Genomic DNA, 144179 nt, shown 5'->3' with positions numbered 1-144179 from the left:
GGGGGGGGCACTGGAAGGATGTGGGGGGCAGTAGTACCCTTGGGTGCAATTGAGTGACATTGAATAAAAATAAAGGGGTGATGAAAACATAGGGAAAAAAGAGAAGATAAGAAAATTTTGAAAAACTGTTGATACATGTTTCATCTGTTGTATAACAGAATTAAAGTTGTAGTGATTACATTATTTTTCAAATAAACACACAAAATGCAAGTTATAACAGATCAGTGGTCAAGTTCTCCAACATGTCTTAACAAGCAAGTGTTGGAAGGTGAGTGTGTCACATGTCGTCAGAAGTCCAGATGCATTTGCAGGAATATGTACATGAAATGACTTGTTTACAATATGGTACTGTATAGTTACATGACACAAATTGCATCATCAAAATTTCAATGCAAGAAAACCCCCACGAATTTACAATAACTTATTCAATTTAAGATGCATCATTTAAAAAAATTATATATTTTTTGGAAATAATGCACATTTTTTTTAAAAAGCCATTAAAGGGTTAAAGAAAATACATTTCTAGGAGGACACTGAGTAATTTTTTTTAAAGGGGGCAGTTGGCCAAATAAGTTTGGGAACCTCTGCTCTAATGCAACCAAACTGGTCTTCTGACTGTCAGATAAAAATCCTAGACTAGAAGACCAGTCAAGATGGTGGAATGGCAGGATGCAGTACAGTCAAGTCCTCCTCCACAACTATACCACAAAGATCTAGAAAATATATCTGATTGAATCCTGACTGGGAAATCCAAGAAAAAATCATGAGTCATTTTTCCAGTCCTGATCATAACAGGGAAAGAGAGACTTTATTTTGAAAACAAAATGAAATGTAATTGCACTCCCAAAGTCCATTGGTATAGGACTCTCTCCTTATTGATGTAGATTTATTTCCTGAACCAGTGTCAAGGGAAAGGTGGAGTTGGCAAGAGTGGGAGAGAGGAGACCTCTTCAGTTCTTATCAAGTGTTCTTCGAGTTAGTTTCAAGTCACTTGGGGCATTTCTGGCTACTAACTTCAAGAAAGAAGATCGAGGACAAGGCCAACCCCACTTCATGTGCTGAAGGAAAAAGATCTGGGAAAGACAGGAGAGGAGCTGTCAGTCTCCACCATGTCCCTATCCCCAGTTTGCAACATTAAACACTTTGGGGAATTTTCTCTTGGATGAGACCTGGGACTCTCTCTCTATACCCATATTACAGACTGAATGCATTTGTGGGAAGGCATCCTGTAGCTCACATTTAGGGAGAACCTAGACAGGAGCCATAACTTAGCTCTGTTTTAGATTTGCCTTGGGTTTTACTCAGGGAGGTGGGCAGAACCAGCTTTGGAGGTGAAATCCCAGGATCAAACACAATTCCCATGAACCCAGAGTCAAGGATGGAGGTTTGAGGGGAGGTATCTTGGACAGGGTAACAAAAGCAATTTGAAAATCTTACAAGTGATATTAAAAGTATGTAGTAATACCAGCTTCCAATGCTGGGATAGTCCACTGCTGCCTCCTACTTGACAGCAGAGAAAGCAGGAAAGAGGTCAAGGAAGGTACATCAGCTTAGAAGAGTCAGCTAGAAACAACAGGCCCCCTACTTTCTTGTGTACATCTCAAGTGATAAAACGTAAGGAGGAAAATATTCTGTCTAGTTGCGTGGCATCTAAAAAGTTTGAGAGACATAATTTCTGGGTAATTTAATCATATTATTAATAATGCCAGCACATTTATTAATAAAAGGATGGTAATTTAGCCATCTCTCTTTTAGACCAAAGACAAATATGGTGGTGGGCTCATGGTTTATATATCCTTTGGCAGAGGAGTGTTCCTGAGGGTGGCAGACAACTCTGACTGGTTAGTAGTTAATGAGAGGTGGACTTTACAAAGAGAAGTGAACTCACTCCAGTGAGGGGCTGAGAGTGATATCACATCACTCTTGGCCAGAGAGACTATCCCTATACCCAGACTGCCACTAGCCTTGGGCAATCTAGACAAAGAATCTATACCCCCCACACAAGCCTGATCTAGTTGGGTAGAGTAACAATATGAGGAGAATATTAATCCTCTCTCCCACCAGCCCTGTCCTTGAGAGATTGGAGATGGAAAGAGAACAGGGAAAACAGCTGGAGTCTCCCCAATTTTAAAATAACTGTATGAGAGAGAAATAATAATTTGTTTCAGCTATCTAATCTAATGATAGGGAGGCTGCTTCTTCCAAGGCAGAGTAGGGCTGAGCACCAGAACCTTAATCTATTCAGCATTAGGACTCATGTGTTTCTGGTGATTGGAATGAACATTATTCTGAGTTAGATCCCTGAGCAGGAAGTGAAGTTCTATAAGGCTCAAGCTGCCTAGTGAGCTGCAGGGCTCAAGGGGATTTGAGCAACCCCCATATGAGACTAATCTCACTCTCCCAATACCATAAAACGGAAACAAAACTTCCACTCATTTAGAAGTACATAACTGGGATACTTTGAGCAATCCTTGATTTCACTGGTGAGAATATTACCCTCTACTGATAAAGATGGAATCCTCAATACTTTTTTATCTCCTGCAATCTCATCTATACTTTGAAGTTCTCAAACAAGTTCCTGCAAACAGCCTGAAAGATTTCCTGTAGTTCTTTTTGTATCTCCAGGACAATAACATATTGTCCTACTGTATCCTACTGTAGCTGTCAATCTTTGGAGGCAGAAGGGACTTTTTCTAGTCTAATCCTTTCATTGTATAGACAAGCGAACTGAAGCACAGATATGCCAAATGATTTCCTCGGGGACCTAGAGGTAATAAGTGGCAGAACTGTGTTCAGCTCTTCATATTCTTACTCCAAACCCAGTGTTCTTCCTAAACCATTATACCATAGGGCAATGAATCCAAACCCCACATTTTACAGGTGGTATTTGGGTTTTGCAATGTGTCTAAAAGTCAAATAAAGTCAAGTCAAGCCCAATTCACAAATACTTACTTAGTGCTTACAGCATGCAGAACACTATGCTTTTGCTAGGGAGGGATTCAAAGAAGTGTGGCACAGTCCTTGCCCTCAAGAAGCTTGCAATCTAGTTGAAGAGAGAAGAAATTAATACATGGAACATTAAGGAAACGATGTGAGAGGTAAGACAAAAAATGTCACGGGATAGTGCCAACTTAATTATCAAATGGGATAATAAGATTTAGAGCTGTAAGGGATCTTAGATATAAGGTGAAAGGATCATAAATTACAGTTAGATTTATAAGGTCATCAACTGGAAGGGCTTCAGAAATTATATATAATCCAACCCTCTCATTTTACCGATGAGAACAACTGAGATGCAGACATGTTAAGTGATTTGCTCAAGTTAACACAGGGAAAGTTAAAATTTGAACCCAAGCCTTCTGATTCCAAATCCAGAGCACTTTAGATTGTACCATGACTTCATCTGTTGCCTTTCATTCTCCCTATATAGTCAGTTCACTTTTCTAGTCATACATGTCGAGTGCCTTTCACTCCATTTTTTTGCACATAAATTCTAGAATAATAAGTTAGCCTTCACATAGTACCTTAAGGTTGCAAAGTGTTTCACAAGTATTTTCTCATTTGATCGTTACAACAACCCTAGGAGGTAAGAGCTATTATTATCTCAATTTTACTGATAAGGAAACTGAGACAGATCGTGGTTAAATGACTTAAGTAGTCAGTCTGTAAGGCCAAATTTGAATTCAGGTCTTCTGGATTCCAAGTCTAGTACTCTATCTGCTGCACCACATAGCTGCCACAATATATTGCTGCAGAAGGGGTTTCTAGTAGAAAAAATCTAAGAAGCTGTGAGATGATTCCTTAAGGTTCATTCTTCCCAGTGCTGGTGTTCAATAATTCTGAATAAGGTCAGCTCAAATTCAAGACGTTACTGCTTTCCTTAGTGGAGAGGGAGACAAATGAGTAACTCAGTTCAGATTGAGAGGGTATGAATAATAATAACAAGCATTCATGTAGCACGTAAGGGCTTACAAAGCACTTTGCAAATACTTTTTCATTTCATCTTCACAAGAACCCCAGGAGGTAGGTGCTATCATTATCCCAATTTTACAGATGAGGCAACTGAGACTGAGAGCAGTTCATTGATTTGCCCAGGGTCACACAGCTAATCTAGCACTTTAACCACCGCTTGCATAGCCCCATACCAGTTTTGCATCATCGTCATCATTAGAATTTATATAGTGCTTCGAGATTTGCGAAATGCTTTACATATTATCTTATTTGAACTCTCACTGTACCTTTAATTCAGATTCTCTTTCTGGCTCCTAAGATGAGGCTCTGAAGAAAATAGCCCACCCCATCTCTCTCTCTCTCTCTCTCTCTCTCTCTCTCTCTCTCTCTCTCTCTCTCTCTCTCTCTTCCTCCTCTTCCCTCCTTTCTTCCCACCTCCCCTTCCCCACCATGGAGATCCCGGAGGCAGAGTGGGAGATCCAATAGGTAGTCCGTTACAATATTATCTAAATCTGTAGCTATTCCCTACCTCTTAAACTACTTCTCCTGCCTGAGGATGTCATCTGCGCCAACTTTTTATTCCGCAGCTCCAATCCCTTTTACCAGCCTCTGGTGCCTAACTTTGCTGAGGTAGCGCGGGAAGAGCGCCGGATTCGAAGCCAGAAAACTTGTTTAAATCTGCTACTTAATACATGTGTCCGTTTGGGCTAGTTATTTAACTTCCCGAGGCCTCAACGCCTTATCTGTAAAATGAGAGAGTGAGAATGTATGCTCGAAGACCGATCTCCAGCTTCCCCCCGCCCCTTCACTGTGTCTGACCCTCTCCATAAGTTTCACCTACGCCCTCTACAATCTTCTCTTGTCCTCCCCTCTTCCCCAGAGGGTCTGTCTGCTTTCTGGCAGCAGGAAGGGGCTCCCGGACCTGGGCCAAAGGGGCGGAGTCCCCAGCAGTCTCGGCCCGCCCCGAGGCCAGGCTCTGGGGGCCAGTGGGGAGCGGGGGGGCGGGGGGCGGCGGGCTCCCAGCCTCTCACAGGATGGAAATTCCTGGTGTCCGTAGGGAGGGCGCGCGTGTGAAAGGCGCATTGATGCAGCCGGAGGCAGCAGCGGCTGCAGGGAGAGCCGGGGCCAGACACTGACCAATTCAGCCGCCTCCCACCCCCTCTTCCTAGCGGGCCAGAGCTTAGCCGAGTCTTTCAGCCGCTCATTCGGCTTGACCATGCGCTCCTCCGACCCGGCTGCTGCCTCCGCTTCTGCCCGGGTGCACCTCTGCCTCCTGCATCTCCTGCTGCTGCTGCTGTGGCCCACGCCTTTGGGCGGCATGGAGAACCCCAAAGGAAAGCAGAAATCGCAGCTCCGTCCCAGGGAGGTTGTGGACCTGGTGAGCCCGTCTCATCCCGTCCCGTCCCGTCCAGTTCACCCCGTTCCGTCCCATCCCGTCCCGTCCCGTGGGAGGGCTGCGGTCCCAGGGAGTTGGGGAGTAGAGGGTAGTTGGAACTGCAGGAGGCTAGGGAATAGATGGAGGTGATGAAGACTGGCTCCAGCTGCGTGGGGCAGACGGGCTGGTATTGGCAAAGGAGAGGGAGCTCGGGCTGCCGAGGCTGGAGAGACGATCAAAAGCTACAGATGGTACTGTTGGGTGTGTCTGTCTGCCCCCTACCTCATCTATGTACGTGTCTGCTTGCCTGCTTGCCCATCTTTGTGAGTGTCTGCCTGCCTACTCTGCTTGGTTGGGGGTGGGGGGCGAGGGGCGGGGAAGGGTCGTCTAATGTCTGTCTACGTGGAAGGAAGGACGTGCTATGGGGCTTGGGATTCTGGAGAGGGAAAATAACTTGAAGAGGGGAAATCTTGGAGCGGTGATATCATTACCATAGTGAAAAGGGTGAAACTCCGCATAAGGAACTTTGGCTAACCACGTAGGTTAGCACCTTTGCAATTTTTAGTCTTACGGGGATCAAGAAACTAGTCTTAGTTCCACGCCTGGACGATACGGTAGCGTAGAACTTTGGTGGCGCTCCCTATGGGTTACTCCTGAAATATCTAGAAGCTTTGTTAGTTACTGGAAGAGACTAAAGAGGATTTGGAGTCCGAGGAATTGTGTTCAAATCCCAGCTCTGCCCCTTAGTACCTGTGCACCTCTGAACAAGTCTCTTAAAGCTGGGCCTCCGTTTCCTCATTGTAAAATGAAACGACTAGACTAGGTGATCTCTAAGGATATACATCCTTAGGAGCATATGAAATTAGCTATCAAGGGATCCTCTGATCTTGGTGGTCAGGAAAACGTTGTGTGGTAAGGCAGTTTTCCTCTCTCTGCTCCTGGTTGCCGTTAGAATCTTGTTTACTTTTAGAAGGAAAGCGGCGTAAGGAAGCAGGTTTTTTTTTTCTTCCCTGCACTCTTGAAGAACTCCTTTCAAGTGGAGTTATTTCTTGAAATTACTTTGGCTTTGTTGTGTTCTTATCTGTGTATCCAGTTGTATTCTCACCAAGGAGGATGTAAACTCCTTAAAGGCAGAGATAGTGTGCCAGTGACCAGCACAATTAACCCCCTTAACCATTCCACCCCATCCCCCAAATCTAGTAAACAAAAAGGGTTGGGAACTTCAGGCAGTAGCACCAATGCGGCTGGAAAGGTTGCATATTTAACTAGCTGTTATTCAAATCAGAGAAAAATTTGCCTGTTCATATTTAGAAAGCTGATTTCTCCCTCCTCCCTTGCATTGAACTCTTCCTGACCATTGCTGTGGTCACCAAAAAGAAGTAAATTGAAGTTCCTACTCCCCACGGTAGACGACCCATGGGGACTCTTCTCTCCTAGTCTTCAAATTACAAAGGAAGTTAGACAACATGGGTTTTGTGGATTGTTATTCTTTTTTCCTGGCAGAGAGGTTCGTTTCAGCTAAACAAGGACACAGTTGCATGGTCCAGTTCTTAGTTAAGGGACTAGGGCAAATCAAGGATTTCAGTGCAAGAAAGCCTCCCTGCCCTTCTCATTCTCTATCCCTGAGACTTCCAAGCCTCTCTTATCCCCATCTAATGCCTGCTTCCTACATTAATGAAAGAACAGATCGGGGATAAAAAGTAAAAGCCAGGCCAAAAAAAAAAACACAGGAAAAATGAAGCAGAGCCCATGCTCTGGAAATCTTACTAACCCACAAAAAGCTTTGAGCACTGCAAAGACTCATCACCAGGTTGATCATTGGTGGGGGGAAAGGAGGTGAAGAAGGGAGTGATAAATTTTTTGGAAATAGCAACTCAACAAGACCACCTGTCACAGTGAATGGGGTTGTTGTCCTTGTGGGTACAGGGAGGGCCCACACCATGGAAATCACAAAACCTTCAAGTATTGAAGACACAATAGACATTTCCAATGATGAATAGATTTGCTCATTTGTTAATAAATAATTACTATATAGCAAGAGATAGTGGAAATAGTACTGGATTTGGAGTCAGGAAGACCTGAGTTCAAATCCTACCCCAGGCACTACCTGTTTGCCCCTATGTCACGGCACCTCTCTTGGCCTCAGTTTACCCATCTGTAAAGTGGGGATGATAATAATAGTACCTACTTCACAACTGGGTTGTGCAATGGATAGAGTACCAGGCCTGTGGTCAGGAAGACCTGAGGTCAGATACAGCCTCAGACACTAGCTGTGTGACCCTGGGCAAATCACTTAACCATTTGCTCATCTATATTGCTCATCCCTTAACTCAGTTTCCTCATCTGTAAAGTGAGCTGGAGGAAGAAAGGGCAAGCCACTGCAGTATCTTTGCCAAGATAACTCCAAATGGGGTCATGAAGAGTTGAACATGACTGAAACAACTGAACAACAACTTCACAGAGTTGTAAGAATCAAATAAGATAACATATGTAAAAAGTTCTAAAGAGCTATATAAATGGCAACTATTATTATTCTGCCTGCAAACTGTGTGAGATTAGGCAAGTCACTTAAACTCTGTAAGCCTTTGTTTCCTCATCTGTAAGATGGGTGAGAATAATAACATTTACTTCACAAAGCTGTTGAGAGGATATAAGGTACTATACACAAAAGCATTTTGCAAGTCTTAAAGCACTGTAGAAATAGCATATATAGGCATATATGTTATCATATTTAAATGTGTGTGTGTGTGTGTGTGTGTGTGTGTACTATGTGCAGCATGCTCTTATGGATTAAGCGCTGGCTTTGAAGCCAGGAAGAGCTCTGTTTCTGACACAAACTGGCTGTGTGACCCTGAGTAAGTCACTTAAACTCTCAGTTCTTTGAACCAAACCAGGTGTCAAGCTCAAATAGAAAGAGGAGCCACTTAACCTTATTTGAGGATTCCTGGAGCCACATATTGACTCAAAACCACAAAATAACATTATCTATGTTGTGTTGTATTTTTATTTGTTTTGTTAAATGTTTCCCAATGATAGTTTAATCTGGTTCAGGCTGCACTTGGGAATGTTGTAAGCTGCCAGGGTGTTTGACACCTCTGATTCTATAAAACCATAAATTGCAGAAAAGATGCCCACTTTCATTAGTAGAGAAAATATCTTCACTCTAAACCAATGAAATCACAGGTCCAGTCCCTATCCATAAATTTCACAATATTCCAACGGTCAACTCTAGAAGTCTACTAATTTGTCTGGTGTTTGCATGCCATTTACATGCTATAGATTTAAAATCTCTGTCCTTTGTTGATTTTCCTTTAAAGCAGATGTGATAGGCAGTGCTGAGTAGTGGAATGAATGTTTTGACTTTGAATTAAGAGAGACTTAGGTTCAAATCCTACCTTTGATTATTGACTGTGTGTGGTCATGGCAAATCACTTAAAGTCCAGGAGCTCAGCTACTTTGTCTGTGATGTGTGGATCATCATCCTTATCATACTTCCTTCATAGGACTGTGAAGAGGCTCAAATGAGATGTATGATGGGTGGTACATTGTAAGATATTAAGCTTTATATAAATGCCAGCTATTATTATGGAAGCCTCTGGCATTCACTTTTCCCCCCAGCATGGATATGGATTGGACTAGATATCCCCTGAGGTTCCTTTTAATTTTAACATTTGGGTATTCTTTAAACCCTCTCTTATGCATGGTTCTTTTGTTGTAGTCACACAGGTTGGATCCCTTCAGCTTGGAAAAGCTATTCTAGACACTCCAGCATGCATTCTCTTCTTTAAAAAGAAAACAAACATGCCCATCAATTGGGGAATGGCTGAATAAATTGTAGTATATGAATGTAATGGAATACTATTGTGCTATAAGAAATGGGGAAGATAGGGACTTCATAATAACCTGGGAAGACCTACATGATATAATGCTGAGTGAGAAGAGCAGAACCAGGAGAACATTGTACACAATCACAGACATACTGATTCTGTGATGACTAACTTTGATAGACTTGGCTCTTCTCAGCAATACAAAGCTCAAAGATAGCTCCAAAGGACTCATGATGGAAAAAGCGAGCTACATCCAGAGAAAGAACTGTGGAGTCTGAATGCAGACTGAGGCAAACTATTTGCTCTCTTTTTTTTCTCTTCTTTTTTGGTTTTGTTTCTTCTCTCTTCTCATTCATTCCATTGGTCATAATTCTTCTTTACAACTTGACTATTGTGTAAATAAGTTTAATGTAAAGGTTTATATAAAATCTATATCAGACTACATGCTGTCTTGGGGGGAAGGAGGGAGGGGAGGGAAGGGAAGAAAATTTGAAACTCAAGAACATGTAGAACTGAGTGCTGTAAACTAAAAATAAAAAATCTAATTTAAAAAAAGAAAAAGAAAACAAACAAAAATTAAATTAAATTTAGTTCAGTTAACAAACACTTATTTTCTTTCCCTCCCATATCCCCTGTCACTGAAGCAAAAAAGAAAAATTGAATCCTTGTAAGAAATATGCATAGTGAAGGAAATCAAATTCCTGATTGGCTATGCCCGATAATGTATGTCTCATTCTGGATCTTGAATCCATCACCTCTCTGTGAAGTGGCAAATAAAATGCTTCATCTTCAGTCCTCTGGAATCATTGTTGGTAATTGTCTTGATGAGAGTTCTCAAGTCTTTCAAAGTTGTTTTTCTTTATAATGTCGAATTCAAGATGGAAGAAAGCATGAAAAAAGCTAGTGAAGTTTTGACCAAGTTAGGTCTGAGTAGAGTACCCCTTAAAGTCAAAGAAAATGCTGATGATGAGGAGGCCCAGAGGGCAAGGCAAAAGTTGATGTCTACAACTGTTGGTATGACCATGGGACCAGTTGACCCAGGAATAATTAATATCTCACCTGTTATCCCAAATGAGATTAAATACCTGCTAAAGGTCAAAAGACTTGGAAGCAAAGTGTATGTAGCAAATATGAATTATAAAATTGGCAGGGATAAATTGAAGGAAGTGTTCTATATGACTGACATTTAGAGTAGACAGTTTTGAAGATTAAAATGGGAAAAGTCATGGAATTGACGCTGTTACTTTTGAACAGCTAATTGAAATTTAATATGCAATGATCAACTTCTGTTTTACAGAGCAACATATGTTAAAATGGTTGAGAAGTTCTTGCCAAAAGTGGACTTTTTGTTCTGGAATACCTGTAGTAACCCTTTCGTAGAATTGGTAGCATTGGCATGGGACTAGAACCAGAAGCAATTCCCACTGATTCGAATCATCTAAAAAAAGACATAAGAATGTCAAAATATATAAAAAAAAAGAATGTCAAAATATGACCTGTAGGAATGGAAATAAAAGGCATGGAATTTGAAATAGACACTTGGAAGGTCCCTTTAATTGTATTGGCATGGAAAGCATGGGTCAGTTTAGCTCTGGCATAAACCTGGACCAAATGAGTAAGATGGATTATGGAATGACTGGAGGATTTGATAGAAACTTTGCTTGAAATGAGATTGGAATGGCTCACAATTTTTGAGAAACTCTTCTGACGGGAATGGGTGGTCGCAATGGCAATGACTAATCAAATGGATGAGCCATGAAATTGATTATATAAATGTGCTGGGATGAAAAGAATGGATTCTGGCCTAAGCCATGTAATAGATAGAATAGGATCTACTATGAAGAAAATGGGCCTTGTTGTGAATTGAATGGTTTCTACTCTAGAAGGAATGGGATCAGGAATAGAGCAAAAAAGATCCTCTTGAAAGTGGCTACATAACCACAAACACTGAGAGAATGGGTAAACTTTAAGATAGGCTTAAGGGTAGAGGAAATGGGGGCTGTCATGGATTTTGGGATTAAGAAAATAGCTATTCCTGTAAGTTGCATTGATTCAACTGTAGATTGAATGGAATCAAGTGTGGATCACATGGATCTGAGTATGAATTGTTTATTACCTACTGGCATGGAAGCTGGTATAGCCTATATGGTCCAAGTTATGGATTAAATATCTACTTGTTTGGGCCCTGTGAGTATCAATAATATGGATTTCATGGGATTGGACCATATAAGGGCCAATAACATAGAGAGAATTAAACTCATAATGGGTCCAGATCTAGGCTCAGGAATCTAGCATATGAGATACAGCTTTGACAGAGCTATGGAAGTGGATTGAGAAAACTTTGAAGACAGTTTCACAGGGTATTTTGGAGATGCTAATGGTTGTAGGCTTATGATTGTTCAAAATGTCTGCCAGATATTTATAAGAAACCGATTTTTTGACTTCTCGTGGTAAATGCCCCCCCCAAACCAAATTCATTTGATATTACCATAGATTTTATGCAGTCATCAAGTTGGAGAATTGGTAGGCCCGAAGGGCTATGCTGTGGTTAAGTGTGAGTCATGAGCGGTGTCAAAGAAAACCTAGTAGATGTTGAATAGGATAAAGATTAGAGATAGAGAGATTGCTGAGCAGATTGATAAAAATGCTTAAGGAGCTGCCCTTTTTAAACATCAGTTCCAGACTTCCAAATTTGTATTTTTTTCTTTGTTAGCCTTACTAATTCGTTTTCTGGATATATAAGGATGTTTCATTTGCTTTCTGTAGGAGGGTGATTTCAATTACTTTTTAAATGCCTAGGACTCCATCTGATTGTTTTCTTTGGGGATAAGATATGCACAATTGTTTTTATAGTTGTGGTATCTTGTTGATATTACTACTTTGGTAATAAACAAATGCTAAAAGCCTCTTAAAATGGAAAAAAAAATAAGAAAAGCTCTTCTGCATCTGAGGTCAGTTGCAGTCCAGGAAACAGGATTTTCTTTAACTGAATCTACCCTTTAAAATTCCTTGTATATTACCTTTCAAAATGTTCCTTTCATGCTTTCAGCAAGGTCTGCCCCCTGGTGGTGTCTTTGTTTTGGAATTCAGGGAAAAGGACTAACCTTGCTCCATATAGAAAATATAGAAGATAGCCAATGTTGGAATGGGTAGCGTTGGCCTGGATGGAGCTGAAGGTAGATGACTAGCAGAGAGTGAGCTGAATTAGGTCACTTGAGGACAGAAGTTTTTACTTGATTCCATGGGGATATTAAGAGACTTTGAGTAAGGGATGTGGTATGGTCACGTGGCGTTCCTGTTGGATTTTTTTTTTTAGGGGTCAGTGATCAGGAGCAGATTTAGAGGAAGAGATGCTCAGCTGAGAAGCTTTGTAAGAGGAAATTATTCCTAATTCTTGCAGGGAGAGTCTAGGTGGAAATAAAAAAAAATGGGGTTATAATACAATGACCGCTAGATGACACAGTGGAGAGAACACTGGGCCTGAAGTCAGGAAGTCAAGAGTCAGGAGTCAGGAAGGCCTTAGTTCAAATCTGACCTAAGACACTTACTAGCTGTGTGACCCTGGGCAAGTCACTTAACTCTATTTGCCTCAGTTACCTTATCTGTAAAATGAGCTGGAGAAGGAGATGGTAAACCATTCCAGTACCTTTGTGAAGAAAACCCCAAAAATGGGTCCTGAAGAGTCAGGCACAATTGAAATGACTAAACACACAATGTTTCAGAAATGCTAATTTTAAAGGGATGATGGTTGGAGGTAAAATGCTCGAGGAAGCAGTCACATGTAGAAAAAGCAAAGTCTAACCGTTCAGAACTCTAACTGAAAAGCCTCATCATCAGTCAGTCAATAAAGATTTATTAAATACCTATGATGTGCCAGGCACTGTGCTAAGTACTGGGGTACAAGAAAAGGCAAAAGATAATGCTTGCTGTCAAGGAGGGGGAAAAATAGCAAGCAGCTATGTCCAAAAAATAAGCTACAAAAGAAAACAAATGGGATAGAAAGGATACATAATCATATGTCTATATATAAATACATACACATATAGCTATAAATGATAACAAACAGAATCTACAGAATATATAATTATATTATACATAGCTATGAAGTTTAACAAAAAAAGGTTTAAAATTGTAGATAATCAATAGAGGAAAGATACTAGAATTAAGAAGGATTGGGAAAGGATTCCTGTAGAAGATGGGATTTTAGCTGACACTTGAAGGTGGCTGAACAATCCAGGGAGCTGAGATGAAGGGGAAGAATATTCCATGCGTGAGTGACAGTCAGTGAAAATACCCAAAGCTGGGAGATGAAGTGTCTTGTGCAAGAAATAGCAAGGAAGCTAGTGTCACTGGATTACATATTATATGGGGGAAGAGGGGAGTAAGGCACAAGAGGACTGGAAAGGTTAGGGAAAACATCAGAGGATTTTATATTTGATCCTAGAGGTGATAGAGAGCCAGTGGGATTCACTGAATAGGGGGGTGACATTGGTCAGACCTGTGCTTTAGAAAGACCACTTTGATAGCTGAGTGGAGGGTGGACTGGAGTAGAGAGAGACTTGTGGTAAGCAGACCAAGCAGCAAGCTATTGAAACAGTCCAGGTAAGAATTCCTGCATCAGAGTGGTGGCAGTATCAGAGGAGAGAAGGGAACACATACTACAAGAGATATTTCAAAGGTAAAATTGACTAGCTCTGGCAACAGATTGTATACAGGTCACGAGGGAAAGTGAAGACTTTCAGGTGACATCTAAGTTGTAAGTCTGAGTGACTGGGAAAATGGTGGTCCCATCACACAAGTTTGGGGAGAAAGATAAAGAGCTCAATTTTAAACATGGTGCATTTAAGATGTCTGTGAGTCATCCAGTTTGAAACGTCCAATAAAGAGTTGGAGATTTGAGATTGAAGGTCAGTAGAAAAAATAGGGCTGGATAAGTACATTTGAGGATCATCAACATACAGGTGATAATTGAATCCAGGAGAGCTGGTGAGATCACCAAGTGAAACAGTATAGAGAGAGAACAGAAGAAGGCCCAGGACAGAGGCCTGGGGGACATCTATGGTTAGAAGGCATGACCTCAATGAAAAACCAGCAAAGGATATTAAGGAGTGAGCAGAAAGATAGGAGAACCAGGAGAGAATGGTATCTCAGAAATCTGGAGAGAAGAGGGTGATTGGCAGTGTCGAGGCTGGAGACAGGTCAAGAAGAGTGAGGGTTGAGAAGGGGTCATTAGATTAGGCAATTAAGAGATGACTGGTAACTTTGGAAAGAGTAGTTTTGTTTGATTGATGAAGTCAGAAAACAGCCAAACTGCAGAGAGTTCAGAAAAGAGTGAGAGGTAAGGAAGTGATGGCATCATTATAGATTTCAAGGAGTTTAGCCATAATAGGGAGGAAGGGTATAGGATGATAGCTAGTGGGAATGGATGAATCAAAAAGTTTTTTGGAGATGGCAGAGATATGGACATATTTGTAGGCAGTAGGGAAGTATTTGGTAGATGGGGAGAGATTGAAGATAAGTGAGAAACTGATAGAAGGGACAATCTCCTGGAGAAGAAGGGATAGAATGGGATCATTTGTACTTGTAGAGGAGTTTGTTTGGGCAAAGCAAAGAGTCACCTCTTCCTGTGAGATAAGGTAAGGGAGGAAAGAGTAGAAGAAGGCAACTGGAGGGAGATGGGAGGAAGACAGAAGAAGAAGCTCTTGTTGGATGACCTCAGTTTTTTTTTTTCTGTAAAATATGAGATAAGGTTCTCAGCTGTGAGAGGGGGAGCTTCTCTTGGTTTTAGGAGGGATAAAAAGGGTTTGGAAGAATTGCTATGGTGAGTGGGATAATGAGTTGATTAGGGAGATTTAAAAGAATTGCCTTTCAGCAGTGAGAGCCCAGTTGAGGTTCTGTAACATAAATTTTTAGTGGACTCAGAAAGCATGGTTTCATAATTTTCTCCAGCTTTGTTTAGCAGCACATATCTAGGAGCAAAAGTGACTAACAATGGGAGTGATCCAAGGCTGAGGCATGGTAGGGCTAGATCAGTGAGAGAAAAGGACAGTGTAGATCTGAACTGGTTCACCAAGGGGTCAGAAGGAAAGTGTAGGTAGTGCTGGCATGATGGCCTGGGAAATAACTAATGGATTTAGAGATTGGAAGACATCATGTGGATGAAGAATAGGGCTTGGTATTACAAAGGAGAGGTAAGCTTCAGTGATGATAATAATACAAAAGAAAATACCAAAATAAGCCATAATGGTTTCTCTACCTCTGCCCCATTTGAACTGCAAACCCCAATAGTCTATATATTTTCCAGTGAATATGAATAATATTTTTAGAATAAGAATTAAATCCAAATAGAACTCAGTCTTTTAAAATACTTTGCCAGTAGCTAAATTTTCAGCCAGGTCTTCAAAACACCTTTTAATATACTGATTCATTTTCACACTTCTTGGCAATAGATAAGAATGCATCTATCTATCTATCTATCTATCTATCTATCTGTCTGTCTATCATCTATCTATCTTTCTATCTAATCTGTCTTTTTTTGAGAAAATAGTGATGTCCCAAATCATGAGGAAATTCAGTTCTAGTGGAAGAAGGTTCTTTCAATGTCGATGAAGCACATTGGAAAGATAAACAATAGGCTTACTGGTAAATTCCTGACGTGTAATGATCCTACCTCACCCACCATCATTTCTGGCCCCGGTGATCTGACTATATCTTGTTTCTAAATAGTGAGAACTGAAGCAGATCCAATCTAATAAAAAATTATTAAGCAACTGTTATTTGCAAGGTGCATTGATAAGTGCTTGGGATACAGACAAAATTAAAAAAACAGTCCCTGCCTTCAACAGGCTTACATTCTACTGCCAGGGTATCAAACCATTTACATACATAAGCATATCATGAGTTTATTTGAGAGAGCAGAAGGAGAGGGAGAACATTCTGATACAGAAGTTGATTCTTAGTGGCAGCCTAGGATTCTGTGAAGTAGAAATGAGGAAGGAATGAATTCTTGGCCCAGGAGACAGTCTGGAAAAGGCAAGGGGGTGAAAGATAAGATTCCAAGTCCAAGGGATAACCAGTAGGTTAGTTAGACTTCAATATGAACTACACAAAAAGAGTATTATGAACAGATCTTGGAAGACATGCAGCAGAAACATCATGAAAGGCTTTAAATGCCAAGCTGAGGAGGTTGCATATTATCTTAGAGCCAATAGGGAGCCACTGAAGTTTCTTTAGCAGAAGAGTAATATGACCAAACTTGTGCCTTAGGAAGCTTATTTTGGCTGCCATGTGGAGGATTGGAGAGAGGAAAGATTGGAAGCTAGCAGTCTGTAATGGCAACCACACTGCCATACCCAGGATGGCTGCTAGTGTTCTTTTATCTGCTTTACTTCTTTTATCTGCTTTACTAAGAGAGACAGATGTTTCTGGGGTCAACAATCTTCTTTAAACAGAAAAGATACAAAGAAGAGAAATAAAGACCAACAGACAGGGCTCTACTTCCTGAATCAAAGCTTTGCATCCAGAGAGCCTTTACCTCTTAGGAGGTAAGGGAGCTCTGATCATATGACTACTCAGAATCTTGACCAGGGAATCACAAGATCCTTCTTGTAAGTGAGCCCCCAAAGCAAAAGCTCATCTCTCAGCTAATAGGCTCAAAGCCAGAACCCTTCTGACTCAATGCCTAATTAGAAATTAACAAAAAGTGTGTAAGTCTTCCTACAACAAGCAAGCTTCCCGTAATGGGCTCCACATGAGGCCTACTGATGGGCAGGGAAGATCTTATTCCCCACTGACGTCACACAGTCTAATTGAGAGGTTGTCACACTAGTGACAGGGAGGAGGTGGTGTTGGTAGCAGCAATGAGAGGAGTAGAATGTGGGTGTTCTTTTGGAGGTGGAATTAGTGAGACTTGGGGTCCAATTGGATCTATGGGATGAGGGAGAGAGAAATCAAGGATTTTAGATGTTACAAGCCTAGGGGACTGAAAGGCTGGCAGTAATTTTTAGGGTTCATCATAACATATAAGGAAATGTGTATTTCCTCTTTGATCATAGGGGTGTACAGTGATCTAAAATAGTGGTACCAAATTCTTCACTGTAATATATAAAATTATGCTTTTAAAATGATGATCTGAATTATGGTTGGCCAACATAAAGTAAATACTACTTTTGTTAAAGTCATGTATCATATTATTCTTAGAAAATTTTGTCAGTGTTTTCTTATGTAGAGTCATATGGTCAAAAGTGTCATTTAAAAGATTCTCAAGTGCTATTTTCCTGATCAGGCTATATCTTTGCATTATAATTAAACTATGTTGTGGTGGTTTTCCCCCCTTTCTCTTTCTCTCTCCCTAGTATAATGGAATGTGCATACAAGGGCCTGCTGGGGTACCTGGCAGAGATGGAAATCCAGGAGCCAATGGCATCCCGGGTACTCCTGGAATCCCAGGTCGGGATGGATTCAAAGGTGAAAAGGGCGAATGTCTGAGAGAAACCTTTGAAGAGACCTGGTCACCCAACTATAAACAGTGTTCATGGAGTGCACTTAACTATGGGATAGATCTTGGGAAAATCGCAGTAAGTAAATTCAGAATTTTTCTAAGTTGATATATCAAGATTGCAGGGTTTGAGTGTTAAATTTCTAGTTAGATTTCCTACATCTGGCCCAAAGTCATCTCAAGACTTATAATTCAAGAGCAGACACCCTGAAAACTTCAATCTAAGTTAAAACAAACTGAGCTCCAGTTTCCAAGTATAAAAAATAGGACATAATTCAGAGTCAATTTCATGAAAGAAGGCATCAGAGCAACACATCACCCTGCTGTTTTACCTAGTGTCTAAAAATGACTCTAAAAATGTTTAGGTAAAAAGTAATAAAAGTGAATGTAGAAGTTTCATTAAGTCAGGAACTCCTAAGGGTATGTGTAGAGGGTAATTCTTCAGACATACCCGTGGGCTTGGTTTGAAATGGATTGTCATAAAAGCCTGGCCAAATTTTAAGGAAGGCAAGAGTAACTGTGAACTATTCATATCAATGTTGCTTTATCACATTTCTATTTGAAATAACAGCCTGTTGGACAATGCATTTTGATCAAAGATCCAGTCAAACTAAGTGGTTAAATCTGCTTCAGAAATAGGCTATGTGAGTGTGAGGATAGGGGAATTCAACACTCTTAGGCCTACAAGTCTATAGTACAGTGCTGATACTTCTCAGGGAGAAACTTTTAACTCTCTCTCTCTCTCTCTCTCTCTCTCTCTCTCTCTCTCTCTCTCTCTCTCTGCCCCTGCCCCCTGCCTCTCTCCCATCCCCCCACCCAGAATTTGATTAAGAGTAAGTTTCTGATTAGGAATACATGGCTATCGGCTCTGATATGAATCCAATCCCTGGCAGAATTTTGTTACCAAAGAACTGGGAGAAACCTTTGTATGGGTTCTGAATTCATATCACTCAGCTCCTTATCTTTGCACTGTAAGGAATATAGATAAGATAATATAGGTAAGACATATAGAAAATTTTAGGGCAGGATCAATTAGGTGGTCACCTTGTATATGAGCAAAAGTTTAACATGATTCTTGTAGTTTTAGCAACTGAGCGGTTTATATTGGCATCCAATTTCCAGAAAAGTGTCTATTAAAATAAATGCCCATGTATTTAAATACTCAACATTAATGAATGGGTTGATAATTTGCAGCCTATCCAAAGCTTCTGTGTTTCTTTCAATTTAATTTACATTTATTTATAGTAGTTATTATGTACAGTGATCTACGTTAAGCTCTAAGGATATAAAGATGCAGAACTTTTCCTCAAAAAATTTAAAATCTAATCAAGGAATGGAGTCACAAATAACTATGATTCAAATTAGAATATGTTTTTGTGCATAGGAAAGCTCAGAGGATCATGAGAACATTGTACACAACCACAGACACATTGATTCTGTGATGACTAACTTTGACAGATTTGGCTCTTCTCAGCAATACAAGGTTCAAAGACAGCCCCAAAGGTCTCATGACAGAAAGAGCTATCTACATGCAGATAAAGAACTATGGAGTCTGAATGCAGATTGAAGGAAACTATCTGCTCTTTTTTTGTATCTTTTTTTTTTGGTTTTGTTCCTTCTTTCTCATGACTCACTCCATTGATCATGGTTCTTTATGATTTGACTATTGTGTAAACATGTTTAATGCAAAAGTATATGTAGAACATATGTTGGATTCCATGCCATCTTGGGGGAAGGGGGGCGAGGAGGGAGGGGAAGAAAATTTGGAACTCAAGGACCTGTGGAACTGAGTGTTATAAACTAAAAATTAAAAAATTAAATATTTTTTAAAAAGAAAGAGTAGGATTCAATAGGTGGAGATGGAGGAAGGTCCTCATTATGAGTGGGGAAGGTCCTGTATAAGTAAGTAGAAATGAGAGAAGGTAAGACAAGATGAGGGAGAAGTGACATTCTCTAAAAAAATGCTAGAGATGTGAGTTATAGCAAGGTTGTTTAGGGCCTGAATGCCCTAAGGAATTTGCATTTTCTTGGGTAGGCAATAGGAAGTCACTGAAAGTTTTTCAGCAGGGAAGTGACCTGATCAGACATGAACATCAGGAAGATTTCTTTGGCAGCTCTGTCAAGGTTGGATTAGAGCGGAGAGAGAGACATGAGGCAGGGAAGACAGTTAGAAGGCTCAAATAATAGCCTAAGTGAGAGGTGGTCTGAGCCTAAATGAAGATGGTTTCAGTGGCAGCAGAAAGGAAAAGAGGGATATGATACATGCATTGAATAAAATACAGATCTCGGCAACTGATTGGATATGGAGGATGAAGGAAAGGGAAGAGTCGAGTATGATGACTCTTTAGTCAGGCAAAGAGGCAGGTTTGGAGGAGAGATATTGATCTGTTTTGGTAAACTTGAAATATCCACAGAACGCAGAGGGACCCAGCAGGCATATGAGACTGGACTCCTAGGAGATAAAGAAGGTAAAGAATGGATGTAGGAATATTGGGTAGAGGTGACCATTTGAAGCTAATGTGGATGAGATTGCCAAGGAATAGAATAGGGAGTTAGAAGAGGTCTTAGGACAGAGTCTTGGGGATGTCCACTCTTAGGGGTTGGAAACAAGAAGAAAAACTGAAGAATTACCAAGGCAAGTGGTCAGAAAGGTTTGAAAGACCAAGAAAACATTGTCACAGAAACCAAGGGAGGACAGAGATTCAGGAAAGAATGGTGGTGGTGACTGACTGTCAAATAGAGATCAAAGGATGAGGACTGAGAAAAAGACCTTTGGACCGTTTAATAATAGCTAACATTTATATAGCACTTACTATGTGCCAGGCATTGTGCTAAACACTTTACAATTATTGCCTTTTTTGATCCTTACAACAGCCCTGGGAGGAAGGAATTATTATTATCCCCATTTTACAGATGAGGAAACTGAGGCAGACAGATTAAGTAACTTGCCCAGGGTCACACAGCTAGTAAGTATCTGAGGCTGGATTTGAACTCAGGTCTTCCTGATTCCAAGCCCAACAATCTATCCACTATGCCACCTAACTGCCCTAAAAAACCATTGCATTAGCTTTTTAGTATTAATTATTTGGAGAATATTTTTCTTTGCAATAGTTACAGTAGTTAATATCCTTTTGAACCTATGTGAATACAAGTTAATAGGACCATATTCTCATAAAAGACAGATTTTGGCAAAATTCAAATTTTGATTATCTAAATTAAATAGCCTTTAATTTTAAAGGATGAAAAAAATAGGCCAAAGGAGAGAGCAAAATTAAAAGACAACCTTTTAATGATGTCATTAAAGTGAAGATTGAATAATGCAGTCAGTCCAGTGTTAGAAGAGATGCATAGACTATATAGTCTCCAATCATAGTCAATGTATGAGATTACTTTATAATGCAAACACCAACCAACGTTTCTATTAACAATGTGTATTTTCCTCCCTAAGTGTTTCATTGTACTATATACAATGTTTTACCCATTGACGGACTTCTTTATTTTGCAACTTTGTTACTACTTTGACACAGAAAATGTGCTTTTATTTGTTCCCTGTTTGTGGAAGTAGTATGAGTAGGATTTAAGGATAATGTGTCTTCCGTTTTTAGCATTCGCAACAGGGCTGGTCAGTATCTAAGTAGTTTCATGCAATGTTTCATGTGTTCTTAGTGCTTTGACAGATTTTGAGAGGACAAAAAAATTGGGTGTTAATGTTCAGATTTGTAGATAATAAGCAACAGGATTGTTTTCTTTTTAAAAATGTAATAATCTTCCTTCCAATATTGTCACAGTGACTGAGACCAAAAATGTGAATGGACTAAAAAAAAAATCATCTTTTAATATGTCTGATTTTTTTCCAGTTTGGTGATGAGGAGAAAACTTCAATAGAGAGATTTTAATGAAATACAATATTTATTTTGTATACAGAAAGACGCACAAATATACACAAAGGTCGAATAGAGTGGAGCTAAGAGCTACCCTTACTTCACCTTAAGAGGCAATATACCAAGGGAAAGGACATTGACATTGGAGTCAGAGTATCTCGGCTCAAAACCTGGATTTGCTATGTATCTATATAGATCTGTCTATTGCTCTCTATATATTGTATTATAATTAATAATATAATAGTATTATATATATTATAGTCTGATAGATCTATATATAGAGATCTATAAAAACACATACATGTATATGATACAGATACACTCATATATACACACTGGTGTTGTGTATGCAGACCCATGGTATATGCATATGTATGTATGTATATACACGTACGTGTATGTGTACATCTATATCTATCTATATACCTATTTGATACATGTGGCAAAATGTGGACTCATTTTCCTAATCTTTAAAACGCAGGTGTTGGACTAAGTAACCTCTAAAGTCTTTTCTAGTTCTAGGTCTGTGATCCTATAACTAATTAGCCTTTTCTCTTATTCATAATCAAGTTAAGGTGACAGATATGTATTGGCTTAGCTCCATCCAAATGCTAATGGCTCGGTTGTTTTGTCCCATTGATGCTGAAGGCTTGAACAATTAGAGCATGACTGAGATTTACTTTCCTATCATACACTGTCCCTCTTAACGGGATACAAATATATAATTTGGCTAGTTATACTTTTAAAATGTGGGCTGGGGGGAGTTGAAAGCACATTTATGTTCTGGAGGAAATAGAATGGACGATGTGGTCTCAAGTCCATGTCTGTGTTTTCACATTAGGAATGCACATTCACAAAGATGCGCTCTAACAGTGCTCTCAGGGTACTTTTTAGTGGATCCCTTCGACTGAAATGCAAAAGCGCCTGCTGTCAGCGGTGGTATTTTACATTCAATGGGGCTGAATGCTCAGGACCACTTCCCATCGAGGCCATAATTTATTTGGATCAAGGAAGCCCAGAAATGAATTCCACTATTAACATTCATCGAACTTCTTCAGGTATGAGAACTATGACATGTGTGAGAGAATGTCCTGTGAGACCTTCTTTGGGTTGTTTTGTTCTGTGGATGTGGGTGATTAACAAACCACTTTTAAAGTTTTGCTCTCGCATTAGATGAATGGATGGCTATAATCTGTTATAGTAAAAGCCTCCCTCACTGAAATTTACAAACTCACTTCAACTTACTGTGTCTAGTATGTGCAAGGCACTGTTCTAAGAGCTGGGGGCAACAAAGATGGAAAAATAGCCTCTGCCCTCAAGGGGCTTACATTTGACTTACATGTGCCCAGCATATAGTAAGTGCTTAATAAATGCTTGTGTAACTGTTGCTGATTGAGATTTTAACCTAACATAAATGATCATTTTTAGCATTCTGCAAGATATAATACAATTAGAGTTGGTCAGTGGATTACCAGGGGCCATAATTATACAGTAATAAGAGCCTGATTGTCTTTTCTGCCCTTGGGAGGGGAGAAGCAGTCTAGCCAGCATGAAGGGAAAACCCTTACAATCCATACTTTTCCTGGTCTCCTCTTGAATCAAGTCTAGAGTTACACCCAGTTTGAAGGGAATGATGATTTCCTTAGAGCAGAGACTTTTTATCATTTTTTTAGGCTTTCTGTGCATGAAAGCAATTTGGAAATTGATGTAAGGTTGCTGTGGATGTGGCATGTTTGTGACTGAAAGATTCACAAGTTTGAGACACTGCCTTCCTTGTTTTCTAAGATCTTTTGTAACTTGAAAAACCTATGCTCCTATGTTCTTTTGATCAAATGAGTTAATGCACAGAAAGCTCTTGGTATACCTGAAAGCTGAGGTTAGATGTTATTATTGGTGTTTACAATTGTAGTGTATGTTTATTAGATGGTATGACTTCTCCGTTATGTTTTTATATACTAGTTGTTTGGAGTAAATAGTCAAAAAGGTACAGTTTAAAGTTTTACATCTGACTTCTGCTTTGGACCTTGGATCTAAAAAAGACAAATTCTAAAAGCATAAAGAAAAACCTAAATAACAAATGTAACAAAGCAACTTAAAAACCCCAATGTTTTCTTATTCAGTATGTGAATTTTGATATACGTGGTGAGTGTTGTGCCTTTTTAAAGTGAAAGGGGGCTGTGTAGTAGATATAAAAATTAATATATCCCCAGAGAGAACCTCCTCTTCTGGGTGCTCAAAAGCCCTAATCAGTAGCAGCAGTACCACTACGGAGTGGGTAGAGTTATAAGGAGCACTTCAAAAGGACCAAGTTTTGATCACTATGAGTACTCCCTTCTGTAATTCAGATTATACCCTTTCCCCATATCAGGAGAGAGATTGCACCCCTTCCCCATTTCTATGAGATTCTATGGCCAACCCTTTGTTGTGTGCTACCCTGAATGTAACTAGACTGGTCCTTCATTACAATAAACCCTCCCAGAGTTTGTGCTCTATTGGCTTGCCTTCAAGAATCCAAGGTCAGATTCAGGTCACAATGAGGCATTGCAGTAGGACTTTAGTGGAAGTATAAGTGCCGTGTAGGCTACAATCCTCTGCCAACTAGTTGCATGACCTTATACAAATTGTTTAACTGCTCAAAACCTCTTTCCCCCCTGGAAAACAAAGAGATTGGACTAAATTATGTCTAAGGTATCTTCCAGGATTAACGTTCTATTATCCTATGACAGAGTATTATAATGAGGCAACAAGGTGCCATGGTGTCAAGAAGACTTGAGCTTGAATTCTGCCTTAGACACTTACTAGCTGTGTGATGCTGGACAAGCCACTCAACCTCTCAGCCTCAGTTTCCATATCTATTAAGTGGGAATAATAGCCCCTACTTCACAGAAGCTTTTTTTTGGGAGGGGGGAAGGCAGGGCTATTGATGTTGAATGACTTGCCCAAGGTCACACAGCTAGTAAGTGTGTCAAGTGTCTGAGGCTGGATTTAAACTCAGGTCCTCCTGACTCCGGTGCTGGTGCTCTACTCACTGTGCTACCTAGCTGCCCCCCTTCACAGAGTTTTTGTAAGGATCAAATGAGATAATAGGTGTGAATGGCTTTACAAATTTTATATAAATGTTAGCTATTATTAGTACATAGTGAGTCAAATGACATTTCAAGTTCATATATCTGAAATTTAGGCCTGGAATGCTTGCTATTACCAGTAGTGATATTGAAGCTTCTGGACTAATTTCCAGGTGATTTAAAGACAGTAGAGAAATTTGAATATTCTTGGATCCTCCCATTAGGGATCCAGGTCTTTTCACAGTCGCCCTGGTATCATGTTGAGAATCTTGAACTGGACCCAGTTGGATGGGTAATGCCCACTGATCTAGTTCATTAGTTTATATATCTGGGACTGGTGCCACAGATGGTAAGTGAGCTGCATCCAGAATCAAATAGGAGGAGAAGATCAGACTGAATCACATTTGGGAAATTGTGTTATGTTTTCACTTGTCACTGTTGCAAAAGTGCATCCTTTTAACAGCAATGTTCTCATAGGACCACAGATTTAGAGTTAGAAGTGATCTTAAAAGCCATCCTGAGACATTAAATATCCCCAAGATCACACAGGTAGTAAGTGCCAAATCTTAGATTCAAACCCAAGTACTCTGATTGCAAACCAAGAAGCCTTTCCATTGCACCTTATCTTGGAATGCCACAATATCAAGAAAATTACAAGTGAAGGTCATCCAAAGATACATAGTGGATATAACTTGGTTGGATTGCCAACAATGACCAGTACCCAAGAAATAGCATTAAAATGCACTTGCACCTTAAGGATGGTGCACCATCATCAGAAAGGGTGGTGGGTCATGTCCTGAGAAAAAGAGATAACAGATGGACAGCCTGAGTGCTGAATTGGTATTCATGGAAGGTTAAAATCAGAAAATCAAAAAAGGACCTTCAGCATCCTGGTTGCCTTTTCTATGGAAGATTTATAGAAATTCAGTAGGATGAAAAGGCATAGATACCAATTGCTGATGGAGGGAGTAGCTACATCCATGATTTCAAAGATGCATTAAAGCATTGCTTTAAAAGGAGGTGGGGGCTAGAAATGATATTGCAAATCTATAGTTCTTGCTGTCAGGGAGGTTGGGACTGGTGGATTGCTTGAGTTCAGTAGTTCTGAACTGCAGTAAGACAAAGTCAATTGAGTGTCTGAACTAGGTCTGGCACCAATATGATGAACCTGTGGGACCAGAAGCCACCAGGATGTCTAAGGAGAGGTGAAATGGCCCAGGTCAAAAATGGAACATATTAAAATCTCTAGTCTAATCAGCAATGGAACCAGGTTTATTGGCTGCTGCACTTCCAACCTGTGTAGGATGGGGTGGGGGTGGGGGGCAGGGAAAATCCTTTAAAAAAAAGTAGGAACCAAGCTGAGTCAGAATGTCAGTTTTACCATGGTTCTTTTGTATTTTAAAATTATCTGACTGCCACGGATTCTCTGCAAGAATCAGTTTTTGTAAACTGCAAACAGAAAAGGAAAGCAACATATAAAATTTGCATTAGTGAGAAAATGATGAGATAAGTGGAACACTAAGAAAACCATTTTGCTCTGACCTATCCCACCTCCAACCCATAAAAGCTGTCTTCTGTTTCTGCTGTGTCAGTTGTCAGGAAGTGTTCCAACAAAATAAGAGGCACATCTGAAATCAAATTTTTTCACTTTGAAAAATAAAATAGATTTCTATTGGTTGGTTGGGTTATTTTTGGGGGCATTTTTCTGTTTCTCCTGGAACTTAAAAATTCTACCATAAAGTTTTTTTAATAGACAGGTTGCTTCCATAACAGTGATAAATTCAAAAATTTTCTGAAAATTATTTATAAAATTTAAAATATTTGTGAGAACCCATATTGACTACATGAATTTGTAATCAATCAGTTATGCTAATTCCTGTATTAAGCAGCCTTGGATTTGGTGTCAGACTTGTCATTAGCTAAAAGGACAACAAAAACAACAAAAAGCTGACTGAGTGTTGTGGAATCTCAGGGAGGTTCTAACTTGTGGTCCTTGTCTCCCAGTGGAAGGTCTGTGTGAAGGAATCAGCGCTGGGTTGGTGGACATTGCTGTCTGGGTTGGCACCTGCGCAGATTACCCCAAAGGAGATGCCTCAACTGGATGGAATTCAGTGTCCAGAATCATTATTGAAGAACTCCCAAAATGAATTCTGCAAGTCCTAATCCCCTACCTCTTTTTGAATACATTTTAAACAGTTTATTTTAAGAAACATTTTGTACTTTGAAAAAATAAGTTAAACTTTTTTTGACAGATGTAATCTAGTAGTGTATATTCAGACTTTCTTCTTTTTTTTAAATGTCGTGTTACAAATGTTTAAGACAGTTTGAGAAATTTGCTGTTGGTACAAATGCTTCCCCACCCCCCCACGCCCGCCCCAAACTCTCATCCCCAGGTCTCATTACTAACAGCCTCATTTTTGTCAGACAGGCTTTCTCTTCTCTTCTCCTCCCCTACTTTTGCTCTGTCAAAGTTGCAGCTAAACATAATAAGAGTCCTTATAAAAGTTGGAGTTGTGTAAAATTGTTTCATGTCTGTTAAATAAAGCCTACTACAAAACAAATTTAAAGCCTTAAAGTCTCTAAATGAGGAGCTACTGAAGATTTTAGAGCAGAGAACTGACATAATCAAAACTGTCTAAATTGGTGCTTTTTTCTTTCTTTTTTCATTCTTTGTTGAATTTTTCTTAAAATGGAAAGAAGAGGTGATCAGTCCCTCTTTTTCAGATTATTTTCCTCATTTAATAGCAAATACCTTTCGAAATCAGTGATTTTGTGGTATATTGATGTCCACGTTGAGAATAGAAAAAAAGACTACACATAAAACTCATGTACCAAGTGAGATATTTTTCTTTTTTAATTTAATATTTTGTTTTTCCCCAATCACATGCGAAAATAATCGACATTCATTTTCTATAATTTTTGAGTTCTAAATTCTCTCCCTTCCTCTGTCCCCACCCCCTCACCAAGAAGGCAAGGAACCCAATATAAGCCATACATGTACAGTCATGCAAAACACATCTCCATGCTAGCAAATGAGATTTTTCTTTTGAAGCACTTTTTTTTAGAGGTGACCAAAGTCTCTTCTTTGAAAGCTGGAGATGGGGACACTGCAAATCTGCAAGTCAGATCAACTCATAAGATGGGGGTGTTGGGGGGTAGTACGTGTGGTAGCCAGCTTCTCTTTTTTTATATAGGAGGGGTCCCATCTCTTATGTGTTATTGATGTTTCATGATTTCCCCCCATTTTCCGGGAGTAATTGGTGGGGAAGCAGGTTATTTTCTGCCAACTCTTCCCAAATAATTATGTTTTGGGATCTTTGAGCCTCGTGATTGGTTGGAGGATAACCGGTTCCACAATGAACATACATAATGTCTAGCCAAGAAAACCCAGTTATCCAAATCAGAAATCAAAGAAAGCATCCATAGGAGAATACATACCAGATACTACAGAATGAGATATTCCTAGATCTCACCCAAGGGGAAACTCCCCAAAGTCTCTAGTGTAGCAAGCTGGGGATAAGGACGTAATTGAGACTGCTGGGTCCTTTCTGGTCTTCCCAGAGTCTTTTCCTTCAGCAACTTGAAGTAGAATTGACCTCTTCCATCTTCCCTCTTGAAGCAAGAAGCTGGGAGCCCTGATTACAGACCCCAAAGTGACTTGAAGCTTGAAGAGTCCTGCCCTTTACACAGGGCAGGGTATTTATCTCCATTAATGAGAAGTCTCATACCAGTGGGTTTGGGGATTGAGGTTATACTGTGAAACATTCACCTGTGATTTTTTAAGTGGCAATTAATTCATAAACAATCTTATGGCAAACAAAGAGCAAAGGTGCTGTTGTTTGCTCACAGTCTGAATTTATGATTTTACCCAACTTTCCTGAGACAATCTCCCAAATCTAAAGTCTGTTATAAACAGAGTAAACAGGTGAAGATTCACATAGGGCTCTTTATTATTTCATATACCAAGCTGTCTTGCATCTATAAGGTGAGTCAGCCAAAAAACTACTAAAATGTATGGATTTTGTTAATAATGTATGAATTATCCACCAAGCAACGTCATCTCATTTATATTCACAAAGAAGGGTGATAGTAAAAATCCTAAATGGTAAATATCCTTCTATACATTATGAGAAGGGTTGTAGCAGCCATAAAAATTATGAAGTGAATTAGAGTGGTTACAATGTAGCTAGGTCTGCCACACATACCTTAGGGAGATTAATCTGACTGCAGTATGTGTAATGGCTTAGGGTTGGGTAGGGGGAAGAGACTGGAGGCAAGCAGAACATTTAGGAGGTTATTGCAACATTCCTGGTGAGACATGGTGAGGGCCTAAACTAGGATGATAGAAGTGACAGGGGAGAGATCTGAGAGATGTTTTAGAAGTGGAGTTGGTTGGACTTGGCAACAAATTAGTTGGGCAGTGAAGAGGGAATGAGGGAGAGGGAGGAGCTAATGATGATCCTGAAGTTTCACATTTGGATGACAGATTCAGTTGAAATTAGAGGTCTAGAATGAAGGAGAAAACTTGGAAGTCTGAGTTACAACCTGAGAATCATCCATCTACAGGTGATGGTTGGCGCTAAGGGAAGGAATGAGAGTGAAAGAGGATCATGGCTCAACTGATTTCAATTTAGCGAATATTTATTTAACAGGAGTTTACTATAAACCTTATAGGGGAATCATGGGATAGAAGAGGCAGCATAGCATAATAAATGAAAGGGATAAGGATTTACAAGCTTGAAGGTTCTGATGCACCAACTGAAGGGAACTTGGACTACTAGAAAGAAAAGACGAGGCAGCTGAGGATGGAAGCTCTTTGTGCCTTGGTTTCATCATCTATATAATGAGAGGGTATGAATAAATGGCTTCTAGTCCTAAATCTGGGGGCAGCTAGGTGGTGCCATAGTGCATTGAGTGCCAGGCCTGGAATCAGGAAGACTTATCACACTGAGTTCAGATCTAGCCTCAGACACTTACTATCTGGTGTAACAACAATGTTACTAACAGCTGCTGTGGAGATGTAAGGCCAATAACACCAGCACACAGGAGGACTGTTAGCACAGATTCTTTGATCTGCTTTTCTAAGGAAAGAAACTTTAAGGGGTTTACAATCTCACTTTAATTAAACATACATATATCATTCACTTAGTTCAGGGGGAAAAGTCAGAACTTCAGAGAAAACACAAACAGAAATCACAAGCAGAAATTCTATAAACAGAGCAAGCAACACGAATCAACAGACAGGCTTCTGGCTGCCTGACCAAAGCTATACATACATAGTTACCAGAGAGAAAAGCACCAACATCTGGGTTTTCAAAGCCAGGGGGTTAATAGCTAACCAGAGCCTCCATACCAACACTCTTCCAATGAGTGAGCCTCAAGCAAAATGCTAACCTCAGAGTATATATACATACTTCTTCAGGGTCAGAGGGTGTCACAACTATGTGACTCAAACCCATGTGACCCAGGCCTTCCTGTGACTTAAGTAGATTATTAAAGACTCCTGATTCAAAGACTCTTGATTGAAACAAAGGCAAGACTCAAAGGCACTCGACTGCCTTAGTGCTGAGAAGCACTCTAAAACAAAAAACAGCAAAAAGTCCCACCCTGCTTGCCATTACAGCTGGGTGCCCCTGGGAAAGTCACTTAACTCTGTTTGCCTCAGTTTCCTCATAAGTAAAATGAGCTAGAGAAGGAAATGGCAAACCACTCCAGTATCTTTGCCAAAAAGACCTCAAATGGAGTCACAAAGAGTCAGACACAACTGAAACAACTTAGCAACAACAAAAGTTTTAAAGCTGAAGTTATTATGGTGCTATGATTCTTCAACATACTCAACAAGCGGCCCCTGGAAATTTGTGCTCTCATCTCAACCTTGAATTTTCTTGACTGAATATGCCCTTGCTGGCAAGATTGCTTTTTGGACCTATGTCCTATATCAGATATGGCTCTTATATCATGAAGCTATACTTCAATTTTTCCACCCTCTTTCTGAACCTAGGCTCCCCAAACTCCCTATATGTTATCTCCTTCTCCTAAACTAGTCTTACCTTGGCTCTTCAAATCTGTACCAAGTATAAAGATTTCTCCTTTCATTGAGCTGAAATCTGCCTATCCTGCATTATTTCTGATTTTGCCCTCTGAGGGAAAGCAGAGCAAATCTAATTTCATCAATCTTCCTTATGGCAGCCCTTCAAATTTTTTAAAAATAATTTTTGATTGATGTCTCCTTTAAATTATTTTCATGACTCCTTTCCCCAAGCTAACCACTTATTGGCAGAACTGAGCTGACAGAGGTAGTCTAGAGTTAATGGCTACTGGATACCTTTCTTTGTTCTCAGCTAGTGTGGTCTAGACATACTCTAGAAATTTTTAGGGGGTTCATGAGGTCAAAACTATTTTGATAACAATACTACGATTTGCCTTTTTCAATTAGTTATTAACTGGTATGGTTTCAAATTTCACATTGCAGCTAACCTTTAAGACACCACTAATTATCAATTTTTATGTAATATCAAGGAAAAATATCCACAATTACCTGAAAAGGCTCTTAAAATATTCTTCCCTTTTCCTACTACATATTTATGTGAAGGTGGGTTTTCATTAAATACTTCAAACAAAACAACATATTGGAATAGATTGAAAGTAGAAACAGATATGAGAATCCAGCTGTCTTCTATTCAAGAGATTTGCAGAAAATATAAAACAGTCATTTTTCTTATTAAATTTTAATTTTGGAGGAAAATTTAGTTTTTCATAAAATGTTATATTAATATGTAATGGATTCATTTTTTTAATGAATCAATACATATTTGAACATTGATTAGTTTTAATTTCTAATATGGCATATATCAATAGATATACCTATTCTATATTTATATAAACATTTATATATTGATATACATATTGACAGATATTTTATATATACATATGTGTGTATATATATGCACAAATATATACACATGCAAAAGTTCTTTGGGATGCTCAAAAATTTTTAAGAGTGTAAAGTGGTCCTGAGACCAAAAATTTAGGCATATAATAGGTGCTTATTGACTGATGTGACATGTCCCCTTCTTGGCCCCTTCCCCCCCACACCCCCAGTAGACGCCACAGCATTTTCACAGTAACCATAAACAAAAATGCATAGGCATCCAGAAACATCAACATGCTTTTGGATGGACATAGACAGACAGGAGTGTGTCTGGAGAAACAGCTGGAATTGGTGAGGGGGATGAAAACTACCATGTCACCTGAGGGTCAGCTGAAGCAATTGGAGATGGTTAGCCTTGGAGAAGAGAAGATGAGGGGGAGTGGGGCAGTATATGACCCAGAGGTGAGCTGGAGCCAGTTCAACCTGGCTATCAAATTTTCAGTGTGAACACTTAACACCTCTGAAATCAGGGCTTGATTTACTGTTGTGTTGATTTTTTAGATTTAATAGACAGACAAAATGCTAATAATGCAGATTAAACTTAGAGGATGTCTTAATTGGGGGGGGAGGGGAGAAAGAGTCCATTGTTAAACACTTAGTGACATACCCTTCGACATGATTGCCATTTTAAAGTAGTTGAAGAATAAAGACGACATGCTAAAAGTCTAGGGATGTTAGATTTTTCAAAATTGTAACCCTGTGTCATTCTCCATGACACAACACGAGCACTTTATCGTTGATTCTAACGCTTTTCTTTCTCCTATGCCAAGTTTCCTGTTCATTTCTACTTGTCACTGATGGAAACAGCATTCAGGTTACTCATGAACAAAAATGATATTCAATGTCCAGTGGAGTCTGGATGGGCCAGTTGTGACCCATTTAGCCCATTTAGCCCATAAGGCTAGCTATAAATGTCTTGTGGCTGCTTCATCAGCTTTCAATTTAAGCAAAGTTTATTTCTAAGCCCTGAATTATGAAGCCCTGGCCCACATCAGCAGTACTTTGACTAAACCACAATTCTAGGTTTAAACATAGGATAATTTTTTTTTTTAGGTTTTAAAAATATTGGGTGGGGCTCACTCAGTCATGGGTGAGTGTAACCCAGTGGCAGGTCATCTCCTACAGAGCAGCTTGGAACGCCACCCTGCCCAGGCTCAGGGGCTGATTCTAGTTTCAGCTTCTTCACATTTCAAGTCTTGCATAGAACACTAATTTCCACTTCAAAGAAATAATAGTTAAGAGTAAAAGCAGGTTCCTTGAATTTTTCGTCTCAAAGAGTACTCTGAGAGACTTGTCAAACTTGACTTAACTTTCTTACGGTTGGGAGCTTTGAGCTGGGCTTTTTTTTTTTTTAAGCCACTAGACAGTCATTTCTGGGTCATGTGATTGGCCACATGCCAGGATTGTGGTTTTTTTCCACATACTACTTCATCCTAAATACCTAAAAAAAAACCCTATATACTACAAATCTGGAGTATTTAAAGCTGAGTCCTAAGGATTCAAGCTGATCTCTATAGAAGGGGAAATGAAAGGTTGCCACTAAAGGATCTCACTGTGGGCAGAAATGTATATGGAAAGAGACAGAGGCTTTATTATAATGAGCTTTGTCTAGGAGGAATGGGCGCAATAGGAGACTACTTTCTCTGAGAAAGGGGTATAGGACAGAATGGAAGCATCTGGTAAGTACTTACTACATGTCAAGAACTTTGCTGGAGATATGAATAGAAAAAACAAGACAGTTCTAGCTTTTAAGGAACTTAGACTCTTGTTAGAAGAGACAATACCATAGGAAGGTTTAGCATCACAGCAGATGGAAAGGCCTAGTGGTCCTTTGGGTACATTTGGGTTAGATGGCAGCTCACCTCTGGTCCTCAGGGATGTAGAATCAGAGACAGAATCAGCTTTTAGGTCCCTTCTGTTGTAAGAATCCAAGTTACCAGCATTCATTGGTTCACTGTTGAAGACATGTCTGAAGTCAACAGACAGGCCACTAGAAAGCACTGTATTTTCTAATGCAAGCAGTCTGTGTGTTGACTTCAGACACATCTTTGATAATGAACTAATGAACACAGGTAATTCGGTATCCTCAAGATCTTAGAGTAAGAAAGGGACCTTAAAGATTCCTGTCCAGCTCCTCCCTGAAGCATGAATTCTGTCTACAATACTCAAAATAAAAAAATTTAAAAAAAGGTCATTTAATCCCTACTTAAAAAGCTCCATTCATAGGGAACTCATTACCTTTTCAAGCAATTCATTCTTTTTACTAGTTAAGTTCTTTTAACCTAGCTGAAAATTGCTTCCCTTTAATAACTTCTACCCATCAGCCCTATGGGACCAAAAAAATTATTTCTTTCTTTCTTACTTTTTTTTTTCCCTTTGTGATACCTCTCAAATACACCCTTCAAGAACCTTGAATTTTCCTTCTCCAAGCTAAACATTTACAGTTTATTCAACTTATTCTCCACCAATGGCTTCCACCTACCATCCTACTCTTATTTCATATTATGTACTTGTAATATCATGTAATATCCATTCCAATAAAACTGTCTACCATCTTCTACCTCAATGCCTTTTGCCCTGATGATCAGGTTCCACCTTCTACATAGGTTTTTCCCGAATCTTCCTGTTGCTAGTGCTCTTATCCTCTTGAAACTATTTTGTATTTATTTAATGTAGCTGTATCCCCTAATAGAATGTAAGCTCAAGGGCAGGAGTTATTTTATCTTTGTGTCCCCCAATGTACATAGTTGGTGCATAATAAATGCTCATTGAATTGAACCACATCAACACAGCCTTGAATCCTCTCATCATTTTTATCTCCTAATTTCCAAGAGGAATAATTTGTCATTCTGGAATGGAACACAATACTAAAGATAACTACCTATTAAAGGCAGAATAGAGTAGGAGTATTAACTCATTCATTCTAGATAATGTACTTTTATTAATGCATTGTAGTGTAACATTTGCTTTTTTGGCTACCACATCACATAGTTGACCCATGTTAAACTCACACGTCACTAAAACTCATCTTTTTTTTTTAAGTGTTAATTGCTGCCTAGCCATGTCCTGTACTTCTGCAGTTGGTTTTATGAGCCCAAGTCCAAGACTATTTTTTATTTTTCCAAAGAAAATTTCATTACATTAGATTTGGTCTATGATTCCAGCCTGTTGAGAACTTTTAGCATTTGCAAATTTTAGAAGTATGTTCATTATGTCTTCATCTATTTTAAAAAATGTTCATCAGAACAGAGTCAGAGCAAAAGTGACACGCGTACCAACAGAAACAGAATCATAGAACCACAGAATTTGAGAACTGGGATCTTGGCAGACATCTAGACCAACTCATACTTTAAACAAATCCTCATTGTAACATACCTGTCCCAAGACCTCTAAGGAAGGGGAACCCAACACATTTCTCAAAGTAACCATTTTTGTAAATAGCTGTTATGAAGTTTATTTCCCTCTTCTCCCCTGCCCCAACAAATACGGCTTAAATTTACCTCTGTAACTTCTACCTGTCGCTCCTGATTTTACCTTCTGGAGATGAACAAGTCTAGTCCTTTCTCCACATGACAACCCTATAAATATTGAATAGTTTTCATATTTTCCCGTTTTCTTTTCTCCAGGCTAAACCCGTTTCTTCAACTGATTCTCACATGAAAAGAACTCAAGGCCCAGGTATAAATGCTTTAAAAAAAAAAGTTTAATAACTGGCTTTTCTGATTAGGAGCTGGTTTTGGCATACTCCTGCCTTTACCATTCTGGTTTCCTTCCTCTGAACGCTCTCCAACAATGGGGCCCAGAACTAAACACAATACTTCAGTTGTGGTCTGATGAGTGCTGAGTACAGAGGGACAATCATCTAATTCCTAGGAACTATTCCTTTCTTAATTCAGACCAAGATCACATTCATTCATTTGGTTACCATACCATATTGAGCTTGTAGCCTGCTAAAACCCAGGAACTAAAGGTTTAGCAATTTTCCTATTAGTTGACACTTGGATATCTTTTTAATTCTTGAATTCTGTGATTTGGGTCATCTCTCCAGTAGACTTGACTCTAAGTTCTCTGAGAGGAAAGTTCACATCCTGTTTTTGTTTTTTAACAGTTTGTGTTGGAGTAGTAGACTGAAGTCTCAGCAAATGATGCACCTGTAGCTATGGCTCTGATACTAAAGTCTTGTGTTTTTAATGATCGCTTTAACACAGAGTAAAAGCTTTTATAACCTTAGTAAAACGATAAAGCTTGTAAGGAGAAGTCAAAGGGGTTAAGTAGATGGGGGGCAAATAAAGCAAGTGATCCAATTAGGAGACACAAATACACTGCTTCCTAGATGGCAGAGCCCAGCACTTTCCAAGCAAGGTCAGAGCTAAGGGATGATTGGCAACTAGCAGTTTCAAGATCTTGAAAAGATAGGGTCATTGATAGTTCCCTCATGTGCTTGTCATTAAAACATCATTTTCCTTTCTTTGGTTCATCTTCCTCTTTCCAAATTCTAAGTATGAGCATTGCCTTGAGTTCTGTTCTTCTCTTTTCCCTGTGCTTTCCTTTGGCAGATAATTCATACTCATACGGTAGACCGTGGGCCTCCAACTTCCACCGTTAATAACTTCTAATCTGTCTAGACCCACATTTTCCTCTGCCTATTGGACAGATTCACCTGGACTGCCTAGACTTCATCCCCAAACTTGTTTCTAATTGTGATTTTTCTACTTCTTAGTGGCACTGCCAACCATACCCTGGACAGAAGCACAAGTCATCTTTGAGACTTTCTTAACCACCACCCTCCAGCTCACTCCCTGAGTCCTGTGGATGACTCTAGCATAACCCTCATCCTAATGCCACGACCTTTGTTCAGGCTCAATACCTGGTAAAGCCCTCTCTATTGGAGTAAATTCTGGCTTTGCTACTTAAGTACAAGTCACTTCACCTCTGAGCTCACTCATGTCCACAATTGTATCTATGTGAGTTAACTGTAAAAATGGGTGTATTTTTATCACTTCCCAGGGCTTTGGTGATAACCAAATGAAAAAATGCCTTAAAAACTTTATTCTAATAAGCATCACTTACTATTGCCTAGGCTGAAATAGCATTCTAACTGGCCATCCTACCTCCAGCCTTTCCCCTTCCCACCTATCTACCAAATTTTCCCAAAGCACTGCTTCGATCAGTTCCACAACCCCCAGTCCCCTCTTCATTATTTATTAGTCATCTCGTTTGCTGGTTCAATTCCTAACCATGTTCCAAAGCTCAAATGCTCCTTTCTCCTCTCAATTCCTATAGTGATCTTTACCATATAATAGGCACTTACAAAATATTCTTCTGTATCAATTGACACCTGGATATCCTTCTAATTCTTAGATTCTGTAATTTGCATCATCCCCCTCCTAGACTTGACTGTAAGTTCTCTGAGGGGGGAGTTCACATCTCCTACAACACTCTGCCCAACCCCTCCCACAGAGTAGGCACCTGAGAAATGATTATTGAGTGAGAAGAAAATTCATGTTGTCATGTAAAAACACAGTATTGGCTTTATCAACATTACACGTGTAGGGGTCAACATCAGCACCTCATGAACTTTTTTGGTATAATCTATTAGTTCTTGAGAAGCACGAACAAAAAGATTTTATTAGAAACTTAAAACACATTTCCAGGCATAGCATCAATGCCCATATAGGAAATACACATAACATTATTTATGATTTCATCTTTATTTGAAAAACATAATACCATTCAAAATGTAAAAATAGATACATTTTCAGAGAACCATTTAAATATGGCTTTGAAAACTGCAATGTTTTATTTACAAGAAACAGATGGTAGTGCAATAGCAGTCACAGGTATTTAAGATAAATAAAAATATAATTACTATTTCAACATTTTAGGGAAAAGGAAGTATCTTTTTATTTAAGCCGCTCCTGCATTGCCTCATAAAAACAAAATCAATGAGGGACATAGGTACAGTTCGTATCTAAAACATGAATTTGACCAATGAGTGGCATCCAGACAAGTTATCAGTGTAAGTGGGAAGATTGTTTTCCAGTTTGTGTATAATCAACCTGCCAAGTAACATAACTTCTGAATCTGCAAAGGGACTCCGTAAGCATCTCTTTTAAATGGTATGTATATATTAAAGAAAGACTGAGACACTCTTAATCTTGGAACACAATGAGGTTTGCAAAATCAAAAATATATTTAATGCCAGTTTTCAGAAAACTTGGATCTGGAATTAAACTTTAAATTAGTAGGGAAAATTACTATCACAATAGATACAGACTCCACTCACTCCTTAATCCTGAGAGAGGTATGGAATCTCACCAGAGTGCAAATTGCCTAAGAATGCTTGTTTCACTGTCCACTGATTCCGATATACTGATTTTGGGTACTTTTTCAGCAAAACTTCTAAAGTTTGAAATTGATTCTTTAAAAGTGAACTATTACACATATGCCACCATGCATCCTTGCAAGGAAGAAAACTTACTATTGCACAAAAGCAGATTTAAAAACCAATCTACACAGTTCGGTTTAGCAGTAAAGGCAAATCCCTCTAATCCACTAGACAAATGTTGCAAAATCAGCTTCTATTTGAACAATGAAATGGACAGACTCACTGAGCTATACGCTTCATGTCAGTTTTAATATCGTTTTGACGGCAGCTATTCTAGGCAAATGCAGCCAAGTCACATAGATAAATGAGAGCAAAAGCAGAAAACTTGGGAAGATTCGTCAGCTTTTTGATTCTTTCAATAGTTCGAGGTTGATTTGAATGGTGAATAATGTTGCTGTGCACTATTTCTTCCATGTTTTGTATTTCAAGAGCTAAGGAGTATGTTGCTTTGTAGCAGCTTATTTTTGTGTTATCTTCTTTAAACTTGCTCTTCTTTAAGACTACGTAAAAAATGGGAGACATTTTCATACACTAGAAAGGTAATACAACAGGCTGGAGTCACTCTAATCAAATTAGGGAGGATTCCTTTATAAAATCCAATGATGCCTTCTTTCCTACAGAAAGCGGAAAAAAACAAGTCAGTATACAAAATAACTAGTGTGAAAATGTTGTACAAAATTAAATCAAAACACTTAACATGGCAGGAAGAACATCTAAAATTTCCGCTTAATGGACCAGGATGAACAAGGAAACAAAACTCACTGCTGTTTAAAGCCTTTGCAGAGTGGTTTGTATACATTTAGTTATTTTGTTTGTATACATTTGTATACATACAGCTGTTTATATACATTTAGCTATGGCTTACAATCCTTTTCTGACCTGATTAAAAGTTCAGGCAAAGAGGCCATAAAGACTGAGAAGGATCACTTTTAAAATGATTTCATCTTAAAGTGTGGCTGCTAAAAAACTTTCTCCTTAAGACTGAAATCGTGTATGCTTATAGAAGTGCTATATACCAATTATCACACTCATCCATAATTTAATTTGACACCTAAGTCTATGTGATATTGGTACAAAATTCAGAAACTAGGTACAGAGTAGGCTCTTCATAAATACTTGTTAAATAGAACTAAAGAGGCAGTGTGCAGGAAAGAGAGGTCAAATCCTGGATTATGCCATCACCCCTGATCATACTTCACTTTTATGACAGACTGCTACCTATTATTTCATCTCCTCCTCCTCCTTACTGGATCCTAAACTATAACCCCTGCTCTGCCTTCACTTTTCTCCCTTCCCAATCTCAACTCATTAGACAATCAGTTCAACACTAAATTTTCCTGTACTCTCCTACCACAGGCGTCTTAGCTCTGGCATCACATAAACTTTCCTAACGCTAACTCTGCATTAATCCACCATCCACCTCTTCTGCTTTTACTCACATGTTGCCGCAAAGAGTTCAATAAAGTAAGGCAACATGCTGCATATGTGTTCACTGCAAGTTTACGTTAGTTGACCTGAACTGGGACCTTACTGCAGAGTACAGCAATCCTTTTGTTTCTCCCTAATTGTCTCTCCCACTTACTGCAGCAGCTATTCCTCCTAATTGAGCTCTCTTGCAGCTTTGGAGCTGAGGACCGTGCCTCATTACTAAGAAAAACAATGGCCATTCTGAGCTGTTCAGACATTACCCCTCCCGTTACCCCCAACCCCAGCCATCATCTTGTACTTTTTTTAAAATCTTGCTATACATGTACATATTGTCTCCCCCTGCTGTACTATAGACTGTTTATGGGGCAGGGGCTATTTCATTCTTGTTTTTGCATTCACAATGCCTAGCACACAGTAGGTGCTTAAACTTCCTTAAAATTGACTGAAGGCTGCAATTCTGGACTTGGGAGTCAGAAGACCTGGATTCAAATCCTGTCTAGCACTTACTGCCTGTGTGACCACGGGCAAGAGTTAACCTGTCTGTGCCCGAGTCAACTCTAAGCTCAGTGGTGACTGTAGATATTGCCTTGGAAAGCCAAAAATTAACATTATCAGTGTTCTACTGTATTTTTATTTACTTTGTTAAATATTTCCCAATTACATTTTGGACTATTTTTGACACCTCTATCAATCTTTCATGGAAGAAATTTGCCCACCCACAAAGTCAAATCCTTGAGGTACTGAATTGAATGGAAGTAGATTTATCACACATTAATACTCAGCTCCTGGAAAAGGCTTGAAAAAAAACGAGAAAGGTGGGGATCTCCACCACTTCCAATTCAGCTATACGTGCACAGAATAACAATATATTTGTTTGTGGTATTGAGTTTCCAGTAGAAAACATGTATTACATTGAGATAAAAGTATCTACAAAAGTCGATCACGGAGTTGGGGCTTTCTCAGAATGTTTTATAGAAAAGATTCTTACTCCATATAAAAAGCAAAATCCAAGGTCACCCACAGGTGGGTTCACTGCTACAGCATTATAATCAATTAGACTATATGACACGTTCAGCTGCTGCTACCTTACCTCCATGTTCTCTTGATCACATCAAGTACACCGTTGTAAAAATTGTGTTGATCTTGAAGTCGGGCTCTCACTACTTGATATGGGTATGTTGCTGCCACAGCAAATATTTTTGACATTGCTGCAACTGATATATTCTACTGTGCTCTAAAACAATAACACAAGATAGTTATGTCTTTTCTAGATATTTTTAAAATTGCACAAAATTTCTACCTTGAGCTTATAAGGTCTATTTTTAAATTTTATTTTAGACTCAAACAGCAGAACAGAAATCCAGAATAAAGAAAAGAAAGTATCATAAACTTAAACATTGGAACTTAAATACAAAGAAAAGGAAAAAAGAATTCAAAGTATATAATGATAAATTTCATTTCAAGAAAGCCTGTATAATAAATACTACAGATTGTATTAAGAGATGTCCTTCTTTTCTTTGCTTCCTTGTTTTCTTTTGTTCTCTGCTGTGCATTTTTTACTTTATTCTTTTTTCACACTTCTCCCCACCCTAGGCTACAATTAAGTGGGGATATATCAGTATATAGATATATACATACATATATAGACACACACTTCTCTAACAAATTGATCTTTGTTTTTATGTTTGTGCATATCTCTTGTTTCCTATCCCTCCTGACTCCTCTACTTTACTTCTACCCACTACCTTACCCTTCCATTACTTAGCCTATCCCCCTCCAAGGATCCCTCCCCTTTCCTCCCATTCCCATAAATCTAAACACTCTTCTGTAGCCCCTATAACCTATTCCCTTACTCTCCCCTCTCCCTTATCCTTCCATTCCCATTGATCTAAACATCTTTCTGTACCCCTCTTAACCTATTTCCTCCCCTCCAGAGATCCCTCCCTTGTCCTCTGCCCCCTCCCTATCCCCTTACCATTTTATTTCTTCTGAATTTAAAAGATTTGTATACTCTTCTAGATATATATGTATTGTTCCCTCTTAAAAACCATTCCTGATGAAAGTAGGTTACCAGAACTACCAGCCCCTCTCCCCCATCTAATTCCTCTACATCTATTCTTCCTCTTGCATCTCATTTGTATAAAATACTCTTTTTAGCTATTCCTAAATGGTTTTATTTTTTGAAGTCATATCATTTCTCAGGTCCACCCCAATACTTCTTACTGACTACCCAATTACTAATGACAATCTTAGATATATATACATTTTACATGTATGAAAAGTAAATGTTACATCATTATTGAATCCCTTGTAATAAGTCTTTAGTACATACTTGGCTCTTGTATGTCAAATCTTCTATTAAGTTCAGAGTTTTTTTTTTTTAAACAGTCTTGAAAGTCTGACAGTTAATCAAATGTCCATTTTTTTTTCCATTCAGAATTATGCTTAACTTTGCTGGGTATGATACTTTTGGCTAGAGCTCCAGTTCTTTGGCTCTTTGATATATAGTGTTAGTCCTTTAGTGTCTCTGCTTCTAGGTCTTGTGTGATTCTAACTGTGGCATCATCATAATGAAATTGATTTTTTTCTTGTTGTTTTTACTATTTTATCCTTGAGCTGAGGGTTTCGGGATCTGACTATAACATTCCTTTGAGTTTTCCTCATAGGATCTCTTTCAAGTGGTTTCGATGGATTTTTTCTATTCCTATTTTCCCTCCTTGTTCTAATGCTTCAGGACAATTTTCTTTAATTATTTCTTGTATTATAGTATCAAGATTCTTTTTTTTATCATAACTTTCAGGTAATCCAATGATTATATTTTCTCTTCTTGATCTGTTCTGCAGATCAGTTGTTTTTCTTGTGTTTCACTTTCTCTTCTATTTTTTCATTCTTCATATTTTAATTATTTCTTCATCTCTTATAACTTCACTGGCTTTGCCTTGCCCAATTCTAATTTTTAAGATATCATTTTCTTCCTTAAGATTCTGGATCTCCTTTTCTAACTGGTTGACTTTCTTTCCATAATCTCGCTTTTCTTGTTCTTATTTTTTTTTTTTTAGTTTTTCTTCCATCTCTCTCATTTGATTTTTAAAGTCTTTTTAAAGTTCTTCTATGAATTCTTTTTGGGCAGGTGACCATTTGATGTTACTCTTTGGGGTAGAAGAGGGTTTCTTTGCTTCAATATTCTTCTCTGAAGATGAACCCTGGTCTTCTCTATTCTCATAGTAACTTTCTATGGTTGGATTCTTTCTCCTTTGCCCGTGCATTTTTTTGTAGTAATAGCTTAAGTTTTGTAATCACTTCTAGCTTTGGGGTATGGGAGATGGTGCCTCTTGCCCCAGATCTCAGTTCTCCCCTCTAGCTTAAAACCAAAGCCAAACCTCCAGCCTCCTCTAAGTGTTCACAGCCAAGGCATCCTGCCCCACTGCTCCTGAACTCACCAGGCATGTGCTCTTTCCTTCTGGCCCCCTCTGCTCTCTGTAGCACAGCTGGGTATGGTGTTCCTTGTCTGCAGAAGTTCCCTGATTGTCCTAGGCTCAGACACCAACTCCTCTCACTGTCCCAGGGGTAAAGGTTCCTATGGCTAGGGCCAAAGCAGCCTCTCAACTCAGCTATACCCAGGGCTTGCTGTTTGTTGTTAAAGCAGGCCCTTGTCTGCAGGTGTTTACTCTTCACAAGGACCAAACCTTGTCCTGGGATTTTTCTTTGAATCTTCTCCTATTATCCCAGGAAGACCCCTGTTGTGCCCTTATTCTATATATTTTTACCTGCACTTTGTTAGCCCTAAGGTGCTATTTTATTTCTTTTGTGGGGGAAAATCTTGAGCTTGGAATTTTCTGACCTACTCCACCATCTTCCCAGAATTCTCAAGATAAGTTTACTTTTAAGGCCTCTTAAATGATATAGTAATGCTAAGCTAAAACAAATCAACAAGTACTTAAAACATGCTTAATGGCAAACTTTCAAATTTGTTAAATATATCCATGTTCTCATCAACTGCAGATGGTGTTTTAAAAGATTTCCAAATGCTTACTTTCCAATTAGAACACAAGTTGTGGCATAATGTAAATGACAAACTGGCAAAGAAGGAGAAAAAAATCAATTTTTAAGTATTGAAAATTGACACCGAAAGGTTAGTATGACTTAAATTTCTAGCACATTTGATGATTATGTTGACAAAGCCAATTCAATTTATACATTTTCTATAAAGGTAAATTAGGCCATCTTTTTCAAGAATTTCTTACCAACTGTGCATCTGGTAATCTATTGATATGTGTATTGTACTTCAATTTCAGCAGTTCATATGCCATGAACTGAAGTGCTCCATGTGACGTTCCAATAAGCCCAGGCACAAATCCCTAGAAAATAACCATGTTTTTAAAAAAAACAAAACAAACAAAACTATAATATCTAATTTGAAATAATAAATAAATTTCTATCTCTTCTTAATATTGATGTTTTATTTAGTATGTACTTAAACACTCCGAAATCTTAGAGTTACTATGGTTAAAAAAAAATTCATCACAGAATCATGTTCTAGAGCTAGAAAAGATTTTAGAGGCCACTGGTCCAACCCCCTCATTTCACAGATGATGACTCTGAAGCCAAGGGAGGATACAGATAGGTCACACTGGCAAAGCAATGGATGAGATCTGAACCCAGGTCCTCTTATTCAAAAACCAGGGCACATTACACTGTACTGTGTCACCACTTTTTATGACTAAACTTTAGGTGATAAGTCATTCTAAACTTAGCTGGGTGGATCCTCAGATGGCAGAAAACCAGGCCCAGATGTGTACTTAAAAGTCGAATATTTCAATGAACCTGCCTTTTCATTAAGGTGGGACAACACTTTCCATGGTGCAGAATACAAACTATCCATACCTTCTGATGCTGTGTGTTCCTGACATTAAATGCATACCAGTGAAGAATGCAGATTGTCTATTATCTCTTATCCTTAGTGCATAACTGGCCCACCTTCCTTCCTATATTTTGCACCCTCACACCTCTTCACCCACCTTTGTCACAAACAAAAACAATAAAGCAAAATTAATTACTACAGCAAATGCCTCTGAAAGCAAATGAAATATTCAGTACCTCTAGTCCCCTATCCCTCTACTGAGAAGAATGAAGTTCCATCATGAGTCTTCTGGAACCAAAATTGGTTTTTTCGCCTTTGAATCTAGCTGCCTCACAGTGTTTCTTTCAGTTACATTACTCTAATCAATATTCATATTATTCTCATTGTTCTGAATTGTTCCGCATAATTCATAGGAGCCTTTTCATACTTCTCTCAACGTTTCTATTTGCTTTTTAAGGCACAACAACATTTCATTATATTTATGTAAATCACAACTAAGTCATTCCCCAACTCATATATACCTACTTTGTTTCTCTCCCTTAATAAATAGGGTACTACTCATATTCGGGTATATATAGGGCCTTTCTGACTTTGACCTTCTTGCGGTACATCAAGTAGTAATAAGCTTGCTAGGTCAAAGGGTATAAACAGCTGGTAAAATTTCCCTTCAATTTCAAATTCTGTTCCAAAAACTTGGTCCAATTCCCAGCTCCAGCAGTCATTCATCTCTGGCATCATCATTTATGCCCTTTCTTGCGTGCAATTCTTCACTAATAATACCTGAAGTCTACTCCTACCTACTACACGTTTCTCCATTGCTCTGGGTCAATCTACAGTTAAATTCTTTAGAAACTGTAGCGTACCAGGAGGCAGCCATGTGCTATCACTAGAAAAATATCAGCTAGATGTTGGAGTTTCGGGCTGGAAAGCAGGGCTTGCATGAGCTCCCCACCAGGTCCCTCCAACACCTATTAAAAATGGCTCTGAACCAATTCTAGAACTGCAGAACCCATAAAATAGCAGAGGGAAGCAGGGCTCCAGCCCAGGACAGCCTGGATGGTCACTGGGTAAGGTGGATCACACGGACCTGGGAGTGGAGCAGAGCAGAGGCTCAGCATGGCCCATGCGGACCACCACATCGGGAGCCTGGCAGAACAGGCTGTAGCATCCTGAATCAGTGAGCTGTGGCAGTTACCAGACTTCTCAACCCACAAACACCAAAGACAACAGAGAAGGTTAGTGGGAAAAGCTGCTGGGACAGAGTGAAAGGAGTTTGCAGTTTGGCCGCTGACCTGGGGGCAGTGGAGGGGGTACAGCTACAGAACTGCAGCTGCAGTTGCTTCTGGCCCCAGGCCCACCTGGTGGGAGGAATTAAGGGGCATCGGATCCGAGCCGGAGTGCAGAGCCAGCTTAGATCTGAGTCCAGTCTGGGTTGGCAGTTCTTGGGGGAGGAGTAGTGCTTGCTCTGTAGCTCTGAAATCAACAGCACAAACTCTCAAGCTTGGACAAAAGTACTCTTTACTCTACAAGCAGTCATACCCTGACGAAAACTCAAGGGCCAAGTAAGTTGGCTGGGAACACTGCCAGGCAGCGAAAAATGGACTCAGTTTCAGACTCAGACTTTGGAATCTTTCTTTGGTAGCAAAGGAAGACCAAAACATACAGCCAGAAGATGTCAACAAGTCAAAGAGCCTACATCAAAAGCCTCCAAGAAAAACATGAACTGGTCTCAGGCCATGGGAAGAGAGGAAAAATTGGGAAGGGAAATGAGAGTGATGCGAGAAAACCATGAAAAACAAGTCCAAGGACTGGCTAAAGGAGATCCCCCCAAAAACTGAAGAAAATAACACCTTGAAAAATAGACTAACTCAAATGGCAAAAGAGCTCCAAAATGCCTTGAAAGGCAGGATTAGCCAAATGGAAAAAAGAGGTCCAAAAAGACCACTGAAGAAATACTACCTTAAAAATTCGACTGGCAGGGCAGCTAGGTGGGCAGTGAGTAGAGCACCGGCCCTGGAGTCAGGAGGATCTGAGTTCAAATCCGGCCTCAGACACTTGGACACATGTACTAGCTGTGTGACCTTGGGCAAGTCACTTAACCCCCAATTGCCCTACCAAAAGCAAAAAATAAAAAATAAAAAAATTCGACTGGGCAAGTGGAATTATGAGAAATCAAGATATCATAAACAGAACCAACGGAATGAAAAATTGAAAAAACAATGTGAAATATCTCACTGGAAAAACCACTGACCTGGAAAATAGATCCAGGAGAGATATTAAAAATTACTGGACTACCTGAAAGCCATGATCACAAAAAGAGCTAGATATCATCTTTCAAGAAATTACCAAGGAAAACTGCCCTGATATTCTAGAACCAGAGGGTTATAAAACAGAATTGAAAGAATCCACTGATTGCCTCCTAAAAGATCCCAAAAGAAAACTCCTAGGAATATGTCACCAAATTCCAGAATTCCCAGGTCAAAGAGAAAATACTGCAAGTAGTCAGAAAGAAACAATTTGAGTATTGTGGAAACATAATCAGGATAACACAGATCTAGCAGCTTCTACATTTAAGGGATTGAATATGACATTCCAGAGGTCAATGGAGCTAGGATTAAAATCAAGAATCACTTACCCAGCAAAACTGAGTATCATGCTCCAAGGCAAAATATGGACTTTCAATAAAATAGAGGACTTTCAAGCTTTCTCAGTGAAAGACCAGAGCTAAATAAAATCTGACTTTCAAACACAAGAATCAAGAGAAGCATGAGGTAAACAAGAAAGAGAAATCATAAGGGACTTACTAAAGTTGAACTGTTTTGTTTACATTCCTACATGGAAAGATGATGTGTATAATTCATGAGACCTCAGTATTAGGGTAGCTGAAGGGAATATACACATATAGAGAGACAGAGGCACAGGGTGAGCTGAATATGAAGGGATGATATCTAAAAAAAAAATCGAATTACAGCATGAGAGAGGGAGAAAGGGAGAGATAGAATGGGGTAAATTATCTCACATAAAAGTGGCAAGAAAAAGCAGTTCTGTAGGAAGGGAAGAGGGGGCAGGTGAGGGGGAATGAGTGGATTTTGCTCTCAAAGGATTTGACCTGAGGAGGGAATACCATACACAATCAATTGGGTATCTTACCCCACAGGAAAGAAGGAGGAAGGAGATAAAAAAGGGGGGACAATAGAAGGGAGGGCAGATGGGGGGAGGAAGTAATCAAAACAAACACTTTTGAAAAGGGACAGGGTCAAGGGAGAAAATTCAATAAAGGTGGATAGGATAGGAAGGAGCAAAATATAGTTAGTCTTTCACAACTTGAGTATTGTGGAAGGGTTTTACATAATGATACGCATGTGGCCTATGTGGAATTGCTTGCCTTCTTAGGGAGGGTGGGTGGGGAGGGAAGAGGGGAGAGAATTTGGAACTCAAAGTTTTAAAAGCAGATGTTCAAAAAAAAAAAGTTTTTGCATGCAAATAGGAAATAAGATATACAGGCAATGGGGCATAGAAATCTATCTTGTCCTAGAAGAAAGTAAGGGAAAAGGTGATGGGGGGAAGTGGGGTGACAGAAGGGAGGGCTGACTGGGGAATGGGGCAACCAGAATATGTGCCATCTTGGAGTGGGGGGAGGGTAGTAATGGGAGAAAATATGTAATTCAAACTCTTGTGAAAATCAATGCTGAAAACTTAAAATAATAAACAAACAAACAAACAAATAAATAAGGAAGTTGGAGCTTTGTTCCAAGAAAAAGTCATTAAAAATACTAAAAAATGTCCAAATGAGATTTGGCCCTCCTATTCAATTTTGGGCACAGTCCAACCTGTTCTGTTTGTCCAAGAGATATGTGTGCATATATATGTATATATGTATGGGGGTGTGTGTATATGTGTGTATTTTTTTTTAACAGATCAGTTCTAGAGGCTGTCCATCCAAATGTATATATCTGGAGGTTTTTCTGACTTCAAACCTAACTCTCTATACACTAAGCCAATATATTGGCTAAAAAAAAAAGAAAAAAAGATGACTCTTTGAATATGCTTAGGAACATGCTGTTGAAAGGAATTAGACAATATTAACCTTAGAAAGGACTTTAGAGGTCATTTAGTCCAACTTATACTCAATTTTATTTAAAAATTGTCTCCCTGAAACTAAGACAGACTTGTTTAACCTCAATATTCTTTTAGCACATTAAATTTTTTTTCTGCCAGTGAAAAGGCACAGTGTAGTGGATAGAAACTGGACTTAAGAGCTAAAAGATCTAGGTTCAAATTCTGACTCTGATTTATACTGGCTGTGTAAGCCCAGCCAAGTCACTCAACTACTCAATGTTCTAGGTAATTCTGTAAGATTAACAAGGTGACAACTTGCACTGGTAAAGGGAATTTCCTTATGGGGAGTTCATTATACCAATGAAATCACAGGTCTAGTCCTTATCCTTATTCTTCCAGTGAGGTTATATGACTACAAATCATGGAATACTAAAATTTTAGGTCACCTAGGGTGGGTATCAACAACAATTAACTACATGTAAGAGGCAGTGCACAAGATCATCTAATTCCTGATTGAGAAAGAAGGATGGCACAATGGCCACACGCATGCTGCTGCAGATGCAGTTTTTCTGGCCTGGGCACTGCTGTGTCAGGCCTTGCTGAGGTGGCCTATAAGGAGGAATCTGTCTCTGACCCATCATAAGATTCCTTTGGCTAACTTGCCCATTCCCACTGTGGCTGCTCTCTGTGGTAATGTTGATGAACATGTAAATAATGTTAAGAGATCTGCAGGAAAGCTAGAACATGAGGGGTAGATTCTCCTCATGAAGGATATATGGGAGGACATGGATAAGAATCACATAAAATCTTAAGACACGGATGAGTTTTGCTCTATCTACACTGTTGAAGAAATACAACAATGAAATAAAATCACAGATCCATTATGAATGTGATGCTCTTTCTGCTTTCTGAGATAAAGGGAATGGGTAGTGTAAGACTGACACACTACAGAGATGTTTACATTTTAAAACACAATAAATTTTATTCCATTCTTAGCTGGGGCTGTATAAAAACAGGCAGCAGGCCAAATTTGGCCAGCAGGCTGACAATGCCTGGGGTACAGAAAGGGAAGACAGGAAAGGAATATAATGAATTAAATAATTAAAGACCCTAATCAATTTCTTGCACATGGTAAGTAACCATATATTACCGAAAGCAGTATAATAGGAAAATTTCAGGACTGGATTGAATTATAGGATCATCATTGATCCAGAGCTCATATATATGAGCCTCAGAGGTCTACTGCAAACTCTTCAATTTATAGATGAGAAAACTGAAGTCCAAGATGTGAAGTGTCCTTTCCAAGGTTACATAGTAATAACAAGAATGATACCTATAATGCAACATTTCCAATGTGGTATGCTCTTTCATCCAAAACTATAAAGGAGTCATTGTAATTATTTCTGAGTTTATCTGTAGATATCTGGCAATAAATTTTGCTTATCTTGCACACAGCCTTTAAGAGGCTAAAGGTCTAATCAAGATAGGCTAGTTAAATATGAATTGTAATTAACAGAAAATACAGACCATAGTGTTTGTATTGAGTTTGGAGGTGACATTTGTTGCCGTCATGTGCATTACCGATCTGACACAGCTAATCTCTTTTTACACATTTACTTACAATTGTAAACTGTAAAATCTGAAATGAAAGATACTTGCTTCTCTTATAACTTGATCCGTAAAGTGAGTAAAATATTCTTCTAACCACCAGAATGGTTTAAAGCTTAAGCATTAAATACATACCAAATTACCTACATATCAAAATAAGATGCCTACAAAATTGTGAACAATTCTATCCCCATCTCATCCATGTCACAGCAATGCATCATATGGCAGTAAATATAAATTGCCTAAAGAGATACAAAACTGGTACTGTGGATTATCTTAATTAAAACTTTCATTAAAATTACTTGCTCATAGGCTTGTTTCTTTTTAGAACTGAGTGCCAGAATCTTTCAGAATCTGAACCTAAAAGGTGAATGAAAATTTATGTGGCAACTAACTGTGTAAATAACAACAGATATAATTATCTATCATAATTATTTAAGACAACCAAATAAAAAGTACCTTGTACAATCCACGTACACCTTCAAATTTATATATCTTTACAAGTGCATCCATCATTCCTTTGTACTGCCTCTGTGAAGCACTGACAACATCATACTGTAACATAAGTCGAGTCTTTGTTACCCATAATGGGTTTGTAATACACAGTGTCAAGGCTCCTAAAATAGAGAAGTTTAATTACACATATACTTCTTGACTAATGAATGTCATAAATATTTAAAAGTATTGTTGGGAGACAAAGATGACCTCTCCTTGAAACCAAGAGATAAAGAAGTGACCTAAATCACTGTGCTCTCATCTTTTGGTAGACCCAGTGGCCTCAGCTGCAAAAGGATAGGAGAGAAGTAGCATTCTGGGGAGATGGCAGGATTTTATTGTGGACAGTGGGGTCTATTGGTTACAGCACTCCTTGGAGTGGGCCTAAAAGGGGATCACATCTCACTCCTTGGGTATATTTTCAAGAGCTTAACATGGAGTGGGAATCTGGTCCCAAAGTAGGTAAATAATGAAGGTACTTAATGAAGCTGGTTTCTTCATTGCTTTCTCCTTTCCACTGGTTCCTAGGACTTACTTTCCCAATTCCTTTCATCCTCTTATTCAGATGCTTTGATTGGGGGTTGGGGAGGAGGGAAGAAGGAAAGGGAGGAAGAGAAGGGAAAGGGAGGGTTATATTTGCTGGGCTTCTACACTGCCTTTTTCTGTTGTGGAGACTGGAACACTTTTCTCACAGGAATATTTTAAATGATTAGGCTGCTATACTACCTATCAAAAAAGCTATCGAACTTAAAAAAATACAATAGTAATGCTCACTACGGGTAAAATACTTTTGTGGTCTAATATGGGAATTTAATTTCCATGTATCACATTGTTTCTATGGGAAATACATAGGAAAATATGGGAAATATCTTTTGAGTTCTAAAGAAGTGACTATGAATTAATTTTGGAACATAACCCATTTGTAATTTGGGGATCATCTGAAATGATTTTATAAATTCATACTCAGGGCACTTTGCTCCTTTAAGTCAGTCATTTCAGCATCATCTCCACCATAAAAAGAATAAATGCCTTATTTCAAGTAGTTGTGTATTAGGCACTGTACAGAGCAAAACAGATATAGATGGATAAAGCAAACTATTTATAGCAACATAAACCCATGCTCTTCCCCTACACTTAAATACCCCAATAACAAAACCAAGTTCTCAATCACAGTTCACTCCATAAAAATAAGATAAACAGAAAGTAACAAATTACCACGAAATTGTAATGACTTTACAAATATGTAAAACTATAAAATAATTCTATAATTTCTTTAATAGCTACATATTTTCTGGGTTTTATAAGTAGTCAATCAATATATATTAATCCCATAGTATGTTAAGCACTGAACCAGATGCTATAAGGGAATAAGTCACACTTCACATTTTTGTTCTACAAAACATACATTTGCCAGTCTATCAAACAATGCCCTAAATGAAATAACTGGGAAACCAAAACCTTATTTTTTTTCCTTCTGCAGACTATACCACCACTTGTTTCCTATTACTAATGGATCTACAACTTTGCTGAGATATTGAAAATAAATTATTTCAAATGTATCCAGAGTAAAAAGTCATCCCAAGAATTCCCCATAGTTTCAGCCAATTAATACAACTGAATGGAAAATAGTTACTACAAAGAAGGTATGATAAAACAACACTGCAGTTTTTATACATCTGACCGGATTTTTACAGATTACACATTTTCTTACCAGCTTCAGCAGCTGAAACAAGGTATTCTGTTGCCTCTAGCCGTTCTGTTCTCCCCTCTGTCTTATACGATTTAATGGCATTGTAGCTAAAAGAATTAAACAAGAGATTTCAGAGAAGATGAGAAAAAACAAACTACATATTAGTGTTTTGAGTTATTTGAAAATATGTTGCTTACATTAATTATACAGGGTGTTCCTAAAGTCTGGACGCATAGGCAAAAACGCATATTTTCAAGAAATTAAATGAATGAAATGTTCAACATCTAATTTAATTGGAATATTAACAAATAACATTTTTAATAAAATTTCCATCATTTGTGATGCAAAGGTTGATGTGCTTTGCAAGATTCACGTGAACCTGATGCAATAAATCCACATTGCCGTCAACTGTTCTATGTGTCCAGGCTTTAGGGACACCCTGTAATATTTAAAGCTGAACTATAATATAAACAAAAAACATGGGGCTTTCACAGAAGAGTTTTCTCCAAAGCATGGCACTGAGAAGCTGCATCAGGAAAGCAAAAAACAGTTCTGAAGTATAATTTCATTCTGTATTTAGTAATAGCAATACTTCCTTCAAGGTGGGAGCATGTACTAGATTTTATCTAAGCATATATTTGATCAATGATCTGATGACAGGAAAAAAACCAGGCAAAAACAAGCGGATTTTTAGAAGGAGAACATTCATTCAACAAACGTTTATTGCATGCAAGGTACTCTGACAGAGGATGTGAGGGATAAACACAAAGTTTAAATAAGCTCATGTTCTTGATGCTAAGAGATTAAGAACCTAAAACCAGAGATAAATTCCTCAACAATTAAAACCATCAGAAAATGAAATGAGCTGCCTCAGTAGGTTCTGGGTTCTTTCTTAATAGAGATCTCTGGATGGCTACGTATCAGGTATGTTGCAAAGGGTAATCCTTTTTGTTGCAGGATGGACTGAATAGCTGCAGAGATTGCTTTTAATTCTCAAATTTTGTGATTCTGGCAACAGAAAGGAAAGGATGATAAAGAAAACATATTGTAAAGAAAGAACCCAAAGCCCTTGGGAACCAACTGCTTACACAATAACTCATGACGCCAATGTACAAAGCACATCCCTCACAACAACACTGTGAAACACTATTACTCCCATTTTACAGATAAGGAAATACTCTCGAAGAGGCTAAGTGACTTTCTCACAGTTACACCAGTTATCAAGTAGGAGACCAGGACATGAACACTGAGATTTTCTGATTTCAAGTTAACTAAACCAGGGCTTCTTAAGCTTTATCCACTCCCGACCCCTTCAGCACTTCTTAAACTGCTTAAACTTAAAAGTTTTCAGTCCGACTGACTTGGAGAATTATTGTGTTGACATTAACAGAAGTTAGGTGAACAAGAGGAGATGTTTAGAGTAAGGTACCTGAATAGCTACTGTGGGGAATGTGGTAAGAAATCATCAAAAGATTAATAATTAAAAAAAAAACTGTTGAGTGGCAGTCAAGGCCCAGATTAGGTTAGAGTATAATTCTGTAATGGAGATAGTTGCAGACTTTAATGGCTTTCTCCATATAACTAACTTTTGGTAATTCTGGAATGAAAGCAGATGTGAATGACTCCAGTTTTACACCTGGCTTAGTGGGAAAATATTAAGGGATTTAAAGTTCCTGATAAAGCACCATAGCGAGTAGGCTGACATAGCTAATCATGGGTCTACAATAGAAGCAATGAAACCAGAAGGAGACTGAAGGACTTTTAATCATTCACTTCTCAGAACCTCAGTTTCCTCACTTGTAAAAATGAAGAGGCTGAAATAGATTATATTGAGGTACTTCTAGCTTTAAATTTCTATGATTCCATAATTAGAAGAATAGAGACCAGAGGTCATGATTAAGACAAAGAATCACCTCAAAAGATATGAACAAAATAGAATAGTGAAGGAGAACGAATTCAAGAATTTGAGAAGTTGGAGGTGGAGTAGTTCTGGAAGTAACCATGTAACCTTACTGCTGAGAAAGCTGAGGTACTATGAGTCCAATGCGCCAGATGTGTAAACAGTGCAAATAGTGAAAATGATAGCATGAAATTTAAAATGTCGGCCAGTACTAAAGTCATTAAAGAAGTTAAGAAATATCTAGAAATCAGTAGTGCCGTTGAGAAGGATGTGGAGATGGTAGATATTCACGTTCTAGACTCAAAACAATCAGTCAATAAACATTTATTAAACATCAGCTATGCATCAGACACTATGCTAAGTGCTGGGAATACAAAAGAGGCAAAAGAAATGCCTTTGAGGAGCTCACAATCTAACGGGGAAGCAGAGTTAGAAGAAGTAAATATGTACAGATAAGCTACATAAATATAAAATACAATGAAAAAACAGGAAATAATTAATAGAGGGGCAGGCACTAAAAAACTAAGAGGAGTTGGGAAATGCTTTATGTAGAAGCTGAGATATTAGTTGGGACTTAAAAGAAAGCCATTAGGCAGAGATGAGGAGGGAGAGAATTCCAGGCATAGAGGACAGCCAGAGAAAATGCCTGGAATCAAGAGATGGAGTGTTAAAATGACTAATATGGAAATACTTTACATGATTACAGATGTATAACCCATATCAGACTGTTTAATCCTCAGGGGAGGAATAGAATCTGGACCTCAAAACTTAAACAAAGTATTATTTAAATAAAAGAGATGGAGTGCCTTGTTTGTAGAACAGCAAGGCAGCCAGTGTCACTGGACTGAAGAATATGTGGCAGGGAGTGGGGTGTAAGGAATGGAAAGATATGTGTAGGGGCAAGAGGGAGTCTGGTTATGAAGAGCTTTTAACACCAAACAGGATTTTGTATTTGGTCCTGGAGGTGAAAGAGAGCCAATGGGGTTTACTGAGTAGGAGTTGACATAGCTAGATGTTCACTTTAGGAAAATTACTTTGGTGACTGAATGAGGAATGGATTGGAGTGGGAAGAGAGTTGAGGCAGGCAGACCCACCAGCAGCTGTTGCAATAGTCTAGGCATAAGGTGATGAAGGCCTGTACCAGAGTGGTGGTGGTCTGAGGAGAGAAGGGGGCATATTTAAGATGTGTTGCAAAGGTGAAATCAACATGCCTTGGCAACAGACTGGATATGGAGGGTGAGGGATAGTGAGAAGTTGAGGATGACAGCTAGGTTGTGAGTCTGAGGAGGTGAGAGGTTGGTATTGTACTCTACAGTAATAGGAAAAGGAAGGAGAGAGGGAGAGTGGCTAGTGATGGTGGTGACAGAATGGTCTAGAACAGGGGCTCTTATATGGGAGGGTCTATGAATTTGTTTTTCATAACTATTTCACTATAATTGGTTTTCTTTGTAGTCCTATGTGTTTTATTTTATGCATTTAAAAATATTATTCTGAAGTCTCCATATAAGTCTATGACACAAAAACGTTAAGAACCTCTAGTCTAGAAAGAGCCCTGGGCAAGTCACTTTGTTTTGCCACAGTTTTCACAACTAGAAAATGTGGATAATAACATTTACATCCCAAGGTTGTTGTGAGGATCAAAAGGAGATTGTTTTTGCAAAACGACTTAGTATAGTGCCTGGAACATAGTAGGTTCTATATAAATGCTTAATTCCCTTCCCTGATGAAAATAAGAGACTTTTCATTGGGTAATCTTTGTGAAAAACTAATTCTATTATTGAAATGTCTTTACTAATAGCAAGACACCTTAGAGGTCATCTAGTCCAACCATTTCATTTCACAGATGAGGAATATGAGGTCCAGGGTGGTAAAGCGATTTGCCCAAAATAACACAGATAAAACAGATCAGAGACTAGGACCGAGTCTCCCAACTCAAGTCTAGTGCACTGTTGCAAAAAAGAAAAAAAAACAAATTTGAGAAATAACTTTTTTTTATTTTAATAATACTTATCCGAAAGCCACTTAACTAACAATGTCAACTACTTGAAACGCAGCCAAGAAAGTAGGCAAAAAAGATGTCACAAATTATATGAACTTTACTCAATGGAGAGTCCCTCAGGGATTCACTTATAATTTACCTTTATTTTATTTATAACTCTAAGAAGCCTGATCATCAGTTAGAAAGGGAGGAAGGGGCACTGACACTAAGAAGAAGCAATAGATGACAGTAAGGGAACAGATGAGAAATTTAAAGATAGAAATGAGTACTTAAAAAAACAAAAACAAAAACAGGGGGGCGGGGAAAGCATAGCAATCTGGGATGATGAACAAGTGGACAAAGAGTCCCACTCCATTCACCTCAACAGGCCATGAGAACATCATTGTATTACAGCCCAACAGCCAACGTTCATAATCATGACTCTGAGTCATCAGGAAAAGTAATTTAACTGAACATAATACCCTTAAGAAGTCCAGGAAGAATGCTATCCAAAGAAGGAGGGTATAGAGGTAACATAAAATTTCACTCTATCCAGTTGGGCTACAGAAAACTATTATGATTTTGTTGGGAGACTTAAAAAGGGGAAGGAACAGCCAACATTTGCCCCTCAGATGAAGGTGTATGGACTGCTGACAATAACCCAGGTAACACTATTGCTTTGTGAATACATGCTTTAACTGAGGGCAAAGTACCAAATGGGAAGGGATTACCATCACCTAACAAACACTCCATGGAGCCTTTTTTAAAACAGGAAAATCAATCTACTTCACAAGAAATTCTTGACTATTAAGAGAAATATGGAACTGAGGACAACAGGCAAAAATGAAAAACATCTGTAAAGATGTCATTACAAACTTGTTTCATCATCAAAATTAGTGGAGCCATCACATATGCACTTAAACATCTCATACAGATGTCCTATATGAGGAAATGAAATGGCACTGAAGAGAACAGTTGGACCAGACCAAGTATACATAAATGAAGTCTGATCAGCAAGTGACACTATTTTTAGTGTTAAGAATTCTCAAGAATTGTACCCTTAAGGGGAGAGTACAAAAGGTATAGATCCTATTACATAATTTACTACTAAGCCATATGCCTACTTTTTTCCCTCTAGAAAATTATTCATTTTTGTTCTGTTGATGCTTTTAATTTTTACACATTTATTTCCAAACATATAATTTCCCCCTTCCCTCTCTAGCAAGCCTTGTCCTTATAAGAAAGATTACAAAAAAAAAAAGTAGTTCAACAAAACCAACTAACATGTCAACTGAGTCTGACAGGTCCCTTACTTCTCCAGTGAGGAAAGTATATTTCTCAACTCTTTTTCCTGGCCAAACTGAATCATTATAATTACACAGCATTCCATTTTGTTCTATTGGGTTTTTTCCCACTTAAATTGCTGTAGTCATGTATACTACCTCCTTGTATCAGCTTACTTCATTCTGCATCAATTCATATAAATTGCCCCATGTTTTTCCGAATTCCTCATCTTTGTTTCTATAGAATGTAAGCTCCTCAATGGCAGACACTGCATCGTTTTTGTCTTTGTTGCTCCAGCACCTTACCTATAGCATATATTTAAAAATTCTTGATGGATTCATCAATGTACAATGATATTCTACTGCTTTTCTCTATTACAATTTATGTAGCCATTACCTAATTGTTTAGCACCCACTTTGTTTCCAGCCATTTTCTGTTATGAATATTTTGGTATATACAGGATCTTTCTTTGCCTTTGACCTCCCTAGGATATATACCAAGCAATGGAATATTTGAGTCAAAAAATATGGACCAATTTACAGTTCCACCAACTGCCTGTGTACATGTATTTCTTCATTTTTACTATTTACTACATTTACTATTTCCATCTTTTGTCATCTTTGTCAATGTGCAGGGTGAAAGGCAAAATAGCTCAGAATTGCTTTAACTTACATGTTTATTACTGTCTCTCAAAGTTACTGTTACATGTTTTACTGTCTCAATGTCACTCAAAGAGTGCATTTGTGATGAAGTTATGAGAAGGAAAAAAGGAGCCTTCTGCAAAAAAAAATGTTTTATAGTAGATCACATGTTTATAATCCTCTAAAAGACTGAAAGATATAAAGAAAACAAGATCTCACCTGTTTGCTGATTACAAAAAAAAAAAAAAGAGTTTGCTTTAAAGGTTCTACTCCTAAAGTGTTTCCCATGCAGATGCTGAAACCATATAAGAACCCCGAAAAAATGTAACACAAATTTAACTTTGTTCAAATATTGTCACATAAACCAAGAAGATGTGTTTGCCAAATGTGTTGTCATAGAGTCCACATAGGGAAAGATTTCTGAGGTGGTGTAAAAGCTCATGTTTGCAACTGTCATTTTACATCAATCCCCAGAACAACGCAGAGCCTTCTAAGTAAGATGTATAGGAACTCAATAGTTTAGCCTATCCACCCAGGGGTGGGGATGAGGGGGAGAACCAACAAAAAACAAATGAAGACTGTCTGTTGTCTAGATTATCACACAGAACTGAATGATAACCATATCCATTCATCAATAAATATACTTTGGACAAATACTACAGATGGGCAAATAATGTACTTTTCAGAAATTATTTTATTTATTTAGCATTCTTTTAATAAGCCTAAGCTTCTCCTTAAAGCAAAGGCTGATTTTTAAAATACCAAAATGCTACTGATGATGCTGTATGGCTGTGAGTCATAAAATATAATGCCCTGCACACAGCTGGTGTTCAATAAATGCTCGTTGATTAACTGGTTGAATACTGCAGTCCCTAAAGAAGTGAACTTAAGGATCACCCAAGAAGCAATGGAGAAGATACAAGGGGGCTATGAGAAGATTGGAATAGATGGCAAATGAGGAATTATGTGAGCAAAGCAGTATAAAATGTGTCAGAGAAATACCTAACTGGGTAAAAAGATGGATGAGTCAAATAGTGAGAATGAGGGATAACTGCTATGTTTCATTAGTATTCATGCAATGTCAAAAGACCTAGAAGATTTCTAGCACAGTGGGTCCCCTCCTCTCACGGCAGACGTACAGGAATCAGAGACAAGAATCATATAGCATGGGCATGCACGGACGGTTTGCAAACTATATCAACTCAGGCTCTTTCCCATAACATATGGTTATGTGACAAGGTCGTGCTATTATGTTCCTATGCGTTTATGGCAGAGAATGTTGAGAAGGTATGTATGGTACAGTAGATTTGGAGAACTGGGTTTAATAGCAGAAATCTGCCCCACATATGACCCCTATCAAGTTCTTAAGTTCTCTGGGTCTCAGTTATAGCTACCAAATGAACCAACTGGATTAGATGATTTCTAAGGTCTCTTTTGGCTCATGGACAGCATGAGAACATGACAACGTTACAGTCATATGTGTTTTGTTCTCCCTGTGTTCAAAAGAATTGCCAGTTATTTCCAAACGGTAGAGACAGAATAAGTTTTGAAGTAGACCAAAAAGAACTAAGAAGTGAAGTTGGTCAAATGTTAGAAAGCAAAGAAGATGCTGTGGTCCTCTTGTTACATCATTTCTGTCTTCTTAGCCACCTGAGCTCTCTCTTTCACCCATAGTTCTCATGTAGCTTTGTTGTATGTTTTTTTAAGGTTATGTAAGAGTCAACATTCACCTCTGACCTCTCCACCTTTCCAGGTTCACAATGTGGAATTTTGTATTCTTGGAGAACTCCAGAACCAACAACTCCTCCCCAACAAATGATTGATAACCATGGATACTACATGTGACTATAATCCACAAACAACAAAAACATTTTCATTTTAAGTGTTAGATTCAAGTTCCATACCTTCCCACAAATGGGTAACCAAAATTGTTACATAATGGCAAAACCAAGGTAAGTAATATTCATTTCTTTGCCCTGTACATAAATACCCATTGTCAGAAGTAAATATGAACCATGAAAGAGCAACATGTGGACATTAGAAGAAAAGTTTACTTCTAGTGGACACTGGACAATTAGTTTTTTATAAGGGAAAACTGGATAGTAAATCTACATTAAAAGAGCCTTCTCTTTAATGTAAAGCTCTCTTGTACTACAGATATATTATAACCAGAGACAATGAAGGCTGCTGCATAGCACCTTTTCAAGTCCTATACACAAATATCAACAAGCAGATGAGGCTGGTTATTTAGCTTTGTCAACACTACGCTGTAAAAGGAAGGGTAATATATTTTAAAAAATCCATACTCTCTCAGAGGATATCTTAAGACCTCTATTGACATACTTACAAGAAAAAGTAGAGTCCCCAAGATAAACCTGCACCCCACACATTTGGAGTTACTCCTTGATAAAGGCCTCGTAGTCCATCAACTTTCCAAATAGTGGTCAAACAATGTACTATTCCTTTATTTTGGTCTCAGTTCCAGTCCGTCATTCACTACACAATAAAGAATATAAAAAATTAGTTAAAATTGAATTCTACCTATTCCTTTCCAAATGAGATATTGATAAAGTGCTTAGTACAGTGCCTGGTGAATAGTAGGTACTTTACAAATATTTATTCCCTTCCCTTTCCATCTTCTCTGTACAGTCAAGGACCTGGAAGGCCATCAAAGGTCATCTAAACCAACCCCTTCATTTTACAAATAAGAAAACTGAGGTCTCAAGGTTAAGATTCTCATTGATGGTAAACAGGACACATAAATGCTGACATTGTACACATCTTTTTTTTGTGTAAGGAAAAAATTCTAAAGATAAAATCCTTTATGTAAGCAACAATTTCAGGTCCACATAGCACTTTTTTTTGATGCACTCAAAATGCTACAGAAATTACATTATCTTTCTTTAATTGTTGACCAGACCATATTGTACAATCTACTCAATAAAGTCCATTGCCTCCCCACTGCCTCTAGTTTTTAAAGCCTTTGTATCCTGGTTCCAAACTATTTTTCTGGCCTGGAAAAATATTTTTGCATTCTTTTTATTTGTATTCAAAGGTCTGGCATAACATCTGGCACAGTTGATACTTTGATGATGTATTAGATGCTAGATTTGAACCAAAATCTTCTTGATTCCAAGGCAACTCTCTACATACTACATCATGTTATTAAAGTAATGGGTAGACGTTTCAAAGGGGCAAATTCAGACCTCATGTAAGGAAAATTTCTTTCTTTTTTAATATACATTTTATTTTTCTCCCAACAATGTAAATTTTTAAAGTTTTGAGTTCCAAATTTTATCCTTCCCTCCCTACCCCCTCCTTGAGATAGTAAGCAATGTGCAGTCATGTAAAACATTGTAATGAAAATTTCCTAACAGTTATTTGAAGTGTAATGTGCTGCCTAAGGAGGATGTGGATTCTCCTTCAGTGGAGAATGCTTATGAGCAAAAGTTGTAATCACTTGTGTATGTTGTAAAAAGCATTTCTTTTTCAGGTATGGGTTGGACTAATTGGTCTCTGAGATCCATTTTAACTCTAAAATTATGTAAAAAAATCACCTTCGAATGAAAAACAAAACAAAAAAATCAATTCTCTTAAACAGTGAATGACAAAATGTTGAGTAATAAATGTATATATACATATAAAGGTATGCTGGCAATCAAAATGGGCTTGTGTGAGGTAGTGAGGAATAGAGTGTGAACACTTCACAGGGTATATGTATATATATATACATATGTATTATTAATGTTTGAGAATCAATATTTAGAGAAAAGGGAAATGGGATACATTTGAGTCTGTGGGAATCTGATTATTTAGCCTTTAGGAATGTCTTACTCCCCCTTCTTTAGATTTGTAGATGTCACCTCAGCTGTGAATGGAATACAAGATTGTGAAAGCTTCCCTATGAATAACTCAGGCAAGGTGATACTCAAATAGTACAAATTTAGTTAGGATGGACCTTACTAAGCCTAAGTTTCGTTTTCCTGTAAATCATATGATTTCGGGGAAATCAGGTGGTATTCCCCTCTCCCCCTCCCTAGCCTACTCACAAACCACCATCTTAACATTAAAGTTTCCTTATAAGGTAATTCTGTAGTTTCTGTGCTGGTATTGGGGTAAAACTTATTCTTGGTTAGATTGTGAGGCCACCTGTCCCCGCAAATGGGGACAGAGGTCCAGCCTCTGGGGTGGGATTTCTTAGAATTGTTTGTACAAGGATATATATCCCCTTGCTTGCCTTCTTCCCCTTGCCTCTCTTCACTACCATCTCCGCCCTGGTAGTGGGAGAGGAGATGCTCAATTCTTGCGAGACTTGATCAAATAAAGCTTCTGTTTTGTTTCTACCTTGAGAAAACCGAGATACCTCTGTTTTTTTATTTGAGCCAGTGGTCTGTTGTCCCACACAGGCTCTTAGCACTCAGTTCAACCAAGTGCCCTTGAAGAGTTTGGCCTTTATTTCCTTGATTAAATTAGGAGTCCCTGATGACCTCCTTGCCTCATAGGAAAGCCTAGTTTACATGGGTTTGAGTGACATCAGAGGCTTTTAGACCACATTGGTTTAAGTTGAATCTTTGTGATGATTTTAGGTCACGTGGGTGAGTTGCATGTGTGACTCACCCTTGACCCTGAAAAAGATATAAACCAGGGTTGTCTTCCTCTTTTTTGGAGCTCTGACCCACAGCCATGGTGGTGAGAATGACTCTGGGCCAGCCCTTGTTATGAGCTTCCTGGCTGAACTAAGCCTGTCTGTCGATGTTTGTAATTTGTCTGTCGATATTTGTAATTTGTCTGTATTTGCTCTGAAGTTCAGGGTGCTGGCTTTTTCCCCTGAACTAAGTGAATGGTATCTGTATGCTGAATTAAAGTAAGCTTGTTAACCCCTTAATGTTGCTTTCCTTAGTAAAGCAGATCAAAAGAATCTGGGCTTTTGTAGCGTTCTGTGAGCTGGCTGTTGTTGATCTTACACCCCCCACAGAGGCTGCTAGCCAGATTGTTGAAACAAAAGGGAAAATCAGATTTCTTTTTTGAATCTGACATTTTATATTATAAAAAACAACAACTGTGTTTTAGTTACAAAAAAAATTCCAAAGGTTTTTTTAAATCTACAAACTCCAAATTTTCCAACCAGTTTTATATCTCTAAATTCTGTTTAATAAATAAAGCAGGTTCCTCCCCTCCCTGCCCACCCCTCCCTCCCAGTGGAGATTAGAGACAAATCATTAATAGCTGAAAGGCAAAGTCAATTCCTTTTATAACTAATCTGCCCATAGTACAGTTTAGCTACTCCTTTAAATGAATTATTCAATTTTCCTCTCACTCAGCTCTTTAAGTTTTAGATCCTCTTCCCCTTGCATAAGTCTTTTGATCCAGTAAACTACCTATTTTCTCTCCTTCATTTTTTTCAACATGAAGCTCATATCACTGTAATACTCCCCAAGTGGAGCTAAGAAGCACCTGGCTTGTCAAAGTCCAACTAATTATGGCTCTAGTCCAAAGATCTCCATATTTACTTTTTTGAAAAGTTATGTACCAAAATTCTCATAATTATAGGTAATTTTCACCCTCTTTGTAGACAATGTTATTCTCTACTATAATATTTTACTCTACACTATACTCAGAGTCATGTCCATGAAGTACTATTATAGGTTACTGTTTGGTCATTTCAGTTGTGTCCTGACTTTTTGCAACCCCATTTGGGGTTTTCTTGGCAGGGATACTGAACTGGTTTGCCATTTCCTTCTCCAGCTCATTTTACAGATGAGGAACTGAGGCAAATGGGGTTAAGTGACCTGCCCAGGACTACACAGATGGCAAGTGTCTGAGGCCAGATTTGAACTCAGGAAGATTTCTTCTGACTCTAGCACTCTATCCACTGCACCACCCAGCTATAGCTATCTGGCTGTTATTATTTATAAAAGTTATTAGTGCTCGTGATGAATGTTTTACTTCCTTCCTCCTGTTCCATCTTCAGCAATCAGCATGTCTCTGCCTTGCATGTGTGTGATACATACACACACACACACGTAGGTTACGGAAATGAAATTAAGATAGTTTGCCTTTCTGAACGATTTAAAGAAATACAAGACAACGTGAGGAGGAAAAGGGTACTAATAACTAAGAAGAGTGTCAAGGATTCTTAACCCTTTTTGTGTCATAGATCTTCTCAAATTATTTGTAAATGCATGGAATTATGAAGGAAAGCAATTATATTCAAGTTACCAAAATGTATTTTTTAAAAATTCAAGGACCCCAGTTTGAGAACTGTTGTTCCATAATATCTTGCTTGGTGAACATATCAGCTCTCAAGGTTTCCATTTTCAACTCCATGCTGCTAATTCCAAGATCTAAATTTCCAGTCCTACTCTCATCGATGGCTACCACCATAGTGCAAACTTTACCACATGCCTGGAAAAAAACCATACATACACATGTATGTATACACACAGTATATTGTGACAGATTGGTGTCCTTGCTTCAAATCTCTAAATAGAAAACTCTACTTGGCATTTAAAGTCATTTACCACCTGGCTCAGTCTTCTGAGACGATAAATCCAGCAACACCCGCCTTCCTTGCAGTTCTTCCATTTCTTGTCCTTTGATTCTGTGCATTTTCACTGCCTATTTAACCATGCCTGGAGTGCTCTCCCTCCTTAGGTCAGCCACTGACTTCATGCTCAGGACAATCAGAATCTTCTGCAGAAGGCCTTTTCTGGTCCTCCCACTGTCTCCTCCTCCATGGCCTTCTGAGATACCCATCTTTCTGTACATTTTCTTGTATATTCATAGTCTTGGTATGCTGTCTCCTTGATTAGAATGTGAACTTCTTAAGGGCAGGCATCACGTTTTTTTTTGCCTTTGTGTGAATCCCAGGCACTTGGTACAAGTGACTATCAGCCAGAGTGAAAGCTTGTACATGCTTGCTCACTGTTGACTAACTGCTTTTACTCTGGTCATTACTCCTATTTCATCTTCCTCCTCCTCCTCCTCCACAATGAAAGAGACAGCCAAAAGGATGTTAGATGTATTTTAAGCTTATTTTGATGGAAACAAGGCTTTCATGGTACTTCCAGATAATTTCACACGACACTCTTTTTTCCCTTCGTGTACAATCTTCCCCCACTAGAAAGGAAGTTCTTTGAAAGCAGGAAATGTGTCTTGCTTGCTTGTATTTGTAACTCCAACCGTTAGTATATTGTCTGGCATATGGTGCTATTAAATACTTAATATTCTCTCTCTTCCTTTCAGACTGTCATTCTGTCCCTATTTGAACATTGCCAGGGACAATTACTACTTCAGAAGGCAGCTCACTGATTTTTGGACTCACTTAAGTCTTAGAAAAGTCTTTCTAATACTGAGCTGAACTATGATTCTGTACCTTCCACAATGAATGTTATGGGGCTGTAATACAGAGCTACAAAGAATAAGGCTAGCACTCCTCGTCTAAAAGATGGTTTACATAGTTTCACTTGCTCCTCAGGGAAAATGAATGAGGATAGGTACTATAAGTATTACTGTCACCACTTCACAGATGACAAAACTGAACTTCGCCGAAGTCAGTAAACATTAAGGAAGAGATATTACTTCACACTACTTCATAAATTCATTATCTAGTGCTTTGAGGTTTGAGTTTTCCTCACAACAACCATTAATGGTAAGGTGTGCAACTATATCCCTATGAGGGTCTGAGATAGGGCTTTCCTATAGTCATATAGATTGGAAGCTCCTGAAAAGACTTGTAACAGTCCAGAATGCTATTTGTACTACGCTTCCCACATCTTGGTAGAAACATAGATTTAGATCTCAGATTTTAGTCAAACTGGCATATTTTACCTATGAGAACAAGGAGGCAGAGTGACTTGTGCCCAGAGACACACAGAAATGAGTAGGAGAGTCATAGTTTGAACCCAAGCCCTCTGACTCAAAATCTCATACTATATATTGAATACTACTGTACATCATGTGGAATCCTTCAATTATCCCCAAGGAAAGAATGAAATTCTCTAAATAATCAGATTACTTTCCAGATCTAATAGTGAGACAAACCTGATCTGTATGCAATTAAATTTTATACAATAGAAAATTAACAAATTTAAAGCTCCGTTGTCCAAGCAGACTTTCCTGAACGTTCAAACATTTTGGTTGATCCTAAGGTAGATAGTACAGATATCATGACCTTCATTTGACAGAGAAGGAAGCCAAAGAGGTTAAATGCTCATCCAGTGAGTAGACATCAAATGAAGCACTTATTAAATGTCTTATGTGCCAGGCAATATGCTAAACAGAGAGATTTGGTTTGCTATCTCCCCCAATAGATTCTGAGCTCCTTGAGGGCAGGGCCAGTCTTTTGACCCATTGCTTGGTGGGCTCTTAGTAAGTGCTTACAAATTGGCAGTGCCAGATGTACAGATCCTCCCGCTACAGGTGGAGACAACAGGCAAACAACTTCTGGAGATGCAAGGTATGTACAGGAACATTTGGAGATCAGCACTGGTATTGAGGGGACTAGGAAAGGCTGATTCATCAGGGAATGGGATTTGAACTCCACTATGTACCTGGGGTAGGGAACCTGCAGCCACGAGGCCACACACGTGTAGCCCTCTAGGTCCTCAGCAGCAGCCCTTTGACGGAATCCAAACTTCACAGAACAAATCCCTTTTCAAAGAGCGACACTTGAGGACCTAGAGGGCCACGTGTGGCCTCGAGACCGCAGGTTCCCTACCCGGGACATAGACTATTATAGCTCATAACCTGTTAAACACAAAACGCTAATAGAACACTCAAACTTTGCAAAAAATCTACTGTGGCCTCTGACGATGTATTCCTTCAAGAAAGGGAGCTAGGCAATGAGTTCCTTGACAGTGGGTTACTGTGTATCCCCAGTCCTGGGCACATAGGCGCTTAATAAATGCTTGTTGACAGTCAGCCTGAACCAGGGTTCAAGTACTGCCACAGCTAGTAAAAGTCATGAAATCTCTGTGCATCAATTACTCAGGTAACTATATTTGCCTATTCAAGAGGGGGCAGCTCCTAAGGCAAAGATGCAGATAAAAAGAAAACCATTTACTCTCCATCCCACCCCTAAACATCCGGCCCACACGCCGGTGTGCTCCTCCCCGGCCCCAGCCCCTGAGGCTGCTGTCGTTGGGTGGCCTGTCATGTGCTTGCCTCCGGGTAACCGTCCCAGTGGCAGCGACTGCAAGGTCCCCCGCGCGTGGTGCAGGGGGAGGACGCCGCACTCGGAAGCGGCCCTCGAAGGAGGGTCCCACGCCGGCAACCCCACGGACAGGGTCCCACGGCGATGGAGGACCCCCCAGGGCGGGCTCCCGGTCCGCCCCCTCCCCCCTCCCCTGCTGCCCGCCAGCTCCGTGCCCCAGCCCCTGGGGTGCGCGAGCCGCCTCCGCCTCCGCCGGGATGGGCGCCCTCTTACCCGCGAAGCGGATCTTCACCAGGTCGAGCGGATGCAGCGCCAGGTTGGAGAGGACGCCGCCGCTCACGCCCGCCACCAGGTTCTCGTACCGCACGTGACGGAAGACTGTGTAAAAAGGCGATGACCCCGCCGTCGACTGGCTCTGGGCCGTCATGATGTCGGGAGCCGCGGGCACCACTGCGCCCAGAGCCGCGGAACTGGGACGAGACGCCGCGGGCCGCCACTGTAGCGGCCGTCGCCGCCTGGATCGGCGGAACAGCCGCGGGCCGGGGTCGGGCACCACCTGCGCGCGGGCGCCGGGAGATAACTCCGGGAGCCGAGGGCGGGGGCGTGGTGCGAGGGGGCGCGGCGGAAGCCGCCGAATGAGCGTGCTCTTCGGTGGGGGGAGGGGGCAGGCGCGCGAGGTGGCCGGAGGCGCACGGCACGCAGCCGCGGTAGGGAGGCTCGCACAGGCGATCCCACCTCCTTCCAAGCCCCGCCTCCGCTTTCCGGAGAGGAGAAACTACAAACCGCCGGGTCGTGGGCGGGGCCTGGGATGAGAGGATGATTGAAGAGGGCTTCCTCCCGGCTTCGCTCACGTGAGCGGAAGTAGCGGCGACGATCCGAGGGGAAAGCGGAAGTCGTGAGCGCGGGGGAGCTTGGTCGGAGTGGCCGCGCCGGCAAGATGAAGGTGAAAATGTTGAGCCGGAACCCGGACCATTATGTCCGGGAAAACCAAGCTGGACCTGCAGAGAGGTGAGCGGGCTGTAGGCAGTGGGAGAGGTTGGACCGAACAGCCCCTACGGCCGCCTCTTCGCACACGGAGCTCGGTCGGGCCCCTCGGAGGAGGGTGGCAGGGTCCCCCCACCAGAAGTGGGTGACTCGAGCCGGGCCTTGTTTCTTATCCTCGGTTCCCGCGTCCTGCGCTCGGGTTCGTTGTCTCGAGTGGGAGGACACGTGGGGCGCTCGCTGGACGGTTTCCACCCTCGGTACGGGGGAGGCTAACTCTCCAGTGGCGGGAGGACTTGTGAAGTTCACAAATTAGTTTATTTCACCAACTTGCTGAAGAACGTCGTGCACGTGTTAAATCAGAAGCGCAGAACGCTGGATTGGAAGAACCCTTAGAGATAACAGTAGCATTTATATAAAGCTGTATGGTTTGCTGAGGACGTTACAAATACCTCTTGTTGCAACCACCTTGGGAGGGGGGCGCTGTTATTTTGCCCATTTTACAGGCGAAGAGACTAAGGCAGAAAGATGTTAAGTGGGCTGTCCAGGGTCAAAAAAAAAGCTATTAAATGACCGAGGCCGGATTTGAACTCGGGTCTTCCTGACTCCAGGTCCAACACAGACGACTTCACCACCTACCAACTAATGAGGAAGCCGAGGTCCCTTTGTTTAGCAGACATATTAAGGTGTGTGCCAGGAACAATGCCAGGCGCTGGGGCATGCCAGGACAAAAATAAGACTGTCCCTGCCCTCGGGGGACTTACAGTTTATGCCCAGAGAAAGGAATAGTTTGCCCAAGGCTCAGAACTAGTAATGGCTGAGAGCTCAGGCTTCCACACTGGGTATTCTGACTTAATATCCTGTATGTTTACACTGAGTCGTGGGGAATTGTCATCATGCCTGATTGGCCTCAAGTTGAAGACCTAACCATTTGGATGGTTGAGGAATGGAACAGCCCTTAAAAGCTAAAGTAGTTTATTCTAGGGATCCATCCAGTTCAAGAAATGTACAGGCTTATTACTTTTCCCTGTTTTTTCTCTTCTTCCTCCACTTCTAAGCCATCTGTTCTGCTGTCTATTTTGCTGTCAGTTCAGGTGACCATGTGGTGGGAAGAGTTTGAAACTAATGTTTAGAATTTAGATGGGCCCTTCATTTGTCCACACTTTTCTACTCTTTTATTGACAGGTATATTTGAGAATCGCAAGCTTTATGAAAATAGAATTAGTGGGCTACGTCAGATCAACAGATGTTAAGCCCAAGGACATACTAAGTGTCCTATGTGCAGCATTCTTGCAGGGGATGTCACTTTCCTGGAATACTTCTCTTTTTCACTTGTGCCTTGTAAAAAACATTTTTGTTGTTGTCATGTCTGTCTCTTCATGACCCCATTTGGGATTTATAATATATACATGATATACATTTGTTACGTGTAATTATATCTATGCGTGCATTTGTATGTGTGTGTGTATGTATGTATGCCTATATCCATAATATACACACAAATATATATGAAGTAGATAAATACTAGTTTGCATAGTTAGTTTGGGAGAGAAGGCATATTGTTGGGGAAATCAGGAAAGTCTTAGTGAAGATGGGGGCTTGCACTGCAGCTTAAAACGGGAAGGACTTTTTTTAACAAAATATTTCTTTATTGAATAAGGTAATGCCTTTTCTTGAATTCCACCTAGCATCAAGTCAACATTAGTCAGAAACAAAATAACTTGAGAAATAGTATCCAATTAACTGTGGCCAGAAAATCATTTCAACTTTACAGCACCATCAGTAAAATTGATGTCTTAAATAGGCAACACACAGATCTGAAAAGTTGCAAGAATAGGTTTACACCAGATCTTTTTTTTAAACATCAATCTATTGCCCCTTTCCTCAGTCTGCCCTCCCTTCTATCACCCTACTCCCCTGCCCCCTTCCCCTTACTTTCTTGTAGGGCAAGATAGATTTCTGTACCCCATTGCCTGTATATCTTATTTCCCAGTTGCCTGTAAAAACAACTTTTTTTTTTTAACATTTGCTTTCAGAACTTTGAGTTCCAAATTCTCTCCCCTCTTCCCTCCCCACCCACCCTCCTTGAGAAGGCAAGCAATTCAATATAGGTTACACATGTATCATTATGCAAAACACTTGGATAATAGTCATGTTGTGAAAGACTAACTATATTTCACTCCATTCTATCCTGTCCCCCTTTATTTAGTTTTCTCCCTTGACCCTGTCCCTTTTCAAAAGTGTTTGCTTTTGATTACCTCCTCCTCCATTCTGCCTTTCCTCCTATCATCATCCCCGCCCCCATCCCCTTCCCCCATACTTTTCTGTGAGGTAAGATGCCCAGTTGAGTTGTGTATGTTGTTCCCTCCTTAAGCCAAATCTGATAAGGACTCTTTAGTTAGAGGTCAAGGTGGAGTGCAATTCAGGCATGAGGCCCCCACAAAGTCATGGAGGTAGTAGGTGTTAGGAGTAGAGAGATGACCTATTTAGATGGTTAGAGGTGCCAAACTGTTGTGTGAGGGCCAAATGGAATTTACCCACTGTTTGTCTAGGGCCCATGGACTTAAAATGATATAGATATATATATGTGTGTGTGTGTGTGTGTGTGTGTGTGTGTGTGTATATGTGTGTGTGTATATATATATATATATACACGTGTGTGTGTATAAATGAATGAATAAATAAACTTTATTTAAACATATAAAACTCATTCTTGGCTCTGTACAAAAACAGGTGGCCAAAACAGGCTGCCGGTGAGATTTAGCTCTAGCCTGTGTTTGTTTTACAGGCCCCTGTACTAGACAACTCTCCCAAATGATTCAGTTGAAGAGAAGGTGTCTGCATTGACAAAGTTGAATTGTTTTACTTATCTTATGAAACATTTCAGTTTTACAGTTAGTTCCTTGAGGGCAAATACCACTTAACCTTTTACCCACAGCATTTAGCGTAGTGTTGGGCATACAGTAGACCCTTAAGAAGAATTTGTTGAAAAGTAAATGAGCGAATGGGGAACATGGCAGGAAATAGTAGATGAAATTTTCTCTATAAAAGAACGTAATGGACATTAATGGTCATTGTTCTCATTTCAGTTCCAAGAAACTATGATCCTGCATTGCATCCTTTTGAAGTTCCACGAGAATATACAAGAGCTCTGAATGCTGTCAAACTGGAGCGAGTATTTGCAAAACCATTCCTTGCTTCCCTGGATGGCCACAGAGATGGAGTAAATTGCATGGCAAAACATCCAAAGAGCTTGTCTACTGTGCTTTCTGGAGCCTGTGATGGAGAGGCAAGTGTGACTTGGAAAGTTAATAAAAATATTATTCTAAAAATAGTTCTTTAAAAGTTCCTGTTTGTCACAGGCTATGCTCTTTTGTTCCTAATTTAATGTTTTTTCGTGCCCTATTTTATTAATTATCAAGATGTAAAGGACTTTATTTCTACAGATTAGTAGTGACCCATTCTACTTGCAATTGACTTTACTTTTCCTGGAATGTAGTTCTTCTTTGCCTGAACATTTATATTCAATGGAAATGTCTTGATGTGGTTTGTCATAGGTGAGAATTTGGAATTTGACCAAACGAGAATGTATACGTACGTTGCAAGCACATGAAGGTTTTGTACGAGGAATGTGTACCCACTACTGTGGAACTTCTTTTTTTACGGTAAGGCAATGCTTTTTCAGCCCGTGGCACACGAGTGTGAAACTGACTAAAGTGGATGAGTTTCTTAGCCAGTGTTTCTGTTTAACGTGCTAATAATAATTTAGTCTTAGAGTTTTCAAAAAATGAACACAATAAATATGCTAAAATTCAGGAGGAAAAGCATATATAAATAAATGATAAATAATCATTTTGTGGCTTTTGGTTCTTAGAGAAGAAAAGAATGTTGGGAGAAAAACTGAAAAAATACAAATAATTTATAACATGATTTCTCCTTATTTATTATTAGCTGAGAGAATCCATGTCTCTTATAAGGCATCATTCAGTAGGGCTAACAATAATATCTGCCCTGTCTGTTTACCAGGGCTGTTGGGATTGAAAACACAAACTGTAAAGCACAGTAGCAGCAGCAGCCTGATCTAGTATACTAGGCAAGGGCAAAAAAAGCTTTCGGTTTGAAGATGGAGGCAACCTAAACCTCAACAGTAGGGTGATGGGTAATGACTTGTGGGGTGTTATTGTAGTGAAATACTATAATGCAATTAAAATGAAGTGTGAGCATATAAAAAAATTTAGGAAATAATGCAAATTGAAAAACAGAACCAGAAGAGCCGAGTACATAGAAATGAACAAAGTACATTCTAATTTTAATCATATAATGGGAAAAGTGAATTGCTTTTAGCTTCTAGAGAGATAGCTCAATAGATAGAAACAAATATAAGCAAACAAGATATTCCCTATCCTTTAAGTAAGAGCTTATATTCTAAAAGAGAAGATAAAATATAAAGAGAAGCCTTTGGGGGGGAGTAGGGAGGGAGGAGAGTGAGTTGAGCTGGGAATAAAGTTGGTGAAATGGTGAGCTGGATTAGGGAAATCATCTTCTATATGCCAGGGACTCTGCTAAGAGCTGGGGGGATAGAATGACAAAAATGAAATGGTTCCTGCTGTCTAGAAGCCTTCTTTCTTTCTGAGCAAAATAGTATTTATAAAGGAATTTCCCAACAAGGAAAGGTGTTTACCTTTTGTGGATTTCAAGATATACTGTATAAGCCTGCTATTCTCTGAGTATCATTTAGTAGCTAATAATAGCTTACATATCGCGCTTTAAAGTTTGCAAATCACTTTCACAACAAACTTTGAGGTAGATTTTACAAGTATCCTCTTCATTTTAACAGACTCTAAGAGGTTGTGACTTACTCAGGGTCACAAAGCTACTAAATATCTGGGATGAGATTCAAATTCAGGTCTCTTAGCTCCAAGTCCCTTACTTTATCAACCATGCCATGCTTTAGACATTCTGAATTTGTGCTTAATTTTTATCATTTTGCCTATTCTTCTGCACTTCTCTAAAGAAGAGCCTTGTGTATGTACCCTGATGCACCAGGAGCAGGAGACATCTGGGGGCTATGGAAATCTTAGTAGTTTGTAATTCCTGCTATGTAGTAGGAATAGACTATTCTATTAGGTCTGCTTTGTCCCTCTTCATCCCAGCCTGCTAGATCTTTATTATTCTCCTTCTTGCAACTTCCTTAGCAGCTATGGGTCTGAGTCCTTTCTGCCTACATTTAGCCTTCAAGGTTCTGCTATTGCTGTTTAATGTACACTGGTTCCTCCAAAAAAATTTAGTGTAAGTTTTCAAGGAGCCCTAATTTGGGGCTGTCCAAAATGTGGCCCACAGTGCAATTTGTGTGGCCCTCCTACAAGCATAGAAATTTACATAAATGCTTTAGTAAATGAAGCTGAGCTACCCAAGAGCTCTCACTAAAATGGCAAATGAAAATATATTGTCTGTTGTTTCAATAAATACCTAAGGTTGGACGGCCCTGCTGGAAGCAGAGACTTAATGTTGAATGTTAGAATGTCTCCCCAGTATTTTTTTCTCCCTGGTCCAGACCTTTCATTTCATTAGTATAGGGAACTCCTGGTGTTAAAACTAACTCTAGCAGTGCATACCAACAACTGTGTAACTATGTAAAGCTGTCTAAGGTGTTGAGAACAGACCTTAAATGACTTGTGTGTAGCCACACTGCTAGTATGTATCTAGTAAGACTTAGGTCTACCCAACTCCCAAGTCAGCCTTCTGTTTACTGTGTCAAACTACCTTTCTGGAGAGTAGCTTGAAAGAGGTTTCAGTTAAAATTGAGGCACATGCTGTATTTTTAGTCTTTATAACTTAGAATCCTTTAAATCATTTGTAGGTTGGTGATGACAAGACTGTGAAGCAGTGGAAAATGGATGGACCAGAGTATGGAGAAGAGGAGGAACCTTTACATACAATATTAGGAAAGGTACCAAAATCTGTTTCATTTATTAAAATTTTTACTGTTTCATATTTCAGGTTAATACTGGAAGGACCAGGTGTATTGATTGACCCAAAATATTGTAATTTTGCTTTGAAATAAAAGTTTTCACCCTAGATCTCTTTTCTTTGCTTTACGAATAAAGAAAATACGCACTGTGCCAGTTGACACAGGTTGTTCCTTCCAAGTACTCTTAAATTTTGGTTCTTCTAGTATTAAATGCCATTATAACACACCATTAAAACCAGTGGTTTTTTTTTTTTTAATTATAATACTGAAATGGATCTTTAGACTATGGGTTTTTATCATCTGGTATTTGCTACTATCCTTGGCATATGCTGGAGTTCTGCCACATTTTGAGAAAAAAAATGAATATGAGAGAAGAAGAAGAAGATGATGATGGTGATGGTGATGATGATGATAATGATAGGAATATTTATTGGTGGTAAAACATTGCTTTCATAAAATACCTTTACTTGATTTTCAAGTGTAAGTGTATATTAACATTTAATATTATATATTCCTGTGTCAAATAGAGTTATTTTTATAGTAATAAAATGGAAGAATACCTTAATGAATAGGAAAGAATGTGACTTGGTTAAATACAGATAGGTGGCAAAATAATATTGTGTTTTAAAGTTGACTAAATGTTTCCTCAGAAGTCTCCTTCACAATAGTTAGCTTAAACCATTTATTCATATATTTTAAAGGTAAATTTGAGCCTAGCCTTTGTCTGAATTCAGTTTCCAAATTAGTATTCTCAAATTTCTGAGCTTACCAGTTTAACAAAACAAAATAAAATATGTGTTCCTTCCTCCTCCTCCATCTTAAGCTTGATGTAGGTTAGGGAACAACATGTAAGTGTATGTCAGCACCAAAAATCCTTATTTTTATGAGATAAATGTGGTGTAATGAAAATTCCTTAATACTTTCCTGTTTTATTAGTAGATTTAGGAATCTTGATACCTTGGTGATACTTAAAAGACTATTTACAATGAGATGAAATGAAACTTCTCCCCCTGTTGACTTCAAAACTTGTACATGTATGCAATATAATGCAAATATCATAATACAAAACCTTTGTATGTATATAATACAAATATCACTAATTTGGATTACTTTTTTCTTTGTGTCAGTGATTCATTAAGAGTTTCTATTGTTGTAATGGACTTTTTTTTAAACATAGAAGACTTGGTAAATATGCTGAAAATATTGCTATGTAAATTTGAAGTCATAAAGATTATTCCTGTAACAGCCTATTTGCTTTTAAAGACAGTGTATACTGGAATTGATCATCATTGGAAAAAAGATGTTTTTGCTACATGTGGGCAGCAGGTGGACATCTGGGATGAACAAAGAACCAGTCCTATTTGTTCAATGACTTGGGGTCTTGACAGTATAAGCAGTGTTAAATTTAACCCAGTTGAGGTAATATTCTTTTTAATTTTATGCTCTGAATAGTCTGTTTTCAAATATAGCTTATTATTTTAAGCTATTTGGGGAGAGCTTTTTGTAAAGTTTTGATGTCAGTGTTCTCTGAATCTTCATCTTGAATTTCTAATCCAAAATTGTTTTTTCATCTTTCAATGATAAATGCCTTACCTATCTCAAGAATTGTTATGAGAATAATGTTTCAAAATGAACTAATGTAAAAATTTAAGGTGACTGGCATTGTTACTACAATAAGCAATAATAAATACCTATTTCCCTGTGTCCTAAGGGATAGGCATATATATTTTTTCTTCTTCCTGGTAAATTTTCCTGGTAGATCCATTGGCCAGTTCTAAAGCAACAGTTACTAATTACGAGCTTGAGAACCTATTTTTTAAGACTCAGCATTTGTCAATAAAATTCCTTTTTGTTCCGTGGTAGGTTTATTAAACTTTGAGAATGACATAGTGGCATTGAAAGCAAATGGTGTGCATGTTTTCCCTATCTTTCCTAGATTGTTAACATGAAAGATCCTTAGTTTCTTCAGTATTTTTTTCTTCCATCGTATACTGCAACCTTTCCCAGCCTTTTCATCTTGAGTGATTCTTCTTGGACATTGTTGTCTCTGTATCTTATGTTTAGCAAACTGAGAAAATAATGTTCCTATGTTAAAAAATTCTCGAGTTTATGTGAGGCGTTAGACCTTACGTAAGTTGTTAGTAGTAGACAAAAGTGAAGAGTTGTGAGATCCTCGGACCGTAGACAACGAAAGTAAGAAAGAAAGGCACCAGGAGATGGCATTAAGGGAGTGTTGGATCCATATTCATTCTCACAGAATGAGTTAAAAGCATACACTGAAATGTATGATGTTTATTATCTAGAAGAATGTTCAAAGTGTCCCAGAAGTCTTAGTGGAGTCTTAAACTTCAGTATGTTAACTATCAAAGCTTAAAATTGCACTAAAATTTTTGGGACACTGTGAACATCCTTTATGCAAATAACTGTTAATAATAATAAAAAATAGTTTTAAGTAGGTTTTAGAATTATCTAATTTGCAGTGTTTGCTACCAAACTACTTTTGAACATGTTATTATTACACTTATTTTTAGACTAATATCTTGGGAAGTTGTGCTTCTGACAGAAATATAGTGCTATATGATATGAGGCAAGCCACTCCTTTGAAGAAGGTGAGTTTCTATTTTCTCTCCTCCTTTGCATTTGTTAATGTTTTTCTCTATTTAGGTCACAATGATAAGAAAAGAAGCAGTTTTTTTCCTTCAGAATTTTGAGTTTAAATCATTCTAAAGAAAGAAACTTTGTCAGAACTGTATGCAGTTACATTTTTTACCACATTTAAAGCATTTGTAATCAGATGAAAAATATGTATTTGAAGGCCATGGCAAATCTGCATTTTGGCATGTGCCAGGGGAGGACAATGATAGGGTAGAAGAAAGTGTTGACCTGCTCAGAATCCTTCAGGGATTCCCATTGCTTACAGGATTAAATCCAAACTCTGTAGCTTAGCATTCCAGTGTCTTTTCAATATTAGGTTGCCCTTTCTCCAACACTCCCCACCTCCTCATTCTTGCAATATAAATTCCTTTCAAGTCCAGTCAGTATGCATTTATTAACATCTACTTTGTGTGAGATATGATGCTAAGTGCTTTGGGTACAAAGAAAGGCAAATACAATTCCTACTCTCAAGGAGTTCACAGTCTAATAATAGGGGAAGGCAATATGCAGACAACTCTTTAGAAACAAGATATTTCAAGATAAATTTGGGATAAACCACAGAGGGAAGGCATTAACATTGGAGGAATTGCAAAACCCTTCTCATAGAAGGTGAGATTTTAGCTGGGCCTTGAAGAAAGCCAGTGAGACCAGGATGTGGAGATGAAAGAGAATTGGAGGCCTGGGGGACAGCCACTGAAAATGCCTGGAATCAGGATGTGGAATATCTTGTGCAAGGAACAGCAAGGAGGGCAATGTCACTGGATCAAAGAATATGTGAAGGTAAATAAAGTGTAAGAAGACTGGAAAAGTAGGAGGGGGCAAGGTTATGACGGGCTTTAAGAGGAAAATAGGACTTTATATTTTATATCAGAGCTGTTAAGGAGCCATTGTAGTTTATCGAATGAAGGTATGACATGCTCTGACTTTGGCTTTTAGGAGCATCGTTTTGATAGCTAAGTGGAGGATGGACTAGAGTAGGGAGAGACTTGAGGCAAAGAGACCAACCAGAAAGTTTTCACAATAGGTAGGTGTGAGGTGATGAAGGCTTGTAAGAGGATGGTGGCACTGTCAAAAGAAAACAGGGTGCAGTATAATAGAGATGTCAGCAGAATCACAGGACATGGCAATAGATTGGATATGGAGGCACCAAGAGGGTGAGGCCTAGAGGAGGATGATATTAGTTTGGAAGCCTGGATGACTAGAGGATAACAATGGTGCTACCCTCAATAGAAGTAAGGAAATTAGAAAGAGGAGAGGGCTCGAAAGGGAGAAAAATGATGAGATTAGTTTGGGGCATGTTGAGTTTAGTATGTCTCTAGGATGTGAGTTATTTAAAGCCACTTGGAGATGGGAGACTGAAAGTCAGGAGAAAGGTCAAGGCTGGCTGAGGTAGATCTGAGAATCCTCTGCATAGAGTTAATTGAATCCGTGGGAAGCTGAGGAGATTACAAAATGAAGTCATATAGAGGGAGGGGAAAACAAAGAGGGCCCAGGACAAAGCCTAGCTAGTGGCACACCCAAAGTTAATGAGTGTCACCTGGATAAAGATTAAATATTAGAAGGGGCAGTCAGACAGGTAGGAGGAAACCTGAGAGAGAGCAGTGTTAAAAAAAACCTAGAGAGAAGAGAATATCAAGGAAAAGAGTGTTTGAAAGAGATGAGAGATTTAAAGTGTCATAGCCTGCAGTAAGGTCAAGGAGGAAGAGGACTAGGAAAAGCCATCAGATTTGGCAATTAAGAGATGATTGGTGACTAAGTGAAATATGTTTTGTGTGATTTCACGTGTATTGATATCATATTCACTTGCATTCTCAGTGGACAAGGGAGGGGTTGGAGAGAGGGAGAGAATTTGAAACTCAAAATATTTTTTTTATAAATTTCTTATTTATTTTAGTTTACCATGCACGGTTCTACATAGTTTGAGTTCCAGTTTTTCTCCCCTCCCTCCCCCCTCCCTCCCCAAGACGGCATGAAGTCTCATATAACTGTCATGTATAACTTCGCATTGAATTAATTTATGCACTAGTCAAGTCGTGAGGAAGAATTTTGACCAATGGAATGAATCATGAGAAAGAAGAAACAGAACCAAAAAAAAAAAAAAACCCCAAAAACAAAAACAAAAGAGAAGCAGAAAAGGCGAGCATGTAGTGTGCCTCAGTCTGTATTCAAACTTCGCAGTTCTTTGTCTCGATGAAGATAGCATTCTCCATCATGAGTCCCCTGGAGTTGTCCTTGCCCCTTAGGTTGCTGAGAAAAGCGCAGTTTGTCAGGGTTGGTCCTCACGGAATCCATATATCTGTGGCTGTGCACAACGTTCTCCTGGCTCTGCTCTGTTCACTCAGCATTATGTCGTGTAGGTTTTTCCAGGTTGTTATGAAGTCTGCATCATCCCCATTTCTTATGGCACTATAGTATTCCATTACCTTCATGTACCACAGTTTGTTCAGCCATTCCCCAATTGATGGGCATCCCTTTGATTTCCAATTCTTGGCTACCACAAAGAGAGCCGCTATAAATATCCTTGTACATATGGGTCCTTTTCCCGCTTGCGTGATTTCTTTGGGATACAACCCTAGAAGTGGTATTGCTGGGTCAAAGGGTATGAACATTTCTATAGCCCTTTGGGCATAGTTCCAAACCGCCCTCCAAATGGCTGGATCAGCTCACAACTCCACCAGCAATGCAACAATGTTCCAATTTCCCCACATCCTTTCCAGCATTTATCATTCTACTGATTTGTTATTTTAGCCAATCTGACAGGAGAGATGTGGTATCTAAGAGTTGTTTTGATTTGCATTTCTCTAATCAGCAGCGATCCAGAGCATTTTTCCATATGCCTGTAGATAGCTTTAATTTCTTCCTCTGAAAACTGCCTGTTCATATCCTTTGACCATTTCTCAATTGGGGAATGGCTTGTATTCCTATATATTTGGCTTAGCTCCCTGTATATTTTAGAGATGAGGCCTTTATCAGAGATACTAGTTGCAAAGATTTTCTCCCAATTTTCTGCTTCCCTCCTAATTCTTGTTGCATTGGCTTTTTTTGTACAAAAACATTTCAATTTGACATAATCAAAATTATCCATTTTGCATTTTGTAATGCTCTCTATCTCTTGTTGGGTCATGAATTCTTTACTTTTCCACAAATCTGATAAGTAAACTATTCCTTGCTTTCCCAAATTACTTAGAGTATCAACTTTTACTCCTAAATCATGAACCCATTTTGACTTTATTTTGGTATATGGTGTAAGATATTGGTCTATGCCCAGTTTTTGCCCTACCATTTTCCAATTTTCCCAACAGTTTTTGTGAAATAGTGAATTATTAGCCCAGAAACTGGCCTCTTGGGTTTATCAAAGAGTAGATTGCTAAACTTGTTGATTTCACCTATTTGTGTACCTATCCTATTCCACTGATCCACACCCCTGTTTCTTAACCAGTACCAGGCAGTTTTGATGACTGCTGCTGTGTAGTACAGTTTTAATATCTGGTGTGGCTAAGCCACCATCTCTAGCATGTCCTTTTCATTGATATCCTAGATACTCTAGACCTCTTGTTTTTCCAAATGAATTTTGTTATTATTTTGTCCAGCTCAGTAAAAAAATTTTTTGGTAGTTCGATTGGTATGGCACTGAATACATAGATTAATTTAGGTAGAATTGTCATTTTTATTATATTAGCTTGGCCTAACCATGAGCAACTGATATTTCTCCATTTATTTAGATCTGATTTTATTCGCGTGAAAAGTGTTTCATAGTTATGTTCATATAGGCCCTGGGTTTGTCTTGGCAAATAGACTCCCAAATATTTATAGTGCCTTCAGTAACTTTGAATGGAATTTCTCTTTCTATCTCTTGCTGTTGGGCTTTGTCAGTAATGTATAGGAATGCTGAGGATTTATGTGGGTTTATTTTATATCCTGCAACTTTGCTAAAGTTGTTTATTATTTCAAGTAGTTTTTTACTTGATTCTCTAGGATTCTCTAGATAAACCATCATATCATCTGCAAAAAGTGATAATTTAGTTTCTTCTTCTTTCCTATTCTAATTCCTTCAATTTCTTTTTCTCTCTTATTGCTACAGCTAATGCTTCCAGTACCAAATTGAATAATAGGGGTGATAATGGACATCCTTGTTTCACCCCTGATCTTATTGGGAATGCATCTAGTTTATCCCCATTACGAATAATGCTTGTCGATGGTTTTAGGTAGATGTTATTTATAATTTTGAGGAAGGTTCCACTTATTCCTATGTTTTCTAGTGTTTTTAATAGGAATGGGTGTTGTACTTTGTCAAAGGCTTTTTCTGCGTCTATTGAGATGATCATATGGTTTCTGCTAGTTTTGTTGTTGATATGGTCAATTATGCTAATAGTTTTCCTAATATTGAACCAGCCTTGCATTCCTGGAATAAATCCTACCTGGTCATAGTGTATTATTCTCGTAATGAGTTGCTGCAATCTTTTTGCTATTTTATTTAAAATTTTTGCATCAATATTCATTAGAGAAATTGGTCTATAATTTTCTTTCTCTGTTTTAACTCTACCTGGTTTGGGTATAGTACCATATTTGTGTCATAAAAAGAATTTGGTAGGACTCCTTCTTCACCTATTTTCCCAAATAGTCTACAAAGTATTGGAATTAGTTGTTCTTTAAATGTTTGATAGAATTCACATGTAAAACCATCTGGCCCTGGAGATTTTTTCCTAGGGAGTTCGTTGATGGCCTGCTCAATTTCTTTTTCTGATATGGGGTCATTAAGAAATTTCACTGCCTTCTCTGTTAGTCTGGGCAGTTTATGTTTTTGTAGATATTCATCCATATCTCTAAGGTTGTCAAATTTATGGGCATACAGTTGGGCAAAATAATTCCTAATTATTGTTTTGATTTCCTCTTCATTAGAGGTGACCTCACCCTTTTCATTTTTTATACTGGTAATTTGATTTTCTTCTTTCTTTTTTTTAATCAAATTGGCCAAAGGTTTGTCAATTTTATTGGTTTTTTCATAAAACCAGCTCTTTGTTTTATTTATTAATTCAATAGTTTTCTTGGTTTCAATTTTATTAATCTCTCCTTTGATTTTCAGTATTTCTAATTTGGGTATTTAATTGGGGGTTTTCAATTTGCTCTTTTTCTAGCTTTTTCAGCTGTATGCCCAGATCATTGATCTCCTCTTTCCCTATTTTATTCATGTAGGCATTTAGAGATATAAAACTCCCCCTAAGAACTGCTTTTGCTGCATCCCATAAGTTTTGGTATGTTGTTTCATTATTGTCATTCTCTTGAATGAAATTATTAATTGTTTCTCTGATTTGTTCTTTGGCCCACTCACTCTTTAGAATTAAATTATTTAGTTTCCAATTAGTTTTTAGCTTATTTTTCCATGGTACTTTATTAAAATGATTCTTATTGCATCATGATCTGTAAAGGATGCATTGACTACTTCTGCTTTTCTGCACTGGATGTGAGGTTTTTATGCCCTAGTACATGGTCAATTTTTGAGTATGTGCCATGTACTTTTGAGAAGAAAGTATATTCCTTTTTATCCCCATTCAGTTTTCTCCAGAGGTCTATCATATGTGCCTTTTCTAAAATTCTGTTTACCTCCTTAACTTTTTTCTTATTTATTTTGAGGTTAGATTTATCAAGTTCAGAAAGGGGGAGGTTGAGGTCTCCCAATATTATAGTTTTGCTGTCTATTTCTTCCTGTAACTCCCTTAACCTCTCCTCTAAGAAATTGTATGCCTTACCACTTGGTGCATATATGTTAAGCAATGATATTGCTTCATTGTTTATGGTGCCTTTTAGCAGGATATAATGTCCTTCCTTATCTCTTTTAATTAGATCTATCTTTACTTTTGCTTTGTCTGAGATTAGGATTGCTACACCTGCTTTTTTACTTTAGCTGAAGCACAATATATTTTACTCCAGCCTTTTACCTTAACCCTATGTGTATCCCCCTGTTTCAGATGCGTTTCTTGTAAACAGCATATTGTAGGATTATGGACTAGATCAGATGACAGTAAATTTCAAATACTGCTCTTCTCCCTCCCTTCTTTCCCTCTACTATAATATGTTTTTTTGCCACTTCCTTTGGTGTAATTTACCCTTTTCTACTACCTCCTTACCACTTCCCTCATAGCCCTCCCTTTATATCTCTTATTTATATTTTATATCTTTACATCGGTTAATTTATACAGGCATTCACAACCTATGTATATCCCTTTCATTTGTCATAATAGTTGTACCATTCACAAGAATGACTTATATATGTGTGTGTGTGTGTGTGTGTGTGTATATATATATATATGTATATGTATATGTATATGTATATGTATATATATACACATAAAAAACATACATAAGATGATATAATCCCACTTAAAGATGTAAACAACCTAAGCTTATTGGTTAATGAGGTTTGTGGGGTTTTTCCCCCTGGTTACCTTTTTATGTCTCTCTTGAGTTTTGTATTGGAGATCAAATTTTCCATTGAGTTCTGGCCTTTTCATCAAGAAGGTCTGGAATTCCCTTATTTCATTGAATGTCCATCGCCTTGCCTGGAAAATTATGCTTAGTTTTGCTGGGTAGTTGATCCTTGGTTGTAGTCCCAGCTCCTTTGCCCTTCGGAATATCATATTCCAATTTCTCCTGTCTTTTAATGTGGAAGCTGAGAGATCCTGCGTGATCCTGACTGTAGTTCCACGATATTTGAATTGCTTCTTTTTGGCTGCTTGCAGTATTTTCTCCTTGAGTTTATAGCTCTGAAATTTGGCTATAATATTTCTTGGTGTTTTCAGTTTGGGATCTCTTTCAGGGGGTGATCAGTGAATTCTTTCAATGACTATTTGCCCTCTGGTTCTAGGACCTCTGGGCAGTTGTCTTTGATAATTTCTTCGAATATACTGTCAAGGCTCCTTTTTTCATCGTGGATTTCCGGTAGACCAATAACTCTCTAATTGTCTCTCCTGGATCTATTTTCCAGGTCAGTTGTTTTGCCAATCAGATATTTCACATTTTTTTCTATTTTTTCATTCTTTACGTTTTGTTTTATTACTTCTTGATGCCTCATAGATTCATTAGCTTCCACTTGCTCAAGTCTAATTTTAAATGAGTTAGTGTTTACATTTTGCTTTGAGCCTCCATTTTCAATTGGTTGATTTCACCTCTCAGGTGTCATTTTCTCTCTTTAGATTCTGTATCTCCGTAGCCATTTCGCCAATCTTATTCTTTAGGGACTTTTCCATTTTTTCCATGTTTTCTTTTACCTCCCTAATTTGGTTTTAAAATCCTCCTTTAGCTCTTTCAGCAGTGCTTTTTGGGCTGGAGACCAGTTCATATTAGCTTTTGAGGTATCTGATGTATCTACCGTGTCAATGCCGTCCTCCTCCATATTGATATTTTGATCCTGCCTGTCTCCATAAAAAGAATCTATTGTCCTCGGTTTTTTTGTATTCTTTTTCTTGTTTGTTGTTTTCCCTTTTCCTGGCGTTACAACGAATTTCTATCTTTGGGCTCTCTGTCCCAGCTTTCTTATTCTGGGGGTTGTGAGTCTAGAATTAAACCTTCAGTTTCCTGAGGTGTGGGGGTCTGGCTCCCTGGCGTCTCACTCCCTGTGGGTGCTCTCCAGCACTTGCTTTTCAGCAATGGTCTCAGCTGTTTGTTGTTTGAGCTGATGTCTGGCACTTCCCCTGGGGGAGCAAGGTTACGTCTGGGCTCCTGGCGTTGACCCCTGCTTCTAGTATTTGTCCTGTGAGGCCCCACTATTCTCTCCTCTGTTTCAGTTCTCTTTTATTTTTTTTCCCCGAGGAATTCTCTGGGTGAGGGGGGGAGGGATTAGAGCCATTTACCTGGCCATTGAGTCTTCCGGAAGTTCAAGAAGCCGAGTTCCTGGGTTTTGCAAGCGTCAGGACTGGGTGTTTTCCGGCTGGTGGCGTTGCGCAGCCTCTCGTCGCTCCCACAGACTGCCGTCCTGTGTTGGGAGTCCTGGGGATCTCTGCCGGTTTCGGGCGCCCAGCTTTCTCCCAGCCCGTCTCCCACGTGGATTTCCCGGCCAGCCACTTCCGCCTTGGTCTGGAGCCGCTCCGCACCGAGCACTCTCGGAGCCTGCAGGTTCGTTCCTCCGGCCTTTCAGACTCTCCCGGCTCGGAAATTTGCCCCACGCAGACTGCTCGCGGTTTCTGACTCTCTCAAATCTGCCCAAATTCACTTTTTTATGGGAATCTGACAGACCTTGTGAGAGAGCTCCAGTAAGACGCTGCCTTCATGCGGCCATCTTGGCTCCGCCCCCCCCAAAATATTAAAAAAAAAAAAAAAGTTTTTATTTAAGAAAAAAAAAGAGGTCCTTGGTAATTTTGGAAAAAGCAGTTTCAATTGAATAATGAAGTAAGAAGCCAGACTGTAGAGAGCTCAAAAGAGAATGAGAGGAAAGGAAGTGGAGGCATTGATTTTAAATGGCCTTCTCAAGGGATTTAGCCATGAGAGGGAGGCAAGATGTAGAATGAAAGCTAGCAGGAATGGATAGATTAAGGGGTTTTTGAAGATAGGGAAGACCTAAGCATTTTTAGCTGGTAAGTAAAGAGCCAGTAGACAGATTAAATATTAGTGTGACAGTGGAAATGGTAGAGTGATTGGTGGTCACTAGGAAAATGAAGAAGAAGGTTTATGATTGCAAAGAGAGATGGAATGATTATGATGTAAGGTAGGTTGCATAAGAACTGTTATCTTCTTTTTTCAGTGAGAAAATAGCTCCTTAAAAATTGTGTGCTTTGCCTGTGACCACATCCAGCTATTCAAGTCTCCTGGTTACAAGTCTATAGTTCTATTCACTGTTTCAGTCAATCAGCAAGTATTGATTAATTGCTTAATATATGCCTACCATATTCTTTACTAGCCACTGGGGAATGAGAGTGTCATTCTACCTAGATCCCTGATGACCCTTTGAGAGAAGCTAGAAGTGTTTAGTTTGTGTTCCTAAACTCTCAAAATGAATATTGTGGAAGGGAGTCTTAAATTTCCTTTTCAGAATCTCTCTCTTTCCCTCTGCTCCTTTAAATCAATAACCTCTTTAAATAAGACACTATCCCTTTAAATTGATTAAAATAAAACAGTTTCCATCCATATTTAATACCTCATAGAATAATGGGTCTGAGTTCACCTAGAGGTGACATAGTCACATTTGGTAGTTTCCAGGCAAGTAGAGGGCAGAGAGATCTGCACTTGAGGCTTCTCTGACAGGGCTAAGAGGAGGGTAGGTATGAATCAAACTATAAAGAATTCATTCAATTTCATTTTGACACATGACGGGTTGGAAGGAAGGTAAATAGAATTACCTTATTCTTAATAAGCCTTGCCTTGGCCCAGATTCTCTTTGCTAGCTTATTGTGCTAGTGTGAATTTGTCAGGGTGTGCCCAATGCCCTTTTATCACATTCTGAGCTTTGTAATATGTTCCCAAGCCTTGAGTATCTCCACAGCATGGTCAAACACAAAATGTTCAAAGGATAAGTCAAATGCATTAATGGATACAAAGAGAAAGCCACCCAACAACAATTTATTTCTACAGCTATGTTTCACCTTTACAATAAGGTCCCATATCTCTCCTTTCCTTTTCCCAAGTATTGTAAATGCAAGCTTGTAAGTATTTGCTTCTAGACATTAGTAGTGGAAACCCTGAATATGCTTAAATGTTCTGTCTGAGGCATTTCTAGTGTGGACAGGGATCTTTTGTATTCCTTTGGTTTCTTGGCTGTTGCTGTTTCACTTCCTGCCCCTACGTCTATAGGACATCTGAGTTATTTAAAAGCCAGTTGGAGATGGGAAGCTGGAAGTCAGGAGAAAGGTCAAAGCTGTTTCCCTTTCTCTGTTGTTCTTAAGAGACAGAAAAAAAGAGTGGATGGACCTTCTCCCTAACTCAGTATTTATGGTATAAAAGCACAAGTCCCGAGGCTAAATCAACAACCAGAGATTTCTGAATAGGCACCATGTTGATTTTAAAAGTAATTACTTGCTGTTCATGGTACAGGTCAGTGTGTGTATTTCCTTCTTAGGTCATCTTGGATATGAGAACAAATACAATTTGTTGGAACCCAATGGAAGCTTTTATTTTCACTGCAGCAAATGAAGATTATAAGTGAGTAGCTCTTTATTCTTAAGTATTGTTATTCCCATCAATTGATTAATTATATTTAAATGCTATCATAGTGTAATCTACTTAATTTTTAAAAAATATGTTCATCATTGATTGAAGATGTTTTTTTAAAATTGTTATTGCTGCTTTTGTTTCCTGTATCATCACAGTTTCTCCCAACATCCCTCACTCCTCCTCCTCCCAGATGATCTATATTCCAAAAAAAAAATTTACGGAAAAAAAAAGGAAGGACAAAAATCAGCAAAAAATGTCAATGTCTTTAATAGTTTTTAAAAATCTGAAATATAGTTAGCGCTTTAGTTGTAGCCCTCGTCTATGGAGGACTGGAGTGAAGGTGTCTTCATAGCTCTGGGGCCATTCTTCATCTTTGTAATTTTTCAGCATTCACTTTTGATTGTTTTGCAGTTGTTTTTCCATTTGCATTGCTTTCATTGTGTATGTTGTTTTCCTGGCTCTGCTTCACTCTGCATTAGATCGTATAAATCTTTTCATACTTCTCTGTATTCATCATATTTGTTATTTCTTAGAGCATAATAATACTCCATTCCATTCATGTACCACAGATTTATTTAGCCTTTCCCCAATTGATGTTTGTTGATTGAAGGTCTTAGGTTCTATAAACCCTTATACATAAACAAGGTGACCACCAGTTCAGTTTTTAAGAAATGTTTATAGTTATATCACTGAAATGGCTAAGCTCTAGTTCAATTGAAAGAACACATATTAAATGCCCACCTTTTATGAAGCATCTTGTTAGGGACTGGGTGTATAAACATGAAAGGATGCCGTTATTGCCCTCAAGGCATTTACCATCAAATAGGGAATGAGATAAACACAGATATTTATGATACAAGGTCAGGATATATGAAGTTTATAGGTTTATCCTCTTATTTAACATATTGACAGGTACTAGAACTTACCAGGGAGGATTCTTCCTAGCTGGTTGGAGGAAGAATGAAAAAGCATTTGTCGAGCACTTACTTACTGTGTACTGAGCAGTTTGTCAAGCACCGGGGACAAATTCAAAAGCAAAAACAGTCCTGCCTTGAAAGAGCTCAGATTCTGATAGTGGGAACAGCACATGCAAGATTGGTGTTCTGGGAGGGGGCGTTTTGGTTCTGAAAGAATAGCAGATTTGCTTTGATCATAGTTCCAGAAATTGAGGGGGAGGGAAGTGAGGTTTGGAGGAGGTGAAGTAAAAGCAGGGCTTCTGAAACTTTCTACTCATTGGCAGGGTTGGCATTGTGTGGCCAGGGGGCATGCACAGTGCAAAGTACTCATGTTTTGTGTTCAGAACCAAGGTTCAGTGAAGTTGCTCTGTGCAAGCAAAATACCTTGGATACATTATGCATTTGATTTTGAATTAATTTTACCCCTTGCATGATCAGAAACCTTTTACTGTTGCCAGATTTTTCATGACCCCATATAGGGTCATAACCCACAGTTTAAGAAGCACTTAATAGCTGTAGGTTTCCAGAAATAGTGGTCTGGAACAGGCAGTGACCTGGAGTACCAGGAGATTCCTCCAAGGCATGGTCTCTGGTGTGGGCAGCAAGGTGAAGAAACTTTGGTTGGAGAGGAGGGAGACAGGAAACATCAGAATAAGGTCTAATGAAGAGGTGACATAAATTGGATTTTGTTGGAAGTATGTTAAGTAAAGAAGAAGAGAACAGTACATTCCAAATGGTAGAGACTGGAGAGATCATGGACAGTTGTATGGAAATTAGGGATCAATTAGTAGTCCGTTTTGGCTGGATCTGAGAAAAAAGCTTATTAGAAAAGTGATTTCTAAAATTGGTTATTCTGAAGTTTTGATGTAGACTAATAATTAGCATAAAGAACTGTGGCATTTACAATTAAGTTGTGTTGAAAAGAGACTTCTCAAGATAGTTAAGTGTGGAAGGGCTGGTGGAAATTTGGTCAGAAGATAGAAAATTGTAAAAGTACAAAGAAAATTAGCTTTGCATATACAATTTTTATGGAACCATATCTGCTTTAATAGTTCTAAATAATGTGTTTATTGAATTGTAAGTGCCATATGTTGGGTTATAAATAATGGCAATATTATCTATATTTGTTTATATTCTCCAAGTACTTTCCACGTATAATTCCTTTTCTCTTAAAGAACACTTTATAAAGTAGATAAAGGAAATATTGTCCTCCCTATTTATAGATGAGGAAAGGATAAATGGCTTGTCTAAGGTCCTCCTGGATTACAAGTTCCTTCTGTGTGTGGACCACGTCTTACTTATAGTTTCATCCTGCAATGTCTTAACACATTCTCATGAATGAGTGAAACCTACATACTAGATTGGATGTCCTTTTCAGCACTTTGTTCTGTCCGTTGGACATTTGCAATCCTAAAAATTTTGCGTCTTTTAATTTGACATACTTTGTAAATATAGACCCTAGTTGTTTTAACCAAATGTAGAAAGATGGAAATAAAATATGTGTTCTCCTGAAGCATCAGAGACACTTAGTCAAGGTTCTAACTAGCTAAATACTACAAGTTTGTCAGAATGTTTTGAATATCTTCTGAGTTATGGTTAAACTGAACAATTTCAGAATGAGTAAGGCTAACTCAACAGTATGAAACCAAATTTGTTAAGCAATTGTAGCCTCAATTGATGCTTAAAATTAAGCACCATTGATCTCATCAAAGGCAGTAAAAGAATTAATTGCTGGCCAGATTTCTTAAACCTTACCATGGAGTGTTACTGATCTGTTCCTTTGGCAATAATCTTTGTTTTTCAAAGCACCACATTTATTTTCCTTGTCTGGAGGGTAACACTTGAATCATTCAGTAAGCATTTATTAGTGATTTCTATGTGCCAGGCACTGTACTAATCACTGGGATTGCAAAGAAGGTAAAAAAAAACAGTCCTCAAGGTGCTTGGAGGAAGCACCATGTAAGTAACTCTGTACATGCAAGAGATACAGGGTGTAAATGGAAGATAATATTTGAGGAAGGGCACTGGGAGTGGAACTCCCTTCCCGCTAGGGACTGGAACTGGGAAAGGGAAAGGCCTTTAGAAGGAGGAGTGATTTGATCTGAATCTCTAAGGAAGCCAGAGGGTAGAGGTGAGAAGAGAGAGTATTTCAGGTATGGAGGCCAGCCAGTGAAAAGTACATAATTTAGAGTTAGAGTGTCATACATAAAAAAACAGAAACAACAAAAAAGCCCAGTCTCTGGTTTGTAGAGTATGTAGAAGAGAATAAAGCATGAGGAGACTTGGAAGGGTAGGGAGGGGCCAGATTGTGGAGGGCTTTAAATGCCAAACAAGATTATCTTTTATCCTAGAGGTAATAGGGAACCATTAGAATTTATTGAGTTGGGGGATGACATAGTCAGACTTTTGTCTTTGTCAATCACTTTGTGGGATAAGAACAGTTTTCAGATGAAGAAATTAAAACTATATGGGAAAAAATGCTCTAAATCACTAATGATTAGAGAAATGCATATTAAAACAATTTTGAGGTGCCACCTCACACCTATCAGATTGGCTAATATGATAAAACTGGAAAATGACAAATGTTGGAGATGTGGGAAAATTGGAATACTAATGCATTGTTGGTGCAGTTGTGAACTGATCCAAACATTTTGGAGAGCAATTTGGAGCTGTGGTCAAAGGGCTATAAAACTGTGTGTACCCTTTGGTCTAGCAGTACCATTATTAGGTCTGTATCCCAAAGGGATCATAAAAGGGAAAAGGACCCACGTATACAAAAATATTTATAGCAGCTCTTTCTGTGGTGGCAAAGAATTAGAAAAGGAGGGAGTGCCCATCAATGGAGGAATGGCTGAACAAGTTGTGGTATATGAAAGTAATGGAATACTGTTGTGCTATAAGAAATGATGAGCAGGCAGACTTTAGAAAAACCTGCAAAGACTTACATAACTGATGCTGAGTGAAGTGAACAGAACCAGGAGAACAGTGTACACAGTAACAGCAACATTGTTTGGTGACCAACTTTGGTAGGCTTAGCTCTTCTGAGCAATGCAAGGATCTAAGACAATTCCAAAAGACTAATGATGGAAAATGCTATCCACATCCAGAGAAAGATCTACAGAATCTGAATGCAGATTGATGCACGATGATGATGCAGCATGGTGTAGTCTTTCAAAGATCAAAGAAGAAAGGAAATATTTTGTGCATCAGAATCAGTTAAAAAAAAAACAACTGATGATCTTGTTTGTCTCCAGCATATTAAGTATGCTCTGAGGCCCCAGCAACATAGGCCGTTTCTTTTTCTAGCTTCTGGGATCTCTGGATCCCTAGTTCCCCCGACTCCTAGAAATTTGAACTCCTTGCAAGTAGGGATTGTTTCATTCGTACTTAGGTATCTGACTCCAGGGGTTTGGTACTACTGGTGGTTGTGAAGTCTCAGTGACTCAGATAGATATTTTAAGTGAAAAAGTTTGGAGATTGTAGTGGACTGCAAACTCATTATAAATTTGAGTGTGATATATCAGACCAAGAGTTATTCCCATCCTAGGTCACATGGAGAGGAGGGATAGTCCTACTATCACTCTGTTCTGAGTGACAGGTTTTAAGGTCATCCATAAGCTAGAGAGAGAGTCTAAAGGACTCTGAGGGAACTGGATGTTGAACTTAAACAAGACTTTAGCCGTCATAGACATGATAGCACTCTTCAAGTATTTGAAGGACTTATAAAGGAGATACTATAGTAGTTGAGCTTGGCCCCAGAAGACAGAACCAGAGGCAATGGGTAGATGTTCCAAAGAAACAAATTAGACTGGTGATTAGAACCCTCCTAAATTGGAGTGTGTTCCTTTTTACTAGAGGCTTTTGAGCAGAAATTGGAAGAAGGACCATTTATGTTGGTGATAGAGAAGGTCAGTGTGGGTTGCACTAGATGGGGCCCTGAAGTTACTTCCAACCCTTAGAGATTCTAAGAAGATAATATTTTACCAGCGTTGGTAGGCGAATATTTTCTAGTAATATGAATTTTGGAAAAACAATACTTTTTCCCCCCTTTCTCTCCCTATTATCCCTCCCATCTGTTAAAAAAAAAAAAACCCTAACAGATTATCATATCAACATGTAGAATATAAGTAAAGGTAGTTAAATAATGACACTTAAGAGGTAGTGTATGTAGATCTTTTTAGAAATTACTTAATAGGAATAGGAAACCTTGTATGAAGTTTATTTGGATCTTTTACAGCTTATATACATTTGATATGCGTTCTCTTGACGAACCTGTGAAGGTACATGTGGATCATGTATCTGCAGTCCTTGATGTGGATTACTCACCTACTGGGAAAGAATTTGTGTCTGCTAGTTTTGACAAATCCATTCGCATCTTCCCTCTAGACAGAATTCATAGCAGGTAAGTGGCTGTCAATGAAAATGCTTGTTCTTCTGTCAGGAGGACCTTTATCATGTTTTTATTTCTAGTAGTTATGTTTAGCTCATTTTCAGCATGTGATCATTTCATGTACTTTGAGCTGTAAATATACTGTCCTATTATCTCTTTTTTCTGTTGCATGCGCCAGTTCCAAAGGTGATCTAAGAATCTCTGCCAGACTCCTCTCTTCATTAAATAGAATATATGATTTGGTGGCATGAATGTTTGGTTTGCTATCCAGAGTTTTTTTTTAAACCCCAAATTGGTTTTAAAGCATCACTGCATAATAAGCCTTTTCATTCAATTTAATTATGAAGATCCTAGATAAATAAGTTCTTTCTTAACATTGTAGTTTAGAAGCTACTTCTGACATGTGTGGGTAGGTATTTTATAATTACTCTCACTATTAACAGATCTCTAAATGATCCTTTTTTCTCAAAAAAAATTTTTATAAAATATTTTGTTTATTTAGTACTAAAAGCACAGGAGACAGCCTAATGACCAAATTTGGAGGAAATGGAAGTGGTTAACATCAACAAAAGAGTTGAAATCTTGTGCCTCTCATGTTTTTTTCATTTGATTTTGCCAGGAGGGATTAAAAAAAACTTCCTAAAGAGAACACATTTTTCAGAGCTCCTTTAGGGCTATAGAGGACTTAAAGAGGTTATTTGGCAGGAACTTGTTCTTCCCTAGTTTTAGAGACTTTTAAGTTTAGGTGCTGATTGGTGTCTTCTTTGGTTTACTCACTTCTCCAGCTTAAATTCCTGAAGTGGGACTTTGTGCCAGGTTCAGCAGTTGTACTTTTTTGACCTGCTGGTTCTCCACCTGAGTCCTATGTTGACTTCCTTTTTCTTTATGCAGTTGGGTCTTTGAGCACTGAATTTTAAGAGCCGTTAATGGTGTTTGAAGACAGGGTGCTTGGGACATCACTGTTGTTCCTCTCTGATATTTTGGAGATGCCTTCCCTTCTTGATGCTTCAAGACAGAAAATTTTGCAGACTAGACATGTCTTTGGCCCTTCTCTAGTCATGCTGGGAGACTTTTCCAGGCTAGTGCTGACTTTGCCAGTGATTCCCTTTCCTATTGCTAGGGGGTTGGTTGGCTGTTTATGCAGTTCTGTGATGAAAGAAGTCACTCCAATTTGTCATTGGTTTTTATTCAGTCTGGTGTGAACTTCAGTTTTCTCTAGGGTAGGTGTTGGGGAGCTAGGTAGTCATCTTCCATTCAGGCAGCTATCTTACCTATAAATCTTTGTTCACAGAATCCTTTGATTATCCATTGTGGAATGGTTCTTAGTCTTGAATATTTGTATTAATTTCTTAAATATCTTGAATATCAGACATCAGAGACATTTGATACGAAGATTTTTTCCCCCGATCAGTAACTCTCCTCATCCTAGCACTGTTTGTGCTCTCAAAAGCTTTTCAGTTTGATATAGGAGAAATTTTCCTTTTAAAATCATTTTTTCAATGTTAGACCAGTTTTTTATTTTGTACCCTGATACTTTTGAAGACCTCATAAACAATAATCTTAAATAGTCTAAATTCTTATTGGCATCAGTGGTAAAGGATATTTCCTCATTAGCTTTGTCCATCTTATATATATCTGCTTGTACCCAAGCTTCCTATTTCCATAGCTTCCTATTGAGATGATCCTATTACTCATGGATAGTGACTTTGGAGAAATCACTTTTCTGGACCTGGGAGGGGTGTGTGTGTGTGTGTGTGTGTGTGTGTGTGTGTGTACATCTGTATGCAAATGGACACATATGTATGTATGTGGGGGGGAAAGTTTGAACTGAGTCATGAAGAACCATAGAACGCCTTGAACTTTAATAGGACAGGGTGAAAATTATATATATTGCATAAAAAAGTGATTACATTTTCCCCATAATGCATATATAAAAGCAAACCAAAAAAGAGTTGCTTCCTTCTGTGTTTTATTCCCTTTAACAATCTTGATTGTTTCTGTTGCTTTTGTTGTCAATCCAAAACCTTGATGTTTTTAAAATCCCATTTAGAATTGCGTAGGGGAAAGTTGTTTGAACAACTGTTCATGGAAAAAGCAATTTTTTAAACTAACTTTTCTTATATAATATCCCAGGGACATCTGAACCATTTTGCTAATCAAAGTAGTATGTGCTGTCCTTAAAAACATATCAAAAACAGGCATGCTAAAAGGCCATGGATTTCATACCTCTGGATCTCACAAGTCTCTTTCAACCCCCAGAAATCTATTATATCCTGTGGTAATAGCTTTTGAAAAATAACCAAATTAGTAAATAAGCTTTTCTTTGGAAAACATGAAATCTTTATTAGAGGAACTAGATTTTTGAGATAAACCGTGAGTAAATAAATGCTTTTAAATGCTACATAGACTCAGTACTTCAAAACAGTGTTCTATTTGGATTTCATTCAGTTTTACTAAGCAAACAACTAGCTCAATAAATTCTTACCAGGTTTCAACCTGCATAATTTGGTGTAAGAAAGACAAACTGGATTTAGGTTGTATCCATGTTTAGTTCTCTCAAAGCTGGCAATAAGCATGCATGGGAGCCAGTCTAGAACTGGACTCCCTACCAGAGCCAGTCTGGAACTCGGCTCATTTGGGAGTTAGGGTACACGATTTATATCTTTTCAACAGGAGCTGATGTCACCCCATTTCCTCTGGACCGAGGAAATATATCTATACCAGATCACTTTCAGCCATACCAGACCACTCCCAGCCTTGGGCTATCTAGACAAAAAGAATCTGTCTCCACCCAAGTTTGAGTAGAATACAATGGGCTTCCCTACCTTAGATTAAATTACTAGTGAGCTTGGGTGGGGACTGACCAGGATAAGGGGAGTCTAATTATCAGTAATGACCTTCTGAAGAAAAACTGAACTTCAAGTGAGGACTTTGGAAAAAGGAGGCTGGGGAAAGCTCTGAATCTCATTTTTCACAAAGGCAATTAACTTTGTTTTGACTGGATATCGAAAACCTGTTAAGATTATTTAATTTTTAAATCCCCTTTATGAGGATGCATTCTAATACTTTTATGAACTTTACAATACTTTCAATCTTGTGCCTTTCCCATAGTACGTAGTTTGTTGAATTAGTAGATGTTCAAGCATAAGAAACATGTGGATTAAGAATTTTGAAATTATGTATCATAAAAGAGTAGTTTAAGTTGGTGTACTTACTAATCAGAAAGTTGTATTTGACAGTACAGAGCAGTGTTCAAGTCCTTCCTCTTGGCACTTAGGGACTTTGTGACCCTGAGCAAGTCATTTGCTCTCTTAGTGCCCCAGACAGTCTCCAAGTATGTAAATTATAGACCAGCTGTTGACCTGCCTTGGGAGAGGGAATTTCCTCCTCTGGAGCTCACTAAATCAAGGAAATCTGGACTAGCAGCACCATTATATACAAGTAATTTATATTATTTTTAGAGACTGGCTTAATTTCCTGCCATTTAAACCTTATGTCTTATTGCTATTGTGGTAAAGTGCCTTAGTGCCTTTCTTGGATGGGGATGAACCTTGAAGAAGCTGAAGAACAAGAAAGGGACAGCTTGTCTTGGAATTCAGTAGCTATTTGTATCCAGGTGGTCTTCTTAGGGCACTTCTAGTCTTTCTCTTTGTGATAATGGGAATTTCCTTGGATTTTTTATATGTAAGTTTTTTATACTCAGAAACCTGGAACTGATTTCATTGGAGCTGACAAATAATTTACTTTTGGGTTACAAATACATATTTATTTCATTTGAGCTTCAAAAGATAAAGCTGTTCCCATTTCACAGATGAGGGAACTGAGGCTCAGAAATGATATTGTTGTAGTATAGGGGTGCTTGGGACCCCAAAACACAAGGGCAAGGGTCTGCCTTGAAAGAATTTGACCACTCAAGCCTTCCAGTCCAAGTAGCGAGCTTATTTGTGACACCATCACAAGTGGGCCAGGTTTAAGAATCTGCACAATTTAGTCGGCAAGATTGATATGTTATACAGAAAGACTGTAGGAAAATCTGGATGGAATTACGGAGTAGTGGCAAGTAACCTGGGGTAGGCCAGGTGCAGACAGTGAAGGCCACAAGGAAAGGACAGTTAAAAGGATTATTGACTGAGATGAGTGGATGCTTCAGTGGAACACCAGAGATCTGGGTTCCTGAAATTTGGGAAAGTTCAGGGCCTTTTAGGGGTCCACCATTAGCATCCCATCAAAATGACTTGCCCAGTGTCAGCACCAGACTTGAAGTTTGAACCCAGATCTTTCCTGGTGTCAAGTACTTTTTTCCACTCTTCCTTCCTGCCTCTCTGTTTTTTTGAGGCTATAAAGTAACAAGTTTGTGGTTATGTTTGGGAGGACTTAGAACGAAGTTTATTTTAGTTTGGACATGAATCTTCAATACCCTTGTTTTCCTTTCACATGGATTAATTCTTATTTATTCTCTTTCCATTTTGTACTTTTAGTCTTAGATCATTTTCTCTTTAGATTTCTTCTCTCTTCCTTCCCTTTTACCTCCTCCCTTTAGAGTTGCCCTTTTCTAATTCTTTTGGATTTGTTTTAATTTTCCTCTTAATGCTGTTTATGACACTTCCCAATATAGTATTTTCTGTGAGCTTTTCAAAGTCATGTGTTTCACAACATTTCCAAATAGGTATGATATTTAACTTCATTTACTGAGTAAATCTTACCTCAGTCTCTACTAGGTGCTTTTGTGACTCTCACCTTTTTTCCACACATGTAAATCAACAACACACTTCAATTTTAAGCCAATTTGATAGAATCAAATATTTCATAACACAAATTAGGAAACATTACTGAATTCAGGAAACTACCTGAGACCACCCATTGCATTCCCATTAATTTTTTTAATGTAACAAAAAAAAGGATTGATAATATTTTGTTCGTAATAAGTATAATTCTTTTTTTCTGTTCTAAATTCTCCAACTATGTGCTCTTACTTGTTCCACCTTATGACTTATTCTGTGAGCTCATGTATGAGATTTAGGGTACTGTGACCTTGGATAACTTATATTCCTTAAAGATTTAAAGAAACTCTCTGATACTTGAAAAGTAGTGTTTTAAAGATCCATAGAGTTCTAAAGGTTTTGATGAATTTTTTTTTTAATAGAGAAGTATATCACACCAAGAGAATGCAGCATGTTATCTCTGTGAAATGGACATCTGACAACAAATACATTTTGTGTGGATCTGATGAAATGAATATTCGTCTCTGGAAAGCGAATGCTTCTGAAAAATTGGGTGTGGTAAGAGACCCCATTCATTTTCCAATTTTCCTATTGCTGATTTGGCTTCTGTTTTACTAAATGTTTATTATTTTTGACCAAAGAAACATTAAGATCAATTTAGTCTCTTAAGGTAATTAGCTTATAGAATATTGTATTTTTAGCATGATACTTAACTTATTGAGTGATCTATTAATGTTTGATACCTAATTTTAAAAATCTAACTGCAATGTTAAGCATTTTTGCCTGTTTTAAATTATATTGGGCTCCCAATTTTTTTAGGAGCATTTTTCTGAAATTCATGTGAATTAATGGAGGAATGATTTCGGTTTCAAGAAATACAGTTTATAGCAGATCTCCTTCAGGAGCACAAAGACAGTTGTACTGTTGATTTGAGATGTAATTTATAAAGAATTTTTTGGGTTTTTTGTTTTTGTTTCTGTTTGTTTTTTTTTTTTAGTAAAAGACGAGTCTTGGCTATCAGTATCATAAAATAAACCTAACAACTTTAACTGCTCTTGTCTTCATGATTTTTTTAAAGCTTACCTCACGAGAGAAGGCAGCCTTCAATTATAACCAGAAGTTGAAGGAGAAGTTCAAATACCATCCAAAGATAAGTCGAATAGCCCGACATCGTCATTTACCTAAGACCATCTATAGCCAAATTAAGGAGCAGCGCATCATGAAAGAAGCTCGTCAGAGGAAGTATGTTAGACAACGTACTGCTGGCATCCTTTCCCCTCCCTTATTAAATAAAACAAAACAAGAGTAGGAAGTGGCACATACTGCCACAATTGTCTTTCAGGTGGTCAGTTTATGTCCTGTTACACATTAGTGCTTCATTTGGTTTGGAAAGAAAGGAAAAGTCCAGTCATTCTAAACTCAGAGTTATGAAAAAATTCACAGTTCCTAAGAATGCATGCCTGAGTTAGAAGTTGGTGAAGAAATTCAGAGTGAATTATTTCACAAAGAATCTGTTGCTTCTGCTCATGTTATTCAAACTTCTAACCTCTACAAATGGAAAATAATAAATCCTTTGTAATCTAATTGGATTTGAGGCATTTTTCTTAGTAAGAATGTACAAAGGATTTTTACAATTAAGAGAGAGGAAATCTTTCAACCTAAAGATGCAGCTCTTTTTCTATATCTTTGTGGTGTTTGAGATAAGCTGAAGTACAGCTGTGTTCATCCCAGTTTTGGATCACCTGATCAGAGCAGGCCTTTTTCCTGGAAAAAGTTGTTTGTAATTCTTTCAGTTGCTAAAAGTACAAGGTTCACATGGCATGCTATCTTTTTAGACTGAGATACCTAAAAGAATCACATTAATAGATTGTGTTGCTATGGGGACTTGGGGGTAGAGATTTTAAAGTATATAACATCTTCAGATTGGGGCATTTCTATTTACAAATAATAAGTCCTAATGTTTAGCAGAGTAGTATATTAAAATGTTGACTACTTTGTTCTGTTCTGGTTTGTGATTTTTTTTTTTAGTCAGGGTGACTTTCCAGTGAAAGAATGTTTCTTAAAATTATATATGGGTTAGATTAATTTTCTTATAATCTCATGTACATTTTGTATATTTTCTTTTTTCCTAGGGAAATGAATCGTATCAAACATAGCAAACCTGGATCTATACCATTTGTGCCTGAGAAAAAGAAGCACATAGTGGCTGTTGTGAAATAACATTTGAGAGGTCTGCTGATTTTTGGTATGTAATTATTTGTTATGTGTAGTGTGATAGGTTCTAAAAATAATGTTACAGGCTCTGCTTAAAAGCAGAAAAACCTTAATTACATGTAAGAGGGCTTCCCTTAGAAATGGTTTTTTAATCGCCTTAATTTGGTGTATGTTTTTTTTTGAGTAGCCCTAAAAGTTCCTCTAAAAACAGCTTGCTGTGTAACCAGTATTTCATCCCAGTCTTTGTCTTTGAATAACTAAAGGAGTACAGTGTTTGCAAGGGAACTTTGTTCTCAGAGATAGAAAATATGAAAAATTGTTACTTTTCTCCTAGTCTTGTATTAATCTATATATTTTACATAGTGTATATGTCTTCTTTTGAGTGTGGTTTAAACCAAACTTATGCTATTTTTTCATTTTGGTTTGATAATTAATGATGATTCTTTTCATGAGACTAGTGCTTATAACACTAGTTTGTAAGTTTTAGAATGTTTTTAAATACTCGTTTATAACACTTGATATAGGCATTTGCCTTTTTGCAGTCTTCAATATTATTAACCTAATAGTATTTTTAATTGATACGTCAAAGTTAGCATTTAAATGCTTGATCAGTTTCGGTTAACTTATACTCATTGATGTCGTTAAGTCCTTTTTTTTCCATCAGTTCCATTGAAATTTTTTATAATTTTAAGTTCCATATTTTAGGACCTTGGACAATGGGGAACATTTTAGACAGGTGGAAAGGAAAAGAGAGTATTCAAGAAGAGAGCCATAGCATATTAAGAAGCACTGAGGAAGAAATGAACGTAGGATGTGAGGGGGACCTGAATTCAGCAAGGCCTGAGTTCAGATCCAGCCTCAGACACTATGTGACCCTGGGCAAGTCACTTAACCTCTATCTGCCTCAGTTGTAGGAGTAATAGTGACATCTGCCTCCCAGGTTTGTGAGTATAAAATGAGATATTTTAAAGTGCTATATGATTGCTCTTGTTGTTGCTATCACTACTACTTATTATTGGCCAGACTAGAACTGAAGGCCAACATTGAGTAATGCTTAAATATTTTAGCGAATATGTGCTCTCAGTGATAGGAGTACTCTCTTCCACGTTGTGGACTACAACTTACCTGCTCCTCATCCTGTTGAATTCTTTTCCATTCCTTTTCATTTGTCCTCCGTAGGAAGTCTACCCAATATGCTGGAGACCTTTTGCTAGATCTTAGATCTCTTAGCTGTTAACTTGAAATCTATTTAATGTGTAGACTGGCTGTCTGTTACACCTCATTTTTGCTGTATGACAGGTGTCCCCTTTGCTAGTTACCTCTTTTTTTTTTTAAGATTTTACACTACTGTCTTACATGTTGTTTGCCATTGGTAATATGTTTCAGCCTGCAGTTTTTTGCAGCCATAGTATCAACAGAAGAGTATTGGTGTTAAGAAAAGGGGGTTTTGTTTCAACAACCCAGGGCTTCTTCCTGAAAATACTAGGCATATTTCCCAAAGCATTTCAGTCCTTCCTCTTTTTCCTCCTCAAATCTGAACACTCTTTGAATCCTTTTGAGGCAAACAGGTGGCACAGTGGATAAAGCACTGAAGTTATTAAGACCTGAAATCAAATTTAGTCTCAGTACATACTGGCTTGGTAACCCTGAGCAAGTTAATTAACTGCTTTTTGCCTCAGTTTCCTCAGTTGTACAGTGGGGATAATAACAGCACTTACCTCATTGAGTTTTTGTGTGAGGATCAGATAATATTTGTAAAACACTTAGCACAGTGCCTGGCATATAGTAGGCATTCTGTAAATGCTTATTCCCTTACCCCTCCTTTCCTACACTGTCTCTCCAGAAATATAATGGAGCAGTTCAGTAGACTGTCCATCCTATTGTACAAGTTTGGAAAATAGGTATTCTTCATATACTTGATTCTTCTGTGTTAGGCCAAACTCTTTTGAGCAATAAGCAGTCTCATTTAGTGAGCTGAGAAATGTTCCAGAGCTTGACATATTCAGCATAATGTCTGCAAACTGGAGTGTCTGGAGAGCCTCACCTGACATAGGTCTCCACCCCCTGGGGTGGGCTGGAACAATCCAGTGAGGTGGTATTTTTTTTAATGATGCAAATTTTAAAAAACAACAAAAAAAGAGTTAAAGAAAGTAGATTTCCAGGGGAGCACTGAGTAAATTTTTTTTTTTTTTTTGAAAAGTGAGCGGTAGGCCAAATAAGTTTAGGAACCTCTTCCATTTGTAGTGCTCTGAACATCCTCTGTTTCAATGTCCAGGACAGCATAGTCTCTTTTTCTTATGCCTTACATGATACTAATGATCAGAGGATTGTAGAACAAAGGTATTTCTGATGTCACATCTGTCACTGAATTTTTTTTTAGGACCTTAACAGTTGCATGTGAGATACCTTGTTGGAGCAGAGCCTTTGAAATGACATTTTATTATACTCACATTCTTTAGTTTTATACCTAACCAGTAAGCCCAGTGGCATATTTTTTTTCTCTGAACCTTGCTTTCAAGTTGTATCAGTAAGGCAGTAATAACAATATAGATGATAATTGTCAAAATGCCCATGTGGTTCTGTATCGCAGAGTATATGAGATTCTCCATATAGAAAGTAGGAGAGGTAAACCATTTATTCAGACGCCAGAGAACCAGATCCCACAAGCCATCTACCCAATCTATCAGAGCAGCAAAGCATTCGATACATAATATCACAACATGGAGCCTTGCCATCCCATAACCTCTCTGACCCCCTGCTGCTGGGGTCTTCCCAAAAAACTCACAGTACAGCTAAGTCAGTCTCCAGCTCTAACAATCGTGATGGCCATTAGCAGCCATTACCATCCCCCACCCTCCCTCCCTTTCCCTCTCTCTCTCTCTCTCTCTCTCTCTCTCTCTCTCTCCCTCTCCCTCCCTCCCTCCTTCCCTCCCTCTCCCTCTCTCCCCCTTTCTCTCTCTCTCTCACTCTGTCAGGAAGCTCCTCCCACCGCTTCCTGTGATGTAAGCAGGTCACATGGCCCTTTAATGGGTGGGAAAGATATTCAAATCTAAATTGCTATTACAGAGTTTTATGGCCATGAAAATATCTATTGGAGAACATTGAAGACCCTGAAAGCCAGGATTCTAAGTTTAATAATAGTAGGAAATGGAAGACCACTGGTCAGATTTGAACAATGGAATACCAGATGAAAGCTGTGTTTGGCAACAGAAGGATAAGAAGGAGGGAATGAGCTGGGCAGGTCAGTAAGATGGGCTTTTAGAGTAAGCTAAGTGTGAATCCATGAAGGCCTGAATTAGTTGGGTACAATAGGAATGGAGAAGAATTAATAAAACTTGTGTCTATAAAAATTGACTCAAAGATTTACATCTTGGTTTATTGGGCACATAGGTAGTGCCACTGAGAAGAGGAACTAGCTATGGTGGGAGAATGATGGATACTATTCTAAAGATTTTGAGCCAGAGATTGAAAGATAATTCCACTATCATTTTTTAATAGGTATCTGGAGATATGGGAATGGAATTGGCAAGGATAGGACTAGCAAGATAGATTTCAGGACATAACCAGTTTTGCTGAAATGGTTGAAATAATCGAAATCCTTCTATCCTATGCTACTTGTCCATTTGTGACTAATTCAAAGAAGTTTTATAAAATTAGCATTGACATTGGGTTTTTTTCTCCTTTATTTTAGAGAATCGCATAATCTTGGAGCTGAAAGAGACTTTTTAACAATCATCGCCCTCAGTGTCCTCATATTATACATGGGGATGTTGAGAGGTGTGAAGTGACCTGCCCGGGTCATAAAGTAACAGAACCAAGACCAGAACCCAGTTCTTCAGAATCCCAGTCTACTGCCTTTCCTATTATATCAAGCCATCTCATTCTTAGATTTGGAAAAGCACCTCTGTAAACTTCTTTTACATATATATATATATATATTTTATATATATATATATATATATATATATATATATATTTTTTTTTTGGTATGTGTTCCCAGAGTCATCTTAACTTAAAAGTTATTTGAAGACAGAACATGTCTTTTTGATAAAACTTTGTACATTCTTTCATAAGTCCATAGATAGTACATACAATCCTGCAAAACTCAATAAATATTAATACTGAAAAATGGCTAGCTAATATTCGTTTTATGTACTACCTAAAAGATAAAACAATCATTAGCATAGTTCTTGACCAGCATCATGTTAAGGCACTGGTTTATTATTGATTTGCAAGAAAATGTCACCTACTGAGTCATTGGCATCACCACTTGCAACAACCTGTGGTTTCCATAGTGATGTCTCACAGTGCATTGTGCACAACAGAACCTGACTCATTAATTAAGGACATGAGCAATTTCCTAATTTAGAATTGAGAGCACCACTTTACATGTTAAAATAAAAACTTCACTGAGCACAACCTGTTGAAATTCAGTGCAGAAAAAACACCTAACAAGCCAAGTTGTCAGGACAAAACTGGGACTATGATGATGTAAACCAGATGTTTAAGTGAATGGAATATTGTTTAGAGGCTTCTAGTATTCCTGAGAGGGAAGAAGAATCCAGGATGCTGTTCAGAACAGCATTCTGTTAAATAATGAAACCGTGAAGTGTAACGCCATCCAACCTCTGGTCTGTTTTGATCCTTATTCACTTTTATTTTTTGAACAGGATAAATGACACCTTGTATTTTCCCTTATGTAATGCCATCTTTGGGGTGTCCCTGCTACATTTTTTGAGGTTGAGGTACGTGTGTTAGTGATAGGAATTAGACAATTTTTGTTATAATGAAATTTAACCATTTAAGGAGACAGTTAAAGGAGAAAATGGATAGCCAAGATCATCAGAAATCTTCATAAGGCTATTAATAGTCTGTTTTGTCTTGAGCACTAATTGAAAATTACATTTCAGTTCATGAGACATAAGCACTTAGTACTGTCAAATGTTTTACATAGAAGTGGTATTTTATAAACATGATTGATAAGGTTTTTATCTGTTCTTTTAGAAGACATCAATCAGAGATTATTTTGATGCCTCCAAGTCACCCCCCAAGGACTAAGCCTGTGGTTTTTGTCAGTTTGAGAATTCTCCCTGACACATCACAACTGGTCTGTAATGTAATAGAATAGTGAGTACTAATCTTTCAGAGTTTAGGCACCTTATCATTTGTGCAATTTTTAGGAAGCCATTGCTCCTGAAGATGCTGAACGTCATTCATTTTTAAAAACTAATTTAAAATTTTTTTGAGAATTTCCCAATATCACTTGAGATAATTGAGGTCCCTTGATGTCAAAATCAAGTCTAGAGATCATTCAAATAAATGGAAGCTGAAGATAAGGAAACATAAAATGATCTCAGATTATTCCTTATGTGTTGTGTGGATTAATATGAATCTGTAGCCATACAACATAACATCTTTAATAAAGAAAATATGACATGGACTCATTTTGTTCAAAACTGTTAGCAGAGCTAGAAATAATACAAGAAGTAATCTCTTCATGTTCGCATTCTGTGTGTGGTAGAATGTGAATAAAGGGATTTATTATTTAAAATAAAGTCAGATGTTCTAGAAAATGTAAAATATGACACCTGTCTTTAGACAGAGAAGGACGAGGCTTATTTACTGGGCCCACCTCTATTCAGGGAAGTAAGCAAGAGTATGATGTCAACATTTGGTGTGGGTTAGAGGGTTCCAAAACCTAGAGGAAACCCATAACATGGGACAAGAGACCCCTCTCCCCAGAAGTGATCTGGAATAAACTTAGGTTAGCCGAAACCTGACTTTTCTAATCCTTCTCCTGGGAACAAGATCCTTTCTGGGGATGGAGAGATTATTTTGATGCCTCCAAGTCATCCCTAAAGTACTAAATAAGGCTCACCTGGGTTACCTTAGAATCGGTCTGGAATAGTGTAATTTCAGTGTCCTTTCCCCCACCCTCAATTTACATGCTTACTGATTTCTGAAATTTTCTAATTGGATAAACTCATTTGTACAATTAGAGATAAAAAGGCTTAAAATGCAGATTCTGGTTGAGGCCACAAACCAACTAAAACTTCGCACATTACAGTAAAATAAATTCATCGCTCAACGTACAAATGAAGGTAGACAGATTCATCCTTGTTTTGATGGGTAGAATAATGACAACAGGAAGGTAGTGGATGCCAGAAATAGCTGGATATGTCTCTTCTGGGGGTAAAAGGGCTGAGGATGAAGACAAACTCTAGATTTCACCTGTTTTACCATTAACTGAACAGGGATAATTTTGTCATGTTTACAGGTATAGGAAATTCTGTGCCTGAGATTTTTCTTTAAGCACCTATGACATCATTGATGAATCAATTCCCCAAAAGACTTGTTAACCAAAACGCTGCTTTGTAACAGTTTACTCTTTCAGGCTGATCCAACAAGCATTTATTTAATGTCCCCTAAATGTGAGGAATTGTACTAGACACTAAGTTCCCTTGAATCGAGATTATGAAGGAATGTAGGAACAAACTTTAATTGTTACATCAACACATTTTTAAGCTTTTAGGGTTTATTTAAAAAAAAATCTTTTTGCTTTAATTGCATATAAAAATCATGGTACATAAAAAATAAATGTAAGGTTTTTTAGCCTCAAATACTCGAAGTGAACGACGAAAATGTACTTAAATCTTCCTTCAGTTCTGAAAGGAAATAAATGAGGAAGTTCCTTTGCAAAATATATTGTTAATTTAGATTCATTCCATGTAGAATGTAAAACTATAGCGCCTTTTCATTCTGAATAAAATAATACTTAGCCTTCAGATTGAGACTCATTGTTCCTGTTTTTGAAAAGAAAATATTTCTGTACTGGAGAGGACAATATGCTGGAGTGACTCACTTTAAAATTCTCTCCTTGCCACCTCAAATCAGCTGAAAATAAACTAACCTAACAAAGATGGCAACCACAAGAAGAGAAAAAGCAGAGCAGTCCCTTCGTGGTAATTGTTTACTACAGAAAAAAAGTAATTAGGATGAGACGGAAACTTGTCTATTAGCCCCAGCTCCTTAGCTTCAATGTAGGGCAAAGCTTTCCCTGAATGTTTCCTGATCCGAGACTGGCCCAGAGCATAGAGTTTGGGATTTGAGAACCATCCCTGCATTAACTTGTCCCTAGGCTCAGCCTAAGCCCTATTCTATGAACTCCACCCAACTTCTTCAAAATGATGGGCCATCCTCGTGCACCTATTAAGACCCAAGCGTGCTCCAAGATCTGTGAGAAAGACAGCTTTATACGCCATAAGGTTTTGGCTCTGCCCGGAAATACAGTGTATCACATCTAGCACAAAAGTTAAGGAAGCAGGAGAACAAAAGAACTAACAACGGCAGGCCTGATTTGATCCTGTCAACATAATCAGCCTTAGAATGTGAAGGCTAGTTGCAGAAAAGGCATCACAGAAAAGCCAATAGACTATTAGTTGTGGAAAAAAAAAACCACAAAATTAGTATTGTTGCAAACGGCTATGAAGGAAGAAAATGATCCTGAAGGCCCCCAGAAAAGAGGAAATCTTTACAATAATTTTAGAAGCCCCCGGAAATTACAAGGAGACAGCTGTAAGCAGTGCTAGATTAGCTCAATTGGTGGAGATGAGGAGGGGGGAATTCAAGCATGGGAGACAGCTGGTGAAAATGCCTAGAGTTGGGAGCTGGAGCGCAACAAAACCAATGAAGAGTATTTGGAAAGCAAAAGGTAAAAAAAAGGACTCGCAAATTTGGAGGAGGCCATGTCATGAAGGGCTTTCAAAGCCAGGCAGAGGATTTTGTATTTGATTCTGGAGAAGAAGCCCCTGGATTTTATTGAGTGTGAGGGGAGGGATGTATTATGGTCAGACCTGTACATTTAGGAAGATCACTTTGAAAGCTGAGGGAGAGAGTTGAGGCAGGTAGGCCAACCAGCATACTACTGCAATAATTGAGGTGTTAGGTGACGATGTAAGGTCAGAGGAGAGAAGGTGGCATATACAGGAGAGGTCTTAAAAGTAGGATTGATAGGACTTGGCAATAGATTTGCTGCTACTGTGGCTATGGAAGGCCAGTAATGCCAGCACACAGAAGGGCTGCTAGCACAGGTCTTTGATCTGCTTTTCTAAGGAAAGTAACTTAAAGGGGTTTACAACTTCACTTTAATCAAACATACATATATCATTCACTTAGTTGAGGGGAAGTTCAGCACCCTGAACTTCAGAGCAAATACAAACAGAAATTACAGAGAAAATGTAAACAGAGCAAATAACACAAATCAACAGACAGGCTTCTAGCTGTCTGACCAAAGCTATGCATACATAGTTACCAGAGAGAAGCACCAACATCTGGGTTTTCAAAGCTGGGGGGAGGGGAGGTTCCCTTACTGGCTACCCAGAGTCTCCACACCAACACTTTCAAGAGAAGAGGGTAATCATCAATGTCAAGGTTATAGATAGGTATAGAAGAATAAGTATTTAAAAAAAAAGATTATTAGAATTAACAATTAAGATATCATTGGTAACTTAGGAGAGAGCAGTTTCTTTAATAGTATTTTTTTTTCCAATTACAGGTAAAGAAAATTTTTAACATTTGCTTTTATAAGATTTTGAGTTCCAAACTTTTTCTCTCTCCCTCCCTCCCCAAGATAGCAAGCAATCTGATATAGGTTATACATGTACAATCATATTAAGCATATTTCCACATTAGTCATGTTGTAAAAGAAGAATCAGAACAAAAGAGAACAACAACAAAATGGGAGAAATAGTATGCTTCAATCTGCATTCAAAGGCCATTGTTCTTTCTCTGGATCTGGGTAGTATTTTCCATCATGAGTATTTTTGGAATTGTCTTAGCATTGTATTGCTGAGAAGAGCCAAGTGTATCAAAGTTGATCATTGCACAATGTTGCCATTACTGTTGTCCACTGTTGTCCTGGTTCTGCTCACTTCACTCAGCATCAGTTCATGTAAACCTTTCCAGGTCTTTCTGAAATCTGTCTGCTCATCATTTCTTACAACACAGTGGTATTCCATTACATTCATATACCACAACTTGTTCAGCCATTCCCCAATTGATGGGCATCTCCTCAATTTCCAATTTTTTGCCAACACAAAAAAAAGAGTTGCTATAAATATTTTTGTACATGTGGGTCCTTTTCCCTTTTCAATGATCTCTTTGGGATGCAGACCTAGTAGTGTATGGGTATGCACGATTTTATAGCCCTGTGACCACAGCTCCAAATTGCTCTCCAGAATGTTTGGATCAGTTCACAACTCCAACAATGCATTAATGTTCCAATTTTCCCACATTCAAAGAAAGCAGTTTCAGTTGAATGATGAGGTCAGAAGCCAGATTACAGAGTGTTAAGAAGAGAAAGGAAATAGAGTTATTGATTGTAGATGACTTTCTCAAGGAGCTTAGGCACAAAGGAGAGGTGAGATGTAGGATGACAGCTAGTGGGAATGAATGGATCAAGTGAGGATTTTTTAAGGATGGAAAGACATGAACAAGTTTGTACACAGTAAGGACATAACTAGTAGATATGGAAACACAGAAGATCAGATAGTAGAAATGATAGAGGGAGAACAGGAGAGAATGACCTAACATGCATGTAGAAGTGTTTACCTTAGCAAGAGGGCCACGTCTTCATGTGAGACAGGAGGCATGAAGGAGGAGGTAGTAGGGGACGTATCTGAGTGATATAAGATAAAGAGGATGGGAGGAGAGACTTTAGTGAAGAAGTTCACTTTTTTCAGTGAAATTTAAATCAAGATTCTCATTTGAGAGGATGTGGGGAGAGGGAGACAGAAGAGGTTTGAGGAAGGAAGTGGAGATTTGGAAAAGTCACCATGATGAATGTGACTCTATTAAGGAAATATAAAAGGATTTTTTTTTTCCATAGTGAAGGGCCCAGTTGAGATTATGTAAAATAATTTGTTTGTGGACCCAGTCAACACCATTTTATGATTTTCTCATGCTTCTTTCATCAACATGCCAATAGGAACAAAGGCAGTGGATGGTGGGAGTACTCCAAGGCTTAAGTTTGACCAGACAAGGTCAAAGATAGACTAAGAGTTCAAGGAAATTGAGAGTAGAGGATAGTGTAGAGTTGAATTGGTTCACCCTGGGGCTCAAGATGAGTAAAGGGGAACAATTGTAGTCAGTGTTGGAGTGATGGCCCAGAAATGAACTGAAGGGCAGATGGATTGGAGGTCATTGTGAAGACAATAGGATTAGGGAAGGCTGAGGGAAATGTAGAATGCTAAAAGATTATGATCAATAAAGTAATTTCAAAGTCTTTGAAAATGGAAGTGAAACACTTGTGGGTGAAGCAAGATGAAGGATATCACCTGTGTGTAGCTTAAGCAGGGTGGAAGAGTAGGTCATGGGAAATGAATAAGGTGAGGGACTGGGAAGTGTTCTAAATATGCAAAGGAGATTAATAATATACTGCAAAGCCAAGCTTATCAATGGAAAAAAAAAAGTGGACTCTGGTCAAAAGGAATTCAAATCATTCCTTTGAAAGAAACCATAGGTGAATTGGTCTTTTTGACATACAAACTCAATAATCAAAAGAAATAGGTAATAGATAAATAAAGTTAGAAATTTTGAAACAATCTCTTGTGTAATGAAATAAGGGCTTTCATCTGGCAATAAGGCAATAAACGCAACATCAATGATAATTGTGAATATGCCAAAGTAGTTCTGTATCGCAAAGTACGAGAGACTCTCCATAAAGGTAAAAGAAGTATAACATTTACTCAGACACCAGAAAATCACATCCCATAACCAAATGTTCAGCTCCTACAGCCAGTCAGCCCACTTTATCATAACAGCAAGGAACTTAAAACACCATATCACAGCCTGGAGCCTGGCCATCCCAAAACCTCTCCAACCCCCTGCTGGGGTCTTCCCAAACACAAACTCACAGTACAGCTAAGTCAGCCTGTTCAGTTCTAACAATCATGAAGGTGGCCATTAGCAGCTATTACATCTCTCTCTCTCTCTCTCTCAGCGTTTTCTGAGACATAACTTCCTTTTCCTGTCAGGAAGCTCCTCCCACCACATGTGTCCTAGGCTTCCTGTGATGTAAGCAGATCACATGGCCTATCAACTGGTGGGAAAGATCTTCAAATCCAAATTGTTACTACACCAAGGCAAGGCTAAGTGTTTTAAAAAAAATGTCTTCACATGGTTTGAGTATCAAGTGAACTAAGTAAGAATAGTTGTGAGCAAAAGAATGAGAAGTAAAAAGGATCTAAAGTGGGCAAAAAAGTACAAGAAAGAATAATTGAGTGAATAGTTTTTGAACTGAGTAAAAATACATTTCTTTGTTAGTAAATCAATATTGGGAAGTGGGTAAGGGAGATATAGCATAGATTGCATCTTAGGTGAGGAGAGGGAAGAGAAAATCAGGGAATATACTACTGCTTTTCTGGGGCTAATGACAGGAGAAAGAGAAGAAAAAGGAGGAAGAGGGGTGATGTGTGTGTATGTATTTTCATTATAGCACCCTGTTCTATAAGCTTTGAAAGAGAAGGGAATAGTCATGGGGACATAAGACACAGAGGTGGAAGCAGGAGTTTGATCTCAATGGTGGAGAGGAAACTAGAAGCATAGCATACTCTACTTACAGGTAAACGAGGAAGAGGGGCATGGGATTTGAAGGCAAATAAGAGTTGGACCAACTAGGCAAAGGAGCAAAGTTTGAGTGCCAGAAGCCACATTTTGTATGAATGTCATAGAACAAAGAAGAAATGCATGAGAACCAAATCCATAAATAATTTACTAGATCTTAGGATATCATAGAAGATCAGCAAGTGAAATTAATATTTCTTGAAAACAGGAACTAGGAATGACATTCCATTTAAGAAGAGATAAAAGTTGGGAAAGAGGGATGACTTTATCATGATTATCTATTCTAGACTAGCAAAGAAAAGAAGAAACAAAATACAAAACCAAAAATAATAAATGGAGATCACTAATAAAAGTAGACACACATAAAACCAACCACAGGGGACTGTGTGCTAAATTAAAAGAAATTGAGGAGGGGTGGCTAGGTGGCAGAGTGAGTAGAGCACCAACCCTGGAGTCAGGAGGACCTGAATTCAAATCGGATCTCAGACACTTGACACACTTACTAGCTGTGTGACCTTGGGCAAGTCACTTAAGCCCAATTGCCCTGACGTCCCCCCTCCAAAAAAAAAAAGAAATTTGAGGGATTAAAAATAGAATTTAATGAAAGAAAAAAACAAATACAAGAAATATCTCTAAATGTAGATGAATGAACATCCTAAAAACAACACTGTAAGAGTGGACAACAAAACAAAATCCAACAACTTACTATCCATGTGGATAGATAAAACATTTATTAAGTACAATATGAACTGGACACTATGCTAAGCATGACAGTCCCTGTCCTCAAAGAGTTTATGTTCTGAACAAGAAGACAACAAACAACATTAGGTAACTCCCCAAAAGCAGGAGTGGAAATCATGATTTCAAATTAGGCAACAATCAATACTCATAATGTCAGGAGAGACAAGTAAAATAAATTGTGGTTAAAAATACCATAGGCAAATAATATAATTATTAACTATGTGTCCACCAAATGACATATTTTCCAAATTCTCTAAGGGAATGCTAGTCAAATTACAAAGGAAAAAAAGCATTGATAGTAACACAATGATTATATGATACTTTAATATTCTTCTTGTAGAATTGGATAAATTAAATTTATTAATAAGAAGAAAATTGTAGGTAATGATGAAATGATGGAAAATTATATCTGAAATACCTTTGCCTCCTTTTGGATGAGAATGTGAAGGAATACACATATTCCTCAATATCAATAGTAGTTTTTACAAAAGTTGATCATGGAGGCTGGGCAGAACCAAGAATAAGGCAAGAACTCACTTGAACAATCCAAAATTCACTTCTAAACAATTATAAAATAATGCCTTAAAACTAATTCTGGAGCAGCAGAATCAACAAAAAGAGAGAATGACACAATTTTCCAGCCCAAGACAACTTAGAAAGTTGGTAGTAAGTGTTGGTCTCATTTGGGTAATAGGGGAGTGCAGCCCATTTCAGGGGGTGTCCTGGCAAGCCAGTGGGAGGCCCCAATCCCCAGCAAAGATCAGTGATCAAGGCCATGTGGCCCAGGCACAGCAGGCCAGTGGCACAGCTGGCCAGCTGTGAGACCCTGAGCCCCTAGAGCAGCAGGCAAGTGTCCAGGCCTGGTGACCCTGGCACAGCAGGCCAGCTACCAGGCCCTTGGTCCCAGGAACAAAACGTTGGGACAATGCCCCATCTACCCCAGGAGCAGAGCTCAACTTTAAGAATTACAAAATAGACTGGAAAAATGAGGAAAAAACATTTAGAAAAAGAACCTGACCATAGAACATTACTATAGTAATCTGGAAGATCAAAACACAAACTCAGAAGAGTGAAACAATGTCAAAACCTCTACATGTGAATCATCAAAGAAAAAGGCCAATTTGTCTCAGGCCCAAAAAGAACTCCCAGAAGAGGTCAAAAAAAGATTTTAAAAATCAAATAAAGAGGCAGAAGGCAAATTGGGAAAAGAAAAAGAATCAATAGCTTGATAAAGGAAGCACAAAAAATATGAGAAAAGATGTACAAAAACTCACTAAAGAAAACAATTCCTTAAAAGACAGAATTGGCCAAATGGAAAACGAAGAACAGAAATCCACTGTGGGGAAAAACAAACTCCTTGAAATGTAGAATTGGCCACATAGAAGAGGAAGTACAAAAACTAAAGGAATTCCTTAAAAATTAGAATTGAGAAGCTGATTCCATGAGACATCAAGAATCAATCAAACAAAATCAAAAGAATGAAAAAAATAGATCTCAATAGGAAAAACAACTGACCTGGAAAATAGATCCAGGAGAGATAATTTAAGAATTATTGGATTACCTGAAAGCCAGGATAAAAAAAAAGTGCCTGGACATCATATTTCAAGAAATTATCAAGCAAAACTTCCCTGACATCCTAGAACCAGAGGGTAAAATAGAAATTGAAAGTATCTACTGATCATCTCCCAAAATGCAAATTTCCAGAAATATTATAACCAAATTCCAGTGCTCCCAGATGAAGGAAAAAATTCTGCAAGCATCCAGAAAGAAACAATTCAATCATTGTGGAGCCACAGTCAGGATTACACAGGATTTAGCGGCTTCAACATTAAAGTATCAGAGGGCTTGGAATATGATATTCTGGCAGGCAAAGGAGCTAGAGTTAAAATCAAGATTCACCTACCCAGCCAACCTGAGCATACTCCATCAGGACCAAAAAAGAATATTCAATAAAATAGAAGACTTTCAAGCATTCCCCATGAAAAGACCAGCACTGAACAAAAAATTCAGTTTTCAAATACAAGACTCAAGAGAAGCATAGAAAGGTAAATAGGAAAGAGAAAACATAAGGGATTCAATAAGATTAAACTGTTTACATACCTACACAGAAAAATGATTCTTGTACTTTAAGAACTTTATCACTATTAGGGCAGTTAGAAGGAGTATACATAAACAGAGGGTGGGGGTATAAGTTAACTTTGAGGGGATGATATAAAACAAAATTAAAGCATGATAAAGAAGATTGCGTTGGGAGAATAGGGAAGGGAGAGGTTTAATGGGATAAATTATCTCACATTAAGAGATGCAAAAGACCCTATTACAGTGGAGGGAAAGGTGGGGAAGAGGTTGGGCATTCCTTGAACCTGACCCTCATTGAAATTGGCTCAAAGAGGGAGTAACATATATACTCAGTTGGGTATAGAAATCTGTCTTACCCTATAGAGAGGTAGGGGAGGAGGGAGAGAAGCAAGGAGGAGGGGACTGATAGAAGAGGGGGCAGATTGAGGGAGGCAGTGGTCAGAAGCAGAGAGAGACAGTGACAGAGAAAGAGACAGAGACAGAGAAAGATAAACGTGGGTGGTGATAGGATGGAGGGAAATACAGAGTAGTCACAACTGAGAATGTGAATAGGATGAACTCACCCATAAAATGGAAGCAGATAGCAGAGTGTATTAAAAACCAGAATCCTACAATATGTTGTAGGATTACATTTGAATACATTTGAAACAGAGAATATACATTTGAATACATTTGAAGTAGAGAAACACACATGTAGTAAAAGAGGCTGGAGAAGGATAGAATCTATTATGCTTCAGTTGAAATAAAAAAAAATCAGAGATTATAATCATGATCTCAGGCAGAGCAAAAGCAAAAACAGATCTAATTTAAAGACATAAGGGAGAAAACCACATCTTGCTAAAAGGCACCATAGGCAATGAAGTAATATCAATACTAAACATATATACACCAAATGATATAGTATCCAAAAATTTTTAAAAATTTTTATTTGAAGTTTTGAGTTCCAAATTCTATCCCTCTCTCCCCTCCCCCCTCCCTTAGATAGTAAGAAATCAGATATATGTTATGTATGTGTAATTATGTAAAATATTTCCATATTAGTCATTTTGTACAAGAAGACTCAAATGAAAGAAAAAAATGAGGGGGGCGGAGCCAAGATGGCGGCTGGTAAGCAGGGACTAGCGTGAGCTCCCTACTGAGTCCCTCCAAAAACCTATAAAAAATGGCTCTGAACCAATTCTAGAACAGCAGAACCCACAAAACAGCAGAGGGAAGCAGGGCTCCAGCCCAGGACAGCCTGGATGGTCTCTGGGTGAGGTCTATCCCACACGGAGCTGGGAGCTGGGAATGGAGTGGAGCAGAGCCCAGCCTGAGCTGCGTGGACCAAAGAGACCAGGAGTCAGGTGGAGGGGCCCCTAGCGCCCTGAATTGGTGAGCTGCGGCAGTTACCAGGCTTCTCAACCCACAAACACCAAAGACTGCAGAGAAAGTTAGTGGGAAAAGCTGCGGGAGTAGAAGGAGTTCAAGGTTCGGCTTCCAGCCCCCCGCGCAGCAGAGGTGGGGCAGCTACAGCTGTTGTTGCTTCCGGCCCCAGGCCCACCTGGTGGGAGGAATTAAGTGGCAGATCAGAGCAGGAGTGCACAGCCTGCTGAAGATCTAAGCCCAGTCCGGGTTGGGGGTTCTTGGGGAAGGAGCAGTGCTGGTGTGGCAGAGCCAGCACCTCCCCCCCCCAAACGTGGAACATAGAACTCTCTAGTCTACAAGCAGTCATACCCCACTGAAAAACTCAAGGGTCAAGTTGGTTGGCTGGGAATATGGCCAGGCAGCAAAAACACACCCAGATTCAGCCTCAGACTTTGCATTCTTTCTTCGCTGACAAAGAAGACCAAAACATACAGCCTAAAGAAGTCAACAAAGTGCAAGAGCCTACACCAAAAGCCTCCAAGAAAAACATGAACTGGTCCCAGGCCATGGAAGAGCTCAAAAAGGATTTGGAAAAGCAAGTTAGAGAAGTAGAGGAAAAATTGGGAAGAGAAATGAGAAGGATGAGAGAAAACCATGAAAAACAAGTCAATGACTTGCTAAAGGAGACCCAAAAAAAGACTGAAAAATACACTGAAGAAAACAACACCTTAAAAAACAGACTAACTCAAATGGCAAAAGAGCTCCAAAAAGCCAATGAGGAGAAGAATGCCTTGAAAGGCAGAATTACCCAAATGGAAAAGGAGGTCCAAAAGACCTCTGAAGAAAATACTACTTTAAAAATTAGATTGGAGCAAGTGGAAGCTAGTGACTTTATGAGAAATCAAGATATTATAAACCAGAACCAAAGGAATGAAAAAATGGAAGACAATGTGAAATATCTCATTGGAAAAACCACTGACCTGGAAAATAGATCCAGGAGAGATAATTTAAAAATTATTGGACTACCTGAAAGCGATGATCAAAAAAAGAGCCTAGATATCGTCTTTCAAGAAATTATGAAGGAGAACTGCCCTGATATTCTAGAGCCACGGGGCAAAATAGAAATTGAAAGAATCCATCGATCGCCTCCTCAAATAGATCCCAAAAAGAAATCTCCCTGGAATATTGTCACCAAATTCCAGAACTCCCAGATCAAGGAGAAAATACCGCAAGCAGCCAGAAAAAAACAATTTGAGTATTGTGGAAACCCAATCAGAATAACCCAAGATCTGGCAGCCTCTCCATTAAAAGATCGAAGGGCTTAGAATACGATATTCCGGAGGTCAATGGAGCTAGGATTAAAACCTAGAATCACCTACCCAGCAACACTGAGTATCATGCTCCAAGGCAAAATATGGATCTTCAATAAAATAGAGGACTTTCAAGCTTTCTCAGTGAAAAGACCAGAACTGAATAGAAAATTTGACTTTCAAACACCAGAATCAAGAGAAGCATGAAAAGGTAATCAAGAAAAAGAACAAGAAAAAGAAATTGCAAGGGACTTACTAAAGGTGAACTGTTTTGTTGACATTCCTACATGGAAAGATGACAAGTATGATTCATGAGACCTCAGTATTAGGGTAGCTGAAGGGAATATGCATATATATATATATATATATATATATATATATGTTTATGTATATATATATGGGTGAATGTGTATGTATATATCTATGTATATATATATATATGTATATATAGAGAGAGAAAGAGAGGGAGAGAGGGAGGGAGGGAGAGAGAGAGCATGGACACAGGGTGAGTTGAAGATGAAGGGAAGAAATCTAAAAGAAATAAAATCAAATTAAGGGATGAGAGAGGAATATATTGAGAGAGGGAGATAAGGAGAGATAGAATGGGGTGGATTATCTCGAATAAAGGTGGCAAGAGGAAGCAGTTCTGTGGGAGGAGGGGAAAGGGCGGGTGAGGGGGGAATGAGTGAACCTTGCTCTCATCAGATTTGGCCTAAGGAGGGAATACCATACATACTCAATTGGGAATCTTACCCCACAGGAAAGAAGAGGGAATAAGATAAAAAAAGGGGGGGATGATGGAGGGGAGGGCTGATGGGGGTGGAGGTAGTCAAAAACAAATACTTTTGAAAGGGGACAGGGTCAAGGGAGAAAATTCAATAAAGGGGGATGGGTTGGGAAGGAGCAAAATATAATTAGTCTTTCACAAAATGAGTATTGTGGAAGGATTATACATAATGATACACATGTGGACTATGTTGAATTGCTTGACTTCTTAGGGAGGGTGGGTGGGAAGGGAAGAGGGGAGAGAATTTGGAACTCAAAGTTTTAAAAACAGATGTTCAAAAACAAAAAAAAATGGTTTTGCATGCAACTAAAAAATAAGATACACAGGCAATGGGGCATAGAAATTTATCTTGCCCTACAAGAAAGGAAGGGAAAAGGGGATGGGAGGGGAGTGGGATGACAGAGGGGAGGGCTGACTGGGGAACAGGGCAACCAGAATATATGCCATCTTGGAGTGGGGGGGGGAGGGTAGAAATGGGGAGAAAATTTGTAATTCAAACTCTTGTGAAAATCAATGCTGAAACCTAAATATGTTAAATAAATTAAAAAAAAGAAAAAATGAGTGAAACATAGTGAAAAATAGCATTCTTCAGTCTGTATTCAAACAATATCAGTTTTTTCTCTGGTGGTGGATAGTATGCTTTGTCATTAGTCTTTTGGGATTGTCTTGGATCATTGTATTGCTGAGAATAGCTAAGTTATTCACAATTTTTCATTGAACAATATTGCTGTTACTGTGGACAATGTTCTCCTGGTTCTGTTTACTTCACTCTGCATCAGTTCACATAAGTCTTTCCAGGTTTTTCTGAAATCCTCCTGCTTTTCATTTCTTATAGAATAATAATATTCTATTACAACCATATACCACAACTTGTTGAGCCATTTTCCAGTTGATGGAGCATCCAAATTTTTAAAGGAGAAGTTAAATGAGTTACAGGAGGAAATAGACACTAAAACTATACTAGTGGGAGACTTTAGCTTACCCCTCTCAAATTAGATGAATCTAACCACAAAATAAACAAGAAAGAAGCTAAGGAGGGAGTGTGGGATGAAAGACCCTCACCAATTAAAAAGTTAATTTATAATAAGGAGCCATCTCAGGGTGGGAACAGAAAAAAAATTTATTCAATTCTCGAGAATAAGGCGTCCTCTGCCAGAACAGATCTAGCAAGGGAGGCACTTTACAAAAGGCAAAGCACCAATAATGATACCTAACACAAGACAATTCCTGCCCACCTCTGACCCTTCTCACCATTGGCTGGGAGGTGGGCTTACAATCTGAGCATGAAAGCTAAACAAAGAACCGGCAAATCGAGGCACAGAAACTCCAATTCCCATTCCCTTAGTTAATGATTACAACTGAGGTTGACATCTATAAATCTGAAGAAGGAGAGTAGGATAAGGGGAGGGGAGACCCTCTCCATTCTTTCACAGTACTTTTACAGTAAAGGAAAGCAGGTCAAAGTGATCCTATTCTTGCTGAGCAAATCTTTAAACCAGAACCAGAAGAAAGAACAAAAGGTTTCAGGGTAAACTTTCCCAGAGGCTGAGCTATCAGACTCTCATGGCCTCGGAATTTTTTTCACTTCCCTATTTCCCTATTTCTTAATTTTTAAACATTTCTTAGTATAGATATAGATATATATTTATACATATCTTCCCTGTGAAGTCTTCACATTTTATTTACCTCACACAAGGTGAATAGAATTTTAGAAAAGTTAGATATGGTAGACCTCTAGAGAAAAATGAATGACGATAGAAAGGAATGTACCTTTTTCTCAGTGGTACATGGCATCTACACAAAACAATCAAATGCAGGAAAGAAATATCTAAAATACACAAATTAACAAAACAAAGTAAACTAGACTTTAAACAACCTAATATCAGAAAGAGAAATAGAAAAAACCTGCACACTACCAAAGGGGCAGCAGCAAGATGAGGAGGGAAAAACTGGCTTTATCTTTTCACCAAAACTACTCTTTCCAAAATTCCTAATGATCTCTTAGTTGCCAAATACAATGATTTTTTTCTCAGTCTCCATTCTCCTTCACTTCTCTGTAGCTTTTGACACTAGTGATCACTCCTCCCTGATACTCTCTTCTCTCTAAGTTTTTGAGATACCACTCTCTCTTGGTTTTCCTCCTAACTATTTGATGGCTCCTTCTCTGTCTCTTTTTCTGGATTCTCTTCCAGACCACTCCCATCCCCCAACTCAAGAAATTCCAGGGACTTCCTATTGCCTCTAGGGACAAATATAAAATGGCATCCAAAGTCCTTTATAACCTAGCCCTTTCCTACCTTTCCAGGTTTTTTTTATGTCTTACTTCCTAACATGTACTCTTCCATCCAGTAACACTGACCTCTTTGCTATTCCAAGAACAAGATATTCCATCTCTCAGCTTTGGACATTTTTTCTAGCTGTCCCCTGGGCTTGAAATGCTCTCCCTACTTTGTTCTGACCACTGACCTCCCCAGCTTCTTTTAAGTTCCAATTAAAATCCAACCTTCTACAACCCCTTTTAATTCAATGGCCTTCCTTTTAAAATTATTTCCTATCTATCCTATATATAGCCTACTTTGTACATATTTGCAAGTTATCTCCTCCATTAGATTGCAAGCTTCTTGAGGGCAGAAACTGTCTTTTGCTTCTTTTTGTATTCCTAGTGCTTAGTACAATGCCTTGTACATAGTAGGCCCTTAGCAAATATTTATTGATTGAAAATATGTTTCAGATGGATATGTAAGTAATTTCTACCAAATGTTTAAAAGTCAATTAATGTCTATGTTATAAATAGTATCCCAAAGAGTGAGAAAGAAGGCACTCTATACATTGCTTTTTTGAGACAAGTATGGTCCCAATAGTCAGAATTATGAGGAATAAAGCAGAAAAAGATGAATTTATTTAATATTGATGCAAAAATTTTAAACAAAATCTTAAAAAGTAGATTATAACTATATATCCCTAAAATTATTCACTATGACCAAGATTAATTTTGACAAGGATTCAAGTATAGTTCAACATTAGAAGGCAATTCATATTTTAAAAATTAAAAAGGATAGATAGGCACAAAAATACAGAACTAAACAATTGGAGAAACATTAATTGCTCATGGGTAGGTCAGGCCAATATAATAAAATGATAATACTACCTAAATGAATTTACTTATTCAGTGCTGTAACAATAAAACTATCAAAGGGATAGAAGAAGATAGAAAAAAGGTAGAAAAAATGAAATTCATAGGGAAGAACACAAGGCTAGAAATCTCAGAAATAATAATAAAGAAAGAGGGAAGGAAGGGAGTCTATAAGTAACAAATTTCAAACCACTCACTCTCTGAAGTAGTAATCATTAAAACAACTTGGTATTCTTTAATTAAAAGAGAGGATCAGTGGAACAGATTAGTTATACAACATACTGTTGCAAACACACTCACATATCATTTGATAAGCCCAAAGACCCCAGTTCCTGGGGGAAAGACTCAAAAATTTATGGAAAAACTGGATAGTATTCTGGTAGAAGTTAGGTTTAAACCCAAACCTCACACTATATATCAAGATAAATTTCAAATGTATACTTGATCTAGATATAAAAGAGGATATGAACAAATTGGAGAATCTCAGAAGAAACTAACTTTCACATCTAGGGATAGGAGATGAATTCTTGAATTAACAATGGATAAAGAGGACCACATAAAATAAAAGACAATTTTGAGTTTTTTGCACAAACAAATTTAACATAGTTAAAACCAGAAAGAAACAGGTGACTGGGAAAAAGAAGCTTTGGAGCAAGTTTCTCCTGATAAAGGTCTCATGCCCAAGATATGTAAGGAACAGATTCAAATATATACAACTAAGAATCATTCTCCAGTAGATAAATGGTCAAAGAATATGAACAGGTAGCTTTCAAAGGAAGAAACTCGAGGAGCCACATTAAAATGCTCTAAATCACTAGTAGTTAGAGAAATGTAAAATAAAGCAATTTCAGATTGGTAAAGATGACAAAAGAAGAAAATAACAAATGTTGGAGGGGCAGTTGGAAAATGAGTATGCTAACATGTTAGTAGAGTTGTGATTTGGTTCAGACATTCTAAAGTAACTTGGAGCCATGCCTCAAAAGTTACTAAACTGTATATGCTTTTTGGCCCAATTATTTTACTACTAGGCCTATACCCCAAAGAAATCAAAAAAAGAATAAGAAGACCTATATGTACCAAAATATCCATAACAGATCTTTTTATGTCAGCCAAAAAATGGAAACTAAGGTGTGCCCACCTATTTGGGAATAGCTAAACAAATTGTGGTACATGAGTGTAATGAAGTATTATTGTTCTATGAGAAATGATAAAATAAGCCATTTAATAATAATAATAATGAAAATAGCTAGCATTCACATAGTGCTTACTATGTGCCAGGCACTGTCCTAAGAGTTTGATCCTCACGACAACCCAGGTGTGAGAAATGGTGGGAGCAGTTTTGTTTCCACAGAGTTGAAAGTATCTTCCCCCCTCCCCCGCAGCTTTAGCAGAATGTAAGTGAGGGGACTGGTTCTAATCAGGGCTGTGATCTAGGTGGATTCTGGTTGGGTGAAAGGTTAGAGGCCTGTATGCGTGCTTGATGAGCCATGTGAGGAGGGCATGACGTGGGCAGTCAGGGGGTTTCATCTGACCAATGAAGGGCCAGGTAGATTTGAATTGGGAGTCAATAAAAGGACTGGCATTAGTCTGAGTCCTTGTACTCTTTCTGTACTCTGTTAAGGGATGTACCCATTTATTCAGAACAAATAAATGTAAAATACAATTAAAACCTTCCTGGCTTCCCAATGAGTATTGTTTATTCCTAGACAATGTGAGTATGTTTATAACACCAGAGAAGTAGGTGCTATAATTACCCCTATTTTACAGTTAAGGAAACTGAGGCAAACAATGATTAAGTGACTTGCCTGGGGTCATACAGCCTGTCTGAGGCTGGATTTGAACTTAGGTTTTCCTGAGTATATTTGTTAGATGCCCCCAGGACATAGAAATACAACGACAACACTCCACAGAAATGAGACTGTAACATTAGATCTATTTTCGTTGTTTAAGGTTGGAACACATCAATGTAACATAAGTGATGATCCCATGTAAAATTAATGTAATGATTTAGTGCTATGCCAACTATTAAGAAGTTATTTTTTAGAACTACAGAAAATAACAAAAACAAATTACTCAAAATGAAATTTGAGGAGAAAATAAGAATGAAGGAAGTTAAGCATTGCAAGATTTTAAACTATATTACAAAAGCAGTAGTCATCAAAGCTAGTACTGGTTAAAAAGTTTTAAAAGTATATTAGTGGAATAGACTAGATAATCAAGAATCAGAAACAATTGAGCTCAATAGCCCACTCAATAAATCAAAGAACATAAACTATAGAGATTTTCCTTGATTTTCTTAGTCAGAGACTACAGTAAAGGAGGAGGGAATGGAGTAAGACTTCAAAACATTTTGAAATCAAAGAGGAGAAGAGAGAACTCATGGAATATGTGCTCTCTCTCTCTCTCTCTCTCCCTTTCTCTCTCTCTCCTCTCTCTTTAGTAAAATATAAGGTTAAATCTCCCAAGAGGTAAGGGGTTAGGGTCTAGTGGAAAGCTTGAGGAGAGGTAAGAAGTTTAGTAGGGCGGCTAGGTGGCACAGTAGATAGAGTGCCAAGCCTGGAGTCAGGAAGACCCGAGTTCAAATGCAGCCTTGGACACTTGCTAGTTATGCGACCCTGGGCAAGTCATTTAACCTGATTTGCCTCAGTTTTCTCATCTATAAAATTAATTGGAGAAGGAAATGGCAAACCACTCCAATATGTCTTCCAAGAAAACCCCAAATGGGGTTGGATATGACTAAAACAACTCAATAACAACAAAAAAGAAGCTTAGTAACAACAACTGTTGAGAATGTGATACTTGGGTCAGTTAGGGGAATATTTGTCTTAGGGCAGTGAGGTCCTAGTTGAGATTAGATGACATCAATTTGCAGTGAACTTTATAATAACATGGTTGTATGACTTCCTCTCCTACCATTCAGCAGCTCTTGTGAGAGAGTGGACTAGGCTGACAGTAGGAGTAATCAGTAGTTGGAGTTTGGCAAGGCATTAGCAGCAGTGACAGGTTAAGGGGGCAAGGAATTAGAGAGTAGAGGATGGTATAAAGTTGATCTAGTTAACCGTAGAACTAAGACTGGGAAGGGAGGAAAGGGAAGTCAGGGCAACAGTGATAGCCTAGGAGAACGCTGAGAACTGGAGAGCATGGTAAGTATGAAAAATAGTACCTTAGCAAATATCTGACTTGCAAAATGGAAGTGCTTTCTAGGTTCTTTATCTAGGCTTTCCTTGGTGTGGAAATTAATTTATACTCATTACATATCTGAATGAAATTTATAGTTAGTGTCAATATCAGTTCTATTGTCTATTTGCAATTTTTTATTTTCAATAAGTCACTTAGATCATATAGAATTTAATTTTTTAATTTTACTCCACATCTTTTTTATTATTCTTTCTTTTTTCTTTTCTTTTTCTTTCTTTTTTTTTTTTTTACAAATTCTGATCTTAATTGTGATGATGATCTGAATAAACATAGACTGCTAACTAAATGATAATTCCCACATCAATAATAAGTCTTTTCCTGTCCAATAAAATTTGAATTATTTAATAAATTATTTAGTTAATATTTGCTAAATAAGAGGAACCAATTTTCACATAAGCAGGTGCTCATCTATCTATATTAAAGCTCCGTACAACCTGAGCTTAGTTACTAGCTATGTAATTTCAAATAACATAAAAAATAGTAATAATAGGGCATATATATTTATTTACAATGTTTGTTTAGCTGTGAGAAGAATCATAGCTAGTCACCTCAAACCATCCACGCAACTGCAGATGGCTTTGTAATACTTTTGGAAACAGTCTCATCATTCAGTTCCCTCAGGATCCAATTAATATCTCTTCAAGTACCCTTTTCATCTTCTCCAAAAGATAAAGGTTAGAATAGCTCCATCATGAAAGAAGGTTTCTCTTTCCTCTTTCTCTCTGACTTCTCCGGGTTCTCTTAAGCTAGCATCCTTAAGAGTTTTGCATTAGATTCACTCCTCTCAGAATAAACTGCCTCAACATTTTAAAGCCTCCTAAAGATACAGTAACCATATCTATAATCTCTGGAGGAGAGGTTATTGAAGTTACAGAATACCTAATCTTGGTCCGAGAGAACAGATGGTTAAACAAACTTCCTTCTTCCTGGTAGAGAGGTGGTTACAGGCACGGAATGTTGCATCTGCTGTCTGACTCAATCTCTGTCAGATGAGTTTTGCCTAATATTTCTGCAACAAAGGAGGAATCATAGGATCATATACATTTTAATCTTTTTTTTTTTTTAGCTCAGGAAACTGAGGGCTAGAGAGGGTAAGTAAAATGCCCAGACTTATACAACAAATATTTGAGGTGAGATTTGAACTCATATCTTCCTGATTGCAAGCAAGAGGACTAATAAAAAATGATTTTTTAAGAGATATCGATAAAACTGAAAAAAAGAATCTGAATCATTCCTTAAAAGTTTGCATGTATGTCAGCAACAGGTGCTAATCGTTGGCATTGTTGGTATTTCCTTATTGGGAATTCCTTACCCTGTGATGAAATCATAGCTCCAGATCTCCTTCCAATCAATCGATAAACATTTATTAAGAGTCCACTATGTGCCAGACATTGTGCTAAGAACTAGGGATACAAAAAGAAGCAAAAGACATGCCCACAAGGAGCTCACAATCTATTAAGATTAGATTATGAGTTTTCTTTCTCTCAATAAGAAAAACATGATGATGGGTGGTGTAGCTGGACCTTTCTAGCCATTTGTAACAGATGGAAGGTTATGACCTCCGAGGCAAGACAGGCAACTAGACTACCCACTGTGTACTTCCATCCATCGATACATACATATATACTTTTGTACATGTATACATACATATACATATAATATGCTGGCCTTGCACAGATTATAGAAATTATACATTTAAAATTTTAAAAATTTATCTTCTAGTAATGCTTCCACAAAAGTCCTACTCTGATGCCTTATTGTAGATTGCTGGTAACCTGGGGTACTAGAAGGCAGAGTATAAACAATGGTGTGTAAGCTGGAAAGGATTTAAGTACTGTGTTAGCTGTGTGATCTTGGGTGAATCACTTAACTTCTGTTTGGTTCAGTTTTTTCATCTGTAAAATGGGAATAATAAAAAAAAAATATAACTTCCAAGGTTGTTGTGAAGCTCAAATGAGATAATATTTATAAAGTCCTTAGCCTAGTGCTTGGCGCATAGTAGTGTGTACATTTTACAGTACTAAATGTTAGAATATATTAATTAAATATTCAATTAATTGTTTTAAATAAATTAAATATTTAACTAATATAAATAATTAAAAACAGCTATATAAATGGTAGTTGTTATTATTATTAGACTGTATTTACTCTCAGGACTAAGTGCAGGTAGTTGGCCATTAATTTTTTATCCTCAATGATAAAAACATAAGATAGCTCATAGTCACATATGGCCTACTTTTACTTCTATATAGAATAATTTCTACATAGAATAATACTTTTATTTCTACGTAGAATAATAATAATTCTACATAGAATAACTCTGCTCATGTTCAAATGATCCAGAACTAAGCCTTAGAGTGTTATCATTCAACAAATACTTGCTGACTGACCGCTTGACCCTCTGACATGACTGCACGGCATCTTCTCTGCAGCTACTTTCTTGGCTTCCCTCAATTCCATTTAAGAATAAAGAGCAAACCCACCAGGATGGCAGAGACTCTGCTTAATCTATCTAGTTCCTACATAATTAGCTGGCTCACCAGGTTTTCGCGCGGCCTGTGCAAGCCCAAGTTATAATAATGACAACATTAACAACATTTTAATATTTAGTACTGTAAAAAGGCCATCAGGAAAATAATTGCAGCTTGTGTACCACCCTTGGTTACCGAGGATGAACTGGTATGAAAATCCTCCAAAGAAGGGCTTTCCAAAGCAAATCAACACACATTCTGATACTTGATGACTTCAATGCAAGGGTAGGAAAAGGTGAGGGTGAGGAGAAATATATAGGAATGTATAGTTCAGGAAAACAATAAATGAGAGAGACCAATAATCTATAGATTACGCAGAAACCTCACGCCCATATATCATGAACACTTCAATTATTTAGAAATCTTATTTAAGAGCAATAGGTGTTGGATACGGCAAGAGGTTTATAATACTATAAAGCATGAATGTCTGTGTTGGAGGTGATAACAATTGTGAGGACGTTGAAGGTGCAGTAGACAAGATATCTGAAGGAGAGAAGGATACTAAAGCATGGAAAAACCCACTGGAATGAAGGGCATTCTCAGTGAGGGCATTAGCAGGCGGGCTTTCTGTAAGCATTATTCAACAGTGGACCACATTTTTACAATCTAAAAATTAACCAATGGACATAGAAAGTATAAGGCACCAGAATGCTTATTGTTTGCTGATTACAAATATAAAGATGGGTTGATTGTTTAATTCAACCCTACCTCTCTTGAGACAAACAATAAGATCTGAATCATTCTCTTAGGCTGAAAAGTCCTTCAAACTATAGTGATGTTGCAAAAGAACTGTTTGGTCAGGCCAAGGAAACTTGGCCACACCCCAGTGGTCATCTGTAAATTAAAATACTGAGTAAATTAAGTTGTTGTTTTAAACTCATAAGTGACTTTCAAGCCCACCCCACCCCCGTTAGCCCCGAGGGTAGTTAATTTTTCTTATCTGTGCCTTCCTTGCTTATTGTATTTGTTTACATTTCTTGTGTTGACTGAAGTATTTGCAAAACAAATAATCTGTTTTTCCTTTTTTTTATTGGTGTATATGTAGGAATACTTCAAATACATCTCTTTTATTGAACTTATTTGTCACAGGCATTACATCTTGAGCCATTTACTCTTCAGAATACATTATTCCATTCCTATCTGTGGTTTCTGGTGAGTGCAGAAAAGCCTTTTCTTATTCAAATTTCCTTTCCATTATAATTGAAGGTCTCTCTCCTGATAATTTGCAGAATTTATTATTTGTCAATGGAATTGTCTCAGAATATGTCTCAGAATCAGCAGCATAGGATCTTTTTTTTTTTTCTTTCTGGAGGCAATCTGCAGATTCTTTTGTTTGGCACTTTGTTTTCTATGTTCAGACTTTCTGGGAACTTTTCTTCTGTTACGTCTTGAATTATGGTGTTCTAATCTTTTGACTTTTATTTTTCTTAAAGATCTAAAATCCTTAAGTTGTCTCTATGCATCTTATTTTTGAGAGCAATGTATTTTGCTTGTAAAGGGATCCTGTTTTCTTTTAACATTATGCTTTTTGTTTCCCTTCTTCCACATTTTCTTTTACTTCTATGTATTTTCATTCCTAATCAACTGTTCACTCTTTTGTTTGTTTGCTGTGACTTGCCACCATGGATAGCGAATTTTCTTTTCTAACTATTTCTACTATCTAGGCCATAAATTCTGTTTTCATGATTCTTATTTCTCTCCTAAACCATTTGGGAACATCTTGGTGTGGTTTCATGCTCTCTTGGTAATCCACAGAGTTGAATTATTGAAATTGATTAATTTTCCTTTGTCTTTCAATAGTCATCATTTCCCTGATGTCATGGTCCTCTTTGAAAACAAAGGACAAACACAACAACAATTTATTCAGAGAAGTTTGAAATTGCTTAGATGTCCTGGATGCCATCTTCACTTCTGTTATTAACATCTTCTCTATTGGTTTCTCTGCTTGTGCTCAAAGTTTTTCACTGAGTTTCCTTCCTCTTGAGATCTTTGGTAATTTCAGTCTTTCCCCCCTCATATTACTGTGTCACTCACTTTCTGACTCATTCTCTTTTGAGAGCAGATAGAACTGGCCTCAGTTGGATACTTATTCCCATTTCTTCAGGCCTGGTGTAACTCAACCTATATATTAGTGCCCTGCCCTGGCTCATTCTGTTCCTTGATGAATACTCCTGCAGAGTTAGTCAGTTATTCACTCAATAAGTGTTTATCAAGTGTCTACTATGTGCTAGGCAGTAGCATGTATGTGCTGCTACCCCAGGAATGTTGAAAACTAAAAATAAATAATTAAAAAAAAAAACAATATTGCTGTTACTGTAAAAAAAAAGAGTTGGGGGTAGAGTTGATGGTCGCCATATAACGTTGCCATATAAGGATAGGGGTAGGAGGCATACCAGCAGAGACTACAGCAGCAACAAGGAGATATTTGAATGGATCCCCTAGCATATACCTAAGAGTCTTGTGGTTTGGCACTGCCAGAGCATGAAGGGTGGTGAGGGGTGAGAAGCATGCTCAGTTAATGAATTATGGATATGAGATAAACTTTCTCTGCTGATAATTTATCAGATTGTTCCTTCATTAGGGTCTTGGTGCTTTAGCTGTTGACAGCTTTATCTCTTGTGCATTATTCTTATTTTGGAGAGATTTGAGAAAGCACCAGGTTCAGACAAACTTCCAGTCTTCCAACTTGTTGGCTACATGACCCAAAAAATCCCTTACCACTGACTTTCCCTTATCCAATTACTTCCCAAGACTCATCAATTCTAATTCCATGACATTCACCCCTTTCTTTCCATTTATGTTGACTTCGATCTAGTTCAATCCCTCATCAACTCTCTGAAAATTTACAATAGTTCACAAGGTTCTTTTTTTCCTTCTCCAATTTATTATTCATATAGCTGCCAAAATTATCTTCTTATGCATACGTCTGATCATATCACTTCCCTGCTCAAAATCCTTAAGCGTCTCCTTATTTCTTCATAGGATTAAAATACAAACTTATTAGGGTGGCATTTAAACACCACCACAGTCTAAACTCATCTTACTTTTCTAGTCTTATTTCATGTTACTCTCCTCCCTATAGCTTATAGTCCACCAAAGACAAACTACTAAGTGCTTCTCAAACTCAATATCCTGTCTTCTACTTCTATGCATTCAGGCATCCCTTTGGCTCCTGGAATGTGCAACCTTTTCATCGAGGTCTTTGAAAATTTTTCTATTATTTTCAATTCTCAGATCAGTTTCCACCTTCTCCTAATAGTCTTCCCCACCAGGTGCCCTGGTAATTTATTTGCCCAAGGTCACACATCAGTGATGAAAATAAATGTTTTTAGAATCCCAAGTTCATAGCTTTCTTTCACTAGACTCTTCTATCCCCTTTGACATTCTTAATTCTATGTACACAATGATAAAAATAGCATGCACTTATGTGGGGGAAAGAAAGCAATTAAGCAAAGGTTGGCCTAGGCAAAGGCAGGTCGTGACTGAGTCCCTATTGCCAGGAAAAGGACAGGAAATAATCATTTCTCTAGGGAACGCACATCTCTCTGAAGCTATCACACCTGGAAAATGGATTTGTGTAGCAACATTTCAGGGAAAAGCGGCCAGATTTACAATGACATAAAATGCATTCCATTTAGAAAATAAATAAATAAATGAGAATCCAGCTGCTTCTTTGTTATCCCCAGGACCTATCTTCCCTAGCCAGGCAATGCAAGCTTAACCTTGACAAATTTCTTCTCTGCAGTAAATGCTTGCATCAGATGGCAAGGTTTTTTTTTTTTTTGAGGTTGTGGATTCGTAATTACTTTCTGAATTTTGAAGAACAGATTAAAAAGCTACATGAGAATCTGAATATTGCCTTCTATACCTCTTCCTGCTAACTGCCTCTTTTGAGGTATGATTAAATGGGTTTTCCCTGCTTCAGAAACACTTCCTGGGCTGGTGTTACACTGCCCTGAAAATTAAGTGACAAATGATTCAGGGGGAAAAATACAAACTTTGATATAAATGAAGACAGAGATATGATGGGATGAAATTCAAGGAAGTATTGAGTAATGTATGTGGGATGGATGAGAGGGGAAGGGAATTTTTTTCTTAAATATTTTTCAAGGTCCAAAGGTAGCCCCATTTTAGGGTTTTCTTGGCAAAGATACTAGAGCAGTTTGTCATTTCCTTCTCCAGCTCATTTTATAGATGAGGAACTGAGGCAAACAGGGTTAAGTGACCTGCCCAGGACTACATAGATGGCAAGTGTCTGAGGCCAGATTTGAACTCTGGAAGATGTCTTCCTGACTCTAGCACTCTATCCACTGCGCCACCCAGCTATAGCTATCTGGCTGTTATTATTTATAAAAGTTGTTAGTGCTCGTGATGAATGTTTTACTTCCTTCCTCCTGCTCCATCCTCAGCAATCTGCATCTCTCTGTCTTGTGTATATATATATATATATATATATATATATATATATATATATATATATATATATATATATATGTATATATGTATATATATGTATATATGTATATATATGTATATATGTATATATATATGTATATATGTAGGTTACGGAAATGAAAATTTAAAATATTTTGCCTTTCTGAATGATTTATTTTTTAAGAAAAATTCTTAATTACAAAGTTGAATTCTCCACTTAATAATAATAGCTAGCACATTTATAGTAGTGATTTAATGTTTGCAAAGCATTTTATATATGTTATCTCACTGGATCCTTAAAACAATTTTGTGAGGAATGTGCCATTATTAACCTCATGTTACAGACAAGAAAATGAGCCTTGGAGGGATTAAATGTCTTGCCCAGGGTCACATATAGCAAGTCAGTGTCTGAGTCAGAATTTGAACTCTGGTTTTTCTGACTCCAAATTCAGCATTCTATTTGCTATGTCAATCGGCTCCTTAAAAGTCTATCTATCTAAAAGTTAATCTATCTAGTTCCTACATAATTAGCTGGCTCACCAGGTTTTCGCGCGGCCTGTGCAAGCCCAAGTTATAATAATGACAACATTAACAACATTTTAATATGCCTCACTCATTGTGGCATGGCCATGATCCTTGGTCTTTGGAGCCTGTGCCTGTGGAATACAAAGTAAGCAGGAAGAGCTTTGAGTGTGGGCACAGGAAGAGACTATAAATGTCTGAGGAGAGGCTCATCATCAGCTTGGCCACTGGGTGATGAATTTTTTTAGGTATAACTGTTTCAAAGATTTTCTACTAAATTCTAGCTGTGCTGCAATGTGTATTAATTAGTAGAGGGAGTACTCATCTTCATAAAGTCATGGACTCTTGAGGTTTTGAAGTATCTGCCAGAATGTTTCTATGTGTTGGGAGTTACCTAATATAGAGAAGACAAGACTTAAGGCAAGAAGAGAGGTGGATGGGAGGGAACATGAGAGCAGTCAGTCTTCAAATATATGGATGCCTCTTATACAGAAGAGAGATCAGGCTTGTTCTGATTGGTTCTAGAAGGCAAGAATAGAACGATGGATAAGAGAGGCAGATTTTACCCCTAATAAGCATGAAGTCCCTTCCAGTTTATGAACTTTGTTGGGTGATCATGAGATTCCTATCACTGGACTTCTTCAAGTGAAGTCTGGATGAATATAGATAGTTCCAGAAGGCCTTTCAACTTCTAGGATTCTATGTTTCTATGAGGCTGGGTTTTTTAAGGGGTAACAAAAATAATTCTCCATACACTTCTGTGCCCAGAGTCTTTGTTTGAGTAAGACCAATTGCATGCCTGCTAATTTACTAACACCAAGAGAGTGTGAATTTGTTCTAACTCCGTTGGGCATTTTGAGCTTTTATAAATTAGTGAAACAAATTGACCATTTTCAAGGGACTCTCGAGAGAAGTTATTGTTTAGTATTGTATAAATGGTAGCAAGTTTGTCATGCAAAAACCTCTGCAGTGTTGATTCCAATTTGCATTTCCATCCCTACCTCATGTGCCCTTCATGAACACATGTACTATTCTTTCTAATATTCTCTACAACTACCTCACTCCAAACCAAACTACTCTCCACATCCTATATTTTCCCTTCTTTATCTTTGTTCACATTGTTCAATTTGACTCAATTCAATTTAGCAAACATTTTAGTGCTGACCATGTAGAGTACTTTATTGAGCACAGAGTCTATAAAAACAAGTAGGAAACAATTCCTACCCTCAAGTATCTTACATTTTACTGGAGCTCACATTATGTCATTTGTCTGCTCTTGCAATACTCTCCACTCATATTTCTGCTAGTTGAAATCTTCCAAGGCCCAGTTTAAATGCCACCTTCATGAAATCTTTGCTGATTCCCTGATGTGTGTATATGTATGAACAAGCATTTATTAAGTGCCTATTGTGTGTCAGGTACTGCACTAAGAATTTTACAGATATTTGATCTTCACAACATCCTTGGGAAATAGGTGCTATTATGATTCTCATTTTACAGTTGAGAAAACTGAGGCAAACAGCAGTTAAGTGATTCAGTTAAATGATTACTTATTAACTAATAACTAATTAACTAATTACTAAGTGTCAGAGGCAGGATTTGAACTCAGGTCTTCCTGACCCCAGGGCCCATGCTCTACCCACTGTGCCACCTAGCTTGCCTCCAGCCATAGTGATAACTCCTTTTCTTGAACTCTTAATGTATTTCTTTTTTTAAAATTTATTTAATATTTTTAGTTTTCAGCTTTGATTTTCACAAGAGTTTGAATTACAAATTTTCTCCCCGTTTCTACCCTCCCCCCACTTCAAGATGGCATATATTCTGATTGCCCCATTCCCCAATCAGTCCTCTCTTCTGTCACCCCACTCCCCCCCCATCCCCTTTTCCCTTACTTTCTTGTAGGGCAAGATAGATTTCTATGCCCCATTGCCTGTATATCTTATTTCCTAGTTGCATGCAAAAACTTTTTTTTGAACATCTGATTTTAAAACTTTGAGTTTCAAATTCTCTCCCCTCTTCCCTCCCCACTCACACTCCCTAAGAAGGCAAGCAATTCCACATAGGCCACATGTGTTTCATTATGCAAAACCCTTCCACAATACTCATGTTGTGAAAGACTAACTATATTTTGTTCCTTCCTATCCTATCCCCCTTTATTCAGTTTTCTCCCTTGACCCTGTCCCTTTTCAAAAGTGTTTGCTTTTGATTACCTCCTCTCCCTATCTGCCCTCCCTTCTATCATCCCCCCTTTTTTATCTCCTTTCTCCTTCTTTCCTGTGGGGTAAGATACCCAATTGAGTGTGTATGTTATTCCCTCCTCAGGTCAAATCCTTTGAGAGCAAAATTCACTTATTCCCCCTCACCTGCCCCCTCTTCCCTTCCTACAGAATTGGTTTTTTTTGCCACCTTTATGTGAGATAATTTACCCTATTCTATCTCTCCCTTCCTCCCTCTCTCAATACATTCCTCTCTCATCCCTTAATTTGATTTCATTTTTTAAGATATCATCCCTTCATATTCAACTCACCCTGTGCCCTCTGTCTATACATACATATACATATGTATATGTATATGTATATGTATATGTATATGTATATGTATATGTATATGTATATGTATATGTATATATATGCATATTCCCTTCAACTACCCTAATACTGAGGTCTCATGAATTATACACATCATCTTTGCATGTAGGAATGTAAACAAAACAGTTCAACTTTAGTAAGTCCCTTGTGATTTCTTTTTCTTGTTTACCTTTTCATGCTTCTCTTGATTCTTGTGTTTGAAAGTCAGATTTTCTATTCAGCTCTGGTCTTTTCACTGAGAAAGCTTGAAAGTTCTCTATTTTATTGAAAATCCATATTTTGCCTTGGAGCATGATACTCAGTTTTGCTGGGTAGGTGATTCTTGGTTTTAATCCTAGCTCCATTGACCTCCGGAATATCATATTCCAAGCCCTTTGATCCCTTAATGTAGAAGCTGCTAGATGTTGTGTTATCCTGATTGTGTTTCCACAATACTCAAATTGTTTCTTTCTGGCTGCTTGCAGTATTTTCTCCTTGATCTGGGAGCTCTGGAATTTGGTGACAATATTCTTAGGAGTTTTCTTTTTGGGATCTTTTTGAGGAGACAATTGGTGGATTCTTTCAATTTCTATTTTACCCTCTGGCTCTAGAATATCAGGGCAGTTCTCCTTGATAATTTCTTGAAAGATGATATCTAGGCTCTTTTTTTTGATCATGGCTTTTGGGTAGTCCAATAATTTTTAAATTATGTCTCCTAGATCTATTTTTCAGGACCATGGTTTTTCCAATGAGATAGTTCACATTGGCTTCCATTTTTTCATTCCTTTGGTTCTGTTTGATAATATTTTGATTTCTCATAAAGTCACTAGCTTCCACTTGCTCCAATCTAATTTTTAAGGTAGTATTTTCTTCAGTGGTCCTTTGGACCTCCTTTTCCATTTGGCTAATTCTGCCTTTCAAGGCATTCTTCTCCTCGTTGGCTTTTTGGAGCTCTTTTGCCATTTGAGTTAGTCTATCTTTTAAGGTGTTATTTTCTTCAGTATTTTTGGGGGGTCTCCTTTAGCAAATAATTGACTTATTTTTCATGGTTTTCTTGCATCACTCTCATTTCTCTTCCTAATTTTTCCTCTACTTCTCTAACTTGCTTTTCCAAATCCTTTTTGAGCTCTTCCATGGCCTGGGACCAGTTCATGTTTTTCTTGGAGGCTTTTGATGTAGGCTCTTTGACTTTGTTGACTTCTTCTGGCTGTATGTTTTGGTCTTCTTTGTCACCAAAGAAAGATTCCAGAGTCTGAGTCTGAATCTGAGTCCATTTTCACTGCCATGTTTCCAGCCAACTACTTGGCCCTTGAGTTTTTCGTCATGGTATGACTGCTTGTAGAGTAAAGAGTACTTTGTACCAAGCTTGAGGGGCTGCGCTGTTGTTTTCAGAGCTACATAGCCAGCTCTGCCATACTAGCTCTCCTCCTTCCCCAAGAACCGCCAACCTGGACCGGACTCAGATCTAAGCTGGCCCTGTACTCCTGCACAGATCCACCCCTTAATTCCTCCCACCAGGTAGGCCTGGGGCCAGAAGCAACTGCAGCTTTAGTTTTGTAGCTGCACCCTGTCCACTGCCCCTGGGGTGGTGGCCGAACCAAGAACTCCTTTCACTCTGTCCCTGCAGCTTTTCCCACTAACCTCTCTGTTATCTTTGGTGTTCGTGGGTTGAGAAGGTCTGGTACCTGCCACAGCTCACTGATTCAGGATGCTAGGGCCTGTTCCGCCCTACTCCCAGTCTGGTATGGCTCGTGCTCCCACTCCACTCCCAGCACGTTGCAATAGACCTTACCCAGCGACCCATCCAGGAGGTCCTGGGCTGGAGCCCTGCTTCCCTCTGTTATTTTGTGGGTTATGCAGTTCTAGAATTTGTTCAGAGCCATTTTTATAGGTGTTTGAGCATCCTGGGGGGAGAGCTTTAGGCAAGTCCCCTGCTTTCAAGCTGCCATCTTGGCTCCACCCCCTCTTGCTGTATTCCAGTCTCTTCTTAGGTGCTTTGTTTTATCTTATATCATAACATCTGGTTTACTGCTTTCCTCTTTGCATTTGAGGCCCCCAGAAGAAACTACCCCAGATGGGTTTGAGGTACTCTGTGAGTTTGCATCCACTTAAAAGCTGTAGCTCACTGGTCCTCACGTGATGTTTTTCTTTTGGTAATCAGTTAGAGGACATAGTAGTTCAAAGCAAAGGTATTTAATGAAATAGGATACTAAGGAATTTCCTCAATACACCTGGAGTGTACTCTTTCATATATAGGCACACCATCAGCAGGATGTGCTGTCCAGTGTGGCTAATACACATGCATGGAGAGGTGAAAGTGCAGAGGAGAACATGTGTGACCAGGATATATGTGGGAATTCCCACATCCCACACTGTAAGGCTACCATCATTGTCTTCTGGCAACAGCATCATGCCTGCCTCTTCTGGTCTTTTTTATCACTTCAGGGTATGTTGTCTTTGCCAGGAGAGTCTCTACTGTGATCATGGTTGTTGCTAGTCATTGAGAGGGTTTCTTTGTTACCAGCTTCTGGCTTAAGCTTAATGTCTCAATTAAAGTGCTATCTTTTTCCTAGAAGAGAACTGGTCTCTACTATTTCTTTTTTAACTTAGAGTCCATAGGCTTAAAATTCATTTCACTTAGTGCGGGAGAGAGGGTCTTCACTCAATCAGTGGTGAGACTAGCAAGAAACCCTCAGTTGCTCTCTCTCAATAAAGAAAAGGAATGCCTGTCCCTAGATTCTTAGTTTCCACAGGGTGTTTTTCTTTATAGGAGAGTTTTTGCCTCCAAGGGACAGGCACTTTTGAAATTAAATATAGCCACTCAGGCAAGTAGAGTCAGTGGGTGTTACAGGAGCAAGGACTTTATTCCAAGCCTCTTCATCCCCTCATTGGCAATGGTTAAGTAGAGTTTTCCTCAGTTGGAAGGAGAGACTAAAGGATCAGGGAGAAGGAATCTGCATGAGATGGGGAGAAGGAGAGAGACTGAAAACTTTTGAGTCCTGTAGAGAGGAGGTACCAGGAAGTCAGAACTATTTGCCAGTGGAAGGTCCAGTGACTAGCAGATTGCACCTGAAGGATGCTGCTGTATCAAAGCGAATATAATTGTGAACAGTTGGATACTTGTCTGACTCACTCACTTGCTTAATGAATCATCTGCCTGGACAGAATTTTGCAGCTTCCTGATGTTCCTGGCGACTGGTGAATTTATCTCCTCTACTTTCTCTTCTTCTCCTGACTCATTGATGCTTGGTAGACTGGAATTGCTTACCTTGGCTTCTTCCTACCTTCTTTAAACATTCTTTTTCTGTATAGAATTTATAATGGGTTTGTCACCATATAAAGACAAACTGATTTTTATTTCATCCTGAGTGAGCTTCAGCTACAAAGGAGTGGCTCACACAAAGGGGAAATCTTGAACAAGTAGCCTTTGATTTAACAGTGAACCTATGTTGGAGTGCTCTCTCTCTCTCTCTCTCTCTCTCTCTCTCTCTCTTGCTGTCTCTCTGCCTCTGCCTCTGTCTCTCTGTCTTATTTATCCTTATATCTTCCTCAACAGCAAGCACAGTGCTTCCGGTACAATAGGCATTCAATACATATTTATTGAATTGAATTACAGAATAATATTCTCATAAAGCTTTTCAATATATCATCATGTTTTGGAGATTATAATTAGACCTGTAGCATATCTGAATCCATAGAGCAGAATTATACATATATATCACATGCATAGCCACCTTCCCTTCAAGAGAAATTTCACCAGGTCTTGTAGTCACTTTAAGACATAGTTTCTTTATCACCCCATTCCCATTCCTCTAATTTTCTTGGCCTCTAAAATCATGTCACAGTTAGTTTCTAGAAGCAGTTGCAAATCAGTGAGAAGAGAATCATTAATACGGAGAAGTGCTAAAAAGAGTAAGAAACCAGTAAAGTCAGGACCAATATATTTCTTAAATCCATGATGAATCTCTTCTTCCTCTTAGTATGAATTGTTCTATGTCCCATATTCAAAATCTATGCTCCTATGAAAGTTATTTGTATGCTTCTTTATGCCCCTTACTTCATTGTAAACTCAATGATGGGTCAAAGACTATGTCATTTTTTATTTTTGTAGCCCTAGAGCTTCTCACAGTGGAGGTTTAACAAATATTTGCTGAATTGAATTGAATATTCAGTTGTTATTCTGTTTTGTTTTACTTCATTTTCGGTCTGGGCTAGGTTCTCCAATAGGGCACTGTTGTGTGGTCAAAACAGTGATGGTCTAGGAACCTAGAATCCAGGGTTCTAGTTTTGCCACTGCCACTTAACTAGGCCTGTGACATTGAGGAAGTCTTTTTATCTTACCAGGCCTCAGTTTCTTCATCTGTAATAGGTGATCAATAAGATTCCTTCCACCTCTAGAGTTCTCTAGTTCTATAACTCTATGATTAAAAAGGCTTCAGGGACACCCAAGCTACATGCTTCCTGGTGCCACATATCCAAGAGCATCTGAATCTCTGTGTTACCATTATCCTAGGGACTCTGAGAAGGATGGGAGTCATTTCTTCCTTCAGGGTTCAGCTCAGGTTCACCTTCCCATGAAGACCCACCTGATCCCCCAGTTGCTAGGTTATCTCTAAATATCATGTGTTATTCACGTCTGAGTAGACACATCCTGACTTCATTCCCAGGAGATATAAGCTCCTTGAGGGCAGAGTCCATTTACTTTTGTTTTCATACTTTCCTATCCTCAGTATCTAGCATAGGGAGTAGGTAGTTAGCAAATGTTTGATGAATGGAATTGAAATGAGCCAATTTAGGCCAGGATGTAAGGAAGCCCTTCCTCACAACAAGAATTATCCAAAAGTGGAGTGAGCCAACTTAGAAAGTAAACGGTTACTTCTCATGTGAGGGTTTTTAAGCAAAGGCTGGAAGACCACATGCCAGTTAGGGTGAAGAGTAGATTCTTTTCAGGTATGAGTTAGATTCTAAGAGCTTTGAGGCTCCTTCCAACTCAAAACTCTGTGATTTTGTTAATTTTACCTCACTACAAATCACCTGGGCAACATCACCAACAAATGGTTTTCTAGTCTCTACTGCAGGTGTCTTCAATCTTTCTTGTTTCATTGACCCCTTTGGCAGGCTGGTAAAGCTTGTGGACTCCTTAAAATCACATTCGTAAATACACAAAACAAAATATGTAGGACTGCTAAAGAAAATCAATTCTATTGAATAGAAGAATCCAAATATTAAGCAAACAAATTCATTGACTCCCTGAAATCTACCTATTATGGGTCCATGGGCTCCAGGTAAGATTCATTCTTCCTCCGTGAAACTTCTAGTAAGGGCAAATATGCTAGCTTCAAAGGCACTCCATTCCACTTTCAGATATTCAGTCAAGTCAACCAGTATTCATTATACACCTACTGTGTGCCAGACTTGATGCTAAATGCTGGGGAATAAAAAGAAAAGTAAAGGACAGTCCTTGCACCAAAGGAGCTCACAGTCTACTAGAGGGAACAACATACAAAAAGCCATGTAGAAACAGGTTATGTGTGGGATAAATTGGGTATAGTCTCAGAGGGAAGGCACTATGATAAAGAGTTGGGTCTTGTAGAAAATGGGGCTTTATCTCTGACTTGAGGGAAGCTAGGAAAGCTAGGAGGTAGAGATGAGAAGGAAAGAACAGCCAGAGAAAATGCCTGGAGTCAGGTGATGGAGTGTCTTGTATGAGGAACAGCAAGGAAGTCAATATTAGTGAATCAAAGAGTCCATAGAAGGGAGCAAGGCAAAACAAAACTGGAAAGATGGGGGGAGGGGCAGGTTTATGAAAGGCTTTGAATGTCAAATGGAGGATTTTTATTTGATTCCTGGACGTGATAGGGAGCCACTGTCATTTATTAAATAGGAAGATTAGATCTGTACTTAAAAAATATCCATTTGACAAGGGGGTGGAGACCTGAAACAAGGAAGCCAATCCATAGATTATAGAAAGTAGTGCAAGAGTGAGATGGGGGGGCGGGGTTCTTTTTTAAAAATTTATTTTAATTTATGGATTAAACAAGCACTTCCATAACATAGTACAATAAAAAGATAATTGCACATTAAACTGCAGATCTACTATGTACAACTTGCTATTCCTTTCAAATATACAACAAAATTATCATGTGAATTTTTTTTCTTCCCTTCCCCTCCCCACCCTAGAGATGGCTACATGTAGACACAAATAGGTGGGTGTATGTATATATGTATATATGTGTGTGTATTTTTGTATATGTAGTATGTGTATGTTTCATATATGTATATGTAAAATTATTCTATATATTCTTTTATTTATCAATGCTTTCTCTGATACAGATAGCATATTTTTTCATATGTCATATGACATATGTTTCATATGTCGAAATAACTTATTCACTCAAAGTTGTTCTCAAAACAATATTGCTGTTAATATATACGCTTGCATATTATCAAAGATCTTCCCCACCCATTCAATAGGTCTCAGACGTGCCTAGGTAGGAAAACTTGATTATATCTTTGTAAGTAGGCCTTAGGCCCCTACTTACTATGTGCTATTAAACCCATGTGGGCATGAAGCCCTCAGGACCCTAAGGGGAGTTACTAAGACCAGAGCCAATGCTTTGTGCACTGAGTTACAGTCAATCATAAATTCAGCCAATCAGAGACCTGTGTTCCAGCCAATCAGATGCTGACTAGGACTACATAAAAGGAGAGTGCAGAACTGAAGAGAAACAGAATTGAAGGGAAGCAGAACTGAGAGGAAGACATTGAGGCAGCAAATTTCAAGAGGGCAATTGAAGAACAGACATTGAGACAACCAGCATTGGCAGAGCTTCAGAAGAGAGTGCTGAGAAGAGAGTTAGGATACATGAGTGATTGTTTACAGGAAGGCCCTAGCAGGGGTGAAGGTTACAGGATGACTTGGTTCCTTGCTGTAATACTGTGTTACAATTTCCTTTTTACTGCATTGAGGTGGGCTTACTGGTTTTGGAACATAATTGCTACCATATGGAATTGGGGGTATTGGTTCTCAGATTTGATCCTCTGGAGTTAAATAAATATTATACTTTCCCTGCCTCCTACATGGAGAGTTTTTCATACTTTGCCATTCCGAACCATTCAGGCATGTTCATGGTCATCCCCGAGGTCATGAATCTTGCCTTATTGATATAACACTGTTCTCTTGGTTCTGCTCATTTCATTCTTCATTGTTTCATGTAAGTCTTTCCATATTTTTCTAAAATCATTGAGCTCATCATTTCTTTTTTGTTTGTTTTTTATTAGTTAATTTATTTATTTTTCATTTTCAACATTCACTTCCATAAGTTCTAAATTTTCTCCCCCTCCCTCTAATTCCTCCCAAAGATGGCCTGAAATCTGATATAGGCTCTACATACACATTCCTATTAAACATATGTCATGTTGTATAGAAGAATTATAACGGATGGGAGAAACTGTGAGAAAGAAAAAAACAAAACAAGCAAATAAAAAAAGAAAATAGTCTGCTTCACTCTGCATTCAGACACCATAGTTCTTTCTCTGGATGTGGATGGCATTTTCCCTCATAAGCCCTTTGGAATTGTTTTAGATCCTTGCATTGCTAAGAAGGGTTAAGTCTATCAAAATCATTCATTGCACGCTGTGGCTGTTACTATGTACAATGTTCTCCTGGTTCTGCTCACTTCACTCAGCATCAGTTCATATAAGTCTTTCCAGGTTTTTTCTGAAGTCTGTCTGTTCATCATTTCTTATAGCACAATAGTATTCCATTACTTTCATATACCACAACTTGTTCAGCCATTCCCCAACTGATGGTCAACCCCTCAATTTCCAGTTTTTGACCATCACTAAGAGAGCTGCTATAAATATTTTTGTACATATGGGTCCTTTTCGGCTCATCATTTCTTATAGCACAATAGTATTCCATCAAAATAGCAGGGCTTTTATCAGGGCGGAGGCAATATCAGAGGAGACAAGGGGACATACATGAGAGATGCTTCAAAAGTAGAATCAAGAGTTGGCAATAGATTAGATATGGAAAGTAAGAGAATGAAGAGTCAAAGATGACACCTAGGTTATGAGCTTGGATGACTGGGAAGATGACGGTATCTTTGCTAGTAATAGATAAATTAGGAAGAGAAATACATTTAACTGTAATTGTTAGGAAGCTTTTTCCTTGCATTAAGTCTAAACCTGCCTTTCTGAAACTTCCTGCTATTTCTCCTAGTTTTGTCTCCTGGGCTGAGCAAAATGTCTAATCCTTCTCCCACATGAAGAGAAAACAATGTTGGAGAGTGCCTATTTATGTAGACTTTGGACAGATTTGAATGCAAATGCATTCATGGCCCTCCTGATGATTTTCTATACTTAAGCACAGTGCTCAATGAAATCCCAGTGAGGGTCATTGGATTAATTGAAGTGAAGATGAGTTCTTTTTATTTGTGTAATTTTGACATCATTGGCTAAATTCAAATAAGAAATAGTCTCACTCTTCCTTTTTCAATGTGGAATGCCTCCCACTTCCAGGAACCATTTTGATTGAAGATTTTAGCTTGTGGAGACCATGTAATTAGCTGAGGACATATCCTAGGGAAAGATGGAGCTTATTCCCTTATAAGTTTATTAAGATTTCAAATTGAAGCCACCAAAGCCATTTTTCCTTCCCCTCTTTGCTGACAAAAGATATATACTTGTTATATCTCACAGTTGGTGTCCTTGACTTTCTAATTGGCTTCTTTCTCTATTGGGGCACTCAATTTGCTCTTCCCATGCATGAATTTTGCTGGCATAGCTAGTTACTTCATTAGAAGCTGCTTTCAAGAACTCCCCACATAGCTACCCCATCCTTAGTCTTCACCATAAGGTAAACAACATCTCCTTAGGGCTATGGCTTATGTCAACAACGTTTTTTTGAGAATCTGTTGTGAGCAAACCACTGTGTAAGAGAGGTCAGAATATAAAATCCCTGCTTTCTTCCTTAGGGTGATAGTATCTGTTTGCAGAACCTAGCACTGTTTGCCATCAACTAGCTGTGTAACCTTCGACAAACCACCTGTCCTCTCTGAGTTTTAGTTCTTTTATTTCTAAAGCAAGAAGGTTGGCTTAGATATACTTTAAAATTTCTTCTAGTTCTCAGGTTCTATGATTTTCTCAAATTCACTGCCTGAAACTTTGACATAAGAGAGGATCTCCCTTCCCTGCTTCTCTCAATGGACTTCATTCACATTAGGTTGGCTAACATACTTTTCTGGTTTCCAAGCTGTTCCTTGTCCCAATATATCACAGATCATCATAGAGGTGAACTAGAGAGGACCTTAGAGACCATCTAATCCAAGCCCCTAATTTTTCAGATGAGGAAAGTGAGTCTCAGGAAGTTTAAGTGAAAAGTCACAGACATAGTGATATTATCTAGGGCTTCATGTGGGGTTTTAAGGTTTATTAAATGCTTTTCATGTATTACCTCATTTGAGTCTCACAACAACCCTTCGAGGTATGTGCTACTACTACTCCTATTTTACAAATAAGGAAACTGAGGCTGAAGGAGGTTAAATGACTTGCCTAGAGTTGTTTGTTGTTGTTGTTTGTCCTTCGCTCTTGAAGAGGACCAATGACATCAGGGAGGTGATGCCATGACATGCAAGTGAATTAGATTTAAGTGAGGGAGGGCTGTGCAAAGTCACTAACCTCACTTTCTCCTCTGGACTCATCTAGGTCCAGTGGCCAGACATAGATCAGAACAAATTGAGATGGCCCTGGATGCAATGGGAGCTGCTCAGTCACACAGCTAGGAACTGTCCAAGGTGGGTTTTGAACTTCCTGACTCCAAGTTAAGCAATCTTTGCACTGAGCCACTTTGCTGCCTAGTAAGCATCAGAAGTAGGATTTGACTATAGCTACTCTGAATATAAAGTCAGTGCTCTTTGGGCAGTACCACCCAACAGCCTTAGGATTTAGAGAAAGCTTCATAATAAAAACAGACCAGACAGTGAATGCTGGCAAGAGAAGGTCTTTATCCAGTGCATTGTAGCTCTGCAAGAAAAAAAGATTAGGGTCATGGATTTAGAATCAAAATGGACTTTCAAGGACATCTAAACCAATGTCTCACTTTATAGATGAAGAAATTGAGGTCTAGAAAGGTTAAGTGACATGCAGAAGGTCTTATCAGCATCAGAGCTAGGATTTGAACCCTGATCCTGAGATTTCAGATCTAGTCCTCTTGTTTAAAGACTGACAGGAGGCACACCAGAGCAGAATTTAAGCAGACAGGAACCATGGGAATTTTATAGAGATGAACAGAGTCTTGTTTAGCAGTACTTGCTTTGAATGCAGCAAGAAACTTGAAATTTTCCAGCATAGATGTTTCTAGGAATCAAATAATATATCAATTTTCAGAAAAGAGCAGTGGGTAGGGAAAAGGAAACAAAGAAAGGGGTACATCTGGAGCAGAGGAAGCCTGCCGCAAGAGATAATAGGTCCAAAAATCCATAACAGATTCCAATGATCACATTGACAGTGATGCCTGTATTTATCAGCCTCACAAAGCAACAGATACTATCAACAGAACTACCTCCTAAGCAAGTTCAATTAAATTTCGAAGTCTATCATATTATTTTACAGTGCCTGGACTGATCCATTCTTTATTCTCCATCAATGTATAAAAAGGTCTATGTAATTGGTCTTAACTAGAGGATCCTTTAAATAGACAAAAGAGCCTCAAACCCTCTATCCATATATATATACGTATATATGTATATATGTGTATATATACACATATATACACACATATACATACATGTATACATGTGTATAAAGTGTAATACATGTATGTATGTGTGTATCAATATATCTATAGATATATCTATGTATATGTAAC

General features: G+C 38.4%; 3 protein-coding genes across 3 annotated transcripts; 2 read left to right on the top strand and 1 right to left on the bottom strand.

Annotated features, from left to right (window-relative positions):
* Window positions 1-5167: 5167 nt before the first annotated feature.
* Window positions 5168-27031, top strand: CTHRC1 (collagen triple helix repeat containing 1). The gene is made up of 4 exons (XM_036741151.1): window positions 5168-5329; window positions 17508-17729; window positions 22373-22589; window positions 26601-27031. Exons 1-4 carry the CDS (start codon window positions 5168-5170, stop codon window positions 26741-26743), a joined length of 744 nt encoding a protein of 247 aa, XP_036597046.1. The 3' UTR covers window positions 26744-27031.
* Window positions 27032-37231: 10200 nt separating this feature from the next.
* SLC25A32 (solute carrier family 25 member 32) lies at window positions 37232-67599 on the bottom strand. Its single transcript, XM_036742003.1, is given in 9 exon segments — window positions 37232-38529; window positions 40434-40562; window positions 40564-40577; window positions 43588-43701; window positions 50331-50488; window positions 52078-52163; window positions 60207-60326; window positions 60328-60355; window positions 67287-67599. Coding segments are annotated over 9 exon segments (939 nt in total). The 5' UTR covers window positions 67441-67599; the 3' UTR covers window positions 37232-38393.
* Window positions 67600-67935: 336 nt separating this feature from the next.
* DCAF13 (DDB1 and CUL4 associated factor 13) lies at window positions 67936-102977 on the top strand. Its single transcript, XM_036741429.1, is given in 13 exon segments — window positions 67936-67998; window positions 68000-68021; window positions 71084-71283; window positions 71552-71659; window positions 73855-73944; window positions 75229-75384; window positions 76497-76574; window positions 86666-86748; window positions 91954-92118; window positions 97250-97385; window positions 97906-98069; window positions 98960-99072; window positions 102733-102977. Coding segments are annotated over 12 exon segments (1338 nt in total). The 5' UTR covers window positions 67936-67950; the 3' UTR covers window positions 99048-99072; window positions 102733-102977.
* The last annotated feature ends 41202 nt before the right edge of the window (window positions 102978-144179 follow it).

Source organism: Trichosurus vulpecula, chromosome 1 (assembly GCF_011100635.1).
Source record: "Trichosurus vulpecula isolate mTriVul1 chromosome 1, mTriVul1.pri, whole genome shotgun sequence".
Taxonomy (NCBI): Eukaryota; Metazoa; Chordata; class Mammalia; order Diprotodontia; family Phalangeridae; genus Trichosurus; species Trichosurus vulpecula.
Note: the sequence above shows the minus strand (reverse complement) of the source record. Positions and strands in the feature narration are given on the sequence as shown.

What these genes read in the sequence shown, in the direction of transcription:
- CTHRC1 (XM_036741151.1), top strand. Translation starts at nt 5,168, where the DNA reads ATGCGCTCCTCCGACCCGGCTGCTGCCTCCGCTTCTGCCCGGGTGCAC. An exon ending in TAGATCTTGGGAAAATCGCA is followed by an intron (nt 17,730 to 22,372) that starts GTAAGTAAATTC and finishes TTTTCACATTAG; the next exon opens with GAATGCACATTCACAAAGAT. An exon ending in CATTCATCGAACTTCTTCAG is followed by an intron (nt 22,590 to 26,600) that starts GTATGAGAACTA and finishes CTTGTCTCCCAG; the next exon opens with TGGAAGGTCTGTGTGAAGGA.